Consider the following 144,179-nt stretch of genomic DNA (forward strand, 5'->3'; position numbering starts at 1 on the left):
AAGCAACACATTACTAGGTCAATCAAGATGTTAAGCATTACTGAGTAGAAGATAAAGGAACTAAAGTATTAGCCAAGTAATCATAATGACAAAGAAAGATGAAGGAAACCTAAGTAATGATTGAGCACAATTATGGCCAAGCAATCCAGTGTAAGTTGAGTGAGATAGATCAATAGTGACCGAGCTACCCAGTGACAACCTAGGCCAGCTTAATAGTTTGAGAAAGAATCAAGATTTGAGGCTGATAAAATTGAATTTACAGGATAGCCAAAATGTGTTAAAGATAGGGATTGATGATCTAGCATATTTAATGCATGAATTCAGTTTGTTAGAAAATCTAAGGCCAAAATTTAATAAGAAGTTTCCATAAGTTTCAAGGAAGAAGAAGAAAGACAAAATGATGAAAAGATTCGATGAATCTAATCAAACCCTAAGATCCATGGTTATGTTCAAGAAAAAAATATTATACCTATATATTTAAAGAGGCATAGGAGATCTTTTACAAGTTAGCTGGATGGAAAATTTGTGAAGGATAAGTGGAAGAGCATAGATGCAAAGGAAAAGTGAGAAGTTGGTGAAAGAGAGATTGCCTGAGGTGTTGACAAGAAGACCAGAGATAGAGAATGTGATAAAGACTAGTCAATGAACCAAGAATGAGCTGAATAGAGATCTGAACATGAAAAGTGAGTTGTTTTTTATCATATCAACCTAGCTATTATTTTATAGCCATTATGGAAGTAAAATCCTTTAATCAAAGTTGACCTAACAGTCATGTTGTAAATCCTTTAATTAAGGTCAAATTCTGATGAGATGGCCTCTAACAAGGCCACTCCTAAAAGGGTGAATGTTATTTTCATGTGTTCTTTTATTGATTGTTATATATTTTTGCAATTCGACTAATACTAAAACAAAGAGCTAAGTGTTGATTTGAATAAGTTGAGTTACTAATGATTTACTAAATTAGCTGAGTGGATTTGTTAGTTTGATTAAGTTGTTTGAAGTTGCTAAAAGTTGAATTGATACATCTAGACTAGAGGATAACTTATTCACCCCCCCCCCCCCCCCCCCCCCACCCTTCTTAGTTATTCTAATCATTGTAATGATTGGTATCAAATATATGGTGCGTGCAAGGAAAGTTTGAAGGGGCTTAAGCTAAAGATCAAGATTTACAAGAGAGAGGTACCCAAGCTGAACAATGAGAACTTCTCAGTGTGGAAATGTCTAATAAAATTGCATCTATCTAGAGTTGGATATTTTGAACTATACTACTTGGACAATGAATACATAGAAGCACCTAGACCCATGACAATTGAGCGAATAAAATAAAAGCAAGAGCACAATCAAATGATGATAGATATGGCATATTCCCTAAGTTATGTTGAGATTGATGATGTGAAGTATTGCACTACTACAAAGGAAATGTAGGATAACTTAGCACAAATTCATGGAGGAGACAAAAATGGGTTAAGTGATAAAGTTGAAAGTTTGAGGGGCAAGTTTTATGACATGAGAATTAAAGAAGGAGAAATTGTTTGCCAGTATTATAGCTGAATCAATGAAGTGGTGAAAGCAATTAGAGGTGTCATAGTATGCATACTTGAAGAGACTATGATCAGCAAGGTATTAAGAAATTTACTTCATGTTTATGCCATTAGAGTATCTACAATACAAGAACTAAGATGTACACCTAGTAATTACATGACCCTAGATAGTCTAATTGGTAGACTCACTACATTTGAATTGTCAAATTTTGATAATTATACACCTTTCAACGTTGAATGTGCTTTGAAATCTTAACTAACCCTTGATGGATCTAAAAGAAGAAAAAGTTTGAAAAGAAAGCCTATAAATAGTGATAGTGAATCAAATGATGACCTTGATGATCTACAAGAATTATTAGCAAGAAGGCTACCAATCAAAAAAGCCAAATACAAAGGCAAGATTACCATAATCTATTTTACATGTAATAAAGTTGGTCATATTGTTGCAAGGTGTCTTGACATTGATGAAAATGAGGAAAGGAAAGAAAAAAGATATTGAGGAAGGAGAGACAATAGAGACAATCGAGGTAACAAAGACTACATATTTTGCTGAAGAAGTTGGTTCTGAAAGTGATTTTGATGAGCATGATAAGAATTTGTTTATGTTGCAATGAAAGATGAAAATGATGAAGAAGAAAAGTTTGAGAAAACTACTCTTATTTCACACGTTAGTAAGAATGATAAATGGATGTTTGATAGTGGTTGCTCATATCATAGGACAAGTGATAGAAGTAATTTTGAAAAGCTAGAACACTATAATGGAAGTTGTGTCAAGATTGGAAACGATGCACCATATTATGTGAAAGGTAAAAGATCTATTATATTGAATGGCAAGATCAATTGTGACAACGCATATAGGATTGATGGACTGAAATATAATTTATTGAGTGGGGCACAATTGAATAGTTCAGCCTACCGAGTTGAATTTCAAACAATAAGTTAAAAAGATATGATGCTACTAGTGAAGTCATTGGAAGTGGAGAGAAAACAAAAGGTGACGTGTTCTATCTCAACCTATTTGAAAATACATGTTTATTTTCACAATTTGAAGATGTTTGGTTATGGCATAAGAGGTTGTGTCATGTGTACTTTGATAATTTGGTAAGCATTAGTAATATTGAAAGAGTAAGAAGTTTGTCAAGATTGAGAAAACCTGATAAAGTGATGTGCAAACAATGTCAAATGGGAAAAATGATAAAGTTTAGTTTCAAGAGAAAGACCTGTCCTTTTGATGATATTTTGGAGTTGGTTCATACTTATTTATGTGGTCCTATTGGAGCCCAAAGTTATTATGGTGACAAGTAATTTATCCTATTCACTACAACATCTGGGGTTAGATTGTGACGGCAATTTGCGATGACAGTGTAATTTGTGGTGATTTTCTTTTTTTTTTTGCAACTGTCCCCAATGTCATCACAATACTGACATTGGCATCATAATTACTATGCCCACATGCATATAAACAAAAAAAGAAAAAAAAAATGAACATTTTTGTGCCCTTATGATCAGTGCATTTCATTATTGTGCCCTTGTGATCTCTGCATTTCGTTATCATGCCCTTGTGATCTCTACATTTTGTTATCATGCCCTTGCTCTACAATTTCATTGCCATGTCGTGCCCTTATGCGATTTTATTTGAGGGGAGAAAATATACCTATGTAAATGTTCATTTATTTTCCTTCTAAACATGTATCTCTTTATATAGAGAGAGAGATCTTTTTTAAGGTGCTTATTACATATTAGCTCACAATAGAAAAATTGATCTAGCTGGATACATATTCCAAAATCCAAATAATAAAATAATAAAACTCACTCAACCCGTGCCAAGTGACTTACCTCAAGATCCTGCATAAAAATAATGTAAACCAGGAAAAATGGGCAGGGTTCACAAGAAATTTTACAAAAACATATCATAGAAGATATTTTTAGAAAGAAACAAGCCATAACCCAATAATTGGTCTAGTTGTTGATTAGCTGGGTTGATTACAAATTCCTATAGAACTGTCATCAGATTACATACAATAAAATGAATAATCAATTGTTCCAAGCTAGCAGGATCAAATACAATTTTTCAAGGTGATAAAATTGCATATGTAGATGCATCACTTGCATGCCAAGCATGAAGGGCATTCCCCAACTTATAAAAAATGGTTGGATATAAAGGCTCCATATGCTGGCCCAAAAATGGAAGCCAAGGATGTAACCATGTATGTATTGGCATAGTCTCCCTGTGAGGATCCCAAGTATCTATTGTTGTTTTTAATTTGGGCATTGCTATATGATCCAAAATGTTATGAAGTACTAATGATTGTAATAACTTCTTTTATGTCTCTAGAAAATGTAGCAAAGGTTCAGTGTCCATTGGCTCCCAGGAATTTGTAGTATCTATTCTCACCGCTAGAAGAATAACTTTAGGAAAGAGTTGAGTGTAAGAAGTTGAAGAAGCAAGTTTCACTTTTGTGTAAATTCCATAAGCATGAGGCTCATTCCCTTGCAGAAGCCTCTTCCACAATGATATTACCTCTAAACCATGCAAAGGATGTTGAAGTGGTTCCCAACCTTGAAACACTCTTATAAGCAATGGTAAAACAAATGCAAATGTAATACATGACAAATTGCACAACTTGTAGCCTTTATATATACATAGAGATCTTTTTTAAGGTACTTATTACATATTAGCTCAATAGAAAAATTGATCCAGTTTCATACATATTCCAAAATCCAAATTAAAAAACAATAAAAATCACTCAACCCATACTAAGTGACTTAGCTCAAGATCCTGCACAAAAATAATGCAGACCGAGAAAAATGGGCAAAGTTCACAAGAAATTTTGCAAAAACGTATCATAAAAGAAAATTTTAGAAAGAAACAAGCCATAACCTAGTTAAATTGGTCTATTTTCTGATTAGCTAGGTTGATTAAAAATTTATGTAGAACTGTCATCAGATTAGATACAATAAAATGAACAATCAGTTATTCCCAGCTAGCAGGATCAAATACAGTTTTCCAACGTGATAAAATTGCATATGAAAATGCATCACTCGCATGTCAAGCATGAACCACATTCCCCAACTTATTATGAATGGTTGGATATAAAGGCTTCGTTCGTTGGCCCAACAATGGAAGCCAAGGATGTAACCATGCATGTATTGGCACAGTCTCCCTATAAGGATCCCAAGTATCTATTGTTGTTAATTTGGGCATCACTATATGATCTAGAATGTTATAAAGTACTAAATGTAGTAGTAACTTTTCCCATGTCTCCAAAAAATGTATCATAGGTTCAGGGTCCCTTGGATTTCATGAATTTGTATCATTTATTCTCATTACTAGAAGAATAACTTCAGTGAAGAGTTGAGTGTAAGTAGTTGAAGAAGCAAGTTCTTCTTTTGTGTAAATGTCATAATAATGAGCCTCATTCCCTTGTAGAAGCCTCTGCCATAATGACATTACCTCTAAACCATGAAAAGGATGTTGAAGTGGTTCCCAACCTTGAAACACATCTATAAGAAATGGAAAAGAAAATGTAGATACAATACATGACAAATTGCACAACTTGACAGGCCAGACATAATGGAAGTAGCAAGACAATTACTAGCATATAAAAAGATTCAATAAAGAACAAGCACACATTTGGGTGTCTTTCCCTTCTCATATTGTAAATTCAAGCGAGACCTACCCATTAGTCCTAGCGTAGGGGCAAAAGAGAAATGATTTTACACTAGGCCTATATAACACTCGCCCCAACTTCAATCCACATCATAAAAAATTAGAGGGCATATGAAGTAAAGAACAACATATTGAGAGACATTTTTTGGTCGACATTGAGTCCCTTTCAAATGATGATCAAATAGGACCCTAAGGCATAAATGTCTTGGACATTAATTTGAGCACCCAAGATCATGATTAAGGAATTCAAAGTCATGAGGATGAACTAGGTGAGATCACCTCCCTAACATGGCTATCAAAGTGAATGTGATATGGACAAATAATAATAGCCCAACCCATTAGGAGTTAGCAAGGTAGATCTAATATTTACCTTTGGATTTGGTGTTCTTCATGCAATCTCATTTCATTTTTGAGGTTGATTCCTAGATAGGGGTTCCATTACCCCATATTTTCCATATTTTTATATGTTGGTACAGATGTCGTAATAGATTCATAAAGGTTAGACTTGTGGGATTGTAATTAGTCAATTTTTTTGGGCAAATTCCCTAGGGAACAAAATGCCTAGCCCAATTTCTTACCTATAATAGAATGTGTAAGGCATTTTTCTACACTTAGAAAAACTTCAAATTTAGTATAAAGGTTAATATTTTCAGCTTTCCATTTATTTTTCAAAACTACTTAATTAAGTTTATTTGAATCATTTATCTTGCATTATTATTTTAAATTCCCCATTCCATTTCATCCCTAATCATAAAATTGTCACATTTAGTGCTTGAATTTAACTTGATCCTTCTAAGGCATCTTTCTTTCAATTGTAAAAAAGAGTGGAAACATCTCTTTCATACCAAATAGACATCCCCACCTATCTTTCTTTAATGTACATTTGCATTCTTGCTAGAAGAATAAATTCAATGAAGAGTTGAGTGTAAGGAGTTGAAGAAGAAAGTTCTTCTATGTAAATTCCATAATCACGAGACTCATTCGAATTCCCTTACAGAAGCCTCTGCCACAATGACATTACCTCTAAACCATAGAAAGGATGCAAATGCAATACATGAAAAATTTCACAACTTGTAGTCCTCCAGATATTTGGATTGTAAATTATCAAAGACACTTACAAGTGATTCCAATGTCATAGTACCTACCACAACACTTTCTTGGATTCTATCTAATGCTCCCATAATATCATCTATGTTGTGTAGTTGTTGTTTTTGTCATGTAGTTTCTTTTTAAAGTCACTTCTCCTTCTGGTATATTGCCATAGACTCTCTCTCGTACCTTAAATTTTGATCTAACTTCTGAATATATGCCTCTACCATATCTAAAATCAACTTCACATTGTGTTGTAACTTTGGCATAGGTGTTTGATCCTCAGTAGCTTTCATTTCAGCATTCAAGTTTTCAAGATTGGTCAACACCCTTACTTGCAGACTTCTCATGTCAAGCACTTTTTGTACTATTTCAACACCATGTTCTTGCTGAGTTAAAAGTTCTTCAGGTGCATTTTCTTGTAAAACATTAATTTTGTTGAAAGTTTGTAAACTCTTAGAAAATACATTCTTGTTTTCTATTACTATTGACTGGCTTCCCTTGAACAAAATCAAAATGAAGAGGCGTAAATACACCAATTTTTTCTTTCAAAATCATATGTGCAGATTTAAACATTAAGTACAATGTGTCCAATATTTTTGCAGATATACACATTAATTACACCAAATTTTTCTTTCAAAACCATATGTGCAGATATAAACATTAAGTACAACATGTCTAATATTTTTGTAGATATACACATTAATTACACCAAATTTTTCTTTCCAAACCATATGTGCAAATATAAACATTAAGTACAACCAACTCGATAAGGGTACAAGAATAAGTTATTCCTATGAAGAAGGATCATGTCAAATAAGACAAGGGAAGTTGATCAAAATAGGGAGACAATCGCTAGATTGTTGTCTAACTTTCAAAGAGAAGGTGACAACAAATGTTATTGTCCTTGCAAGAGTTGTAACAGCTTAAACACAAGAAGAATCAAAATCAAAAAAACTAAAAGACATTGTAGGGAGAATGGTCACATTGAAGGGGGGTTTGATTATCATCTATTAGTAAGTTGTTTGTTATATATTTTTCGCAATTAATATACATATGAACCATAGAATGGGGGTTTGATTATCATCATTTTTATATAGGTTGATCTCCCTAGGGTAGTATGTGATATGGACCAGCACATCTCGGAGGAACATGGAGGTGCGAATATGGAGGAACATGGAGGTGTGAGTATTGAAGGAGAAGATCATGATCCCATGGAAGATGACGGTCATGCACTAGAAAACATATTTTAAAATTATGGTACAAATGCATTGATTTATGACACATTTGGTAGTGGTGGTGCTGATGATGGCGATGATTATAATGGGGATGACATTGAGGTCATCCATGATATACATGTACTTGAGAAAGAAAACATGACCCTTTACAAAGGATCCCAATCAACTCTTCTCTTTTTTGTATTGATGTTGGTGAATTTGAAGGTTATGAATGGTTTATCCAACATAAAAATGTCACGTATGCTAAGGTTTTTCATTATGTCATTATAATCTATAAAAGGTGAAATATGTACCATTAAGATTGTTTATAGTAACAAATTATATTTTTTGTTGTAGATTGATAGGTGACTATTTGTTACCACCATCAATTGTTCTCCCTCACTCATACTGAGAATCATGTACCACTATGAAACATATTGGAATGGAGTATCAAGCAATAGATGCTTGTCCTAAAGATCATGTTATTTATCATAAAAAACATAAAAATATAATAAAATTCCTTGAATGGCATACGAGTAGATATCAAGATGATCAAGTGACAAAAAAAAAGTTCCTCACAAGTTTCTTCATTACATCTATTCCACATCTTAAATGATTATTCAGGGGCAGTAGCTTGATACAATTTATGGATTACCATGTACACAATAAAAGTTGAGATGACATTATTTGAATACCTGTGGATGGTTTAGAATTTATGAACATAGAGGAAAAGTGGTCACACTTTAGTGAAGAACCTCAAAATATGAGGCTTTCTCTGGCAACTAATGGTGTCAATCCATTTGGAGAGATGAGATCTGTTTACTTGGTGTGGCCTATTTTTGTTATCAACAATAACCTTCCTCCATAGATGTCAATAAAGAGGGAGCACATTATGTTGGCAATGATTATTCTAGGTATTTTATTATTTTATTGTTATATACATGTAGTTATATGTCTTCGAGTGAAATGACCACAATAATTATCTGATGTTGTTCATTCAACTAGGTAAGTACCAAGTGAAAGACATGAATGTATATATTATGCCTCTTATCAATGAGTTGTTGGTGTTATGGAATGGTTTCACTATGTATGATATCTCTAGACTAATTGGACCAAAAAATATCAATTCTATGCAATGCTTTTGTGGACAATTCATGATGCTCCAGGGTTGACACATTTATGTGGTATGTTATGTTGAAATCTAGTTGTACACAATAATACTAATTCCAAAAATAAACATATTTAATCCAATTGTATCATTATCCTATAGGTCTTCAAATAAAGGGAAATTTTCATGCCTAATGTGTGGTCCAAAGATGAAATATTGTCATTCCAAAAGTTTGAGAAAGAAGGTGTTTGATGAGAATAGGCACTTTCTCAACATAAGTCATAAGTTTCGAAGTGCCAAAAAAAAATATTTTCAATGGGAAAGAAGAGATTACATCAAAGCCATGAAGAATGACACCTCACCTATGGCAATTGGAATGTAATAAAATTTGAGGTAGTATCACTCGACCTAATGGTTTATGTTTAGAATATATATATTTTGATTGTATTTTGTGGGCTAGTTATGTAATTGATGATCATGAAGGTCATTAAGACATCACTAACCACCTTCCAAAGGGACAAAAATGTTTATGTATAGAGTACAGAAACAAGGCACAGCTAAAGAGTATCAAATATATCAAAATTTTGGTTACAGGAATGGATAGCACAATCAACTCAGGGGGAGTTATAAGAATTTTAAGGTATAATGCTCCTTGCAAAAATTTTGAACAAGTTTTGAGATTTTGTGCATACGCTGAAGAGAATGAATGATGTACTCATAAGGTCAGATAAATAATGCTTAGTTAAGTGTTTTTGACACTCATGTCAAAGGGGGAGATTGTTAGTCTCAGAATGGTTTTTGACATTTGAGTGCTAACACATTTAACCACTGTCTACATTGAAGTCGAGTACACTATGTATGTCGAGCCACAACATGTGTTGAGTCAGAATTCCAACAGGTGTCGAGTGATCTTTAGGTGCCGAGTGATCTTTAGGTGCCAAGTGTTGAGTGACTTCAGGTGTCGAGCATGATACAAGTGCTGAGTAATATATAGGTGATGAGTCACAGATGATGCCGAGCAGGATAGAATCACTACAAGAGCCGAGTGAGCTAGTTTCCTTATATGTGTTGAGCATCAGGAATTAGAAAGTGCCGAGAAACATAGAATGCACATATGAGTTTAAGAAGGCACAAACTCATATGTAAACCATTTTTATGGCCGACATATGATGAATCTCGAAGGATCTAAGTGATAAGATCGAATCTTTTGTACTTCCTATGCAATCTGCATGCAACCAATAATAAAAGTGCAAGAAATGAGCGAGAAATAAAGATTCAATATGGATCATAGATCCATACCTAACCTTAAGTCTTCAAAAGTCTTTATAAGGAAGACGAAATCTCATTGTGCATATGAGAAAAGAAGTGTATGAGGAAAATATAGTAAAATTCAGAGTGAACAATGAAAAGACTGAGGAAGAGAGCAGCAATTAGATATTTAGTTGATCAGAACAAAGCAAGGGATATGAACAGATATCAGATTTTAGAAAATCAAGATCAGAGAGAGCAGATCAAGTGCCTGAATTCAACAATCAAGGATTGTAAGCTATCAAGTTTATTATACCTAATACTCTCTAGTAATTGTATTAGAAAAGAAATCCTATGTTGATAGGTTAGCTTAACAGCTAGGTTGTTGATCCTTTGAAGAGGTCATTAAATCCTTTAATAGGGTGACACTTAATGAAAAGTGTTTGTAAATCCTTTAACCAGGTGACTATTGATACAGTGTAAAGCCTTTAATAGGGCAAGCCTTTCATAGGGCAGACCATCAGAAGTGGTCAAAACAATTATTACTACAGTGATTTTGTGGGTATCATCCCCACCCCAATTTTACCTTCTTATTTTTGGAGGGTTTCTGGGTTACCAAAATCTAGTGTTATGTGTTTTTGATGCATGTGTTTACTTCATGTTTATTTCATATGTTTACTTGTATGCAATTTACTTCCAGTTAAAAGTTTTAATGGATAAAGTGTAATACTTTTGATTCACCCCCCCCCCCCCCCCCTCGCTCTCAGAAGCATTCTTCCCATTTGAATATTCCAACAAATAATCACATAAAAAAAATTCCTTGCTCAAGGGGGGTCATGTTCTTATGATTGTGAGACTGAAGGTGACTCCAATATTCCCTTTAGGTACATAAATCTATAGAAACAAAGGGTCCCCAATGAACTTCCTCGAATAAAGACTAATTTTTGTGTTGGAGATAGGATATATCACATAGTACCTGTTGGAATACTTTAGAATAACTGGGGGAGTGAATTAGTTATCCAAGGTCCATATGTATAAATAAAACTTTTCACAGCTTAGTGAACCCATAAAACATTTATCTTCATCATGCATGCATCCATAAGATTATGTAATCACTTAAAACTTGGAGGTTACTGTCAAATCAACTTGCAAAAATGTAAACATGAAACATAATAGATTCATCAACACACTTGACACAATGATTTACTTAGAAACTCAATTTGGAAAAAACCACCAGTAACATGCTACTCTTTTTAACTCTTCTGAAGTGATGCCCTATGAAAGGCCAACATTGTTAAAGGTTACAACACACACTGTTAAATGTGACCCTATTAAAGGATTTCAATCACCTTGTTAGTAGTGAGCCTTGTTAGAGGACTTTAGACCACTCACTTGGAATATCACTCGGTTAAAGGATTTACAAATGACTGTTAGGTCAACCTTAATCCAAAGGATTTTACCCTAGACTGATACAATTATTAGAGAGTTAGAGTAAGGCTTGATCTGATAACAAATTACAACTTCATTTGTAGATTATAGATCACTGATTTAGTCCTCCATTCTACTTGGCCTTTTTACTTTTCAACTATGAAAACTTGTTCACCCTTCAAACATACATATCCTTAAGCCTTCATGCTTAACATGCCAATGTAGTCTCTCCTCTTAAGTCACTTGATGAAGAAAAACCCTTTCTCGCACTTAACCGCTTTTGCTTTTGACTAGCCATTCTGATGAATAGGAAATTACAATCTTTTTTTGCTTATTTTTCATCATCCAAATTAGGGTTTAGGATGGATTAGGTAGGATACAATGAATCTATCCCATATTTCATATCTCTTCTAGAAACTTTTTCTTGAATCCTCTTTGAATTTGCCTAAAAATAGTTTACCTTGAATTCTGTGCTACCAGCTCATCGATCTTATCTTCCACTTGGTTCACAAATTCCAAGAAAATAAACTTGTCAGCTTAGATCCATCAAATTCATGATCTTTTAAATAATGTAGCTACTCAACAGTATCTGGCTTCTGATACTCAGTACATACTACATTGTTGGGCATCCTCTTTGAAATCACTCTGCACAAACTAAAGTTTACTAGTGCTTGGCATCAACTAAAATTCACTCAACATCCACTATTCTACTCATTATAGACTAGAATGAACTTTTACTTGGCTCCAACTCAATCTACTAAGCTTGTATTGACTTTACTCAGCACCTACTCTCCACTCGATCAAGCTTGGTAGACAACCTTTTTGTAACTTGTTCTTCTAAACTTTCTTAGTGTAACCAACCTTTGGTAACCTTAAGTAGATTATCAATACATCATATTATCACCATCTTAATTGATTCTTGTACTTCATTACATCATCATAACTCGACCATTTCTCTAAGTGCTATTGATCAAATCCTTTTCATCAATCAACTAAGTGATAGTACTTAAATCATATAAGAAGTTGTCTTATCAGAAAATAGTAGGTTTGACATCAATGACAAAATAATGATTGAAACATATTGATCATACTTGTATGTTCTCAACAATCTCCTTCTTCGATAGTCTTCTTCAATCTAATATCAACAATCTCCCTCTTTTATTGTTTTCAATCTATTCTCAACAATCTCCCTCTTTGGCATTGATGGAAAACCAAACTGATCAACCAAATGGAAAACACTTTGTTCAATCAAACTGAGGTTAAAACAATAGGGCATTACCAAAAAGAAAAAAATTCCTTGTATTTGAGATCTCTCCCTCTATCAGCAACTTCCATCTTCTAAATAGGTTACAAAACTCTTTCTTATAACTCCCTCTGAATATTTCTTCTTATATCTCCCTCTTACTGGGTAGATTAGGATTTCTCCCTCTTTGATAACTCTTCTCCCTTTTATATAGCTCCTAATCAACAATTTTCTTTCTTGATTAGTAATCTCTCCCTTACTCTGATCAATAAATCTCTCCATCTTTCTTCGCAGTTATCTCTTGATATCCTCTTCTTGATCAGAAATCTCTCAGCTCCCTTAGCAATTATTTCCCTTGATCATTCTCTTTGATTAGCAATCTCTCCCTCTTTGACAACAATGCCAAAGACTTGTCATCTCAACATGCAGATATAAGCTTTTCAATCTCTTCAGTTTCTCCCTCTATCACCTTGCTTGTGATTGATTTGAAGTTTCAGTCTTTGATTACTTTAGGCAACTCCTAAAGTAAGATCCTCTACATCAATTTGTGTACTGAAAAGCAGTTTTGTTTGATGTAGGGCACTTGTTTTGTTACTTAGATAGCTTTTGATAGGGGTATCACCCCTATTTTACCTCTTAGATACTCATGAGCATCCTTAGGTGCTTTTGTGAAGATATTAGCGATTTGTTCATTTGTGTTGACATATTCCATCTTCAATTCTTTGTCCTGAACTAATTCTCTCAAGTAATGATACTTGATTGCAATGTGCTTGGTTTTTGTGTGTATTAAAGGATTCTTTGATATATTGATAACACTTGTATTATTACATTAAAGTATCACTGGTTCTGTGATTTCTTCCTTCATACCTTTTAGTAGTTGTTTGATCCATACAATTTTTGTACAATTTACAGTAGCAACAACATATTCAACTTCAGCAGTAGATTGTGAGGTGCAATTTTGTTTCTTGCTAGTCCATGTAACTTGTCTCTTGCCTAAGAAAAATACTTCTCCACTGCAACTTTTTCTGTCATCAATGTTTCCAACCCAATTAGCGTCAATGTAGGCTTTTAATTCAAATTTCTCATTTTTCTTATAGTATATACCATACTCCTTTGTTCCTTCCAGATATCTCATTATTCTCTTCACAAACATCAAATGATATTCCTTGGGGTTAGCAGAGAATATTGCAACTATCCCTATAGATAATGCAATGCCAGGTCTGCTATGTAACACATATTGTAATTTTCCAATCATAGACCTGTACAATGTTTGATTTACTTCAACTAAATCATCATTCTTTGACAACTTGAGTCCTATCACCATAGGTGAAATAACTGGTTTTGAGTCCTCCAATCCAAAAAAAATTAGTATTTCTTTGACATATTTTGATTAAGTGATCTATATACCATATTTCATCTGATATACTTGCAAACCCACAAAGAATTTGATCTCTCCAAACATAGACATTTCAAATTCTTCTTTCATTTCATTTGCAAAAGCTTTACATAAGGCATCTTGACCTTCAAATATGATATCATCAACAAAAATTTCAAATAACAAAATACCTTTTCCTTTCTCTGTCTTTATGTACAAATTGTTGTTATCATCAGTCCTTTCAAATCCAATCTTCACAAGATACTTATGAAGTCTGTCATACCATGCTCTCGGTGCTTGTTTTAAACCATATAGAGCTTTTTGTAATTTGCATACCATGTTCTTATTGTCAATATCAACAAAACCTTCTAGTTGTTCTATGTAAACTTCCTCTTCTAATATGTCATTCAGAAATACAGGTTTAACATCCATTTGAAAAACTTTGAAACCTTTGTATGATCAATATGTTTCAATCATTACACTATAGAAACACCAGGATACACTATAGAACATGTCCTCAATTCTGCTTGACCTCATCATCAGTACATAGTCCGTACGACCTTGTTCTCTATATGCTACTCTGCTACTCTTTAGAAAAATAATACTATGTTGACATCAATGGAAAACATAGTCATGAATGCAACATGTTGTTGCAATACTTTAGAATAACTAAGAGGGGAGTGGGGGTTGAATCAGTTATCCAAGGTCTAGATGTATAAATAAAACTTCTCACACCTTAGTGAACCCATAAAACATTCATATTCATGCATGCATCCATAAGATTATGCAATCACCAAAAACTTGTAGGTTACTATCAAATCAACTTTCAGAAATGTAAACATGAAACATAATAGATTTATCAACACACTTAATACAATGATTTACGTGGAAACCCAATTTGGAAAAAACCACCAGTAACATGCTACTCTTTTTAACTCTTCTGAAGTGATGCCCTGTGAAAGGCCAACCCTGTCAAAGGTTACAACACACACTGTTAAATGTGACCTTGTTAAAGGATTCCAGTCACCCTGTTAGGAGTGAGCCTTGTTAGAGGACTTTAGACCATTCACATGAAATGTGATCCGGTTAAAGGATTTACAAATGACTATTAGGTCAACCTTAATCCAAAAGATTTTACCCTAAACCGATACAATTGTTAGAGAGTAATAGTAAGGCTTGATCTGATAACAACTTACAACTTCATTTACAAATTACAAATCACTGATTCAGTCCTCCATTCTACTTAGCCTTCTTACTTTTCAGCTCTGACAACTTGTTCACCCTTCAAGCATACATATCCTTAAGCCTTCATTCTTAACATGCCAATGTAGTCTCTCCTCTTAGGTCACTTGATGAAGTAAAACCATTTCTCGCACTTAACCTCTTTTACTTCTGACTAGTCATTCCTATAAATAGGAAATTAAGATCTTTTCCCACTCATTTTCCATCATCCAAACTAGGGTTTAGGATGGACTAGGTAGGATACAATGAATCTATCCCACATTTTATATCTCTTCTAGAAACTTCTTGAATCCTCTTTGAATTTTCTTTAAAATGGTTTACCTTGAATTATGTGCCACTAGCTCATCAATCTTATATTCCACCTAGTTCACAAATTTCAAAAAAATAAACTTGTCAGCTTAGATCCATCGAATTCACAATGGTTTATATAATGCAGCCACTTGGCATTATCTGGCATCTGATACTCGGCACATACTGCATTGTTCGACATCCTCTTTGAAATCACTCTACACAAAATAAAGTTTACTGGTGCTTGGCATCAACTAAACTTTACTCAACATTCATTATTCTACTCAGCATACACTAAAATGAACTTTTACTCAACTCCAACTAATTTTCTGCTTAGCTTGTACTAACTTTGCTTAGCACCTACTCTCCACTTGGTCAAGCTTGGCAGACAACCTTTGTGTAACTTGTTCTTCTAAACTTTCTTAGTGTAAGTAGCCTTTTGTAACCTTAAGTAGATTATCAATTATTCATGTTATCACTATCTTAACTAATTCTTGTACTTTATTACATCATCATAACTCAACCTTTTCTCTAGGTGCTATTGTTACATCTTTTGATAAAATCCTCTTCATCAATCAATGAAGTGATAGTACTTAAATCATATAAGCAGTTGTCTTATTAGCAAATAGTAAGTTTGACATCAGTGACAAAACAATGATTGAAACATATTGATCATACTTGTATGTTCTCAACAATCTCCCTCTTTGATAGTTTCCTTCAATCTGTTCTCAATTATCTCCCTCTTTTATTGTTTTCAATCTATTCTCAACAGCACCATCCTCATTACATGGTTTGGGCCTATTTTCTATGGATGGCATAAAGGTCTCTTACAATAAGGTCATTGAATTGATAAAGTATGTTAGACCTTGCTATGATTATAGTAGTTGGATGCAGATTGTTAGATAATAAAAAAGTATGTGTAGGTATGCACTCGCGACAAATTATATACAAAAAAAGTTAGTGAACAAAGTAAAACAATAGCTATATACATTAACAAAAGGCCAAAAGCATCAAGGAATATTGCAAGTTTTATAAATATTACATGACTTATGTCAACTAAGAAGTGACTCAATTGCATATTTGAGGTGTGCGAGGGAAATTGTGTATTTGTATGTGTGATAAAATAAATATGTGAAGGCAAAGAGCTTCTTATTGATTACAATTTGAATCACATAGATACAAACAAAGACACTATCATGGGCGAGGTGGTCATACTATGCACATTTAAAATCAACTCCAATCAATGAATCCAACATACCATTAAATTTTGTATATTTTTTTTTTTGCTAACTTAGAATAATAACATGTGTTTTAACATGTCTCAATAATTTTGTTTTTGAAATACAAGGTTACAATATGGATCAATAGCCACAGGATACGCAGGGCGGAGATGGTTCTCACGGTTCTTCTTCCCAATAGGCAAAACTCATAGTTGTTGTACAAATTAGATACAAGAAATATGTTTATGCATATTTTTTATTATGTTTTATTCTTCACTACTGTTTTGGATTGATTTTAAATATAGCACTAATAATATTGCTCTCGCAAATGAGGGTTGATCAAGAAAAGGGAAACAAAACAGTAGTCCACAAGAAGTCACACGATGAGCATGATAAGTTCATTATTGATTTTATGTCAGTCATTGATCATGTGGTTGTAGTGCAAAAGGTGCTTCATGCTTTAGCAATAAGGTTAAAGAAATTGGCATCAACTCGACCTCAAACTCCTTAAATACAATAGATGGAGGATGAGTTTATGCACCTAGTTTGTACATATACAATAAGTATTGATGAAGTTTTTAATTATAACAAAAGTTCAACAATAGTTTTTATAGTAAAATCTTTTATTTATGTCATCAAATAAAATGCATGTGTTATTTTTACAGAGGATGTTGAGGACGTACAAGGGTGATGACCTAGAGGATGATACTTCGGGTGGTTCAAGTACATCGCATGTTCTATCCTACACTTGTGTTTTTCTTGAACAATATTTTTTTAAATATCTCTAACAATCTTGTTTTATTGTGTTCTAACAATCTCATTTCTCATCTCCTACCATTGATCCTATGTTCACTACATCACCTTCTACAAGGAACAAAACTGAAGAGGAATTGCCAACTACAAATTTGGCAACAGATAGCACGACGATAGATGCGGTGGCAAGGCCTATTGGTAAGTAGCTTCCTCTTTTTCTCTCTCATTTTTCATGAGTTTATTTCACTTGAGCTTTTATTTCTTTGGGGGTATTTTTTAATATTGGATTCATTTTATGCAGGAGGCGATGAGGACATTCTTGGGTGTACCCGTGTTAAATGCATGGGAACAATAAAGAATTGTGATCAATCGTTCATTAGCAATGAAGATGGCCTTCCCCTAAGAGTAGCCTAACTTCCAGGTACTTTAAAGATTGATCCTTTCTTTTACTATACAATTGTATACTCATAATCAAATGCACTAACCTCTTGTGTAGCCCCTTGCAATGACTACTAATCACATTATTATTTTCCATGGAATAATATTTTTTATGAAAAACTTAATGATGAATGTTTGTGTATATTTGGACTAACCATACACATAGGGTACCATATTTTGATTTCATTGCTTGTTCATGTTTGCTTTGATCAATTTCTTCAAGTAAATTAAAAGGTAGCTTCAGATCATTTATGAATCTAACAGTTTTTTTTTTTCTTAAAAGGTGGAATTTGCAAACAAAGAGTTCAAGGATAAACTTATTAATGTCATGACAACACTGTTGATTAGTTTGAAGAGAGGAATCTATAATGGAACAATAATTATTTTTTCAATGATATCAAACCTACTACCTGTTGGTGAGACAATTTCTTTTTGGTCTGAAAGCTATCATTTAGTTGATTGATGAAGAGGATTTGAAAAGGGGAGATAACAATAGCACCTAGAGAAAGGTTGATGTATTTGGTATGTAAAAGAAGCACTAAGACCAAGTAAGACATTGATACCATAGTGTATTGTTTATCTACTTAAAATCTAAAATGAAAGATTACTCAAGACTAGAAGAAGATCAAGTTAGAAAAGTGTCTGCCAAGCCTTGTCGCACAATCAATGCAAGCTGAGTAGAAATCAATGGAAGCTGAGTGAAAAACCAAGAGGTGTTGAGCAAAGTTGAAGAACAGTGCAAGCCGAGTGATTGTTAGCATATGCTAAGTAAAGTTTGGTTGATATTGAGCATCAGTAAACTTGAGTGTTTTCCGAGTGAACTAGTGTTGGCTGAGTGACAGAACAATAAAGATGTCAAGTGATAACATGTTGATGTTGAGTGCCAGTAAATATGTTAAATCTAGGATTTGACGAATCTGAGCCGACTATTTTGTTTTCTTGAATTGTGTGAAGCGTGTGGAAGATAACTATGATGAGTTGGTGCGACAAAATTCAAGGTAAACCATTTTGAGGTGAATTCAAGGAAGATTGTAGAAGAAGCTTCTAGAAGAACCAAATGGAAAAGAGGGTAGATTCATTGTATCCTACCTAATCCTACCTAACCCTAAAATGGACGATTATGGTTAAGTGGAAAAAGATCTTAATTCTCAATTTATAGAGATAGCTAATTAGAAGCAAAGGTTGTCATATGCAAGAACCTAAGGAAGACAAGCAGTCTAGGGTATTGCTTCATTCAATGACCAAACAAAAGTGACTACAGTTGGCATGCAAAGCAAGAAGGCTTAAGAGTATGAATGTTTGAAGGGTGAAAAAGCTATCAGAACTGAAGTGTGTGAATGCCAAGAAGAATGGAGGTATGGCGTAGAGATCTATAACCTGCAAGTGAGTTGTAATTTGTTATCAGATCAAGCCTTACTGTTACTTTCTAATCATTGTATCAGTCTAGGTTAAATCCTTTGGATTACGGTTGACCTAATAGTCATTTGTAAATCCTTTAACCAGGTGACATTCTAATGGAATGGTTTAAAGTCCTCTAACAAGGCTCACTCCTAACAGGGTGATTGAAATCCTTTAACTGGGTCACATTTAACAGTGTGTATTGTAACCTTTAACAAGGTTGGCCATTTATAGGTCATCGTTTTAAAAGAGTGAGAATTAGGAGCATGTTACTAGTGGTTTTTCCTAAATTGGATTTCCATGTAAAATCTGTTAGAAATATTCAAGACTATGCTAGGTTACTGAGAGGGGAGGGGTGAATCAGTAACCTCTAAAACTTTATCAAATTCAGCACTTTATAGCAATATACCAATTATCATTTATTGATCTAATTGCATGCATGAGAAACTGAAAACATAAAAACATCCACAACAATTGAACTCAATAATTTGGTGACCCAGAAACCTTCCAAATAGAAAGTAAAATTGAGATGGGGATGATACCCACAAAACTTCAATACTGCAACATAAAGTTGGCTTGTTAAGGCTTACATTGATCACTTCAGATGATCTGCCCTATTAGGAGCAATTAGGACTACTAGGTCGACCTTGTTAGAAGTTTTTACAAACACACAATAAAGTATGCACTTTGTTAAGAGATTTAAGAAAGATTGTTAAGTCTACCTTGTTAAAGGATTTAGTAGGATTCACCTGTTAGAATGAAATAGTAGATCTCTGACTTACAACTAAATTGTTGATAGAGATTCCTTGATTGTACTGATCACCTTTTGTAATGCATGTCTTTGTTGCTCCTTTTCTGATATAGCTTTCAATGTATACTTTATCTGCTGCTTGATTACATTCGCATTCTTACATACTTATATTCATGAATTACATATTCACACACATTGGATATGATACAATACATTACATATATGCCAATCCAATTATAATAACAAAGTCGATCATTATATAAGTTAACACCAATATTACAAAGTCGGGCCATATGAAGACACTCTGGTTCTGAAGACTGAGTTGGTGAAGTTTTGATACTTGGCATCCACTGTCATTACTCAGCATCATCATGCACTTGGTAGAAGTAAAAGCTTGGTCCATACTAATCACCTCAAAGTAGTCTCGAACTTGGTCTGCACTGGTGACTCGGTAGATACTGTGTCACTTGTCATAACCTGAATTACTAGGTAAACACTAATCATCATACAGCTCAGTTAATACTAGCTTCGTATCACATGAACTGCTAGCTCAGTAGAAACTACAAAGCTCAACACATTACCTGATTCTGCTTGGTTTGAACTACTGCTCTTCACACTAACTGAATTCCCTTGGTAACCATTGAAATGCTCAGTAGCCACTAGATTACATGGCAAACATTGTAGACTGATCAATGAGCTCGGTAGCCATACAAAATCTGAATAAGTGTGTGTCACTAATAACAAACTTGACTGATAATAACAATATTTTTTGCTATTTCAAAATTTTGAAATGAAGCAACCTATGTTACCCGCTTTCTCACTTGCAAAACCAATGAATGGACCTCCCGTTGGGCCTGCAAATGTTTCGGGTCTGCGATCGCCTGCTCCCAACCTTTCATCCGCCTCTACCCTGGTTTCGTCCAAGGTTGTTGTGCCTACGGATGGATTGTTGTTTGCCCCAGTTTTTGGGTTGTGCGGCAGTGCCCTAGCTTAGAATCTACCCTCTTCTTCGGTGGCTTCTGCTAGGTCGACTATTCTTGGTGATGTTGGAAGATCTACCTTATCTTATGTGGATGTTGCCACATACGAGGCCAACATTGGTGGTCAGAATGCAAGGTCGGGGTCCCTAGTCGGCATGGGTGGTCAGAATGTGAGGTCGGGGTTCCTTGATGCAGTACCAATTTTTGTTAGCAACCTGTTAATTATGGATTTAGGGCCAACCATTGTTGAGGATATATCTGATTATTTGGATGATTTCTCCTCTAATACTGCCATCTTCCATTTTAAGGGTTTTTGGCCCTCCCTATTGGACCTGAATGCCTAGATTGGCCATGTTTGGGAGCCCCTCATTTCTGCTATAGCTCAAATATACCCTATTGCAAAGGGTTTTTTTATTGTGAAGTTTGAAACAACAAAAGATAGAAATGCCATTCTTCATCATGGTTTCTCTTGGGAGGAGAAGTTTCCCTTGATGGTTAAACCCTGGTATAAGGATTTTGACCCATCAATGGAATCCTTTAATAAGATCCCTCTATGGGTAAAGTTGCCAAATCTTCCCCTTTACCTTTGGGTGGATTTTGTCCTGGAGGCAGTGGGGGAGGCCCTTGGGGATTTTTTGCTAGTTGACACTACTTCTTCCAATGTGTATCGCACGACATATGCTCAAATCCTGGTTGAGGTTGACATCTCCAAGGGACTCCCTACAAAGATTAGGTTGGACTCACCGCTTGGATCTTGGACCCAACCTCTTGATTATGAGGCCATCCTCTTCCGATGTTGGACATGCCACAAGACTGGACACCCTGCTGCTCGTTGCTCATCTGAAAAACCTAGACTGAAGAAGTCTCCTTCTTAGTGGAAGGATGTTTCGGATAATCATTACATAGTTCATAAAGCCCCCTCTATTGGGGATGGTGACTCTTCTCATGACAATTTGGTGGCGGGCACTACTACTATCCTGGATGGCTCTCCTGCGGCCTCTCTGTTGGTGGCCTCCTCTGTTCCACCCCTATCTGCCTCTGGCTCTGGTGTTGTTTCCCATCCTGTTGCTCTGTCTCCAGATGGTGATGCCCAGTCTATTGATGTTGTTGTCCCTGCTTCTACTATGATTATTGTTGACCATGGTGATGTTGATTGCGGTGATGATGGTTGCAGTGATGTTGGTTGCGGTGATGATGTCTCTGTGGCTACTAGTCTGGTGGAGGATGGATGGACCACAGTAAAGGGAAACAAGATCAAGCCATCCACTCCTTTTGATACAGCATTATGTTCTCAGAAAATGGAATTGAAAGGGAAAGGTTGATTCCCTTTCGGCGTTGTCCCGTTTTTGTTTCTCCTAGCTCCTTTGGCCTATTGTTTGTTGTATTCAGTCATGGTTTTTTTTACCATGGGGTTTCAGGTGCCTGTTAAAAACCTATTTTAGTGGCTGGAGAATATTGTTTATCTGTGATGCCACCCTGGTCGCTTGTTCTAGGTTGTTGACCTATTTCCCCTTGGGCCTGTTGTATTGTTGGTTTGGGCTTCATTGAAAATTTTATGTTATGTACAGGGTTTCAGGGCCCTTCAAAATCTGTTTTCCTTAATCAAAAGCAATCTCCCACTTTGGCATTAGTGACAAAAACACTTATCAGCCAAAACTTATATACATCACCATGTGATACTGGCTCGGTAGGGTATATTGTTTTGAGATTTTTCAAAATTTGTCTTTGTAACTATATATAGTATACTATACATCATATCTACAAAATTCTCCTTTGCTATATAAATTTTCTCCCTTTGCAGGATTCTCCCCCATACAATATACATAATGTCTCACTATACAATCTCTCCCCCTTTTTGACAATAATGCCAAAGATTTATTCAAAACTTATTTACATGGAGACACCAAAATGAGATAGAAACTCATAATGTACCTTGAGAATAAGTGCTAGAGTTTTATCCCAATTCTCTTGCAAAATCTTGCATGTATGTAGAGCAATTTGCACTTCTGTAGAGAGTTCTATCATGTGATTTGCAATAGAGAAGTTACTGTCATGGATCAAGGTTTTTGAATAAACAATATGTTTCTACATTGTATCCATGATAGGAAGGATCATATTCTGAATATCTATCAATGTAGACCGGATCCTTGCTTCTTCTCTCAACAATTTTGCCTGCATGTCTAACAAAAATCTGATCTTCATATGATGTGCAGAGCTTGAACTAGAGTCAAGTTGCAATTGTTGTGCATTGGCTTTCAGATCCTCATCAATCTTTGTCGGTTTGCTCTTTATCTCCTTTCTGAACTCAGTAACATCATATAACTTCACAAAAAATTGATGTCACATTAGTGCAAGAGGTTTCAAGATTGGCTAAAATTGAGGAAAGCTCAACTTGATGGACAGCAATTTGCTGAGCAATGTGCTTAAGCACTTTGTTGTCAAATTTATTTTCTTCTTTCTCAATTATCTTGACCACTAGTGTCCTCATTAAACATTTGGACTACCTTAGCTAATTGCAATAAAATAGGTTGAGAAGAATCTACCTCAATACCTATTGCCTTAGACAAAATATTCTTGGCATCATCTATAATCTTATATTCTCTATCTCTTTCTTCTCTCAGTTTCTTCTGCTTTGCCTTCTTTTGGAGGAATTCACTAGCTATATGCATTTGATCCGTAGTAAGATTATAAAAGTCCCATTTAGGAATTTCTATTTCCTCATCTAGGTCTATATCCTCTTCTATCTCCTTGCCTCTACTCAAAAATCTTGTACTCAGTTGAGCCTTAGGTTCAACTATTCTTGTACTTAATGCCTTTGTATCTGGGATGGAAACAATTGCAGATATACTAGGACTTGATGTGAAAATTGATATAGTACTAACTGATGGAATACTAACAGGAATGCTTGCTAAATCCAAAACTAAAGAAGTCATAGCTGAAGTATCCATTACTAAAGTAGACAAAACTGTAGAATCCAAAATTGAAGTGCTTACTGCTAAAGAGCTCAAAATTGTAAAAGCCACTATATTCATTGTTGATGACTGCAACTCAGGAGCTGAAAAAGAGGGAGGTTGCAACTCGGTAGATGAAGTGGTAGTCACTTCTATCAATGATGTGCTGAGTTGTGTGGGGGCGAAGAGTGATTGGGCGTTTGAAGTGCCTATAGTTGTCACAATCAAACTTGCTAAAGTTGTCTCCGAGCTTAACATGGTTGTTGGTTTGCTTGGAGAGTGAGGAAGTGAGGCAATTATTGTAGCTATTATCTTCATAGGATCAGTCTTATCATCTTCTTTGTCTTCCTCGGTAGCTTCCTCCTCTTTATCTTCTTCAACTTCCTCATTGTCAAAATGTGTGGGCTCAGTGTAAGTTTCTTCTTCATCATCATCACTGTCATCATCATTATCCTTAACATCTATTGGGAAGTCACTTTGTTTATGCAGATGATAAACATTCTTCCACATGCTTGTGGCATTCTTAACCACATGCTTTATATCCTTGATCAAAATTAAACAAGTATTAAATCTAAGAGTCATCTTATCTTCATTTTTCTTCAAGGACTCTTTTACCTCAGCATCTGTCATGCTAGGTAGCAATTGCCTCAGGGTTTGTCTATAATATCTTTTGTTGTTTGCATTTTAAAGTCCCATCTTGGCTTAATTTTCCCTAATAATTCATTAGAGATTTGGGAGGCTATTTGATCTAGCGAATACTTCCATTTTTCCATTTTGGTTAACACCAATTCTTCCACCTGTTTATTTTTTGCCTCTAATCTTGTTTCATACTTCAAGGATTTGAAGTTTGTTATGCTTGCACCTTCTTCCATTTGTTTCAATTTTTCTTGGAAGGTGGGAGGAGGTTTGCTAAGGACAATTTCATTGCCTTTCTTCCTAGACCTCCTTGTGAAGACTACAGTGGATGGCTTAGGTGGCTTGGTGATGATCACCTTGCCTTTCTTCTTAAAGGGTTCTTCTTCCTTTTCAGACTCATCCTCTGTCTCTTCATCTATGTCTTCTCCTTTGCCCTCAGTTAACATTAGAGGTGTGCCTGATTTTAGTTTTTCTATCCTCCTCTTACCTTTGTTAACCGCTTGTGGGAGCTTTATCTCCGGCTCTATCCTTGCCTTTGCCTCATCATATGTTCCAAAGTGTGGTGCCTTTGGATCAATAGGTTCATTAATCAAAGCTTCAATAATGTCCTTTGTTTCATCAATGTTTACCTCATAGAGAAGAGGTTTTACCCATACAATTTTGGGCTTTACTGCCTAAATGTAGACTATCATTGTCTACCATGAAACAAACATCATCTTTGTAATCTTCTACCAGCTTCTTAGGTATTCTAAATCTATTATTCATTTTCTCTTTGAATACTTCAAAGTAGTTGTCCATAATGCTAACAAAGTTTTCTCCCATTTCTGCAATGTATTCATTAATCTGGTACAATATAGGCACATCTTTTATCCATACTACCGTGCCTTTGGAAGGGAAGAGCTTCTGAACATAGAAGAACAAACAAGTCAACAAAGAGCCAAATTTGTAGAGGTTGTTCTTGGAAGTCTAAATACTTTCCATGTTTTTGTTGAATTCTTTCAACAATAGATCTGCCAAGTCATAAGACAAATCGTTCTTCACAACTTTGTAAGCTAAGTCCACAGCTTCACATGATACACTATTGAGGCAGCTCGAACTATATATCTTGCGAGCTATCACATGTATCCCGAATTTCAATTCTACATCAGCTACATTGCTGATTTTCATCCTTCTGCCATCCCACTCGACTAGGGTTTTCTTTTCCAGGTCGGCCCGACCTAGGGTTTTGGTGGTTTTGGCTTTAGTGAGGATGGGAAGGCCAGTGATGCGATGAATCATTTTCTTGGTGATTACAATTAGTTGCTCAAGCCATATCTAACCATTATGCACTTGTGACATTATATCATGGGTCGTCCCTTTGCATCATATTGTATTGGACACTTGGGGTGGTGTTGATATTATTGTTGTTGCATCTATGGTTGTTGCAAAAACCACTTGACGTGGCATTAAAGTTTATGGGTCATGGTAGTGTGGTCAACCGGGTTGTTTATTACCCATATGTAAAGAGCACTTGAGTGCTCTTTGCCTTTAGATTGTATAGGCACTGCCCAACAAAGTGGCTAAGCACCTGGAATCATCATTTTCATGTCCTTATGAGGGGCGTGTATTATCTTGGACTCTCCCTCGTCATCATCATCTATAATGTTATCATCACTCATATTCTTTCCTCCAGATGTCTTATTCTCACTTTCAATGTCCATGGCTTTATTGCACGCCTCCTTGTAGGATGATGGAGGTACTACCTTCATTTTTTTTTCAAGTTCAAGGAATTAATCCTTCTATAGGCCATCTCTTTTTCAACTCATTTGTTGATTGGTTTTTTGGTTTACCAATCAGTTTCTTTAACCTACGATGGTAGGCTTGAACTGTCTCACTCTTTCCTTGGCGAGCATTATATATTTCAACTATCACCTCATCATCGTTGCAAAATAACCTGAATTCTACTTGCTTCCAAGTTGTCATGTATAACTCCAAGAGTTTTGTATAGCAATCATTTGTTATACCTCTTAAGTTGGCAAGAAATGCTCCAATATCCATTGTCATCTTGACCCTCACCTCAGAGATGGTGACACATGTCTTGCAATGATGGGTCAAGTCCTTTAATCCATCCGCACTAAATTTGGGAAGCTTTTGTTTGACGGGGTTGTTCATTATTTTTCTCCCACAATTGGTACCTTGTGTATTATCATACTTTGGTTGGTTGGTCACTCCATCACATCCTTGCGTGTCTCTTGTACCGTGAGGCATGAACAAGTCCTCTTCCCTTCCACCACCTTCATCCTTCCAACCTTGATGGGACCAATACTCCCTCCTTCTGGGAGTTCCAAGTTGTGTTCTCCCTATCCTTGGCTCTTCCGAAATGGAAAGGTTTCCAATGCCTCTCAGGGTACTTTCGAATAGGTATGTTACCTGTACTTCCAATTCCTTTTCTTCAACTAACTGCTACAGAGTGCTCTAATAGCTCTATCTGCACATAGTCACTCCTGCAATTGTCTTTGCCGCACCCTTGTGGTGTGTAGCAAATGTATGATAGGAGTAACTCTCTTGTAAAGACTTCCCACTCTTATGTGGGTGGCAATTCCCCATCAAGATTATTCTAGTGATGTTTACTTTACTTTTTTTTGTTTATATGGGCTTTTATACAAATAAAGTTATAGAGGTTGTGGCCATTTTGTATGTTGTTGAGCATGCTTGACTAACACAATATTAATTGTGAGTTTTGCCTCCCAAGTGGTAGTGACTTTGTTAACCAAGCAAGAGCTTGGGGAGGTTAGTTAGCACTTAGCTTTGATTATCAAAGACAATTCTCCAGTCATGTAGCTCTTTGGAATCTATTACTTTTACACACATTCCTAGAGAGTAGAATGGTGTTGTTGATTATTTGGCCAAATGGGCTTGATCACAAGCAAGATTAACATATAGTGGATAAGGGGCAGTTGCCTCCTCATATGTCTCATATGTGAGACTAAGAAGTTGATACTAATAGGATTCTATAGTGCTCTCTTTGTTGGGCACTCTACTTGTTTTGTATTTATTTTTTGTTTAATAAACTTTTACCCCTCTTTTAATAAGGAGTTGTTGCTCCTAAATAAGAAATGCTTGTTAAATATTTTTATTTTAAAAGATAGTTCCATTGCTACTAAGCTTTGATTTTCAGTTGGCCCTTACACAACCACAACTTGAAGGCGTTGAATAGAACAACATATAAATAGGGGTATTAGCTTTTACAAGTGAAGGCCATCAACGTCTTCTTAACAATACACGAACAATACATGTGTTGCCAAAAAAGAAAAAAGAAAAAATAAACAATAGACTAGCATGAAGTCTATTAGCCCTGCTCACGCACTACATGAAGTCTAGCAGCCCTCCTCAAGAGTGAGAGGGTAGCTTGCTCACCACATGTGGAGAAGAATGTGAGTTTGAAGCACTATTTCTCTTGCATAATCAAATAAACATCTAGGCAATGTCTTTAGGATCCTCACAAGGGGGAGCACCTAATGAAACTCCATTTGGGAAATGTCAGCACAATGGCCGAAGTGTTGAGAAAGTTGTATATTGTCAGCCAAAGCTTGAAACAGAAGAAGAATACAAGGCATATTAAGTTGCACTATGTGCATCTTAATAAATTATACATATGTTATTGGACACAAAAATCTTATACCACAATTAATGCATTCATAGATGGGAAGTAATAAGCTCGTGTTGATGTATTTAAAATCCTCATCTTCAACAATTAATCATCGTAAAAGCCCAAAATGATTAAATTTATGCAATCAATCTTATTTGACACAACAGGAGTGGGATTTATGAGACTTCTATGGTTATCTTCTTTACCTTGCAAGTTGATATTATTGGAGATCACAATTGGAACAATTGTTAGTTGTCATTGATGTCAAACCTACTAGAGAGACATTTACTAACATTGTAGAGTGTCATCCCATTCGATAATGAAGAGGATGTGAAAAGAGGAGATAGCAAGGAGCACTAGTCAAGTTGTTCAGAAAAGAAGGTAAGCATCATGGAATTACAATGGGCACTTGATAAGTTAGTCATTGACAAGATACTGTGTGTTTTAACCGTCTTATGAAGTACAAAAGTGTGGAGTGTTCACAAGCAAAGCCTAGCAAAATGCGGTTGATCAATGGAGTTGATACAGAAGATTAATGAACTTAAGAAGAATTCAAACAAATAGTATAAGTCGACTAATAGTTATGGCCGAGAAAGTTAATGAAGATAAGGTAAGATGAGATAAATCTATTGATGTCCAACAAAAGACCACCAAGGGTCTAAGGGACTGAAAGCATACAAGCAAGGGAGCAATTGACAACAAGACACCAAACGATGTCTGGGAAAGAGCAAGTGAGATCAAAATAAATAAAACACCAAAGGGGCCAACAAGGAGGCAAGAACTAGGGACCCTTCTTCCACTGAAAGAACTCCAACACTAAACGAAATGAATTTGGAAATGGACCTCTGGTCTGTCGTTGTCACTTGCCGAAGTGGTGTCGCTGAGAAGTGAGAGTAGCAAACTTGGTTCGGGGTCTCACAAATCGAGAGTGGCTAGCCACGGGGGTACTGTTGGTGTTGGAGGTTCACTTCACCCCCCTCATCGAGGATAATGGGGAGACAAAGAAGGTGGTGATGAGAGGCTGATCAGTGACCTTCTAGGGGGTCAAGCACTACAAAGTGAAGTCCCAGAGCTACATCACCTCCCTAAGATAAGAGCGCCAAGCATCTTTGATCTGTATACATGAAGAAAGCTGTGAGGGAACTACACTCTCTGAATAGGCAGTAGACCTTCCTCTGATCTCATAGTATGATAGCCAACAGAAGATGAAATGTGTCTTTGTCTCGGCCTCAGTCAAGGAGCATAAACGACAGATCCAGTCCTCTCTGATCATATGATGATCAATTTGTATCTATAACCAGTGGCAGTCAACTCTGAAACAAGATAGTATTGACCAAGCATATAATGATGATGAGATAGTATTGAACAAGCATATAATGATGAAGAAGGAAATGTTAGTATTGACCGAGCATCAATAATGATCGAGCAAGATAGTGAATGTCAAACAAGATAGAATAGTGTATGTCAAGCTATACAGTAATGACCGAGCAAAAGAACTTAGTGACTGTCGAGTGTCAGCAAAAGTTAAAATTTGCGAAAGAATCAAGTTTGAGGTTGACAGTTGAATTTTTAGATTAGTCAAAATGCGTGGATGATAAGGATTAATTGAGCTGGTGTATTTAATGCATGATGAGAGTTTGTTAACTGATCTATGGCAAGGATTTTATGAGAAGTTTCCAAGAATATCAATAAAGGAGGAGGAGAACAAAATGATGGAAGGATTCGATGAACCTGAGCTAACCCTAAGATCTACGAGTGATGTTTTAGTGGCAAACTATCATACCTATTTAAGGAGGCATAAGAGATGTTTTCTAAGGTTGGTTCGTTGTTGATTGGTGATCTTAAGAAGAACTTGTGAAGAACGAAGTAGCAGAATAAAAGTGAAGAGATTGGTGAAGTGTGACTGCTTGAAGAGTTGTCAAGCAGATCAGTAATGGAGATGTTAATGAAATCTAGTCAATGAACCAACAAATGAGCCAAATGGAGATTTGATTTTACAAAGTGGGTTGTGCTTACAGATCAAACCTATTGTTACTTTCTAACCATTGTGGTAGTCAAAATCTTTTAATCAAGGTTGACCTAATAGTCATTTTGTAAATCCTTTAATCAATGTGACATTCTAATGGAATGATCTAAAGTTGTCTAACCAAGTCACTCCTAACAAGGTGATTAAATCTCTTAACAAGGTCTTTTTGTAACATTTAACAAGGTTGGCTCTTAATTGAGCTCACTTCAATAGAGTGAAAAAGTGGTAGCATGTTACTTGGTGGTTTTTCTCAAATTGGGTTTTCACGTTAGATCCTGATGTCATTTACTTGTGTGAATGTTATGTTATGCATGTTATTTTTACAGTTGTTTATTTTTTACTGTTAGTCGGCACATGTATTGAATAGAATATTAAGTTGTTGATAAGTTGCTATATGGTCCAAGTTGTTTACTGAGATTGTTTGAAGTTGTTAAAAGTTGAAATTGGTACATCTAGACCTGATGATAACTGATTCCTTAATCATTCTAACATATCTCTACGTGATTATAATGCATGATCATTATTTTTACTTTTCTAAAAGGGGGAGAAGTATATGAGGTGTTCTTCTAAAAGGGGGAGAAGTATATGAAGTGTGCTTAGCTTATGTTTTGATTTTTTAAATACCTTGTGACAATAATTTCAGATAATATTTCATTAACAATCGAGCAAAAGACATACTTCCAAGGAACCATCTACAACCTCACTTTTTTTTATATAGCCTGCTAGGTCCACAAGATACAAATTCCAATACAACAGTGTCTCACACTGATACAAAGTATCCTGTATCAACAGAAATTTGCGAAAAACACATCAAGTCACTACAATACAGTCCCCATATAATACACAAACACTGGGGACTTGTATCTGTAGTTACCTAACAAGCAGTCATAATAAGAGTTTTTTAAAAAATCTCTTTTAGCAGAAGCAATTGTTTTAGATTCAAAATCCATAAAAAGAAAGTACTTTTCCTGCATATGAAGAGCCAAGTGCTCCGCCAGTGATAGTCTAGCATTATGATCAAAACGTTTTTCTCATACTCCTCTTCAACTTGTTCAGCAACTTGATCTTTAAAAATTCATTCATTGAGGACAGCTTTATCCACATTAATTTTCAAGCAGCTAAGCAAAGCCAGATCACCCTCAGTCATCTGCTTTTCTTCATCTATAAGTCAATTTGTAGCGACCATTCTACCTGCAATACATTATTTTTCTGTTTAATTGAGCTTTTGTCCGTTACCTTGATCTCGAAGAACTCATTTTCTAAAATGTCCAAATCATAGAAACCTAAGGAACAATCAAAGAAAAGTTGATTTTCATAAATTATGTCAGCATGCAACCATTATTGCTAGCACTCCTGATGAACCAAATTGTTTCGGTGAATAACACAAGCTAAAATTTACAAATATTTTTATTCATATCTTTAATATATCCAAAAACATCCGCCCAAGAAACAAACACTACCTTAGCACACGATATACAATTACTTGTCAAAAAGCTCCAAAACTTCTTTGGATGAGCATTCAAACAAAAGATGTTTATGTGACGTGTTAACATTACACAGACTACAAGAGACAGAAACGTAACCATATATTTCTACCACTCTAATATTCAAAATCGTCTATCTCCTAAGGTTAAAATAACTCTTGAAAACCAATAAACTGTCATATATTATTCTACTAGTGACTTTAGTTAAAGGCTGAGCTATTAATCCAATTATTTAAGGTTTTTGTGTTAGATCTCATTTGAGGCTTCATAACAAGATCTCTGTGGCCTTTTTATAGAAATTATTTTTCCCACGAATCATAAATTTTTACTTTAACTATGTCTATGGCTAGCATCTGGTGGTTCTTAAAAAATCATAAATTTTATCTTTTAACTCTGTGTATGACTAACATCTGGTTGTTCTTAAAAATATCCCCAGCCTAATTTCTGAATCCCTTTAGAAAAGAGACCTCTTTGAAAGACCACCCTTGGACTAAGGTTGAGTACCTATTTTTATAATGCAAGCAGCAACAAATAGATTTAAAAACACAGATATGCACTTTCTTGAGTATGGCTCCTGATTAAGCCCCCTGATAGCCTATCAGGCCTTCCAAACCACAAAAAACACTAGTGCCAGCAGGTTCGAACATAAAATGTTCTAACAAGCTCTAGCTCAATGATACTAATTTCTAAGCACTTAAAGAAGAATTTACTGTCCTTGTCCCCACTTTCAGTCCAATTAGCTCTGGCTGTTATTCTTAATCCTTGGTAATATTATTTTGTTGGCATTTCCATTGATGTCTTCTATTGTCTACAGATTAAACTTAGTTCCAAGCAAACCAAATAAGTATTTGGCATCCTTGTCCCCATTTTGCATTCAATTAGCTCTTGCCCTCATTCTTTTTATTTGATTCGTAGCTGTAGCCCTCATTATTAAACCCTATAATTTCATTGGCATCCATTGGTGTGTTCTATTTTTTACAAGCATTTGAATAGTCCCATCGCTGGAATTCTCTTGCAGCTTTTCTCAGATGAGCATTTCCTCTTCCAAGACCCTGGTCCAGTTCCTACTAATAATTGTTTTAGATTCCCCACAGGCCTGAAGCATTTTTACCAGGCTATAGCATGCATAATCCATTTGAAAGTGACACACTTCTTTCTTGGGACTGATGAAAATCCCTCGTTATTTTAACGACATAGATGCAATTGTCATCTTCCAGCCGGGAAATTTTGACTTAGAGGACTCGTCTATTTTAAGAATGATTCCTTTTTCCTATCTTAAAACAACAGCTTCAATAGGGTCATGACCAAAAAGAGTGTACGGTATGACTAACAGCATTATTGTTTTCAGTGATTTTAAAACTAAGTTAACTTTGATTTGCCTAGAATCTAATCTAATCTAGCAAGAACCATTTTTTTCCCACACTGCTGATGACACCAAAATGTACCATATCCCCTTACCATCACCCTTCTTGTCTTCCACTGGCTCTTTTATGGCTAAGAAGTATCTTCATTTTTGCCAAAATTAACATCTCTTTGCCCTTTCAACCAACCTCAGTGCCACCCCACTTATCATATTCATTTTCAACCATATTAAAATCACCATCCACAATGAGTGAAATATCAAACAAATCAAAAGCCATCTGACCACATAATTCAGACCTCTCTCTATAATCATTAGAACCATATATACAGCAGATACAAAATTAAAGTTTTTATTATCAATTAGGATCCAGCATATTCTAATGGGGGGGAGCAATCAGAACCAATAACAGTTGGTCCAAATCTTGCACTCAAGATCACTGAAACCCCCTTACACGTTTCATGAATAACGAACTTAATATAGTTCCTACAAATGAAATTTAGAGCAGTGTTACACTTGACTTCCTAGAGTAGCATACAGTCAATGCTACCAATACAATTAGAAAACATCCTAACTATTGTTTTCCAATCATAATCTTTGAGGCCTCTCACATTTTAGCTAACACATTAGATGCTTATTTAGACTTAAGGGAGACTTGCTGACTTTAATAGTCTTTCAAAACAGGGGCGTTTTTCCACCTACACACCCCAATTCGATGCTCAATAGATTTCCTATTCTTGAATATGTACACAGCTAAGCTCTTGTAAAAGGAGCTCTTTTTACCCAGTTGCTCTATCTTTTAGCTTCACCCTCTAAAAGTTCTTTTGTACTCAATCCTTCGGTGGGCTTAGTGTTTTCCAACTTTCAGAGTTTTTGACCCATACACATACCAAGTTTGGAAACAAGGTGGATGAACCTCTAGATCTATTGTCTTCTGAAGCATTTAAATTTTGTGGTGGAGCACCAGGGAAGTCTCAAGGCAATCAAAAGCTACAATCAAGATCGTAGTGTCTATACCTATGGCACCACTGAGTTTTTCAATTTCCCCATCCTTCTGGTCAGCTCAGGCATAAATGTCTTCATATTTGTGGATGACTCAAGCTCATTTCCCTTAGGTATAGCCAACTACATATCAATATTATCTACTGTACTATCCATATTGCATTCAACAAAAATATTTAAATTTGGACTGTGCTTCAAATTTACTTCTAATTTCAGAGGAGCCAAAAGGGGGAAGTCCTTCACATGCCCGTCAACTTTGCACAGCAGCAAAATGATAATGTCCCCAATTTTTTGATATAGAACTAGAACATTTTTCTTATCCATTTAATAGTTGAGTACATGAGGAATTTAAAATCTGGATTTGATGATATTAGAACCCAGGTATTCATATGGGCCAGACTGAATTCAATTTCTTCAACTTGAAAGACCTCCCCCTAGGTTTTAGGGAAAATATAAGTAGACACCACAACTGAGAAGGTACACTGGATGTTTCAACCATTTACATTCAAACTATATAGCTATTTCTTTCAATTAAATGTCCAGGGTTCCAGATAGTGACTTAAAAACCGACCTTCCCAAATACCTAGATTATCTTTTTTGTTCTCTATAATGCAGATAAGAAATTTTGAGCACGGTAGGTGAACCAGTGGGAATCATTCTGCAGCAGAAACATAAATGCCTAATTCTTTTTCCTGTATAGAAGCAACTCATTCTTAGATGGAAGAGTTTCTTCATTCAAACAAACAAAGAAAATAGCAATGCTTCTTAATATTTCCTATCCCATTATTACCCTATCCCTTTCATTCTTTGATGAATGTGAAGTAGCTTACATCTTTTTTAGGCAAAAACCCATGAGCTTATTGGGAAAGTGAGGTAGCTTACCCTATTCCTTTCCTTCTTTGTTGGATGTGATTTCAGAGAAGTGGTTGTTTTTTCATCTATTGTAACTCCTCGCAGAGAAAAATGCACTCTGGATTTGCATTCAGCTCCTCCACTCATTAAACCTAAATAAAAGACTTCTTAAACACCTTGTTGATAAGAGAAACAGTTTCCTATTCTACAAATTCATCATTGTTGTTTCCTTCCCCTTATCCATTTTGGTTATCTTAAAAGTTTTCCACATTATCAAGTTCAGGTGCCACTTAATAACTAGCCAAATCCACTTCTCCATACCCAAGAGAAAACCCTCATTCAATTGCATTAACATTCAAGAATAAACAATTTCCCAGACACTTTATACAAGACTAATCTCCCTACACATGCAAAATAAGCAAGGTAATCTATCTAGCTAATGGCACAAACAATAAATTCAAGAAGTATCATTCTACAAGGAAATAAAGTTTAATAATGTCTAAATAACAGAAAAATTTCAAATGCATAATATTTATCCGCAAATGCAATCGCCTAGTTTAGAAGGAGAGACTAACGAAACAACATTGATCTTGGAAACAAAGTCTACCAATTTGGTTCAAATCCGATGAAAAAGAGTAGGTTTGGAAGAAGCAATGGTGTATGGCTATTTATCTTCGTCAACCACTGCCAAAGTTCTCAATTTCCATCTACAGCCTCTTCAAAAATGATATTGAACTATTTTTTTAAAAAACAAGTTTGTAGACAATTCCATTGATCAAACTTCTTACCTTAAAAAAAGAAACAAAAAATAGTGGATGCAAAGTTGCAGTTGTTCATGTTGACTTTATGGTAGTGCTAATTAACCCCAGGCAAAACATCAGATCTGTTACCTTCCTAACAAAAGATGGTAAGCTCTTGTCATCACCCCCAAGCACACTACATATTCTGTACATCACAGAGTTCATTACTATTAATGCAAGAATGGCCTTGCATTTATATGAATCAACACCTCATAACAGACCTCTAGTCGGCCTTGTAGATTTGGCGCCAATAATAGGATCAGACCTATTAATTGCAAGTTACATTCATAAAGATCTTACCCAATTACATAATTTCAAGTTACAAGAATCACCCAAATAGGGCCAGACTCAAATAAGGATTGATATGACAAAGCTCATTAGCAACATGGCTAAGGCCGATAGGCCAATTAGCCATTAGTACTAGGTCGGCCCTCTAAGGGATCCGACCTAGCTACACATCAACAGTTCAAAACCTACAATTCCATTTCTTTTCTAAAACTTATTTAAGAACCCCTAAAACATTTTTGTTCACCAACCACCATCTAACAATGATTGTCAAGGAAAAAACTCAAGAAAACTGAGGACTGACAATAAACATCTTATCATGACCCTAGTAAACCATAACAACATATTGATGAAAAGACAATATTGCAAGGTAAAAAATGAGTTTGGAGATAATAATGATTTATGCTGAAACATTTATTAAGTATATGCATGTAAATATTAAAATATTTATAATGGAATGCTTATTTGAATGTGCATATGCAGGTCATTCGATTTCTGATAGGAACTTTTATATATGCTGTCTTAACTAGTGAGCATTATGATGGCAGGATATGCCCAAGACCCCAAGGCCATGAGAGAGACCAAACAATCACCAAATAGGATAACTTCATCTATGTTTGTTATTCTCTTTAGAAATGTTCTATTCTGTGCTTCGTAAAGGACATTAACAGTCTATTTGAAAAGATAAAAGTTTAAATAAAAATGTGCTTGAGCTTGATTTAACTATGCAGAGAAAGAATTTAGTGCAAATTTGTAGATATGCCTGCAAGCCACAATGAACTTGTTGGTATGTGGAAGGAATTGCAGTATGAATACATTACCACGTGGAAGGACTTGAGTATCTTAACATTACAACAGCAGCTGAGAGATGCATTAATGATTGAAGGCATCTGTAAAGCATAATAAAGTTTAAACAGACTTGAGAACAGTTGATCCTAGGCAAACCTTACCTGTACAAAAAGAGATAGTCCTATGCAAGAACATTGTTACATACCTAATGCTAATATTACACATAAATCATGCTTGTTAGCTTTAGAATATTAAATCTACCAGTTTCTCTTATTTTCTCCTCAAATATAAGTATTATGACAAAACAAATTGAGAAATAGTCCAACATCTGAATAATTAAAAGGCATTAATATAAACAGGAAAACAGTTGATGTAACATAAAAGCTCTATTTGATATTGATTTCTATTTGTCTCTTATCCTAAGTTTAGTACCAGCTCAATGACATACCACAGATCATCTAAGTGCGTCAAAAGATCAAAGCATTGCAGTTCAATTATATTCCAGTTCAGACGCATGCTACAATTTAACATGCTAGAGTCCAATCATATTCAATAAATAAACTGCAAGAAGACGAGGAAGCCTAATCTAACATGCAAATTAGCATTTTATTGGGACAGTCATCACTCTCAAATCTTTGTAGTTTTAACTGAAATCATTTATTTTTGGATCAGTGGTAATATATTTTATTATTATATATTTTAAGAGTCCTTACATTTAAATTCTAGATCCTGTCCTGTCCCTTACTAGTCACTCAAAAGACTAAAACCAAGTTTCTAAACCAGCTTATGTGATTCAAATGCTAACTGCTAAAATCTATCGTGAGAACTATACTACAGGTGCCCTTTCATTAACAAAATTGGGCATTAAACAAATACAGCCACTATGCTTAATTCATATTAAGAAAAACCATGTCCACACGACAGCCCAGAATCACATTTTCTTAACCTTGCCCTTGAAGCTAATAGCCTTGGACTCTTGGGATATGAAAATCCCACCTCTGGTATCCAGCTTTGCCTCATCTCGGATCTCATGTTCCTTCTATTTCTTCAGCATTCCCAACTTGTAGCAGATGTTCTTTCAAAAGCTCCCATCCATCCTTTGCCTGGTCCTTCCTCTTTTCTTTGTTGGACATCGCACTCCAAACAAGGAACCATTTGATGCTCTTCAAAGTGCCTTCAACATCCCTCCAATTCCCGTTCTCTTCTCTGAAACCCACCCCAAGTTCTGTCATTGCAAGTTTAGGGATCAATGCCTCCTGTTCACTCTGACTTCAAACACGAGGGCATCACCCAGAGTGCCTCCTCTTTGGTGTCCCATTCCAGTGCCCTTGCAAACACAGTCAACACAACATCAATGTTTGACCGATAATGATGGTCTATCAGCATAAACTCCTCCACAAGGAGCAAGTCCATTATTTGCTTAAACTGGGGGTTATCAATTTGAAAAAATGCCCTTCATCCTTTTCTTGATAACCTCACCCAAGAAAGTTTGTTGTTGTCTGGTTGCTTGAAAAGAAAAATTGGCCTCCATCTCTATCCTAAGTTGCTCTCCAAGTCCAAGCTATGTAAAACACTTGGAAAAAGTTCAATGCCACTAAATGCCTTTTGGTTTACATTTGTTTAACCTAGAGTCTTCTTTTTGTTTAGTACAAGGTACTTAAAGCCTTCACCATGCAGCTTTGCAGTCTGATATTAATTACAATTAATTACAAACCACTCCATGTAATGATAGTGCTACTTATACATTCCCATCTCTATTAATCATTAACTCAACGTACAAATAAACTTGTCATTTTTATTATCCCACCACAAACGGCTAGTAGGAAAGAGGGAAAACTAAAAATGACTATTTTAAAATTTGAACTTCTCCAAATTTGACAACAGAGATATAGAGGTGTCTCCAAACTTTAGCTAATGCTTTGTCTCCATGAAACTGTCAACTTTCAGCATCTGATATTGCTCTACAACTACTGGAGAAGGTCCATATCCTTCCTGACTTTGTTCCAAAAGTTCTCTATCATTTCCTCCCTTCCTTGATCCTTCAATGTTACTCTAACTTAACATATAACATCTCCTATTTCATTCCCTTCTCTCTTGACATGGGTTATTTTAAAGTCTTCAAATTTCCTCACAAAGAATTTATCCTTCTGATATGCTTGTTCAGATACCACAATCTTGACTCCCCTTAGACAATGGCGTTGACAACAATCAGCAAATCCCCTTCCAAACATAGTTAATGAAAATTGAGGGATTTAGCAACCTTGATAGCTGTGAGCACCTCTGCCTCACTATAAGTCCCTTCCACCAAGCTCTTTGCCCCAATCAATCTCATGAGGGCCTTGGGTCGCCCTTTGAAGCACCATCAAATTTATTTTTTCCCACTCTTCATCTGAAGGTTCCCAGCACACCTTCATAGCCTCCCAAGTAATTGGATTAACCCAATTTTGCATGACTGAAGTATTGTTTCACAAGATAAAACATTATTTATATCATATGAAACAATTATTATAACTTCCAAGCAAAGTAACGAGAAACGGAATTGGATCAGAATTGGCAAGGGTGAATCGAATCGCAAATCGGCCATGAATTGGAATTGAATCAGCTATGAATCGACAAATTTAAAAAAACTTTGACATTTAGAGATTTTAACAATTTAAAACTTATTTCATGAACCCTTTAATGAATATAACTTAAACACACTATAACATCATCAATAGAATCTAACATACATAAACAAGGAACATAAATGATAAATCCATCACGTATGTATAATAGAAATTTTAGCTTAAGTAAATAAAAATCATAGGATCATAATGAGTCACGACATAGATATATAGAATTATAAATGTTGTCAAATCATAAATATATGTAAGATGAAGGTCCATAAAACCAATGACATCAAATCATAAATGTATGTAAGATGAAGAGTCATGAAACATATGTCTATCTGTAAACAACATGAAAAGACAAGTCTATCTGCTCTAGCTCTAGCTCGAGTCTATCTCACTTTTCCTCTCTTTTTGTCATACTCAACAAATAGAGAGCCTTTTAAAGTTATAAGAAAGAGAAATGTGAAAAAAAAATCATTAAAAAACTTATATTTTTTGATGTTTTTAAGTTGCCCAATTGGGCTGCCCGATTTTTCCAGCCGATTCATGGCGATTAATGGCGACTCTTGCCAAGAAATCATCGATTTGATTCACCAATTCACAAAAAATCGCCTAGCTTGAATCAAACCGACGAATCATGTTAATCACGTGAATCGTCATGATTCTTGTTACTATGCTTCCAAGTGACTTTAGTATGCTGACATATTGTTTTTAGGTTTATCTTGTAATCAAGTTAGAAAGTTTCAGGTCAACTGTATAGACTCCAAATCTATCAAATTGATACGCAAACCAAAATGACTTAATTGACATTTTTCCAATGAATAAGGGCTTCTCTATTGATTAATAATATAAAAGTAAGTACATACAAAAAAATAAAATAGGGGATACAGGATCACCCCACACAAGTCACACAGCTTGCAGCCGGAAGGCAATATCAACTATTTAAAAAAAAAACATATAACCACCTCAAGCAGCGAAAGCAGTACCAGCTGAGGGAGGTGGGTCATTGTGATCATCCTTTCCCCATCCAATATTAAGGTTTGCAAGTGGGTCAGGAATAGACAACTTATCATCATCTTTATCTTTCTCCTCCTCAATCCTAGGAGGTAAAATGGCCAAGGGCTAGGCGAGGAACCATTTGGAAGAGGTGGTAGCAAGCAAGATGAATCAGGAGCAGACCAAGGGGCAATAGAATCAGAAAGAACAACTGGAGCAGGCAGGGGCTAGCCAGAGCCATGACGCAACGGGGAAGTCGAGCAACGATGCCAATCACCATCACCACTACCAAAGGAGTGGCGGGATGCTTGTGACCTTGGGGTCTATGAGCACTGGGCAGAGATACTGCAGCCGCAGTGGCGTCCACAAGGCAAAGTGCGATAAAAAAAAGTGGAATTGGTGGCACTCTGGCAATTTTACGAGGGTGTTACCCCAATGTTGCAGCAGCTCCTATAAGTGGGCCACCTCAAGCGCTACCTTGTTTTCTTGGACTTGATTATGCATTATCACATTATTGCAAATGCAAGCTTTAGTATACATTGAAACATTTATATCCAGAAAGTTGTGAATGAAAAGAACACTATTTCTATCCTTTCGAAGAGTGAATAAAATCTCCATCTTGAAAGCATGCCATATCTAGTACTTAAAGGGGATTCTAGGCAAATCACCCAGCATAACCATATGCCAAGAAAATGGTTCAGGCCTAAAAAAGTCGTGAATCCAGCTCCAATATTGTTGAGCTCTCTGAAAAAACTAGAAAATATGGAGGAAGGTTTCTAGGTCTCCATAGAAAGGACATTTGGGATCACGAAGTCCCAAATGCTTGAGCCGAGAACCCTAAGGCAGACCCTGGAAGGGCACACACCAAGCAAAGTGTGCAATGTTTGGCTCGATAATGGCAAACCAAATAGTAAGAAAGCAAAGTCACCAAGATTTCTCAGAAGACTACAAGTGCCAACGTTGGTTGAGAATGGTGACAATGGGCAAATTTGGCACCAACCAAAGGTAACCCATTTTGGGCCCACAACTGGAAAGAGGACCACAAGGATACCATTTCCAATCATTCCACCAAGGCTTAACAAGCTGAACACCCAACTTGCTTAGCATGTGAGGAGACAGAGCAGAAAACAGTAAATCTACCAATTTGGGCAAGACAAAAGAAACTAAACCTACAAATCCTCCCAAGTCCTAAGACTCATAGTAGCTCTCGAAAATAAGTCTTTAGGCGTCCCGATGTTGCGTTTAGGAAAGCGCAAAGCACTAACTCCATGAGTTCTTGCACAAAAAAGAGGGTAGACCACCAAAGATTATGCTAATTCATAAAAAGCCTATCATGAAACCCATCTCCAATCTAGGGAAGCTAAGGCTTGATAGCGTCCCAAGCTTTCCAAATGCTCTAGACACAAACGTGCCTTGAATCTAAACAAGATCTTGCATAATGAAAAGGATTTGAAAGTCAACCCCTTTCCATGTTGATTTGTTGGCAAGAAAACTTGAAGAAATACAATCCTCAAGAAGAATTTTGCAGGCCTCATCTCCAATAGAGGCTTCAATCGCCCATTTGGCACACAAAGAAAGCTCATGCTTCTAGGTAAAAAGAAGACCAAGGCCTCCAGATTCCTTATGAAGACAGCAGAATTCCCACACAACTATGCGAAACCCATGATAGTCAACCCAAGAGGTCCAAAGAAAGTCGCTGAGGAGCTTTTCCAACTTCATGAAAGAGGCCTTGGAAGGAGCCCAATAGGAAGAAGAGCAGCCAACACCTTAGTACAGATTGGAATCTACCAGCAAGAGAAAGAGGCTTGGTAATGCAATATTATAATTTACTTTCAATTGTGGCTAAAACTGCATTCCAGAGATCCACAGGAAGTCAAAAGGAATGCCTAAAAAGTGGAACGTCTCTCCATGTTGAATAAATTTCTAGCAATACTACAGAAGCCATGGTGGTGCGGGAACAAATGATTATTTGTAATGAAGGATTTTGTGCCACTGAATGGTCGACCCAAAAACAACACAAAAAGTGTTAAGGCACTAAAGAGCATTGCTTATACTCTCCTCATCCTCAATGAGAATGAGAAAGGAATCGTCGGCAAAATGCCCATTGATAAGCTAAGAAGGTGACTCAAGCAAGGAAATTATGTTGGAAATTTGTTCGGCACTCCCCTCGAGATTCGTGACAAGGGCCTAATTGCCTCTTGTGTACTATAAGTTGAGTGGTTGTATCAGGCATTGAAAGATCGGTCTTTTGGTGCAATAGGAACCCCACCCTAACAAGTGGTATCAGAGCTTGGTCACAAGTTCGAATCCTCAAACCCTCGGGTAACACTAAGGGGGAGATTGTTGGAAATTTGTTCAGCGCTACCCTCGAGATTCATGACAAGGGCTTAATCGCCTCCTATGTACTATAAGTTGAGTGGTATCAAGCATTGATAGATCGATCTTCTGGTGCAACAGCAACCCCACTCTAACAAGGCCAGAAAAAATAGCATTAGCCAATAAGTAGCCAAATCCTTCAGCAGCAAGAACATAAAGAGCAGGGGCCAAGGGGCAACCCTAGTAGATGGACTTGAAGAGACCAAATGTAATATACTGATTTTCCTAAACAAGTTTTAATCTTGGATCAATTGATTTCCTAATTCATATCACATGACATTGATTTCCATTAACTATTTATAACTGAAATAAAACGCTAATCAATATATTCAGCTGAAAGTAAGTAACTGATATTCTTGAAATGAAATATCTAAAAATATAAAATGAGATAATTATGTACTACGATCATTTAACTACTTCTAAATATCCAGCTGGAATTAAATAACACATGTTCTTGAAATGAAATATCTATCTAATTACAAATTGAGATAATTGTGAATATTTAACTTCTTCTAATTAAGTAACAGCTATTTGTAAAGTAATTGATTTGCATCTTGAAATGAAACAATTAAACATTTGGAGGGTTAAAGAACATACAGAATAATTTGAGAAACTTCTTTCACTTGTTGTCCAAGCCCCAGCATTGGTGAGAGGAGAAGCATTGACATAGGCTTAACCTCCCAACTACGGACCATTAGTTATCCCCACTTATTCTAATTTAATAGAACGGCCCTCCCTACCTCGAGATCGGGCTTGGGATATTCATAAGTCCAACCATCAAAGTGTTCAGGTGGGTTGAAGTCCCAACAGTTATTCGACAAAATAACTGAAGCGTCTGGACAATCAACAAAGATCACTTGTTCGGCAAATCTACCTACTTCCACCCTGGCCAAGGATTTCAAAATGTGGGTCAAGAAACCTGATCTCCACCACTCGGCTTGGCAACTTTCTTCGTGAGTGGAACATGCATGAGCTAAAGTAATGTTTAATTTATTATTTTTATTATTATTGATTTCAACCTCTTTTGCAGATTCTCTACACCTCACCTTATTTAGGCCTCGAAGCCGATGATTCCCAGCCGGTGATTCCCAGGTGTTAAGATATTTTAATTGCAGCAGAACATATCACCTTCTTCACCATATTTTGGCATCATCGTCTGGTGAATTCATTGGTGTTCTAATTGAGATAATCTATTCACCATTATGAGACACAATTGGAAGTAAATGGTTTTATACATACTTGACAGACTGCAAGGTTTTCATTATGTGAGCAAATTACAAATGTATATATATTTATTTCTACCTATCACCCTTTTTGCATTCGAATGAAATTATCAGGAATCATAACATGGAATTAGTATCGCAATCCTTACTACAGTAGTTACAATATGGAATGAAAGACTGAGAACCGGCGGAAACTTAGAATATAAGAATTAACTCAGTTTGTTGTGCATCAAACTTGGCAATAAAAGAAATAAAATAAGAATGCAACAAGGCCTTATGTGACTCCTCTAAACTAATTCGGAAAGACTTGAGCTTGACTCATTCTTTGGCTTCTGGACTGTGATCTGTGGCAGATAAATTAAGGAAGTTCGGCAAATATGATTTCGATTTACTGAGCTCTATTTTTTTGGTTACCGGCAGCAATGGTTTGAAAAGCTGATGGAAATAAAAACTCCTACGTGATATGACTATGGGAGTCTATTAAATAATAAAGAGCCCGACTCTATGGCTTCCATCCGTTACAAGAACCCATTCGAAACCATTCCAAATCAATTTAAAAGAAAAAGAAAGTAGGGAAAGAAAGAAAGAAAGAAAATGAGGAGTTTTAAAAGCTATTATTATTATATTTTCTCATCTATGCTTATGTGTACATAATGATAGGGTGGTGTCATTGGATTATTATTTATAATGTAATGGTGTCATCTTATTATTATTTATATATGATCATATTTGAGAATGTAAAATAATAATTAAATAATATTAATATTTGATAATTCTTTAAAGGTAATAATTTATGTTTATTTTACATTATTTATTATAATGTTCTACTTTATATCTCATGCAATTCCACCACAAAATATGTTGCCAAGTCCTACTAACCTTGCCAAGATAGTTTTAGGTCAAACCTGTCGATTCTGATGAATGAACTACTCGACCATCCCCTTCTGATGACCCCATTTAGCAATGCTTCCCCTCTCTCTTCAATCTTCTTCCTATAATCACTCAAAACAACATTCTCGCCAAGACATCAATTCAAGATTTATAAATTGCTAATTCAAAATCATCAAGTGCCCATTAGAGATTTCATCCATATCAGAATAACTAACTCTACATGTTCATTGTATATACAACAGCTATAATTAACTTACTTTCACATGATCATGAATAAATTGATACAACGGCTATAATTAACTAACTTACTTTCATATGATAAATAAATCGATACGACGGCTATAATTAACTCAATTTCACATGATCATGAAGAAATAAACGACTATGATTAACTAACTCAATTTCACATGATATTGTTTTGTTAAATCAACGGCTATGTTCAACTTAAAATTTAGGGCAAAATTTGTGATGTAACACCAAAGACCTCAAGTTGTCAACCGTTGATGGTAATGCAAGCAGAGGCATCTCTAAAAAGCATTCGCACAAACTAGAAAAATATGAAGAAATACACAACGGCTATAATTAACTAACTCAATTTCACATGATATTGTTTTGTTAAATCAACGGCTATGTTCAACTTAAAATTTAGGGCAAAATTTGTGATGTAACACCAAAGACCTCAAGTTGTCAACCGTTGATGGTAATGCAAGCAGAGGCATCTCTAAAAAGCATTTGCACAAACTAGAAAAATCTGGGACCAAATCCTAAAGCTTCAAGCATAACAAGAATAAAGGGCCATTCAATACAATCGTAGACTTTGGCAAAATTAATCTTGAGAAAGATTGTTGGCTGCTTGGATTTTTTGGCCCACTCCATCCCTTCCCAGACAGCGATGATGTTGTCTAGGATGTATCTAGACTTAATAAAACCAATCTGTTTAAAATGCACCACCAGAGGCAGGAGTGTCATGCCCACAAAATTAAAAAAAAAATTGCTAAGCAAAATTACAACAAATCTTATTTTTGTTTATTTATTTAGCAATTTTTTTATTTTTTTTGTGGGCATGACATTTGGTATCAGAGCATTTGGTTCAACACTAGGAGCCTAACCCATTACGTCTAACCCGTGAACTGCAACTTAATGTAGGATGCCTCCAGTTACCGACAAAGATCGTCGGAGAAATGCACAAGAGGTCCCTGGAGGGGCCGGGCGGGGAATTGTCGAGCCACCACCTGAGCAACCCCAAAATATCAACCAACTTTTTACAGCCATTCAGAACCTTATCGGGGTGGTGCAAGAGAGGTTGCCACCTATTGTTCCTCGGCCCGAACAGCAAGGAATAGGGGAACAGAGAAGTGATAATAGAGAAAGAAGCAGGAGTCCCCCACCTAGAGGTGTAGAAGGACAAGGTGACCAGGAAGAAGCCTCTGTTCATCAGATTAATCCACTGCCAGTAGAGAGAGCACCTCGGGATATAGGAAATGAGATTATGGACTTGATTCGACTTAAACCACCCCTCTTCATCGGAGCCACAGAAGGTACACAGGCCGAGGCTTGGCTGCAGAGTTTAGAAAGGTGCTTCGGGTTGCGACCGTATGGAAGCAATCTAAAGGCCCGACTTGCCATCCACTTACTTCGAGATGGTGCTTCCAACTGGTGGAAGCAAGAGGAGACCCTAGGCGGAGTCAGAATAGACACACTTACTTGGGAAACATTTGAGGCCAGATTTCGACACAGGTATCTCTCAGAACATTTCAAACAGAAACAGATTGAGGAATTCCATGATCTCCAGCAGAGGGGCCTTACTGTAGCACAATATGAGAGCAAGTTCTTAGAGTTACTTCCATACGTGGAATATATGAGAGATGAAAAATTGCGCATCCATCGGTTCATTAAAGGTCTTAACCCATCTCTACAAGGGTCAGTGCGGTTGGCATTCCCTACCACCTTTAGAGAGGCAGTAGAGACAGCATTGGTTGCTGAAGACATTCGAGCCAGGCAGGACTCACGAGATAGGTCCCATAACCAAAACCTCGCTTATCAGCAAGCACAGCAGAAACCCTCTTGGAAGGGTAATCAGGGACATTCCGCGGGGTCATCAAAAGGCCCACAGATTCAGCAGAGGGGTCAACAAGACCCTAGACAGAGGTCATCTCAGGGCTACCAGGGCTCTAAACCCAAACAGTGGCAGACACAGGGCCCCAAACGTGAGCAGAGACCACAGAACCAGTACTCACAACCCGCCAGAACTCAGCAGTCCTCCAGGGGAGGCTTTAGTGGGCCTAGTAGGACTGGGGACCAGCAGCAGTCCAGGCCACAGGGAGTACAGATTCAGACCCGTGGGCCATGTTATGCCTGTGGTGGTATGGGTCATATTGCGAGGGAGTGTCCATAGGGCTCCACAGCAGGTAGTCAGCGAGGGGCCACCTCTGAGCCTACAGTTGACGATATGGGCAGGTCTCATAGAGTATTTGCAGCGGTTGACAACCGCCAGGCCGAGCATCAGGCCACAGTGATAGAGGCTGCAAGTATGATTAGAGGTAGTAAGGTTACTATACTTCTTGATTCTGGAGCTACAGATTCTTTCATATTTCCATTTGTAGTGGAGCGTTGCAGGCTAGTGGCAGCTAAACAAGATGTTGACTGGGAGGTTGAGTTAGCTTCAGGGACTACAGTGTCAGTTGACTCCTTGATACATGAGTGTCCAATCCAAATTGCAGACATGAACACCACAGTAGATTTGCGTATTACTCCTTTGGGATCCTATGATGTGGTCCTCAGCATGGATTGGCTTAGCGCCCACAGCGCCAGGATGGATTGCAGACAAAAGAGCATTGAGTGTATAGATGATCATGGTGCACCTAGGATGATTTCGGGGGTCCAAAGGCCAGTATCCCTTCGTATGATTTCCGCCATGCAGCTTAAGCGGTGCATGGAAAAGGGATGTCAGTTATTTGCTATCACCATTAGTGATAGAGAGGAGGATGAAAAGGAGGAACCTTCTCTTATGATTTCCCAATTTTACAGGAATTTGCAGATGTGTTTCCATCTGAGCTACCCAGTATGCCTCCACGGAGGGAAGTAGACTTCCATATTGATCTTGTACCAGGAGCCGCACCCATATCTAGAGCACCTTACAGGATGACCACCCATGAGCTCAATGAACTTAAGATATAGCTAGAGGAACTTTTGGAGAAGGGACATGTCCGACCTAGTGTGTCACCTTGGGGGGCACCGGTGATCTTTGTCAAAAAGAAGGATGGGTCACTCAGATTGTGTATAGACTGACAGCTGAATAAAGTGACTATCAAGAACCGATACCCGCTACCTAGGATTGATGACTTATTTGATCAATTACAGGGGGCCCAAGTTTTCTCCAAAATAGATTTGAAATCTGGGTACCATCAGTTGCGCATTGTGGAAAGTGATATCCATAAAACTGCATTTCGCACAAGATATGGTCACTATGAGTTCACAGTGGTACCTTTTGGTCTCACGAATGCCCCAGCAATATTTATGAGTCTCATGAATGGGGTATTTCGTACTTTCCTAGACAAGTTTGTAGTCGTGTTCCTAGACGATATTTTAATCTATTCTCGTGATGAGAAGGAACATGAAGAACATCTAGGGCAGGTATTACATCGATTAAGGAAAAATCAACTTTATGGTAGCTTGTCAAAGTGTGCTTTTTTCAAGAGGGAAGTACATTATTTGGGTCATGTGATATCAGGAGAGGGGGTCTCTGTGGATCCATCCAAGATTCGAGCCATCATGGACTGGCCAGTACCTACCAATGTCACAGAGGTCAGAAGTTTCATGGGTTTAGCAGGATATTATAGGCGATTTGTGCCAGGTTTCTCTAGAGTAGCGCACCCTATTACCTCCCTTCAACGAAAAGAGAAGAGGTTTGAGTGGACAGAAAAGTGTGAGGAGGCCTTTCAGAAACTCAAAAGAGCTCTCACCAGTGCACCCATTCTAGCAGTACCCGATCCCTCAAAGGATTTTGTAGTATGCAAGATGCTTCCTTGGATGGAATAGGAGTTGTCCTGATGCAAGAAGGACGAGCCATAGCTTATGAGTCAAGGAAACTAAAAGGGCATGAACTCAATTACCCCACTCATGACCTCGAACTTGCAGCTATAGTCCATGCATTGGCACGATGGCGTCATTTTCTTCTGGGGCGACGGTTTGAACTTCATTCAGATCATCAAAGCCTACAGTATATTTTCACACAACCAAATCTTAATGCTAGGCAGAGGAGATGGATGGAGTTCCTATGTGAGTATGATTTTCATGTACAATACATTAAGGGTAAGGAGAACGTAGTAGTAGATGCCTTGAGTAGACGACGTCATGAGCTCGCTTCCATGGTTGCATGTACTGATTTGAGGGAGCGTGTTATGCATCACCTACTAGAGGATGGATTTTATGCAGAGTTTTGCCAGCTAGTACACTCTCAGGAACCCCTTGAGGGTAGATTTGCGGATTATGCATTGGATTCTGAGGGATTACTACGACATAAGGGACGCCTCTATGTGCCCTCCACTGGGAACTTACGTGAGTTCATTATTCTGGAAGCACATCGAGCACCCTATGCAGCACATCCTGGAGTCAAGAAACTTCATGCAGATTTGCGTCAACTATATCATTGGCCGGGAATGAGGACACAGATTGCTTATATCATAGCCAGATGTCTTGAGCGTCAAAGGGTTAAGGCAGAGCATGGACATCCAGGTGGCCTTTTGCAGCCACATGAGATACCTAAGTGGAAGTGGGACACTATCTCCATGGATTTCATTATTGGTCTTCCAATGTCATCTCGCCGCCATGATGCCATCATGGTGACAGTTGACACTTTGACCAAAGTTGCTCATTTTTCACCCGTTCGCACCACCTTCACAGCACCTGCAGTGGCACAGGTATTTTTGCGAGATATTGTTCGACTCCATGGCATACCTCGCAAGATTATATCAGATAGAGACTCCTTATTTACATCATCATTTTGGAGGGAGTTGCAGACATCACTTGGTACCAAGCTCAATTTTAGTACAGCCTATCACCCTCAAACTGACAGGCAAACTGAGAGAGTTAATCAGATCCTAGAGGATATGTTGCGGATGTATGTGATGGACCATCAAACCAAGTGGGAAGAGTACCTCCATCTTGCAGAATTTGCTTATAATAATGGGTATCATACTTCCATAGGCATGCCGCCCTATCAAGCCTTGTATGGTAGGCCTTGCAGGACACCTTTGAGTTGGGATAGAATTGAGGACAGGATATCTATAGGGCCACAGTTAGTCAGGGACATGGAGCAGCAGGTAGTATTGATCAGGCAACGTCTTAGAGAAGCCCAAGATAGACAAAAGAAATATGCAAATGCGAAGAGGGTGGATAGAGAGTACATGGTTGGTGAGAAAGTGTTTCTGAGAGTGCGACCATATAAGAGCCCAATCCGTTTTGGAAAAGGCTCTAAGCTAGCACCTCGGTTTGTGGGTCCCTTTGAGATTTTGGAGCGGATAGGACCAGTTGCTTATCGTTTAGCCTTGCCACCTAGCCTGTTACGCATCCACGATGTATTTCATGTATCTGTATTAAGAAGGTATGTTTATGACGAGTCTCACATTATAGATTGGGGTGCCTTGCAGGTGGAGTCAGACAGACAGATATCACTGGAGCCCATACGCATATTGGGTCGACGGACCCTCAGACTTCGAGGCAGAGAGCTGGACCAAGTTAAGGTCCAATGGGATTGTTATGACGAGGTCACAGCCTCGTGGGAGGATACAACACAGATAAAGGCACAGTACCCATACCTTTTTGATGAACTCCAGGAGGAAGTTCATAACTAGGGGGGGAGGATGTGAGGCCTCACCCCGACCCGTCATAACATGGATATTTTATTTACATTTTGGATATTCAGGGTCTAGATATTTTAACAGTTATCTGAGACTTGATGGATTATGGATTATTTATTTACGCACCTTGATACTTAGTAGTAGTGGTTTACATTATCGTATGCACTTAGAACCTACTATTGTGTAGGAAATGGTTGAAATATGTGGATGCAATTTCATGAATTCATATTATTAGAACTTTGATGTGATGTTAAATGATAAGATAATTATGGATAGATGTTAATTTGGTTATGATGCTTTATGAGATGGATGATGATGATAGTCAGAGAAGCAGTTATGATGATTTATAATACACTAGTAAATGATAAATTGATTTTAATATGCACATAGATGTTTAACTGATGACTTATGTTATGTAGATTTGTTATTCTAACATCTTGGATGATTTAAATAGAAAAAATTTCCCGAATTATGACTATCACTATACACTTATATGTTATATATGTTATATGACTCCTTGGACTATTGATGCTCGAGTTTATTGTGCAGGAAGAGGAACCATGGAAATTCTTGGGGGAAACAAGTTCCAAACCCTGTGACATAGTTTAACCAAGGCGAATCTTTGGAAGATTCAAAAGCCTCATTGTGAAAGTAATTTTCTTCGTAATTGCATGATTGCTTGCTTGCTTGTGAACATGTTTAATCATAACCTAGGTGCATTAAGGGCATGTCAAGGAAAATGTAATGTATTTTTTTTATGTGTGTCACTTGACACTTGTATAGTCTATGTGTTGATGATATGTCACCTATAGTGTTGGTCTCAAGGTTACTCAATCTTGGTCCTCTTCCTTCTTTTCAAATTAATGCTTAAGTACTCCCATGTGGGAGAGAGTGCTTGGATGGGTCACATCATGTTAGAATTCGAATTCAAACTTGACAAGGAGTTTAGGGGGTCTAAATGGGATCCTAAGGTGTTATTTTATTGTTAAAAAGCCACCCTAATGGTAGTATAGTAGGTTAGGGGCCTAAATTTAATTATCTTAATGTTTTCCTAGTGTTAGGAACCCCTTAAACAAAGCTAACTTAGACCAATTCGAAATTGGGAGTTTTTCCATGATAGAACTCTCTCAATCCCACTTGGTAAACCTTCTTATTTTGGAGGAGCAACAATGTAAGAAAGGGAGGCTTGATGTTCTTACTAAAAATGGTTAGTGGAGAGCCTTTTAGGGGGGAAGTGACAAGTTAGTGGGTTGTTCACCCACTCTCTAATTTTAGAGACAGCTAAGTTTTGGAGGGAGATTAAGGGAGCTCTTCTACAACTATCCTTACCCTAGCTTGGACCAAGGTTGGTGACTTGAACATGTTCTTTTATCCTCCTTTTCTTTAGTATGAATAAGAGAGTCTGCAAGTGTGGAAAGTTATCAATGGGGGATGCATTGCATTGTCAATCTTATGATATGAGCTTGTCATTGTGTTGGGAAGAAATGAATGTGTCTTATGCTGATGGAGATTCTTTCTTAGTTTTATTTTGTTGTTCTTCCTTTGCTTGTTGTTGTTTCTTGTTGAATGTGAATGTTGAATTGTGAATATGGGTGTGAAGGCTTCACTCACCCTTGGGAGGGCAGAGAAGCCTTGGGTGAAGGGCACAAGTTGGGCTTGACATTGCAAGTGAGAAAAGAAATCTTGTTCTTATACCTCATGATGAGGTTTGTTATCATCATGGAGCTTGGGCTCCATCATGGCCATGAATCTTGTTGTTTGGGAGGTACAAGGAGGTTTGGTGGATGAGGAGAATATGGTTACTTCGAAGGCCTTGAGAGGCAAAGTGCATTGGTAACATGATATGTATATTGTTAGAATTTCTCCTCCTTGAAGAGCCCACCTTCACCCACACCCAACGTTTTATGATTCCAATGGTGAATCATTGTGCAAGCCATGGAAGGGTGTTGTCTGTGTTTGTGTTGTATATTCATGCAAAATCTTGTGATGAATGTGTGTAACCTGTTTGGACCCTGTTTCCCCTGCTCAGTGGGTGGTTTCAAAGAAGCCTAGGTTGGGAGGTGAGCCTCCATGGTTCCTATTTGTGTGTGTTATGTGCAGGTTTCGTGAAGATGTATGTTATGAAGTGATGGGGTTTCACCCTTGTCAAAAAGGAGAAGACCCACAGAAGTGAAATAGGCTGATTGTTCATGTTCTCAATGCTTATGATTTTGAAGGACTTTTGTGTTGTCTCATTATGATGTAGAGTGAATGTACCATTGCTACCATGGAAACTATGTAAGGGAGAAAGATTTGGGAGTGTTGTACATGTATGTATGTATCCTTGTTAAGAAGTGATCATTTGAAGTTTTATGAGTTATGGAAGAGTCAGTTCATGATGTACAAGATATTTGTATCAGAGTTTATCATTGTAAGTTGTAGAAGGAAGGATGAAAGAAAATAAAATTGTATGCTCATACCTTTATTGTAATGAAGTTCTCTATGTTAAATTTCATATGTTATGAAGAAAGATTGCAGTTAATTCTTCTCTTTGATGTATTATAGATGTGTATTTTTTTTAAGTGACATGTAGATTTATGATTAGGAATATAGTTGTTAAGTATAAAAAAAAAAATGTATAGAAACATGAAAAAAGTTGTAGGTTTTGCACACTATAACTTAGGAATCATTTTGCTTGATAGTTCATTATATATGTTTAATCTTCATTCATGTTGAATTTTCTTCTTGAAGATCAAATAAATCTGCTAGTAGACAATACTATTCTACTATACATATATCCACTTAGAACTTTATATAATACAACATTCATACTCAAAATAAGGAAGTTGGTTGAAAGAAGTAGCATTTAATCAATTCAAATTAGACTTGCTGTAGACCCACATTTTCCTCTCTGGAAAATGTATGGAGGAAGGAAAAATAATGCCCCTAGAATACAGACTAATATAATAATATGGACATGTACTTAAACTCCTAGCTAAACTTACAAATTGTTAAAAAGTGACTTAAGCCTAGTATTGCTAATACTAGTTGAACACTCAAATTCTTGACAAGTTCCTCTCATTGACAGTGACCAATATCCAAGACAGTCTAGGAAACATGATAATAAAATTGATGGAAAATCAAATAAATAAACTAAATAAACTATCCTATTGTTTCCACCTATTGTTATACTCCTATGTTAACCCAATTTAAAATTTGAGCCCCATGTATTGGGCGCTCAAACTCACCAAAGCCTAGGAAAGCTTTCTGGGGGGGTGGGCCTACTTTATGGAGGTGACATGAGGGCCCACTAAAACTGCCGCCCATGTCTACTTCCCATCAAAAAAGCGCTTGGGAGGCATGTTGCTAGGCAGCCCATGTAAAAAAATATTGTTATAAAAAGAGCAACCTGCACCTAGCGCTAAGATAAGACACATCGATGTCTTTGGATGTGATGGGGGGTACCTCTGACTTCATGTCAGATTTCCCATTTCTTGAGCGCCTCACCACAGTAGGTTGGAAGGGAACGCATAGAGTTTTGGGGACATGTTTCCAAGAGCCTAGGTTGGTAGTATTAACCTTTTTGTTATTAATTTCATGTTAGTACTTAACATCATTATTATAAATTATCTTGTAACAAACTTAGTGTTATTATACTTGCAAATAGATCTTTTGGGTTTTCAAGAAAATAATAACTTAGTAGTGTTTAAATTATTGATTATTAAGTCATGTTGTTAGGGAATATAAGTGTTAGATTTTATGTGGAAATAATATTGTTCTTATGGAGATAATATAAGATTTGAAATTTACATTATCATTAAAGAAAAGAAATTAAAATATATAATAAATGTAAGCTGTTGTTATTATTTTTAATAACAATATTCTAATAAATCAAAACACTAAACCAATTGTCAATAATGAAGCTTTAGCAAACCCGATTAAAAGAATACCTTGTCAAGTAAGTTGAACACTAGCTTCCGATGATGTTAAGATGTATTTAAATTATCATTGGTAAGTTCTACATCACAAGGACACATGTATAAAACAATGGCAATAAAGTAACAAGTAAATAATAGCGAATTTAATAACTATATATATATATATATATATATATATATATATATATATATAACTAAATCGTGAGATAACCTAGTCTTGCATTATAGAGATAAAATTGAATGCAGTAGATGTAACACTAATAGAAGAAGCCAACTCAATAGAGATAATATAATAATAATAATATTTACAATAAATAGAAAATAAATAAATAAATAAACAAAAATAAGATTTGTTGTAATTTTGCTTAGCAATTTTATTTTTATTTTGTGGGCATAACAAGGAGATGACGAATTTTGAGAGCCAATGTTTTAAAAATGATCTTGCAGGAAACATTGAGCAAGGTAAAAGGCCTCTAATTGCAAATGTCTTTAGGATCTCCTACTTTAGGGATGAACTTGATGTTGCCTTAGTTGATAATATCTCCCAGAGACTGGGAATGAAAGGCTTCCAAGTAGACCATATGAAGATCAAGGCCAACACAATCCCAAAAGGCTTTGTAAAATTCACAAGGAAAGCCACCAAACCCAAGGGCCTTGTCATCCGTCATGAAAAAGGCAGTTTCCTTGAGGTCAGCAACGATAAGCCTTTGATCATAGAAAGTTTTTTGCTCCACAAAAAGCCTATCAAGAACAACAGTAATGCAATCCTTTAAAGCTTGGTCCCTGGAAGAACTTTCATGCACTATGAACATTTTCTCATTATGTCGGACAAAAGCTTAAAGAATGTCAGGAAGCTTAGAAAGAACACTTTGTGCTTCCTTAGTTCTTTTATTCCCAAGTGAGGTATGACGAGCTTTAAGGGCATGAAAAATTCTTTTAAGGCTTGATCTCCCTCTTGAAACCAATGAAGGTGATCCTTAATTTGAGCTCTCGGACAATATAATTGTTTGTCACTCGCTTTTGGTGGCAAAGGTGAGCAAGCCAAAGTTGTAGCTATGTGTCAAACGAATTCACAACCAAGGCTTCGGCGGTTGCACAAAGGTTCTTGGTAGTTGCATCATAGGAGAGCTAGGGGCACATAGCAAGTTGTATTTCGTAAATGCGAAGAAACCTTGTCTTTTGGGTAATGGCATCATTCTACCATTGAAACCAGCCTATATGAGAGTGGGGTCTAGGCTCCACATTCTAAACCCGAAAAATATGAGCCATAGTGGGTTTGACTCAAAAGTGACGTTTTGAAAAAAAATTGTCTTAGAGGGGCGCATCTTAGTTGTTTCCCATTCAATATAAAAGTGAGTACGAAAGTGGTCTAACAATGTCACATCAATCAAAGTAATGACAGGTAGTTCCCAATGTTCAGAAAATGAAAGAAAGGCTGTAATCATGGCACAATCAAGCCTTTTAAAAATCGCTAGCTCTAAAATTGGACCAAGTATGCCAAACCCCACCAAGACAACGACGATTAGTATTGGGATCCAAAAGGTCCAATTTATTATGCATGTAGTACCAAGCTTCTCTCTCACCACTTGTCCACCTAAAAGGTAAAATCCCATCTTTATCTTAAGTCAACTTCACCATATTAAAGTCCCCACATATAACCAAAGTGGTAGAGAATTCGTCGTCCAACGCCACAAATGTGATCTCTCAATAGCATCATTAGGGGCGCAAAGATTAACTATCCCAAAAGAATGATAATTGGAGGACAACAAAATCCACACTATTCTCTACATGGGGTCAGAACCATGATCAATAACCAAAGCATGCAAACCAGGAGAAATAAGAGTAGAAACTCCATCTCGACTAGCTTCGTGCTAAGAAGGAAAAACAATGCCATTTGGCCAAATGACACAGCATGCAACATTAAGCAATAAACTAGAGATTTTAACTTCTTGGAGACAAAAAACATGCAGGATACCACTCCTGTGTCTAGCATCACAAACAAAACATGTCGAGGTCAGTTAAACCTCAAACATTATAGAACAAAAAATTCATGATGAAAAGTCTTGCATGTCATCCTCGTCCCCGAGAGAGGAGAAACTATTATGCAAGAAATGTGAACTAGTTCTGAAGCTAGGAAGAGAATCTCCTCCAGAGATAACTCTTTGCATCTCCATGCTATCATTCGTCTTCTTAGCACGCCCAGAGGGATTGCAGAACCTACAAAGAGACTAAGAAACAACAATAGATGCAACCTATGGACTATGAAGCCAAGGGGGTTGAGAGACACTCGCAAAAGCATCTGCCCCTACTAGTCAAACTTTGAATAGGATCGAATAATATGGAAGCCATCTGGGTAGTAGTAGCCTGGGTGGAAACATCCATCTTCGATGAGAGGCAGAAGCAATTGGTTGCTTTGGAGTTGAAGCATTCTTGCCTTTCCGAACTGTCATGGTCCATTCATCCTTCTTCGCAACATTTGTTGGTCAAGAGGAAGCCTCCTTTGGAGAAGACTATATTTGAGGCATAGCTAATGGACAGTCCTTGATTTTGTGTTCCGCCAATTGACACCTATAGCAGGCGTTAGGTAGGTTCACATATAACAACTTCTGAGTGAAGGTGTGGCCACCCACCTAAATCTCAATAGTTTTTTTGAGATTGCGTGAAAGATCAACCTCAGCACAAACCCTTTTTTGGGGACGAGCACTAAAAAAATAGTCAGTTCCTTGCAAAACCACCTTGTCAAGGGTCTGCACAATGGTTTGAATGAAAGGCCAACATGGCAAGGGAAGATCAAGGAACTTAACCCACACAAGATCCCTTAGCTTTTTGTTGTCTAAGACAGTAAAGTTTCAAGACCAACAATGAAAAAACAACAAGGACGACCAAACAAACCAAGGCCCATAATTGAGGATAGCTTCGACATGAGAAGTGTTTCAAAAACAAAACAAAAAAGCCCTTGGTAAGGTTTTGAACGCCATCAAGCTGAACTCCATGAGGAGTCCAAGCCTTGGCCACCTGTTGGCTTACCTTTGGCACCCAAAGTTTTAAAAATTTAAAAATTGAGCTCTATGAAGGAAATCCCTCAATTAATTTCAACATATTACATTGGTTTTGGTCTAATAATACTTTTGTGAAGCTTTGTGAAAAAAGCAACATTGGAGAGGGGAATTGAACTTGAACTTCGAACCTCAAAGGTTCAAAGTTCATAGTTCAAGGTTCGAGTTTCATATTTACCGATTCAGTAATGAAGGTTTGCCAATCCAAATTCAAAGTTCAGATTTAGGAGTACAGATTGAAGGTAGCAAGTGAGTGATGCAAGTTCACTAGTTCAACAATGTAGAAGCGCGAGTTCAAGATCCACATTTTGAATGCTTCAAAGCTCAGTTCCATGTTTCACATTTGCAAATTTGAAGGTATAGGTTCAAGTTCAAGGTTCAAATTTAACGGTTCAGAAATGGACACTCAAAGCCCAAAGTTGCAATGAATTTGACGAATCAAAGGGACAAAAGTCTACAAACCAAGGCTTGGAATTCAAATGGAGATGGCTCAGATTGCCTAAATTTAAAGGTTTGAATCCACGTGATCAAAGACATGACTTGCTCTATTCCATATTTGATGTGTTTGATACCATAGATGTACTATTGGCAGCGTAGTGGTCGAGTTGCAAAAATTGGTCGAGTTTTCTGGCCTGACAAGTTTTTAAGACTTTTACTAGTACAAAAAACTCTCTGGTTGGTTGAAGCTCTAAGGAATTACTTCACTTTCATTAGCTTTCAGCACATACCTAAAGTAAAAATTATTGTAGCTGATGCTATGAAAACCTTGGCTTCTATCTTTTAGTTAATACAACATGAACCAAGATTTGAATTTCTGGTGGAAGTGCTACATTACCCTGCTTATGAATCCCCTAAAACTATGCTCATCTTGGTATGCCAAGATCTATTCCTATCTTCATGACCAAATCATCATTGATAGCTTAACTCGTAACAAAAAACGTCAATTCAATCATAATGCTTCATTTTATACCCTCATCTTCGGTGACTTGTTTAGGAGGGGTCTAGACACAACACTTCTTAGGTGTCTAAAGAAAGATGAACCTGAACATGCACTAGTTGGAGTCCATTAGGGCTTTTGTGGGTCTCACTCCAATGGTCTTGCATTAGCTCGGAAGCTACTAAGGGCTGGTTACTATTGGCCTACTATGCAAACACATGTTGTTAGGTGCCTGTTTTTAAAAAAATAAAATAACCTTTTTTTAATAATATGCATTTTTAAACACTAAATGTTTTTTAAAATGGCCAGCTATATTTTTTTTAAATAAGCAACTGTTTTTTGAGAAATAGATGTCTGTTCTTGGAATAATAGGTGCCCACATAGATTAAAATCTCTCCGAGAAGAGGCAGATATCTCGACTTCTCGCGAGAAATTTTGCAAAGCGAGAAAATTTAAGGTTTTCTAGCGAGAAACCCAAGTTGAGAAGGCCTTAAAATTCTCACCAATAAGTTAGGCACTTTTCTAACGAAAAACTCATGTTGAGAAGGCCTTAAAATTCTCACCGATAAGTTAGGCATTTTTCTACGATAAATCGCAAACTACTCTCAGGCAGCATCACTAAAACTGGGATGTCCAGCAACTTGCCCATTCAATGTTTATTTTGTATTTTGGGTGTTTGGAGGAGAGAAGAAGGGTTTTGGTGAAGATAAATAATCTTTGGCAGCCTTGTAGATTGATTACAAGTGAAGTTTAAGTGGATTTGAAGAGAATTTTCAAGCAAATCTGGATTCACAAGTAAGTTTTCTAAATTATTTTTCTTTGTAGTGGGAAGGGGAGAGGAAGAAGTAGATTAGTTTCATATCGTACTTGACATTTGTATTTTCTTATCTTTTTACAATGACAATTTTCTATTTCTAGGTTTCTTTAGAATTCAGAGTCTCTAAATATGGCTGCCAGCCATTGACACCACACGAGGATGCAATTTTGTTACATATTGTATTTATATATATCTAGATCAGCTTGTTTGGTTTGTTTACTCATTTACTAATTCATTAGATATATATCCTTCTCAAATTTTGCAAATAAATGCATTTCTAGTTAAACTTAAGTCATTTTTTAAAATCCCAATATTTTCCCGAGAAGTTGCTGATTTATCTCTAATATTTGCGGAGAACCTTTTTTCTGCCTTATTGAAAGTGGCAGAGAACAAGATTTTGAACTATGGGTGCCCATTTTTAAAAATATATATATATTTTTTATATTTTAAAATGTATTTTTTAACAGTGAATTTTGTTTAAGAAATGGTTGCCTATTTTTTAATTTTTAAATAACAGGCTTCCATTTCTTATAAATCTTATGTTTCTTAATATGTTATGATTTTTGTTGCTAGTTTTGCATTATTTATTAATCAAAAGTGGTACCTAAACTTAAAATAGTGATGTTCACTTAAACTTTAATAACTTTTTTAAGAAACCATAACATATTAAGAAATATTAGATTTATAAAACTTTAATAGTGTTAAGATTTTTGTTGCTATGTTTGCATTATTTATTAATCAAAAGTGGTATCTAAACATAAAATAGTGAGGTTCACTAAGATTTTAATAAATTTTTTAATAACAAATCTGAGATGTCGCAAATGTGTTTAAGTGTTCTATCTAGACCCCTCCTAAATACATTTTTTTTAAATTTTTTTTTTTTTTTTTAAATAGGCATCTAGTTTTCAAAAAATAGGCACTTAACAGCATATGCTTGCATTGTAGGCCAATAGTAACCAGCCCTTAGTAGTTTCCGAGCTAATGCAAGACCATTGGAGTGAGACCCACAGAAGCCCTCATGGACTTCAGCTAGCGCACGTTCAGATTCATCTTTCTCTAGACACCTAAGAAATGTTCTGTCTAGACCCCTCCTAAATCTAGACTAACAATATATTTTGTTTAACTCTGATAAGGCTCACATTGAAAGATTAACAATTATAGCATTGCTTGATGATAAACATGTTAGGGAATATGTGTGTTTTTTGGGGAAATTGTATCTAAATCAAACCATTGTTTTAAAGTAGCTACCTAATAAATGAATCAATTAAAGATGTTCTCTCTCTTCCCTCTTAAACCCTAGAAAAAGAGAGAGAGAAAGTCTAAACTATATTTAAGTATTATTGAATTGAGTAAGCCCCAAAGGTGGTTAGTATTCTTCTAAAAAAGCTCTCTTCTTATGTTTTGTCAAAGAGGAGAAAAGTTTTATACATAAAGAAAAATTGAATTTGTATAACCCAAAAGGAAGCATGTTTTGATATAACTAGGCTATAGACGATTGCTAAAACATGTCCATTATTGGAAAGAAACCAAATAGGCTAATGAAGAAAGGAGATGTTGCTTAATAACCATCACTTGAGTTGTAGGAGGAGCTAGCTATGTCTTGCATATAGGTAACTGCAATAGGGTGTAAGACACTGACTTTCTCATACAAAATTTCATTAGGAACATATGTTTAAAGATAAGTTTTATTTCTATAGTGTTACAAAAGATTGTTAAAATCATTTCAAGAGGATTTACTTGCAACGGCTAAGGAAAATAAGCATAATCAAAGGATTGGGCAGAATAAGCAAGATATTATTTCACCTAATAAATGTATGCTTATAACAAGTTTTGAGTGGACTCCTCCTTTGCTAGTCTGAAACCTTGAAGTGAAATAGAAGGGTGTGCGGGAAAAACCTTGAGTTTAAACATCTTGAAGTAACAATTGTGATTGTTTGGGTAGAGAATAATCATAACAATTTGGATGGTGTTCTCTAAAAGATTTCTTTCCAAAATATGTATCTATTATTTTTTCCTAGAGAAAAAGATTTACTAATGTTTACAAGACTGTCCATTTTGCCTTTAAGAACTAAGGAGCCAAAAATGATACTGGCTTTTACCTTGGTTAATAAAAGTTAGAAGTTAATTAGTGGTTAATAATGGTTACATAAATATTATTTTATCTTGCGGATCATTTAGGGATATAAACTTAAATTAATAATAGGTATTGCGTTAGCTAGAAGTACTTGCCAAGTTTTTGCCAAAAACTCTACAAACTCGTGTTAATGTTTTTGCCCAGTTATTAGACAAACAACAACAAAGAAGAGGAAAAATGATATAGAAAAGACTCAATACATTTATCCTAGGAAAACCCTTCCACTTGAAGGGAAAAACACAGTCACACCATCAAAATATCATTTTTATTGATAATCAAAATGTCATATTACAAGACTTTCACTTGATTGAATTGTAATATACCAAGCAATCACATGAATAGATTGCATAAGACTCTTCATCTTCCACACGAAGGTCTCTTTGAGTCCTAAAAATAAGACCCTTCAAATTTCCACGTATTCAACACTTCACATTTCCAAACGCATGCCTCTTTGCATGACAAATGACATGTCTTTTTACATAAAATTAACAATATATATAATCACAAATATCTCTCTCAGCTAAAGATGACAATAATGGTCATAACAAACATATTTCCATCTCATAAAATCAAAGATAAAGATCCCTATCGCAGTTACAAACTTCAACACTTCGTCTTAACAAGAGAGATCTTTAGTCAAGCATGCACACATAGCTGCAACCAAAGATGATAAATTCACATAACATATGTTAGCATAACATAATCAACCATAGTTACTTCATAAGCACATAGAATGGAGTCACTCACATGACTTTGACCATGCCTACTCGCAAAGCGTGGTCCATCGTACCTACTCACAAAGGGTGGAACGAGGGCTTTTACCTCAAAATTCTCCCAAAGAAGAATGCATTTCAACCATGCTACTCGCAAAGGGTGGTCCATCGTACCTACTCACAGAAGGTGGAATGAGGGCCTTCACCTCAAACTTCTTGCAGAGAAGAATGCATTAACAACTGAGATTATCTCCCAACATAGGCTCCCTCTCAGCAGGGACAGCTTTGATCACCACAATAAGATAGCTGATTTTAATCGTTTTACTATTGCATAAGCTTACAAAGCGTTGGACATCTCCCTCTATCACATAACCTCCCTTTGAAGATCAATAGTCTCCCTCTGAATATGTATCATCAAAGTAACATTCATCTCACTGCATCTTTGTTGCTCCCTATAACCATACAAGATATTAATAACTCACAGCTGTTCAATGCTAAAAGCAATCACTATCAATATTCAAGAGATATAATCATATAGACTTATCTCTTTGTAATCAAATCTCAACATGCACACAAATATACACATAGAAGAGATTTTGTCTTGTGCCACTACAACCAATGCAATGGTCATGGCATCACTATAAATTCTACTATCAAAAATCTAATACTAAAATCATAAAATTAGAACAAATATCCTTGTCATTTAGTCTCCCTCACAATCCACCTATTGGCTTATTCATGGCGCCTTTGTATAGTTTCTGAAGGAACACTACTGACCTCCAATGTTGTAGTTAATCTCTCCAACCATTTCTATCACTCGCATAAATCCCGACCAAGGTTACTTCTCTTTCTGAAGACCTCGATATTATCAAAGCAACATCCTTATGTTCATTTCTATAGTTAGCATATAATCTCTCATCATCCTATTACGTCCTGCAACCAAGAGAGATTAATAATAATAAATTATAAGGTCAACCTATTATAGAAAGCAATGCAAAGGTATACACTATTTCCAATTATATAACAAAAATTCATAATCTTAGAATACTTATCTTTTTGTAGTGAGAAGAATCCTTAGGTATGAGCAACAAAGACAAGACCAAATTGGTTGAATACAACGAGTGCCTTTTCGTGGAGCACAACGCCAAATAAGGAATGGATGCCCAAAATTCACCTCACAAAATTACTTGCTAAGTCAAAAATAGAATGTAAGAAACCTGATACTCTACCTAAACATCACAAAGGAGCACCATGCAAATTATAGTGGTGAAAACCTCGCTACATACAATAGCATCAAATAATAATAACTGCACTCTCTTACAACAGAACCTGACAATCTACAACTCACAACAATTATGATTAACAATATAACTGCAATGGGATACATGCATACAATCTTGTAACCTTCCGCATGCTTACTCCGTATTACTGATTTGTCCAAAATAACAATAAGAAAATGATACTGGTATATGACAAATATCACAAGTAAACATTGTCGCCAAAAGAGGACAAAAAAATGAATGAATCAAAGCTAGTTGCCAAGAGAAAGAAGAAGAAAAGAGCTCAATTGAGAGAAAACAAGAACCATTACCAAAAAAAAAAGTGGAGTGAACGCAAACAGTATGATAACGACTTCATTTCTCCTCAACGTAGAAAGCGTCTGACATTCCATGGCAAATTTGCATTTTGATATCAGATTTGAGATTGTCGTCCCACTTAACTTTGTCGTATACTCCAAACATCCCACCAATGATTATGTCGTTGCTGCTACAATTTATATCTTTCCAATCACGATGATGCTCTTATAGTGACCCGTTATAAATTCTCTGCATTGTCATTAGATACTTCTCCTTGAATAAAAGATCAAGTGACACATATAATTAGTGACGAGAATAAGCAAGGAAGATTAAAAACATGGTAATATCCACCACTACAATGTATGAACTGAGAGAGCTTGAATGAAATGAAAGAGACAAATGAGATGAGCAATTTCAATTAAAAGGAGTTCCTTGGGAGTTTTCGCATTTTCATTAAACTCCCACAAATGTCTACCTAACGCGGTTATCCGGAGTAAGATGTCAAGGGTTTCTCCCTTCTGCAATTTTCACCTTCTCTTATGGATCGAACTTCACTTTAAACTTGAAACATAAGAAAAATGATAAACTCTACCAGAAAAAAATAGCAGAGATCTTTACTTAAAGTTTGATTTTTGAACAAAACAAAATGTACAAAGGACAAAACTTTATAGCGTTAACATAGTGCCATATATAAAAAAAACAATAGGAACATGAAGTTATGAACCATACAAAGCTAGAAATGATACACGCAATCAAAAATAATAATAGTAAGAGAACACTAAGAGTCCAACGATATGTGATACTTGTGCTTAATAAAACAACTCAACCAAGGAAAGAGACATCATTGAGCAGCAGCAGCATCATAATGAAAAGAAGAGGAACAAAGAAAACAATAATATGGATGGAAAGAGAGCTAACACATCATCATCGCATCATTTGAAGAAAAGAATCACCCTCAGAAATAGAACAACAGAAGTTTTGAGACAACTACAAAATTTAATACCAAAACTTCCTTAATTGTTGTTAACGAACCCAGCTCTGTACCAAGTTAATGTTTTTGCCCAAATATTAGACAAACAACAACAAAGAAGAGGAAAAATGATACACAATAAACTCAATACATTTATCTTGGGAAAACCCTTGCGCTTGAAGGGAAAAACCCAGCCACACCAACAAAATCTCACTTTTATTGATAATCAAGATTTCATATTGCAAGGCTTTCACTTTATTGAATTATAATATTGCAAACAATCACATAAATAGATTGCATAAGACTCTTCATCTTTCACACAAAGGTCTCTTTGAATCCAAAAAATAAGCGACAAAGATCTCTATCACAGCTACAAACTTCAACAACTCAATCGTTGTTTTATAACAGTAATTAAAGGCATAAACGACCAAAATTAATTTCATTTCTCATTTTCTTCACTTGTATTTTGTTGAGAGGAGCAAAATAGTCTTCCAAACCCTTGTACTCCAAACACTTGCAAACTTATTTATATAAATTTGAGGCAAATTTGAGGTGGATTTGTGGTGGTTTTTGAAGAAGATGATAACAATGATTTGGAGAGGCATGCTATGGAGGAGAGTGGTGGATTTAGTTTCACATTGGATAACATTGAGTTGAATTGATAGTCATTACTAGTACTAGGAGAAGCTAGAAGCACGGCTACATCCAAGATGGGAGACAAGCCATTGAGTTAGACATACTAAGCGAGGAAACACAGCCATGTCCATTACAGACTTCTAGGGCTAGATCCTTAACTTCTACCTCTCCCTTAATTTTTACTAGAGTTGGGAAGAGGATTTATACAAATATAACATTTAAGTATAAGTTATACTTTAATTTACATTTGTATAAATATTGTCAAGATGTTTGAGATAGGTTTCAGCTCCATAAGAGTTAAAATATAGATTCTAGATTTTGGGGTTTCAAAAAATTCTAGGCTTAGCCAAATTTCAAGATTCAACATGCCTCCAACTGTGTTATCTTCCACATGTCCTAGCGTCAAATTTGGGAAGGCTAGAATCTTCTTGTTTTCTATAGTTTATGAGGAAAATTATCATCCATTGTGACTTGTTTCTTGTGTGTCCTCATAAATTAACTCATTGGATGCATCTTCTCATTGAGTTTTATTTAAAAAATTAATTTAAATTAAATTTAAGTTGTTTTTTAGGTTCTCGAGTTTTTCCTAGAGCTTTTTTAAAATCTAGCCAAATTTTTCTTGGGTCCTTTTTTTGGGGGCTTCGCGAGTTTTTGCCAAGTGAGAGTTTTCCAACTATGGTTATTACCAAACTCACCTCCAAAGACTAAAGGAGATATTTGCAAGGAAAATTGCGTAAGTAAAAGAAGAGCTTCATCAATCTTAATGATGGATGTGATGATATCTAGATAAGATAAGATAAAGATATTAATGTCCAACAAAAAACCAACAGAGGGTTTATGGGACTGAATAATTACAACAATGAGGCTGACAGCTGTATGCACCCTAAAATGGTCGCCTAGACTATGAGCCCCCATTATTCAATTTATCAAATTTCCTAAATCAATGGTGTGTAATATTTTATTAAATCAATTCTAATCAATTTCCTTGATCAAATTCAATTTGTTTTATTTCTAAGGTTGATCATTTTATCCTAAGTCTTATTTAATTATAAGAACTTGCTCTCTTTTAATTAAATAAAATAAATCCCCGTTTAATTAAAAGAAAACCTCTCTTTTAATTAAATAGTTCATTCACATTTAATTAATTAAGAAAAAAACCTCTCTTTTAATTTAATTAAATATTTCCTATTTAATTAAAAGAACTTGCTCTCTTTTAATTAAATAAAATAAGTCCCCATTTAATTAAAAGAAAACCTCTCTTTTAATTAAATAGTTCATCCACATTTAATTAATTAAGAGAAAAACCTCTCTTTTAATTAAATTAAATAAGTCTCCATTTAATTAAAAGAAAACCTCTCTTTTAATTAAATAATTCATCTACATTTAATTAATTAAGAGGAAAAAACCCCTCTTTTAATTTGATTAAATATTCCCTATTTAATTAAAAGAACTTGCTCCCTTTTAATTAAATAAAATATCCCACTTAAATCTCTTTTTGATGAAAAAGGAGTTAAAACAAATAAAAAATTAAATAAATCTTTTATCTACACTTAATATGGGACTTATCTTCATCCTTTCTCCACTTTCTTCTCAACCACTCCACTTTTCTCATTGGTAGATCTTTAGTTCACATGTATCATTATTTCTCCACCCTTGATTAAATCTTTTTCCTCTCAATCTAGATCGTCCAATCTTCTTTATAAGGGAGAGCCCTCTTCTCATTTTAGAGACACCCATTATTATGCTATTGTTATGTTGCAGGTTTGGAGAATGATTTTTGAAGGAGTTTTGAATATTAAAGCTTTTGTGGAGAACTTCTATCTTCTTGTCTCATTCTCTCTTGCATGCATGGCTTCCATCATCATGATCCATACTTTGATTTTCATGTTAGCTTAGATCTTGCATTGATAGATTAGATCTTGCTTTCATAGATTAGATCTGCATTATTATTTCTTTTCATAGATTAGATTTCATTTCTTGCATTGTTTTGCATTGTTATCATTTAGATTAGTTTTTCATTTCCATTTGCATGCATATTAGATCATTGAACTTCTTGTTTCGTGATGTACTTGCATGGGCACAAACTAGGTCAGAGTGAGGGCCTCCATTACAAACCCCTGCACCCCATGAATAGGGAGCTATGAGTCGCCATTCGAGACCTCATTTTTGAGAAATCTTAAATATAATGACTCATAGAAGTGTGCCCACATTTTAGGCATACAACAGCAATGGGAGCACACAAAGGTGTCCGATAAAAAATACAACAAGATAAAGCAAACAAAGAACTAGAGAGGAGGCCAAGAACACTTCTCTCAATTGGGTTGCTTCAAAAGTGAATGGAGTAATTCATAAAGTTCCCCGATTCCCTAACCGTCTAATATTGTTTAGAAATAATTGAGATTTCAATATACGAACACTTTGAAACAGTGGTCAAATATTAATTCTGTAACAAAGAGCATCATTCTTTGTTGATAGTGGTGAAGCCGTGGGGCTTATTAGCTTGAAATTGGTGTCATTACCAATTAAAACTGATCTATGAAGCACCGACAATGTGTGTTATTCATTTGACAAAATGCCTAAAAAAATGGGAAAGTAATTAATTTGTTTCTAAAGGCTCAAGAGTTCAATTCAGAAGCGGAATGGCTTTTTCAATGGCCTACTAAAATAGGCCAAGCTCATCAACTCAACAATCAACTCGAGCTCAATAATTGTCAACAAAGTTCATCTAAACGCGTGGCTAATCCGCCGACCCCTCATTTCCGCCCCGTGGTTGCAAGATCAGCACCACATTAAGGGGGAGGGGTCTACAGGAAAGAAGCGTTAATTGCTCCACTAGGCAACCCTTTTGTGCTTTTTGGAACTCACTTGTTTTCTAAGGTGTGGACTCACTTTGAGTTGGTGTGAAGAGTTAAATGTTCCACTTTTGGACTCACTTTGAGTTGGTGTGAAGAGTTAAATGTTCCACTTTTGGACTCACTTTGAGTATGTGTGAAAGGTTAAATGTTCCACTTTTGGACTCGCTTCACATTCTCTTGAAGGGTTAAATGTTCCACTTTTGGACTCGCTTTACATTATCTTAAAGGGTTAAATGTTCCACTTTTGGACTCACTTTACATTTAATTGAAGAGTTAAGTGTTCCACCTTTAGTGCTCTGAATACTTTTGATAGTGAATTACTTAGTTTTTATTTCTAGGAGGCTTGCTTGGGGATTTCATCACCCCTTGGGACGACCTCAACTCCTATGTTCCGGTGGAGTATAAATATCGAGAGGTGAATCCAAAGACACCTCTCTTGGGAATTGAGTTTGATATCACTCTTGGCTAAGCCTCAAAGAACTTTATACCTTTGAGAAGTGAAGGAGGAGATTTGGGTTACCGTCTCCCCCCGGTTGTGTGATTTTGGATTCTTCTCATCTACGGATTTGGGCCTCGCGTACTTTGCGTATATCGAGGACTCCTTTTAGAAAGCCACGTATATCCTTGTAGACAACTTGATAAGGTGTTATTGTGTTCTAAGTGCCTGCTAAAACATTGTCAAGAACATACACAAGTAGAACCTTTAAGGAGTAGAAATACTAAGTCACTATACTTGTTCATGAGCAAGGTTGCCTTGCCCCTTGCTCATTGTTTGAAGACTATTTGCTTGAAATCCCCGATTGCTATCTTGTGTGCTTGGTTCATGATAGAGAATCTATTGATACATCTAGTTGGATATTTAAAATGAACAAAATCTGAGTTCTTGAGCTAAGACTTTATGATCGAATAACTTTGTTATCCCATTATTTCTAGTCTCCCTAGGTTGATCCTATTTGGATTAGGCTACTTACCCCATTGTTAGAAGCCTTTTTTGCACCTTAGGTTATTGTGCTTTGACCTCTTGAATTAGTAGTCATTGATTTCACAAGAGACCTTGTTTGGAGTTGGTGAGTTAGAAACCGTCCTTGTTGAGAAAGATATACACTTGGATCCTTTGATATTACACTTGGAGAGTCTTAGTAATCTCTTGTCCATTCACTTTCATATAAAAAAAATCAATTTTAATTATTTATAATTTGGGTAAATCATCCTCCCGGTCCATATGTGCTAGGGTATTCACCCAAAGTTGTGAGCACCTCTGTGGCAGTGTTGGTTTATGCCTACTGCAAAATTCTATCTTATCACATCTCTTTTGGACAAGTTAGTGCTTTTACTATCCTAGTTTGGTACCAACGTTTCTTAGGGTTATCCTATCAATTAGTACATTTTCTTTCATGCTAGTTACAACAAGATATCAAGCAGATCAAGGAAAGCAACCTCAAGTTGTCTTTAAACAATTACCCTTAGTTCAAACTCGTAAAAGACGTAAGGGAAAGGAACCTGTGTCTATTCAATCACCAGAGAGTATTCTAGAAGTTTTGTGTGACCCTAGTGGTGATCTTATTGAGTTGAGTACACCCTTAGCATCACCTCATTCAACTATGGATATGAGTTTTACAAGATCGCCATACAAGAAGAATCATAGTGAGTATAATGTTGACCTTTTGAGTGGTGATCCCACTCGTGGAAGTAGACCAACTTCACCTCTTATTGAGGATAGGTATTTGGATGCACATCAAAGGGATGAGAAAGGAAGACATTATGCCTATCAAGAAGAGGAAGCCCAACATGATGATCAAATTGGTGAGCCTTCTAGTGCTCACGTGAATGCAACATTTACTGGTAATCGGTTTAGACAATCAAGACCATGTACACCACTCATGACACCTCTAGGTTATGCAAGTGGAAGGCTCAAAGCAATTGATCGTGAAAGAAAAGCCCTTCTAGAAGAAAAAGCTAAGAAAGAAGAACAATTTCAACACCTAGAGGAAGAAAGGCAAGTCATTATTGAGATGGAAAGAAAATCCCGTCAAGAAGAAGAAGACTTTTTCAAGACTTCACAACTTGACAATCAATTCAACAATGTGTACATTGGTGGTGGAAACAACTCTCCCCCATCGACCCCTCCCAAGACTCCACAAAGTGGGAGATATTCAAGGACATCTTCAAAATCTCCTGCTCCTAAAGGAAGGCAAGCTTCAAGAAATGATTATTATAGGAGACCAACATCTCCTAGAGTTCAAGAAAACCTTCAGAACAAGCTCATCATGGTTCACAATATGGAGGTGGTAGCTCCAAATTTGAATATAATTCTTATGATTTCATGGCTATACCACAAGATCCACATTTTCAGCAACGTATGGAAGCATATATGGACCAAAATAGAGATGCATGCTTTCAACGTTTGATCAACAAGGGTGCTAAGGTCCCTTACAACTTTGATGTGGATAAAAAGATTCAAAAGCATGATCATTCCATGAAAGAAGAAATTTATGAATTGAAGAAACAAATGAAGCAAATATCGGCACCCAAGAGTTCTTTTTCATTTGATTCAGTTTGTCCAAATCCTTTTGATAAGAGTGTTGACATGAAAGATTTTCCTAGAAAAGTTGAGATCCCCCAATATGATAAATATGATGGAAATGGGGATCCAAATGATCATGTGCGTCAGTTCTATACTATGAGTTTTGAGTTTCATCATGAGGACTCATATCTTATGAGATTATTTCCAAGGAGTCTTAAGGCTCAAGCCATGGAATGGTTTACCAATATAACTCCTCCTGTTAAGACATTCCCTGAGTTAATTCAAAGATTTGTTCAACACTTTTCATACAATCTTTCACGATCTGTCTCACTATTGGACTTATGTCACACAAAGCAAAATCAAGGAGAAACCTTTGTTACTTTCTTGCAAAGATGGAGATGACAATGCTCTCGTTATTCTAGGACTATTCCTGAGAAAGAAAAGATTGAAATCCTCATTAGTAATATGGTTCCTGAGATGAAGTATGAAGTTAACAAGATGGTTTTTGAATCCTTTGATACCATGATTGAAGCTGCATTTAGAATTGAGGATGTTTTGAGAGAGCAAGGTATTTTGACAAAAAATGGGAACAATAGCAATAATGGTCATAATAATAACAACAACAAGGATAAAGGAAAGAACATAAATTGGAATAAGAATAAACAAGTGGTCAATGATGGAGTTGTGGATTCCTCAAACCCTAAAGACCAAGCTGTTCTCCATTTGGCTAGTGCTAATCAACAGAGTAACAAACCAAGCTATCAAGAAAGGTCTAAAGGAGAGAAACGTAACTTTACACAATTAGGTGAGACATATGAAGAGATATTCACAAAGGCACGTGATCTTGTGCACCCTTATGATGCTGCAAAGTTCTACATACCTGAAGTTAAGCCATGGTGATGGGATGAGAAGGCTTATTGCAAGCTTCACAATGGCATTGGACACAATATTGAAAAATATTGTTCAAGATCTAATTGAGAATGGAAAACTTAAAATAGATGGACTAAATACCAAAGCTGATCACACAGCATTCAAAGAGCCTTTGCCCAAGTATGAGAAAGGGGAAGCTTCCCAACCTAGGAATGGTAGGGCTGCAATCAATTATACTTATACAAATGCAGAAAATGTTGTCAATATGCTTGAGGTTGTAGAAGAAAGTGTCAACATGATGGAAGATAAAGATCCCAATGGTTATAATTTAAATTTGAACTCTCCTACCTTTGGCGAAAAACCTATTTTGGTGCTAAGGGGTGCTCACTCTAGAGAGTCATCTCAAGGTCCCCTTGTCATTAGAAGACCCAATTCAAACCAATCAAGTAAACCTAAGAAAGTGTCTTCCCAAAGTCTCAATGTTGTTATGCGAAGTCAAGGTCCCCTTGTTATCAAAGGACCTAGTTCAAACCAACCAAGTAAGCCAAAACAAGTACAATACAAGAATGTTCCTTCAAAACCAGTGGTTAATCCCAAGTCAAATTATAATTTTGTTGATCAATTGCAAAGAACTCCTGCTCAGATTTCAATCTTTGAGCTTTTAGAGTTGTCTCGGAGACACAAGCAGGTCCTTGAGGATGCTTTGCGCATGGCGAACGTCCCCAATAATTTAGACGTTGATCAATTCCAGAACATGGTTAATCATATTGCAAGCCCTCATTATCTTTCCTTTTTGGAGGAAGATGATAAATCTTTGAGCCATCCACACAATCTTGCCCTTCATATTGAGGTTATGATACATAGGACCCGTGTTAGGCGTGTGTTGATAGATGGGGGTGCTGGGCTTAATATTTGTTCTTTGAGTCTTTTAAAGACACTGGGTTATTCTGAACATGTTATTGACAGCAAAAGAAAGATTACTATCAAAGCTTATGATGAGGCAGAGATAAGTTCAAAGGGGTTGGCTGTCCTTCCTGTTAGGATTGGCCCTGTGGAAAAAGATGTTTTATTCCAAATAGTTGATGCTGGACCCCTTGCATACAACATTATGCTTGGTAGACCATGGATTCATGATATGCAAGCAGTACCATCTACTTATCATCAATGTGTTAAGTTTCCTTACAATGGAACAGAGATATGTATTCCTGGGGATAACACTTTGTCTATCAACTCAATTTCAGCAAGTGCTCATGTTCCCCTTAATAGACAAGCAGATGATTTTAATGCAGTTTTAGCTCATTGCAAGAACAAGTTTAAGTCCATAGACCTTGGCATGGGGGGTTATTAACTTAACTCCCTCGCTGCATTACCAGTTTCACCTAGGTCTTATGGTAAACCTTCGCAAGAGATGAAACCTTCCTCTTTAGCTATGACATTATTTGACACATTTGTACAATCGTCAGTGCCTATTCAAGATGAGAAAGAAGATGTGGTTGTTAAAGATTGGATTTATAGAGAAGAGAAGTATATGCACAATGAAGATTTCACTCCTTCACCTAATGCTTATGGAAGAGGGTATTCTTTTGTTAAGAAAATGGGTTATCCTGGACATGGTCCTCTTAGTAATAGATTGGATGCTAGAACTGAACCCCTTGATCATCAACTTTTTGGATGCAAGTCTAAGAAGTCAGTCGGCCTAGGGTGTGTGGATCACAGTAAGAATGTTGCTTCTATCCTTGATAAGTCAGATAGTGAAGAAGAACAAGAATACATACCTAATTCAGAAAACCAACAAGATATGTGTGAAGATTGGGTCCCTTCTACTAATCTCCTTTGGGGAGATCTAGATAATCTAGTATCTCATGAGACAGTTGCCAATTTAGAACAAGAAAGTGTGACTCTTGATAGTATTGAAGCTTCCACATCCAAACATCCCAAGCATTCATGGTGTAAGCATCCTAGTCGAGATTTTGAAACAAATTCCAACGAGTATGAATGGGATTCTTTCTCAGAATCTTCCACAATTGATATGGATGTTGATGTTGTTCATACATATAGTTCTCAACCTGAGTTATTTAACGAGTCACGTGTAGGACTAGAGGATTTGAACTCACATGTTGCCTTAGTGGACGATTCTTCACTTTTGAGGATGAATCTTGATTTGGGTAATTTAGGAAGTTACTTGACAGACCTTGAATCTTCAATCACTAGAGATATCATCCATATTCACAATCTTGAACCTGTCATTGATTTATCCCTTGTTCATCCTGACCTAATTGATTGGTCCCAACACAACCAAGAACCTGGAATCTTAACATTTCAAAATGACTATGAAATAGCCTGTTATTTGAATGCCATTGAACCTATAGTCTCTTCCACCAGTGAACCAGCTGCTAGTATGATAGAGCCAGATATCAAGTACCTTAGTCACAAAATAAAGAGAAAAGAAAAGAAAAAGAAAAGGAGTTCTAATGGCGAAAACCACTATGTGGCGGTGTCAGAACCAAAAAAAGTAAAAAGAAAGGACGTATCCAAGGGTGAAAACCTCTCTGAGGCACCTAAGGATGAGGTACTTGATTCTCTTTCTAGTTATTTTCAAGATAGATCTTCAGTACTTATTGAACCAACACAAGCAATCAATTTGGGTACGGATGAAGCTCCGCAAATGGTACGTTTGGCTCAGTCTTTGTCATCACAAGAAAAAGAAGCCTATACTAAATTCTTACAACAAAAGAAGATTAATTTTGCATGGACTTATTCAGATATGCCAAGGTTGGACACTAATCTTATTATGCATCACTTATCCATAGCTCCAAGTGTTAAACCAGTTAAGCAAAAATTGAGAAAAATGCATCCTCATATAGCTCTCTTAGTCAAGGCAGAATTAGAGAAACTCCTTGGTGCAAAATTCATAAGCGCTATTGACTATGCCGAATGGATATCAAACATTGTACCAGTTTCAAAACATGACAAAACCATTCAAGTTTGCACAGATTTTAGAGACGTTAATAAAGCATGCCCAAAGGATGATTTTCCACTTCCTAATATAGACATGATAGTGGATATGACTGCAGGTTATGAGATTTATTCCTTAATGGATGGTTTTTCTGGATATAATCAGATTAAGATAGCTCCTGAAGACCAAGAAAAGACTGCATTTACTTGTGCATGGGGTACCTATTGTTGGAACGTTATGCCTTTTGGATTAAAAAATGCAGGAGCTACCTATCAACGAGCTATGACAACTATTTTTCATGATATGATGCATAAAAACATGGAAGATTATGTGGATGACACCTTGGCCAAGTCTAAGAAAAGAGATACACACTTAGATGATTTAGAAGTCATTCTAGATCGGATGGAACAATTTCAACTAAGGTTAAATCCTAAAAAGTGTGCATTTGGAGTCACCTCTGGCAAATTACTAGGATTCATTATTTCAGCAAAAGGGATAGAGGTGGACCCTGAAAAAGTTCAGGAAATTGTGGATATGCCACCTCCTAAAAACATTAGTCAAATGAGAAGTCTTCAAGGACGTCTTCAATCTATAAGGAGGTTTATTTCACAATTAGCAGATAGAGCTCAACATTTCAACAAGAACTTACATAAAGGAGTCAAATGTGTATGGAATGATGAGTGTCAACAAAGCATGGACCAGATCAAGAAATACTTGGCAAATCCTCCTATTTTAATGCCTCCTATCCCAGGAAAACCACTTATCCTATATGTTTCAGCAACAGAATCTGCCTTGGGGGCATTATTAGCTCAACTTGATGAACATGGGAAAGAAAGAGCAATATACTACATTAGCCGTTCTCTTGTTTCATATGAGGTTAATTACACCAGTATTGAGAAAGCTTGCCTCGCAGTTGTGTTTGCTTCCCAAAAGTTGTGACATTATATGCTTGCGCACACTATACACCTCATAGCAAAAATAGATCCACTCAAGTACTTACTATGTAAGGCTGCCCTCACAGGTAGACTTGCTAAATGGATGATGATTCTTTCGGAGTTTGACATAGAGTACATTGAGCGTAAAGCAATCAAAGGACAAGTTATAGTAGATCAATTGGCTGATTTCCCACTACAAGATGATGCACCTATTCAAGTTGATTTCCCAGATGAGCACCTCATGTATATGATTGAAAGAACATGGAAGATGTTCTTTCATGGGTCCTTTATGCAAAATGGTTCAGGAGCTGGTGTGTTGTTTGTTTCTCCTCATGGGTACACAATTCCTAAATCTTACAAGTTATTATTTCCATGTACAAACAATATTGCTGAATATGAAGCTTTAACAAATGGACTTAAGATGGCCATAGAATGGAGAATTACAGAGTTACACATCTATGGAGATTCACAGCTGATAATCAACCAAGTCAATGATGATTGTCTAAGAAAAAATGATAAATTGGTACCTTACAAGAAAATGGTGGATTCCTTGAGACTCTACTTCACATTTGTCTCATTTCAACAAATTCCTCGAATAGAAAATAAGGCAGCTGATGCTATGGCTACACTTGCTTCACTTCTTCAATTAGAGCAACATGAATCAAGATTTGAATTCCTGGTGGAAGAGCTACATCACCCTATCTATGATTCCCAAGAAAGTCATGTTATATGTACCCTTGTTGGTCATGAGTCATCTCATTATGGTGCCATTTACTCATACATTCGTGATGGAATTATACCTGAAACGTTTAACCGATCTGAACGCAAAAACCTTATTCGAAATGCCTCTCACCATTCCCTTATCTCTGGTGATTTGTATAGGAAGGGTCTAGATGGAACACTTCTTAGATGCTTAGAAAAGAATGAATCTAATCAAGCGTTAGTTGACATCCATGAGGGTATCTGTGGGGGACATTCTAATGGTCTTGCCATGGCTCGAAGATTGCTTAGGGCAGCATATTATTGGCCTACAATGCAAATTGATGCAGTAGCTTTTGCAAAGTCATGTGAAAAATGTCAAAAACATGGTAACCTGATACATACTCCAAGTAGGGAGCTCATTCCTTCTATTTTTCATTGGCCGTTTCAGCGTTGGGCCTTTGATCTTGTTGGGCAAATTCATCCCAACTCATCATCTGGACACAAGTTTATTATCACTGCCACTAATTATTTCACTAAATGGGTAGAAGCTGTCCCACTTTCTGTTGCCTCGGGTAAGACAGTTTCTCTATTTATTTTGAATCATATTATCTATAGATATGGAGTGCCTTCTGAGATTATCACTGACAATGGAGGTCAGTTTAAAAATAAGGACCTTAAGCAACTTTGTAAGAAGTTCAAGATAAAACAACAATGGTCCTCTATTTATTTCCCACAAGGGAATGGTCAAGCAGAAGCATCAAACAAAACCATTCTTAAAATCTTGCACAAAACAGTTCATAAGAATGGTAGAGATTGGCATTTACAAATAAATCCAGCTTTGCGGGCCTCTAGAACGAGTATTCGCACTCCTACTAGGGCTACTCCTTTTGCTCTTACATATGGTGCTGAAGCAGTGTTACCTTTAGAGGTTGAGATTCCTTCACTTAGAGTTTCTCTCAAAGGTCTAGTTACAGATGAAGACTACTGTGCCATGAGACTTCAAGAGTTAGAACTTCTAGATGAGAAACGACAAGCATCATTTGACCATATGAGGGTCTATCAAAAGCGTATGTCAAAAGCATTTAACAAAAAGGTTCACCCTAGAGAGTTGCAAGTGGGAGATCTTGTCCTATGTGTGAATTATAAGAATCAACAGAATAGAGATCAAAAGGGTAAGTTTGAACCTAATTGGCTTGGACCTTACATTATCACAGCAGCTTTTGGTTCTGGTGCTTATTTATTATCTACAGCAGAGGGAGAGCAGCTCCTTGATCCTATAAATGTCTTGCACTTGAAGAAGTTCTATCCATAATGCCCATTCTGTCTAGGGGCATCTTTGTATATATTTATTGATCCTGAAAAAATCAAAAAAAAAAATTGATATATTTCAAAAATCCAAAAAATTGATATATTGTAAAAAAGTCTAAAAATTGAAAAATGTCTTGAAAAAAAAATGATCTTCTTAGTGACAACTTAGCAATAGGCACTTTGATGTATCTCCAAAAAAGTTATATATTCCAAAAATTCCAAAAAAAAAAAAAAATTCAAAAACAAAACAAAAAAAAAATAGAAAAAGTGCCTTGGTGAAAACCTGGAAACAGGCGCCTTGGTAGCAAAAATACAAAAAAATTATTAAAAATCCTGAAAAAAAAAAAAAAAAAAAAAAAAAGAACCCAAGTGGTGAAAACCTGGAAACGGGCGCTACTTGAGGCCTTTGCACCCCTATTTCTTAGCGCATATCCTCGACACTTAGCCTTTCTTCATCACGCCTTGTCCTTGTTGCCTCGGTTTGGAATTGATCTTTGTCTAGGGGGCATAACTATGTTAGCTTTGGTCTCTTGGATGTGTTAGTCTTTAGGACACCTCACAAACGGTGTTTTTCAACACCACCCCAATTGTATTTTTCAATACAACCTTTGACATCGAGTGTTTTTCAACACTTATTGGTTTGGTCTTACCCAGTATCATCATGTGATCTTCCCTTCCTGCAAGCATTTGATCCTTATCCTCAGAACTCAGTATCAGTTAACACACTTAAATTTTTAAACGCAAAACTCAATGCTTGACTTATGTCATGATATTTTCTTTGTGTGCTGACTATTATTGATTTTTGTTGAGTGTCCTTGTCTGATAAGTCTCTCCATGATGCATCCTTAGAGGACTTGGGGCATGGGACATGTTTTTATTTGTTTTTTGCTTGCGGGTGTGGTCTTGAAACTCTAGAGTGTCTCTTGTTGTCCCCTTGAAACGCTTAGGAGATTTGAGGCACCATCCTTGATTGTTTTTGCACAACCATTCTTATGGTCATCTTGGCATCTATGCCTTGATGCGAGCATAGTTTTGCTACATTAAATTGGGTAAGCTAACATCGAAGTCATCTTGACCTTTATGTCTTTGATGCTTATGTTAGAATCTTTCCACATTTCCAATCCGATATAAATTACATTCATATCTTCATAGTTGCACTTGTGACTAGTGATGATTGTGTAATTTTCAATGTTCGTTAATAATGGCCCAATGATGAAAATAAGTTCTTTTACATTCTTTAATGAATGATGAACAAAAAAATCCTATGTTACAGTTGCTCTTTTGCAAGTACACCTTTGCATTTTTATGTAGCTTGCATTATTAGACTTCATGTTAGTTTGCATTTTTAGGCTGCATTATGAGTTTGAGAGGGTTCTCCCTTCATCTTTATTGTGGACTTTTAATCAACTATGGTCACGTTTTGATCTTCATTTCCTTATCTTCTTTCGTGATCTCAATCGAAATTTCTATCTTAAATAGTTGATTGATTTTGGGGCATTTTATTTTCTTCTTTCTGTTTCTTTCCATATCTTCCAAACTTCTATCTTCCATTTTCTTTTTCCCCACTTCTTTTCTTCTAAATCACCTTTGGGGCATAATATTTCATGCTTGATGATCTACCTTGGTTCTATGATTCTTATATCTTTCATCTTACATCAAGAACCTTATTTTTTGTTTGATTTGATCAAATTTAGCAATTTGTTGTTTCTCCTCTATCTCATTTCAATTTCGATCATGAGGGGGCAGTAATTATCAAATTCAATCTTTGATTCAGTGTTATCAATTTTATCCTTGACTTTTTCAAGTCAAAATTTATTTGTATTCTTTGTCCTGTTGTGTACCAGATTCGACCACACATCTGGGTTGTTTTGTGATCCCAAATTGACCTCACGCTTCAATTTCTTTCTTTGACTACATGTGTTCCCAAATCGATCATACATTAATGTATGCACCCTAAAATGGTCGCCTAGACTATGGGCCCCCATTATTCAATTTATCAATTTATCAAATTTCCTAAATCAATGGTGTGTAATATTTTATTAAATCAATTCTAATCAATTTCCTTGATCAAATTCAATTTGTTTTATTTCTAAGGTTGATCATTTTATCCTAAGTCTTATTTAATTAAAAGAACTTGCTCTCTTTTAATTAAATTAAATAAGTCCCCGTTTAATTAAAAGAAAACCTCTCTTTTAATTAAATAGTTCATTCACATTTAATTAATTAAGAAAAAAACTTCTCTTTTAATTTAATTAAATATTTCCTATTTAATTAAAAGAACTTGCTCTCTTTTAATTAAATAAAATAAGTCCCCATTTAATTAAAAGAAAACCTCTCTTTTAATTAAATAGTTCATCCACATTTAATTAATTAAGAGAAAAACCTCTCTTTTAATTTAATTAAATAAGTCTCCATTTAATTAAAAGAAAACCTCTCTTTTAATTAAATAATTCATCTACATTTAATTAATTAAGAGGAAAAAACCCCTCTTTTAATTTAATTAAATATTCCCTATTTAATTAAAAGAACTTGCTCCCTTTTAATTAAATAAAATATCCCACTTAAATCTCTTTTTGATGAAAAAGGAGTTAAAACAAATAAAAAATTAAATAAATCTTTTATCTACACTTAATATGGGACTTATCTTCATCCTTTCTCCACTTTTTTCTCAACCACTCCACTTTTCTCATTGGTGGATCTTTAGTTCACATGGATCATTATTTCTCCACCCTTGATTAAATCTTTTCTCTCTCAATCTAGATAGTCCAATCTTCTTTATAAGGGAGAGCCCTCTTCTCATTTTAGAGACACCCATTATTATGCTATTGTTATGTTGCAGGTTTGGAGAATGATTTTTGAAGGAGTTTTGAATATTAAAGCTTTTGTGGAGAACTTCTATCTTCTTGTCTCATTCTCTCTTGCATGATGGCTTCCATCATCATGATCCATACTTTGATTCTCATGTTAGCTTAGATCTTGCATTGATAGATTAGATCTTGCTTTCATAGATTAGATCTGCATTGTTATTTCTTTTCATAGATTAGATTTCATTTCTTGCATTGTTTTGCATTGTTATCATTTAGATTAGTTTTTCATTTCCATTTGCATGCATATTAGATCATTGAATCTCTTGTTTCGTGGTGTACTTACATGGGCACAAACAAGGTCAGACTGAGGGCCTCCATTACAAACCCCTGCACCCCATGAATAGGGAGCTATGAGTCGCCATTTGAGACCTCATTTTTGAGAAATCTTGAATATAATAACTCATAGAAGTGTGCCCAAATTTTAGGCATACAACAGCAACGGGAGCACACAAAGGTGTCCAATAAAAAATACAACAACAAGATAAAGCAAACAAAGAACTAGAGAGGAGGCCAAGAACACTTCTCTCAATTGGGTTGCTTCAAAAGTGAATGGAGTAATTCATAAAGTTCCTAGATTCCCTAACCGTCTAATATTGTTCTAGAAATAATTGAGATTTCAATATACAAACACTTTGAAACAGTGGTCAAATATTAATTTTAAAAACAGAAAGAGCTTTCACTGTGAAGGTAACAAAGATCATCATTCTTTGTTGATAGTGGTGAAGCCATGGGGCTTATTAGCTTGAAATCGGTGTCATTACCAATTAAAACTGATCTATGAAGCACCGACAATGTGTGTTATTCATTTGACAAAATGCCTAAAAAAATGGGAAAGTAATTAATTTGTTTCTAAAGGCTCAAGAGTTCAATTTGGAAGCGGAATGGCTTTTTCAATGGCCTACTAAAATAGGCCAAGCTCATCAAATCAACAATCAACTCGAGCTCAATAATGTCAACAAAGTTCATCTAAACACGTGGCTAATTGAATCTAACAAGTCTTTCTATTTATTGATGAGATTTGTACAACTATTGACACCCACACTACATGAGGAACCCGAATAATAAAGAGAAGGGGTCAACATGTTTTGTAGTGCCCGGATTGGACACCCTCATGAACTAGGGATATAAGCTATGTAACATGAGGAATTTCATATACTCTTGGTGCTGGCGCCAAGATGTTTGCGGACATGACCAAAACCCACCCTATTCATGCTCACTTACAGCAGCGATGGGAAATAGAAGCGAAGTGCCTCATTAGTCACCGAATCATATAAGTTACTATTAAGGCACGAGCTCGAAATATTCGAAGTGGTTGCTCAAATGATGATAACATGGAAGCACAGGCAATACACGTTTGACGAAATGTCATTAAGGGCATATCAAAATAATTAGAGGCAGGTTCAATGATATGGAACTTTGGTACATATTGTTCAAAGATATGAAATGAAAAAAGGTATTCATGATTTAGTTCATGAGAGTGATTATTGAATTAAAAACCCGCGAACATGGAATGGTTGGTTCGACAACGAGAGCTTCACCTCCTGCATTCTTCATTAACTCATGCCTAAGCCTGTGTGGAGAATGTGTGAAAATCATTTGACAAAATAACAGCGACAGTTGATATCCAAATTCACTATAACCCACGGTTAAAAGGTCCGTGATGATATAATGTCAAAGATCCACGTTTGGATCAAGGACTCCGACGAAGTTTTGAAATCATGATCACATCTAGCTGTTCGAACTAATAAAACAAATCAGGCTATCACGGCATAACCGAATGTCAAAACTCATTCTTTATATTGTGGAAGCCATTGAATGCTTGAGGGGTGATTCTCATCTAATTATATTCAAATAGAAAACCATACACTTGATTGTGGATATGTGGAAGGCAGAGGCCCTATGGTTGTTATCGGAAAACATGGGCTCCCGTATTTCAATAGTGTAGGAACCAATCATATATCAAGATGTTGAAATCATGTGAAACTCATGGGATAAAGAAAAATATAAAGGAAATTGATCCACCAAGTAAGCTCATCCCATTCATATACAAATACCTCATGGATATTTCTTCAATTCCATGTGGTGATCTAAACCAAAGCCGCATTTGATATCAAATCCACATAGTGAATATGCCTACATGTGAGGGTCGATCATTCCCAAACATTCAAAAAGTCTCATGACATGTGGCTTTCTCAACAGGCAGAGCATTATTAGTATTAGCTTTCAATTTTAATGTTTGAAAAGTGGTAAATTCCCAAGAAAAAAAACCATATGGAAGGAAAACATTAAGGGAAGCAAATAAGCATCTTCGCAAGAATTGGTTATGCTAGTAATCGGAATGTTACCAGAACGGTCAAGTTTTAAACAAACAAAAAACAACAAATAAGGGGTTCTTCTTTGTCAGCAGTCCTGAGGCTATAGGAGGGGGAGAATACATTTTTTGAGTTCTGATTGTAATAGAGACGAGGCATAACTTGTTTTGAGGGCGGGGATAACATGATCTTATGGTTATTCTTATTAGGTATTTGGAATAAAGATGAATATATCTTTTGATCGTATGGTGTGAGTTTTATTTTTGTGATTGAAAATGATCTTGTGGTCATTCCAATCACATCTCGTTTGTTGTCCTGCTTTTGCTTATCAAGTATATGAAATATTGCAAAATCTTATGGTTTTGTATGTATTCATATATATGCAAGTAAATTGTTAAAGTTTCTCCTTTGTTTCTATATAATGGAATAAGATAATAAGTAGTATGTAGGTGGTCGAATTATTCTTTTCTCAGTTATTTAAATCTGTAATCACATTCATTCCATGTTGATGGGTAAATGTTAGTGCCTTCATGTCTTCTGGTTAAAGACATAATCAATGTTTAATTCATTGTAAATCTTAAGAGGGAGTTGTATCTCTCAATATAGAGGAGGGTTATCAATCTAATGGTACCTTGTCCAACTATTAGTGGCATTTGTTCTTCTATTCAGGCATTTTGAATCATTCATTATATCTCTTTTCGAAGGACAAATCTGTTTATTAACACCATCCATTCTTTCAGCATGATTTCTGGAGGAGTCATGCCCACAAAATATCCTATCAAAGTACTTTTTTCAAGCCAATCACAAGCGTTATCAAAATCTTGGAAATTAAGCACAACATCAAGGTAAGGCATACCCCGTGAAACACTTTCAACACAAACTTGCAAGGGCATTTGTTCAAGGAGGCGCCATGAGCATTTGTCGCAACAACTTCAACACCAACAACAACTATTAGGCCAAAATTGGCCGAAGCCATAATAAAAAACCCTTTGATTCCCGTAGTAAATGTGGTATGACACAGATACACAAAGATTACTTCAGAAAAGCAGTACACAACCCAAAACCCTAGGAAGGCGCATTTTCCATCTCTAACCACCTTATCACTAACTGACATTTCACTTAGTTATTTGGAATGAATGGCTTATATTTAGGTTGTGTGGTCAAATTACAAGATCATTTGAAATACATGTGCAAATCAATAGTGTTGAATTAATACATTTGTTGTCTCCAGATGCAAACCATTCAAAAATGACACCAATATTTAAAAAAATGGCGAATGTCGATATAAATGTATAAATTGACATAGTTTTTGACTAATTTCCTTCTCAGCTTTAGGCTCCAATGTCAACAATCCTAACTCTTTTTGAACTTCAGCACATGTTTCCTGGCAGTTTTGAGTTGTATCCTCCCAAGTTATGGTAACAATAAATCAGCATGTCAACAACCCTCACTTGCACTAGTAATTTCTTTCAAAGCCAAATGTCAGGTAAAGCGGTTTGCAAGGAACAAGGGTGCATAGGGATCTAGGGCATGCAAGCATGCGACGGTCAACAATATGCACAAATACACAAATCTCAATCTAGATAGCACTGGCATCTTTCATTGTGCAAGAACCAATCCTGAAAGATTTAGAAGAAGTTTAAATAGAAATTCTACAATCTAACAAACACAAAATATTGCAAAGCTTTCAAAAGAGCAGAGCAACAAACAAGAATAACAAGAGATTCAAGCATCCTCTTGAGGCTTCAAATGTTCAAAAAATAAAAACAAAACCAAGAGAGATAATTATGGTCCTTCAAATCAAGGAGAAATGGGTCAGCTTCCAAAATGAATTAACTGAGCGGTGTGCTTACAAAAGAAAATAGAAAAAGAGGGTATGGCCGATTCCAAAACAAAGCAGCAACACATGTCAAGCTCAATTATATGTATACATCAGTTGCAAACTCTTAAGCATAAATCAAAAGGCACGACACATGCCAACGACCATAAGATGTGATCCAATTCCTAGATGGATGAGAGTGTAAAACAGAAAATTAGTGGGTAATTCAGAAGTACACAAAATAAGAAAATGAAACACTAAACAAAAATCCAAATGCACAATCAAAGGTGGTATGAAGACTTAGGAAGGTATGATAACAGATTACAGAAAATATAAACAATTACACGTATTGGGATAAGGTGTTGTATACCTTGCAAATGTTTATGATGTTTATTTTATTATTATGTATGTGGTGCACCTGGGGGTACCTGGATGGACAAGCACCACTAGTAGTTAACATTCTTGGGGCCACATTATGTGTTGTACATAACATTGGGAAAGGAAATACATTTAATGTGGGTGTCACATTGGGAAGTTGTAATTCAATATTGGAAAAATATTAATAAAGTGAAAACTTGGTACCCAATATTAAATGTGGGGTCAATGGTTTTGTGAGCTTGTGGTTTTGGATCACATGGTTTTACTTTACCACTAGTTGCATATGAGTGGGCTTGATTCTATAAAAGCAAGCATATGTTTAGTGGTTAATGTTGGCCAATTGAGTGGGTTGTCATTATTGAATCTTCCTAAGGAGTGCATATGTGAAGCATGGCATGGGATGTGCGGGTTCATGCTTGGGCACATGAAGGATGCATTGGAAGTTGATGTTTCAAGAGTATTCATTGCAACTTTGTCAGTGTTTTTTATTGCTTTATTGCTGAATAATATGATGGATTATATATGCTTTTGAAGGCTGGGTTTTTCCCTCGTGAAGGTTTACCCAAGGTATATCTTATGTTCTCTTGTGGCTTGTCTATTTAATATGTGAATAATTGTTCTTTTGGAAGATCCTATCCATGTTTCTCCCATTGGTTATGTAGGAAATGGATTAAGTGAAACTGGGTTTAAAGCATTTTTTCCTAACTAGCATATAGGAAAGAGTTTTAGTTGTTCTTCTCTACCTATGCTTTGTGTATAGTGTAGGTATTTATACAAATAGGCTATTATCTCGGGCACAAAAATGTCACATGCATATAGTGTATTGATCATGTAAAAAAGTGATAACAAATGTGAAACCTGTATGGTGCCAACATATTTAAGGGATATCTTGCATAAATGCTGGTGTGTTAGATGTGCATGGTGCTAGTTTGGTAACCATAATTTGTGGTAGGAGCCATCAAATGGCATGTGCACAAGGAAACATAAAATGTGGATGTAGATGCCCCATAAGTTGCACATATACAATCTAGCCATATATGTGAATGTATAGACATTTAGGATTGCAAGTGCACAAGTAATATTGTGTAGGGGCACACCAGAACTATACATTGTTGCAGCACAAGGACAGTGTTGCATGCAAATGCGCAAATGTTGTGTTCACACATTAAGTGAAGTTAAGAATGTAAATGATGTCTGTATAAAGGATGCACAAGGCTACACTTGAAACATTCAACCCCCTTTAAGAAGCAATGGTCCCCAATGCATCCATAATGAGTTGAGGGAATCAAGCATCAACCATTGAAGATTGTACCACTTCACCTAAGCTACAAACTACCCTCTCTTGAATCTGCAAAACAGTTGTGCCTACCAACACGAGTACAAGTTGTTCTTGTGTTAGTTATCTCTTCTATTATACTAGATGAACGTAAGCAAAACCCAAGTCTGCAAGATGTTAGGAGTTAGCAAGAGTGGAGAAAAGTATGATATGAGTAATTCCTTGTTGAATATCAGGTTATGGAAGTTCATGAATGAAAGTGTTTTCTCCAAATCCATGCCAAATGGTGTTACAGCCATAGCAAAGTGCCTTAACCTTGCAATGCTAACCCTTGAAAGAATCTTTTTAAAGATATAACCAAATTGTGTCACCTACCTAAAGGGATATACGATGTGATCTGTGTTGTGGCAGTCTTTGTTTTTTTCTTGCTGACATGGAAGAATCTTTTTCATTTGCTAGTGGGTGTCCTAAATGTGTCGCAGAACGCATCACTAAGTTTGATGGTGCACAATAAGATATGTCAAGGGGTGTTACTAGTTCAAACCCAAGACCTGTATAGAATGTACTATGCCCTACAAAACCATGGTAAGATCTAATGCAGGTATGTTGGATGTATGGTGACTGCTAGTGAACAGATTTGTCTTTCAACAAAATCCTTTAAAATGACTCTTGATTAACCAAACACAAAGACACAATCTGCAACTACCAGCAGGGTTGCTTGCAATTAAAATATGCAAGCGCCCTTTGAATTTTGGGAAGGTACAGCTCCCTTCTTTGGATATTCAATGAATAGAATAATGATTATACCTTTAACAAAGAAGGTAAAGAAGGCATACACACATTCATCCACAAACATAGAATGAATGCAATTTTGGATTTAAATAACTAATAAATGGCACAAAGACCACTTATTTATTTTTCACATTACAGAGGAATCAAGAGGAAGACGTGCCATTCATTCCAGATATATAAGTGATCAAGACTCAAAGATTAAGTAACAAACATGTATGGGATAAAATGAGATAGAATGACATTCTAAGAGAAACTGAAATAATTCAAAGATTATTCTCAAGCAGAGGTAAAACAGCCAAACTCAGAAATTTGCTATACATATATCTCCTTTCTCCGAACAGACAAAAAGACACTACAAATCTTATTGCTTCTGCCCCTAAGTTACATTTGAGAATAAAATACTCATCTGCCTCACTTTGGTTACAATCAGAAACAAAAGATTTCCCCCCTTTCCTGTAGCTCACAAGCCCTTGAAAAAGAAGCAGAACTCTTGAAATGACTTTGTGTTGCATATTTATCCTTTTTTGCTTTCCCGTGACATTTTTCAGTTTTATAACTGATTCCTTATTATCCTTTGAAGATCATCCCTATTTTTAATTTATACAACTTTGATATTTCACACATTTTTAAGTAACAAAGATGATAACAAAGATGTCTACCAAATTAAAATGAAGCCCATATGTATTATTGGACAGGTGGCACTTGCTATTAAAGAAGTGTTGTCATCATTTCATGACTGTCATTGACAGGTTCAACAGTTCTTCACTCAGCCATCCATATCTTTCAATCCGTAACGAATTTTGCAGAATGCTTTGGAGTGAATTTAGAGAACTAGGTTTGCACAAACATATCCTAAATTTAGCCCAATCCAACGGTGGAATTGCAAATTAATTCCCCTGCACCGAGATTGATTTTTCTGTGTTCTGAAAAAATCATAGTTACAGACCCTTCCAAATATAATCTCCTGCACAATCATCTCATGATTTTCTTGATATGCTTCAGCACTCCAATCTATTCACCAGCTAAATCAAGTGAATTACCAATATATATTTTTGTTATATCTTAATTTTCAAGATTGTGAATGACCATGTTGTTCTACAGCTGTATCCTACCAGCAATAGCATTGTGGGGCTAAATGATCAAACTCATCACGCTTCTGCCCATCCTTTCATGGGCTCTGCAATTCCTACCAGCAGCTTTGGCTTGTGTAACAAATTGTTACCACATTTGACTTCATTTCACATCAATGTGCATGTTTATTTATTGGCATCACTGCTATCTCCAGTTTCACCACAAGCAGACAAGCATTTGACCATTTGAGACTCATCGAGCTCGGACATTTCTCATTACTAGTCATGGGGTATTTGTAACATTGTAAGATTCCTGACTTGTAGGATCTATTTCTCAATATAATTCTCAGTTTACACAAGCAAGGATCCTAAATCACTTTGAAAGTTTTGAATTAAAGCCCTTTAATTTCAGTTGTATTCCTTACTGTTTATTACAGAAAGTAATTTTCTATATATCAAACTTTCAATGTTATTGAATATAATTACTTACTGATCTTCCAAGATTCTGAAATTAAACATTACAGGTTTAGAACAACACCTGATATTGATATTAGGATCTGGTAGTCACGATTCCGTTAAGACCTTGCTTGCTTTACATTCTCATGTTCTTTGCCTTCATCCACTGGAAATTGCTGAGATTGGAATAACAGCAACAGTATTCCTGTTCGACTCAGGGAACATATTCTGACTGATATCTACACTGGATCCATACTTCTTTACACATGAAAGTTTTCACTGTACAACTCAACACCTTCTTTCAACCTTCCACTAACCCGTCAGAAGTCTCGGTTCCGTCCAGTAGGAAGATATTTGTCTGGCTTCAGTAATGATACATAGGCATTGGAAATCTGAACTGCTGCAGTCTATACAGCACATCTGGTCAGCGCATAATTTAATACTTCCGTCTGAAGTTAATGCCCTTGCTATGTGATTACTGCCTCAATCTGTGAATCACTCTGCCAAACCTTTTGTCCTCTTCGACACTGCCAAGATTTCTCCACGTGACTGGGTTTGCAATCAAACAATTACTAAATCTTACTCCCTGCAGAAAATATGAACAATTACACACGTTCACAAATTCCACTAGGCCAGACAGATTCTGACGAAAGAAATTCATCCTCTTTCTAGAAATGCAAATTATCTTTCCTTGCAAGCCTGCCTGATTCCAGTGCCCAGGGCGAATATTTACGATGGAAATATCAGGTAGAATTCCCGTGAATTCCAAAACTGCCAAACTAACTTCGTAATTAAGTGTTTATTAATTAAATCAGCTCCAAAACGTTGATATGTTTATTTCCTTATATTATTAATTAATTTATATTAGTTCAAAAAATATTTGAAATTGAAGCTAATATCAAATAATTATAAATGTCTTGTTTATCTTCATAAAGATAGACCTGGATGGACATTACAAACATTCCCATGACAGTAACTTTATTGTATTGATTCATCAACTTTAAATTCACCCATTTTGTAGAGTGCCTGTTGCCACTCGATATGCACTTTGATACAATGATCCTCTACTACATACCGAACACTGGTCATAATCTGGAATATCAGTATTCAATCTCACTGTGTATCAGGTTTTAGTGACTACTCAAGCATCGAATTATACAAAGGACCTATAACCACCAACAGAAGCACCTCTGCCAATTAGGCTCAGAAAGGACCTCCAATATAATCACTAGAACTTTCAGAATGTAACCATTGGGTTGCTTACAACTTGGAAATCAAACTTTTACTTTGAATTACTGAACCTGTGCTTCGAACTTGAACCTGTATGAACCTTGTTGGACCACATTGAATCTGAATGTACCTATATGTAACTATTTGAATCAATTTAAACTGATCTAAACTGTGTTGTACCATAATGAATCACCTTGAATCTGTTTGAACCAACCTGAATCTCTTTGAACCCAATTGAACCAGTTTGAACCAGATTAAAGGAATTTGAACCAATCTAAACCGGTCTGAACTAGTTTGAAGGGATTCAAGGATCTCTTCCTCCTCTTTATCATAATTTGGCATGACTCTTAGAAATAAAATGATCAATGATTCACAAAATGAATGTAGCCATTGGGTTGCTTACAACTTGGAAATCAAACCTTTAATTTGAATTACTGAACCTGTGCTTCGAACTTGAACCAGTCATAACCTCATGAACCTGTATGAACCTTGTTGGACCACATTGAATCCAAATGTACCTATATGTAACTATTTGAATCAAGGTAAACTGATTTGAACTGTGTTGTACCATAATGAACCACCTTGAATCTGTTTGAACCAATCTGAACCTCTTTGAACCCGACTGAACCAGTTTGAACCAGATTAAAGGAATTTGAACCAATCTAAACCGGTCTGAACTAGTTTTAAGGGGTTCAAGGATATCTTCCTCCTCTTTATCATAATTTGGCATGACTCTTAGAAATAAAATGATCAATGATTCACAAAATGTAAGTGAAAACAATCTGACTTTTTAAATTTTTAAATGGGGTCCATATGTGGGCTGACAGTGAGTTGTCTTCCTAAGCACACAAATGCAAATTATTGTGAATGCACAAGAGGTGTACTAATGTTCAACTAAACACCAACGTTAAAATGTCTAAGGATGGAAAGCAATAGATCAATCCAATTGTGTATCCAATATGACCCAAAGAGTTCGCTAAAGGTTTTGCCAAATATTAGGTTGCAATCGGAAACAATGCATGTTGAAAGCCCAAAATGAATCCAAACGTGACTAAAGAAGATGCACCCAATATTAGGCACAAATGTGGTCTTCTTGTAGGCAACCATGATGACCATTTTCAAGAACCAATCAACCACAACAAACACATTCATTTTGACACCAAATCAGAAAGATACTGAGGAAGTCTATGATAGCGGACCCCCCAAGGACATTGCGAAACTACCAAGTGTAAAGTCGTAGTCTTCTTAGCAGCATTGGTAGTGCAACAAGGTATACCAATCAATTAATCATAGTGTCCCTCGGGCTTGTAGGAACATGCTCTGATACCACTTGTAATGTCCACTTTTAGGGATTGCCCTAATTTTTTCCCTAAAATCACAAATTCCATTAATATCAGTATTATAAGATGGTTAGACATATAACTTTACCAATTAAAATGCCTTTCTACAAGATAATCCCTGATTTAGGCCCTGTAACACCAAAAAGGAAAGAAGAGCACAAATATGCATCCATAGACTAAATATATTGTTAACATAAGATAACCTATCTTATGCACTTATAACTTGATAGAGAGAGTTCTGATCCATAATAACATATAGGGTGTACTACTCCACTTTCCTAAAGGTGGATGGAAAAAGTTACAAAAGGATGTCCTAGCCCAACTCTAGGCCCAAGGGCAAATCCCTATCCCCCTTGGACCAAAGTTTTGTAGGGTTGGTGTACCTAGTGGATCTCACCATTCCCCTCATTGTAACTCCTACCCAATGTGAATTATCCCTTGCAAGATACTGCCTTAGTATGATGTAACTTGTGCCCATTCCACCGCAAGCTTTATCTAGTGCGTCAATATGATGTACCTCACGCCCATCTCACCACTAGCCTTATTTAGTGCTTTTGTATTGTGTAGCTCATGCCCATTCAATTGTAGGCCTTGTCTAGTGCCTTCATATGATGTAGCTCATGCCCATTCCACTGTAGGCCTTGAATAGTGCCTTCATATGATGTAGCTCATGCCCATTCCATGCAAGCCTTACCTAGTGCCTTTATTTGATGTAGCAAAGTCCATTCCACTGTAGGAATTACCTACTTGTGGGGCTAATCCAATAAATGCTCTTCATTTCACACGTTTAATTATTACAAACTGATATATATATATATATATATATATATATATATATATATATATATAGAATGAGGAAGACCCTCGTATGATATATATTTACATTATGATTAAATATGCAAATCTTAGAACGTGATTCTGTTAAGATTGTAGCATCAATCGGATTGATTCGATCTAAGGTACATTATTGTTATTGGTACCAGAGAGACATGTCTCTTCATGAGACATGTCTCCTCCTCTCAAATTTATATGAGATTCAAATCTGCATTTGGAATACACCTATAACAATGGCAATGTTAGTACATTTGCAGTCATCCTGATAATTCAACATGGTAACAGAGAACTTGTTGAATTAATGTTAGTACATTTGTTGTATATATCATTGAGTCTTACCTCTATAAACATGTACATATGTATCATCTACTTATATTATAATGTAGGAGAATGATATAGGTCACACGATAATAATACTTCAGAAGATACTGTATTGGACGTAATGCCTGCACCTGTTTTCAATACTGGGAAACAGAGGCCGGAATCATGTGTGTTTTGGACCACCTTGTTTGATTCTTATAAAGCCTTTATTTTATCCTTGCATTCTTAGCTATTCGCTTTCAGATGTGTTTCATCGTGCTATGCGCTTTGCTTTTGAGGCTCACTCCACTGACTTGGCCAGTATTCACTCATCTTATCTCTGCTTGCTTCGGAGTAAGAAGCGTAACTTCACTGCCTCAAAGTGTAAGTCACTTTGCTCCACACTGGTTAGCAATCCCCAGCTCTTTTGGCGTACTCTTTTCCTCCATCATCCCCCTCCGCCTTCCACCCTTGACTTTCACTCCCTTACGTCGCATACCATGGCTCTTTATGATATTCCTGGGCAGCCTTCCATTCACCCCCCCCCCGCCTCCTTTCGTCCGCCTTTTCACCCCTTCCCACATTTATGAGGCTATCAGATCCATGAAATGTAGTAGAGCTGCTGATGAGGAAGGTTTTCAGGCTGAGCTTTTCAAGTTCGGTGCCTCAATTTTGGGTCCCTATCTCTCTATTCTTTTTAATAGAGTGATTCACACTGGGTTTCTGGTTTCCTGGTCTAGGCACTTGATTCATCCCATTCACAAGACTGGGCCTGTCTCTGATCCGGGGAACTACAGAACCATCATGATTGGGCACACTTTTGTCAAATTGTATGCTACTGCTCTTAATACTATGCTATCTGCGGAGCTCGTCAAGATTGGTTGTAGGGCTAGAGGACACGTAGGCTTTCGGATGGATTATCAAACTATGGACCACATCTTCACACTACGGGCTATTATTGAGGAGGCCAGACACAGGTCGGAAAAGGTATATTGTTGCTTTGTTGATTTTCGCAAAGCTTTTGATTATGTTCCTAGGTTGGCTCTGTTTGAGAGACTTAGGGAGATCGGTATTTTCGAGATGCTACGTATTGTTATTATGAGATTATATGATACTGTGGTCGGTAGATTCCGAACTCCTGTTGGCTTCTCAAATCCGATCCATTGTACTATTGGGGTTAAACAGGGTTGTCCTCTCTCTCCTACTTTATTTGGGTTATATATTGATGAGCTAGAGGATTTCCTCTTGAAGTCTTCGCTTCAGGGTGATGGTGGTTATCTTTATCAAGTTCTGATCTCGATCCTTCTCTTTGCAGATGATATTGTTCTCCTTCCTTCCTCTCCTGACAGGTTACAGAGACTTCTTGATAGATTGGCTTTACTTTGTGATCAGAGACAACTGGTGGTTAACTTGGGTAAGACTCGGATCATGGTCTTTAATTGTTTAAAAAACTCTCATCTTCACTTCATATTTCAGGGCCAGGAGATTGAGATTACTTCATCCTATTTGTACTTGGGTGTTATGTTTTCCAGACTGTGATTTAGCATGAGACCTGCTATTCAGCCCAAAGTTAATAAGGGCATGGGTTCTCTTGCTTTGCTTGAGAAACAGTGCTTCAAACATCAATTTCAGGATACCTCGTCTAAGCTATCTCTCCTAGATGCTCTTGTTCAACCGACTGTTCTTTATGGTTCTGTGGTTTGGAGTCCTTCTCTCCTTAGCTCTAATTGGGCCTCGATTAAGCAGGTCTAGAGTTTGCTCTTGCGGCGCATTATCAAATATCATAGATCTACTCCTCATGGTATCATTCTTGCTGAGTTCGAGGCTCATCCTTTCAAACTCGCGGCCATTTTTGACTTAGTTTGGTTTCTTCATCGCCTTCGTGGGTTTGCTGATATGGTTGGAGACCATGATCGTTACTCCTATTTAGCTTACTGCTCTTCAGTTTCCATGGCGGCTGCTGAGTCTAGTGCTCATGCGCGATGTTGGTATGCACAGGTCTCTTCTTTGTTGAGTTCAATTGGGATTGATATTGATCGTCTCCCCCCTTTTCAGTTTTCTTTGGATGCCCCTGCTCGTCTTCTCCCTTCTCGGCAGGAGTTGAATGAGCATGTTCGTCTTGATATTTATAGACGTTACATTACTGCTACCTAAGTTAACCCTCCTGGGGGGTTACGCCCATGGATGTCATTTTATGCGACACTTTTTGGAGATCTCAGATGGGATTATTGCCCGGCCTAGCTATCTCTCACGGTGTTGGTCTCATGCCCTATGGATCTCTTTAGGTTCTTTCAGAGTTGGTTCCCACTGTCTTCGAGCTTAGTTGGATCATCATATTGACAGGGAGGAGCGGACCTATTTGTTCTGTTCTTTAGGGGAGGTGGAGGATGAGGCTCACTTTCTTTTTTGATGCCCTATTTATTATGAGATCAAAGGGAGGTTCTTTTGTTTGTTCAGAGAGTGCTTCTCTCTCTATGATTTCTTCAACTATTATGATCAGAGATGCCTTGCACTGTATCTACGTGAGGCCACTATGCTCCGGGATAGCATGATTCAGACTCTACTTCCACACCGACACTCATCTACTCAACTCATTACTGCCTTTTTAACACCTTTATCCCCCTTGCGTGGTGTGAAAAGGTCCTCTAGCTCTATTCGACCTAGTGAGCTTTCTAGATGCGTCAAATCCCGTTCTGCTTATAGGCACCAGCAACACTCTTCTAGGACAGGTCGAAGACAATGCAGTACCTCTACGCATCGACACGTGTATCATTCTGTGACTGATTTCTTTTCGCCCAAGAAAGCCTCCTAGTGTTTTCTGTTGCTTGTATTTGTTTGTGGTTGTTGCTTTTCTTCGGACACCTTTGTGTGCTCCTGTTGGCTTCAGCCCTGCTTTGTTGTAATCTTTCAGTCCCACAGACCTCTTTTTGGTCTTTTGTTGGACATTAATATCATTATCTTATCTTATCTTATCTTAAATCTTATGTGAATAATTACAAGTCTCTTGGTAAAGGCACATTCCATATCTCTTCAAACCTTAACTGCACCGTTTCAGCAAAAATATTATATCCTTATGTTAACTGCTCCTTATCCATATGTAATCCCTTGTAATTTCTGACAAATATTAGTTTAGTGACAACGCCTATTATATCATTACGCTACAAGGAGTTGCTCCTTAACCAAATCAACCATCATTTTAACTCTGCATTTTCCTTGACAGATTGGCAAACAAATTACTCATCTCATTGCATTCTTTGCAAACTATAATAAATTAACACTTCAATTTATGTCCTATTCAAGTCGCTGTCATGCTCAGAATTACTCATTATGGGTCACTGCATACATATCATTCATAATCATTAATCGCTTCTTCTCTATATGTTATTTGTTGTTTTTGTCAATTAATTTGTGAGCTTTTGTATAATGATTTGTCATTATTATTTATTTGTTTTCATATTCTTAATTTGTTATTATTTATTATGAAATCTATTTCAATTTGTTTATTGTTTTGTATATTATTTTATTTATATTTATATTATTATTTTAATAACAAATTATTATATTAAGAATAGATTATTTTATATTATTTTATTTATTAATGTTTGTCTTAATTGTTATTCTTTATTATCTATTAGTAAATCCTATTTCCAAAAGGAGATGATGTATTTAGGATTTCAAATGTGGGGATATAACAGATTTCCTTCCTTTATCATCCTTGTGTTCTTGGATGGTATTCCTCTTTTCTCCTAACTTGACGCTGTCCTCGTTTGACATGGCCATTCTTACAATGAAGATGTGAATGAAGTTTCCAACACTTATTATCCTAATGTCCACTGAATTTGTATGGCAGTAATGGCTAACAACCTGCTCAAATTAAGTGGTTTCTCACCTTTTTGAAGTGTGTTTAGTAGACCTTTATGTTCTTGCTTGCTAAAAGAATAATTCCTTCTTTATCCATATTTCATAAAGATCTTGGAGCCTGTGGATAGTAGAAATGATAAGAAGACTTGTGTTGCATATCTCTTTCCTTCGTACCTTGATAATTGTGTGCAACTTTCTTGGACTACCAATTGTGAAGTTGGAATGTTATCTTCCACTCCTCTTTGCTAATGACCATATGATGTAGTCTGACCTTTTTTTACAAGTGATTTTTCGCCTTCTTCAAGTAAAGCCATATCCTCCTGCTCTTCTTGAGCTTGTTGTCCACTCTTTGTTAAAATAATGCAATGAACTTAGGGCTTTATAATTATTGAGTGAACAGTGCTATTACCTCCTTTGGCCTGGATTTAATTTGAAAGTGGTTTGGAGTCTCCTTGTGAGCATTCTCCACTTTCATTCTTGCTATTGTCAAAACCTAGGCTAGTAAATAATGATATTTTCACAATTTGCAGGGTGTGAGAGTTTTGTGGACATCCTTGCCAAGTCCTTTGTTCTCGTATCCTATTTCATCACACGTTTCGAGTGAACTGCTTTAGCATGTTTATCAAATTCTCATAGGGACTCATTACACTTTAAAATGGAGGGACTCATTACACTTTAAAATGGAGAATTTGTATTATGGTGAGATGCTTAACTTGATTTCCTCACTCTTTCATGGAACTTGTGACGTAGAAATGTTCCTTCAAGTGGAGTTATTCTCCCTCTTCTTCATCTCTTAACACTTACTGCACAGACTTACCAAGGCTGCCTCTTTGATATCCACCTTTTTATGACACTTTTGCATGAACTCCGAATTTCTTACCCCTATTCCACCTATCTTACTAAGGTACACTTCCAACGTGTCAAATCATCTTAAACAGATAGAGTTCTGTTCATTTTTGCAAACTAACAAAAGTGTACTCAAGAGAAAATGTTTTACCTTCTTCATTCTCAATTTCTGGGTGTTCAGCCAGCTTCCTTAGTTCATTGTTCTCCTCGTGAACTTGTAAATGACAGTCTTGGAGCTCTTCAAACTACCTCATCAAGGGTTTGGTCATGGCTGCACTCTTCAAACCACAAATTCTCCTAAATTTGCCATACAATCTTGCCATACACAAAAAATCCCCATGTATAAGCATATGCACCTTACAATCTAGAAGAACCTGTTGCTGCCCCCATTAATTCAATGTATAAAACATTATTGCAACGGATATAAGATAAAGCTAGCAGTTACTGCATATATTCTTCTAGCTGAATTAAATGTGTACCTGTATCACATATCTTCGGCACTCGTTAAATTCAATTTACAGCTTGACCTCAATTGTCATGCTCAAAGTGCAACTCAGACCCCAGTTATAAATGCATCCAATGCAATTAACCGTGGCAGCATAATGAAATAAAGGTATAAAAACATAACAACAAAAAAAAATGTTTACCTTGGAAATCCCCATCTGGCGAAAATCAACATGGAATGTGATCTGAGGAAGCTTGATTATTTAACTCTCTAAGTAGAAAGATAGAGGAGAAATGGAAGTGAACCTCAGTGTGGTTGTAAATTTGTAATCCTTATCTCTTCCTACAACGTTGTAAAGCTTTTCCAAGACTAGGTCCCCAATATACATTTTTGTATAATGACTCCTTAGATACTTTCACCATGAAATATCTCTCCAGTGTCCTTCCTCCAGATATATGTGTAATGAATTTGAGGATTTAATACCAAAGGTTGCAATGCCCATTACTCTTCCCATTCAATATGTTTTTCAATGGAAACTTTCATTTCTTAAGCCTATTACATTAAAATACAATGGTTAACATTGTTTTCATAAGGAATGCCTTGACACTGAGCTCCAAATATTCTCATATAGGAAACAAACAAAATTTTCACTAACATTACTGATCAGATTCTAACTTAACTGGATTATAAAACCACATAAAAGAAGTAATTCAATGGTCAAAGTCTCTACAAGTAGCAGTTAACAGTAAAACAAACAATAAGTATCACTTGAAATTCTTAAACCTAAGAAGTGGGATTACAACTTTGCCCAAAAAAGAGAGTTATTCAACAAAGAAAGTCTTCACAGCTACAGTTTAAGGTCCGGCCCTCAACAATAAAAAAGGACAAAAATTGCTGATTCTAAGACCTTCAAATAAGGCATAACCAAAGCTTTTGGGAGATAACAAGTTTGCCCTAAAGAGAGTTCATTCCACAAACAAAGTCTCTACAAGTTAAAGGACACCAAAACCTTGGGAAGTAACAGCTAATTATATGTTTCGAGATAGATGTATAGCGAAGAAGAGAGTTCTAACAATATACTCGGAGTTCTTCACGCTGTGACCATGAATTGCAGAAACAGTGTCTCAAGAAACATGAATACTATTCAACCAAATCAAAACATTTCTTTAAATGTTTGTACTTTCAGATTGAGGTTTGGCTTAATGGTATATTGTCTCATATTTTGTCAACGAATAGTGTAGTGTGGACATGTGATAAAAAATACATAACAAACTCTAAAATTTTGAAAAACAGCAATGTGCAGCATCGTGAAATTTTTAAAAGATTGGATGCATAAAAAATTTCATGATGCACAGATTTGAGCCTCAATTTTGTTAAATGGAGGTGAAGTCTCCTGATTTCATAGTCGGTCATGCCAGCATCCTTGAATCGGTTGAAAAGTTTTTCAAGTACTTATTAGTCCCTGCATTTGAAAAACAGGTTTTGACAAAAATATCTTATGTAAAAAATAAATTGAAGCAAAATTAAAATGTAAAAATAATTTATCAATGCTCCAAATCCTGTAGGGCAAACATTAACGTAAATGATTTTATTTTCTCTATATCACAGGTCCTCCTGTTAGCTTTTTAAAAAGCTTATAGATTATGGACGTCTAAAACAATAATAACATTTCAACGAATTTAGACACATACCTCTATTGTCCGTCAACTAAAGGCAGTGTTGGGGTTTTTCCCAATTTGGTAGTAGGATGGCCAAGCAGAATAACGTAACCTCGTTTCTTGAACTCCTGCATAGCAGCAGCCACATCTGTTTTCGTAGAGCATAAAAGAATCTTGGAGGGAGGAGGATTGTGAAGGGCAAACCCAAATATATCAGTGACAATGGCTTTACCAATCCAAGGGGGTTTCGCTACTGACACCTCAACTGAATTATCTCCATCAACGACACTAAATCTATTCCATTCCTCCTGAAGATTGAGAATAACAGTAGAGGCTGCATCTTCATAGGCTCTGAAAGTGGTGATGGGTTCATTATGTCCACCTTTACGCAGAAATTTTGTGATGTTGAGCGCAACGTCTCGAACAGAAAGTCCATCGGGAACGCCACAACTCTGTACGTCCCAGAAAACACCCAACCTGGCTTCGCTTGTATTAACCAAGGGAATATTACTATATCTCCTCTTCAATACTGCCAGTGATGTACCTTGCACAATGCAGGACATTCTGCACAACAGCTTAGCCCCGCGATCGACACAGTGACCTACAGCCATTCAATCGCTGGTCCACTTAACCCAATTGTGCTCCACCTGCAAATATTAAGATGAATCCCAATGAGTCGAGTCTGAAAGCCTCCTCCTAAGTATTTGAAATCCTCCTTGATTTGTTTCGAAGGTTGTAAATTGTGTCCTCTTTTTCAAATGACTGAAGGATGTTAATTCCACCAGACCAACGACCTACGGACAAGGACTGGGGGTTCTATGGAAGGGCTTTCTTGATTGAGGGGCATCTCGGGTTTCCTCCCTCATTACTTTGGAGTTCATGGGACGAGGTTGTGCAGTTGCTTTGGAGGTTGCTTGGACGGGTACTTGATTGAAGGAGTTGTGCCCAGTCACTTTTGGGTTTAGTGTTGGCCGAGTAGCTCGGTCTTGAAGAGAGCTCGGCATGATCTAAGAGCTCGGCATTGCTTGTGGTTTTGCTGATGCTCGGCTTGGTTTCTCTGGCACTCAACTTTGTTTTGGTTCCTTGTTAGTGCCGAGTTATCTATGAGCTAACCTTGGCATTTAATTTGTGTTGCAACCAACTTGTGGTTTAACATATATTTAATGTAAGGAATTTATTTTTGTTTGTAATTGCTAGGCCAACTTGTGGCTTAGTTGGTTATAAGGGGTCTTCTAGATTCTTTAGTCATTCATTCAATTCGGAGGAGTGAGTTTGGAGAGTAGTGAGAAGAACCTCCTTATAGCAATACCGTGAGAATGCTCGAAATAACAGAATACAAAGTGATAGCAGAACTCAGAATAAATCTACTGATCGCAGGCCACTTCGAGGGGGTAACCTCCTTTGAGCAAGCTCAATACAATAAATTCGTCCGTGCCCATCAAGGGCCTCAACCTATTCTTATATACTGGGTACGATCTAGAAAAGTAATACTACCTATGCATGTGGGATAATAAAATAAACTCACGGGACGACTTACAAAGCATATGCGTCCAACAACTCTATTGTAACAAAATAAACAGAAGGAACACACAGGTTCCTAACATCCCCTCTCCCTTAGAAAAAAGCTTTGTCCTCAAAGCTTAAGGTGTGGAAATTGTTGTTGAATCTGAAGAAGGGGTTCCCAGGTAGCATCCTCTGGTTGCATGCCATGCCACTGAATCAAGACCTCAGAGATGGAGCGAGAGCGAAGCTGGCGAGTGCGCTGGTCAATGATTGCCACCGGCTCCAGGATAATGGATCCTTCCGTATCCATTTCAGGGAGAGTAGTTTGTGCTCTGACAGTGGTACCCAGAACTTTCTTTAGACAAGAAACATGAAAGACTGGATGAATGCGGGAAGAAGGAGGAAGTTCCAGTTTATAAGCAACTGAACCAATCTTCTGCAGAACCTGATAAGGCCCATAAAATTTTGGGGCCAGCTTATGACGCCCTTTCAGCTTTAGGGAGGATTGTTTGTATGGTTGTAGACGAAGAAAAACCATATCCCCAACTTGAAATGAGCGCTCAGAACGGTGTTGATCTGCTTGCTGTTTCATCCGATTACGGGCCATGTGAAGATTATCCTGTAAGGTACGAAGAATCTGATCCCTGCTGCGGAGAACTATGTCAACTGCCTGGACTGGTGAGCTATTGGGAGTGTAGGGAAGGAGCACTGGAGGTGCCTGACCATAGACTGCTTCATATGGAGTCATTTTAGAGGCAGTGTGGTAAGAGGTATTGTACCACCATTCAGCTAAAGGGAGCCACTTGGCCCACTGATGTTGCTGTTCGGAAGTGAAGCAACGAAGATAAGTTTCCAAGCATTTATTGACAATTTCCGTTTGACCATCAGTTTGTGGGTGATAGCCCGAACTCATCTTCAGTTTGGTGCCAGTTTTCTGAAACAGTTCAGTCCAAAAATGACTGGTAAAAGTTGCATCACGATCAGAGACAATGGAAGAAGGGAGTCCATGAAGACGAAATATCTGGTCCATGAAGATTTGTGCAACAGAGGAGGCAGTATAGGGGTGGCTGAGGGCACAAAAATGACTATATTTCGAGAGGCGATCAACCACAACCAAGATCACTGTCTTGCCACCGGATTTAGGAAGCCCTTCAATGAAATCCATAGAAATATCAGTCCAAAGCCGTGTAGGGATGGGCAATGGTTCGAGCAAGCCAGGAAGGAGGGTCGTTTCACCCTTGTGGCGTTGGCAAGTATCACATTCAGCCACCATCTGTTGAATCGTCTGTTTCATCCCTTTCCAAAAGAAGTTTCTCCTTGCTCGCTCATAAGTTTTGAGGAAGCCTGAGTGCCCTGCTGAAGGAGAAGCATGGAGTTCATAAAAAATAGCCTGATGTAGAGCTGGGTTCTGAGGAAGCACTAGCCGACCCTTGTATCGAAGAGAAGCACCATCCCAAGAGTAATGTGGTATAGCAGAAGGATTATTGGCTAGCTGGTGAATGATTTGAGATAAAGAAGAGTCACTGTCATAGCCCTGCTGAACAGACGCTAACCAATTGGGAATGGGCTTAGAAATAGCGGAAAGGGAAGCTTGATTATCAAATGTGCGAGAAAGAGCATCTGCCACAATATTCTCCTTACCCTTCTTGTAGGTGATCTCATAATCATACCCCATGAGTTTGCTGACCCATTTCTGTTGTGTAGGAGAGGATACCCGTTGTTCCAGGAAGTATTTCAGACTTTGGTGATCGGTTCTGATGCAAAAATGACTCCCTAAGAGGTATGGCCGCCACTTCTGTACAGCATGCAAAATAGCCATCATTTCTTTTTCATAAGTAGAGAGGGCTAGATTCTTACCAGAGAGGGCTTTGCTAGTGAACGCAATAGGATGGTCATCTTGCAGGAGAACAGCACCCAATCCATTGCCGCAAGCATCACTCTCAATAGTGAAGGGTTTGGAAAAATCTGGCATCGCGAGAACAGGTGTACTGCACATAGCCTGTTTCAGTTGTTCAAATGCAGTCTCAGCAACAGGGGTCCAGGAGAAGGCATCCTTTTTTAACAGAGCTGTCAATGGTGCTGCAATTTTCCCGTAATCTTTGACAAACTTGCGGTAGTAGCCAGTCAACCCCAAAAAACCCCGAAGGCTCTTGAGAGTTTTAGGATGCGGCCAAGTTTTCATGGCATCTATTTTTGTAGGATCCACCCGCACTCCATGGTGGGCAACAATATGCCCGAGATACTCCACTTCCTCCTGGCCAAACACACATTTAGATAGTTTTGCACAGAGTTGATGATCAGAGAGAAGTTGCAAGACAAGCTCCAGATGATGGAGATGCTCAGCCCAAGTTTTGCTATATATGAGGATATCATCAAAGAAGACCAGAATGAATTTTCGGAGGTATGGTCGAATTATGTTATTCATCACTGCCTGAAATGTTGAAGGAGCATTCGTGAGGCCAAAGGGCATGACTAAAAATTCATAGTGACCATCATGTGTGCGGAAGGCAGTTTTAGGTATATCCTCCTCATTAGCCCGAATTTGATGATACTCAGAACGAAGATCTAACTTGGAGAAAAAATGAGCCCCATGAAGTTCATCAAGAAGTTCATCAACAACTGGAATGGGAAACTTGTCCTTTATAGTGAGATGATTAAGTGCTCGGAAATCAATGCAGAGTCGCCATGACCCATCTTTTTTGCGAACAAGCAGAACTGGAGAAGAAAAGGAACTGGTACTAGGGCGAATAATACCTTGCTTCAGTAAGTCACGGACAAGTATCTCGATTTCGGTCTTCTGATGAAATGGGTAGCGGTAGGGCCTGATGTTGGGCGGAACACTGCCAGGAAGGAGCTGAATACGGTGGTCCTCTGGACGAGAAGGAGGTAATCCCACAAGTTCAGCAAATATACCAGAATACTTGTCCAAAATGTGTTGGAGATCGGCAGGAGTGCTAGAGACTGCTGATGGCTGCATCTGAATGGAATGGAGCTGAGCGATGACACCATGTGAATTCTTCTTAAGAAGTTTTTCCATACGGTGTGAACTGATGATGCTGAGAGACCCTGGTTGTAAGCCTTTCAAAGTGTGTTGGTGCCCCTCGGCTGAAAACTGCATCCAAAGTTCAGCAAAATCCCAGAGAATGGGGCCAAGAGTGCGTAACCATTGGGCACCCAAAACCACATCACAACCACCTAAGGGTAAGGCAAACATGTCAGAGCGCATGTTATAAGCTCCAATAGAGAGACGCACATTGCGACATTTCCCTTTACAAGGTAAAGTGCCCCCATTGGCAATCATGACTTCAAAGCTAGAGCAGGGATGGATAAAGCAATCAGCCTGTTTGGCTATTCGTGGATCAATGAAGTTATGAGTGCTACCAGAATCAATGAGTATAGTAAGAGGGATCTTCTTGAAGAAACCCTGGACCCGCATGGTTTGTGGAGTAGTGACTCCTGCCAAAGCATGGACAGATATCTCTGGTGGAGCTTCTGGGGAAGGAGGTTCAGGCTGGTGAGGCTCAACCTCAGCATCCACTGTTTCCTGAGCATCTACATATTCTTCCAGTTCCGGTGGAGAATCCACATCCAAGAGATAGAGCTTTTGCTGAACACATCTATGGCCCCGAGACCATTTCTCATCACAATTATAACAAAGCCCTTTGTCTCGCCTAACCCGCATCTCTGTTTCAGACAAGTGCTTAATCGGAGTAGTTCTGGGAGCTGGTATGGCTGGAGGGTTGGGAGAACCTGTATTTCTGAAGGGAACAAAATTAGATCTGGAGCGTTGTAGAGCACTAATCTTGTCTTCCGCTAACTTAGCCAACCCAAGGGCTTCCATCATTGTAGTAGGTCGAAACATTTTGACTTCTGAGCGAAGTGCATCCTTCAGACCACTGACAAAACAACTACGGAAGAATTCATCAGACAAGCCCTCTGTGTGATTAGCTAATTTTTCAAACTCTGTCTGGTATTCTCTTACAGTGCCTGTTTGACGCAGTTTAGTGAGTGCTCCTGTGAAATCATCAAAGGAACTAGGGCCAAAGCGCTCCAAAATGAGGGTGCACAATTCGCTCCACGTTGGGCCTACATTAGCCTTGATGTACCAACGGAACCATTGAAGAGCTTCATGTTCCAAATGAAAAGATGCAAGGGAGACTTTGTGGTTATCCAAAGTATTATGCAAGCTGAAATACTGCTCTGCCCTATAGATCCATCCAGTCGGATCAGAACCATCGAAGCGTGGAAAATCAAGCTTTGGTCCACGGAAATTGCCAGAAGAGGACCCAGTATCTCCTGAATGGTTTCGGCTCATGGCTGACTGCTGAAAGTTAAGACCCAGAATTTTGTCATCCAGATCTTGAAGTCTGGTTTTGAGGGATGCAATTTCCTCTTCCATGATTTTTGCTCCTGAAGGCCACGACAGAAAAAAAAATTTGATGTAATTTCCACCCAGCGAGCCCAAGAGAGTGCTCTGATACCAGATGAGAAGAACCTCCTTATAGCAATACCGTGAGAATGCTCGAAATAACAGAATACAAAGTGATAGCAGAACTCAGAATAAATCTACTGATCGCAGGCCACTTCGAGGGGGTAACCTCCTTTGAGCAAGCTCAATACAATAAATTCGTCCGTGCCCATCAAGGGCCTCAACCTATTCTTATATACTGGGTACGATCTAGAAAAGTAATACTACCTATGCATGTGGGATAATAAAATAAACTCACGGGACGACTTACAAAGCATATGCGTCCAACAACTCTATTGTAACAAAATAAACAGAAGGAACACACAGGTTCCTAACAAGTAGGTGAAGAGTGAGTTTTCCTGAGTTTGTGGACAAAGCACCAAATGTGAGGCAGTTTATAGCAAGATTGTGGTGGAGTTGCGAGTTTGTGAGCAGAGCTAATAGCTGAAGCTTAGGAAACTAGGAGATTGCTCGGTGGGCTTGCAAGCACAAGTTTAGATCTTCCTTGGAGGTTTCTACAAAAGTGTGGATTTGGACTAGCTAGGATTTGAATTGGATCTTGAGGGATCTTGCAGAATTATTTTTGTAGTTGTTGTTGTATTTGGCCCTAACCCGGAAGGCCTTATAGTCGAGCATATTGCATGTAAAATAGTTATTTTATGAGTAAAGAAGTTGTTGTTTGGTATCAGATCTTGCAATATTGTTGCTTTATTGTTTTGTTTCCATTGTGTGGTTATTTGCTGGAGGCTGGGACATCTCCTTTGGGGATTCTCTCGCCTTGTACTACATCAAGTGGTATCAGAGCAAAGGTTAGATCTGATTGGTTGGTTGATCTTATCAGAGTGAAGGTTGTTCCTGAGTATATAGATAGATCGCTAGAGTTGTAGCAGTTTACACCACAATTTAAGTTGAGTGAAGTTGATCTTAATTTGGTGGTGGATTGTTCTTTCTCGAGTTCTAGATCTCTTGGTTGTGAGGTGAAAGATCGTGGTTCTTACTTGTAATTACAGAGAACTTGCAAATGGATCGATGGATGCAAAGATGAAAGATTGATCTTGTTGAGACATGATCACAAAGAGTTTGTGTATTGCATATTTGTGTTCCTAGACTTGTGATTTAGTTCCTAATTGTTCGTGCGAGGTGGCAAGTTGTGATCTAACTTGCAAACAATTTGGATTGTCACAAGGAGGGTGGGAAAGATTTGTTTTAGAGGGTTTGTGAAAATCTTGGGAGATGGCTCCAAAAGGATTGGACCCTGAGATGATTGTGAAGCTTCGTGATGTGGTGGAGAGGAGGTTTTCTGAAATGTCTGCTCGGTTTGAAGCTAGCTTGGCTAATTGAGTTAAGGAAAGGGTGAGGAAGGCATTCCGTAGATGTTTGTGGAGTTGGAGTCTATCAATCCAGAAGAGAGTTGTCTTGTCTGTTAGAAGACTTGTTCGAGAGAGACAAGGGCATGGCATGGTCGATGTGGGGATTGGTTTTGTTGATTAGTTTGTAGAGTTTGATATAGAACTTGCAAAGCAACTCGAGGTTGTTGCAGAGGATATTCCTAACCTTGTTGATGTTGGGATGGAGATTGGTTTTCGTGATTAGTCAGTTGGGTCTAACATGGAGATTGCAAAGCACTTGGTTGTGGATGATCTAGTTGTTGTTGGTGGTGAGTTGTGTGTTGCAGAGCAGATTGTTGTGAGCAACGAGGTTGCTAGTGTTGAGAGTTTGGCATGTATTGATAGAGATCTGCATATTGTTGCTGATATGGAGCTTGTTGTTGCTGGTGTGGATTCACTAGTTGTTGTTATGGATGAGGATTTGTTAATGAAACATTATGGTTAGTTTGTTTCTGGAAGTGAGCATGCTAATTGGATGGTTGAGATTATGGTGTTTGACAGAATGATGTAGATGTGGACAATGTGCAAATTGGTTTTCATGTCCCTGTTGGAGTGGAAGCCTTTGGTGAAGATGAAGATGGTTGTTGATCTTTCTTGGGCATCAAAGTGTGGGACACACTTTTTTATTTACCTAGGGAGTCTGATGCGAGAGCAACTTGCATTTGCTCGGTGACTACTTTGGATTTCATGGGAGGAGGCTCGGTAGTTGCTTTGGAGGGTGCTTGGACTGGTACTAGGTCGAAAAAAGAGTGGTGCTTGATTGCTTTTGGGTTTAGTGTTGGTCGAGTAGCTCAGTCTTTGAAGGGAGCTCGACATGGTCTTGGAGCTCGACATGGTCTTAGAGCTTGACATGGTCTGGGAGCTTGACATACTTTGGGAGCTCGGCATTACTTTTGGTTTTGTTGATGCTTGGCTTGGTTTCTCTGGCACTCGGCTTGGTCTTGGTTCATGTTGGTGCCGAGTTGTCTATTAGCTGACATTGGCATTTAATTTATGTAGGAGTAATTAATTTGTGTTGTAGCCGACTTGTGGCTTAACATATATTTAATGTAAGGGATCTATTTTAGTTTGTAATTGTTAGGTCGACTTGTGGCTTAGTTAGGTACAAGGAAGGGGTCTTGTGGAGTCTTTAGGCATTCATTCCTTTTGGAGGAATGAGTCTGGAGAGTAGCTGAAGAGTGAGTTTTCTTGAGTCTATGGATAGAAAGTCAAATGTGAGGCAGTTTATAGCAGGATTGTAGTGGAGTTGCGAGTTTGTGAACACAGCTAGTAGTTGAGTCTTGGGAAACTAGGAGATTACTTGGTGGGCTTGCAAGCACAAGTTTAGATCTTCCTTGGAGTTTTCTACCAGAGTGTGGATCTAGAATAGCTAGGATTTAGTTGGATCTTGCATAACTATTTTTGTAATTGTTGTTGTCTTTGGCCCTAACTCGAAAGGCCTTATAGTTGGGCATATTGCATGTAAACAATTATTTTACTAGTAGTCGCATGCTTTTATGCATGCAACGAGGAGCCAATAGGAATTTTTTGAAAAGAAACTAAATAAATTTATAATGAAAATGTTACCTAACATATTGAAAAAACTGAAATAAAAACATAACAATTATTTAAAATTTGTCAAATTTTCCTTTGTTTGCTCATTCTTTAAACATAAACTATCTTAAACATTTTACATTTTGTAGAAATAGAGGGAAAATTAGAAACTTACGAAGAAGAACAAAAATCTAGAATAAGATTGATAATGTAATAGGATACTTAATTTTCTAAAAATAAATTTTTTATCATAAGAAAATCCTAAATAACCTTATTAAAAAAAAAGAGTAATTTAGACTAAAAATTAAAAAAAACTAGAAACTTTCCTCAACATTGATAATGCAAGAAAACTTAAATTTTAAAAAATGATTTTTTCACATCATCAAAAATCACAAATAATCTTATTAAGATAAATTTAAACTACAAAATAAATTTATAGAATATCAAACAAAATTACATCAAGACATTTTTACTCAAAATTTTCCACATAAGTTTATTATCTTTACACTTTCCTATTTTCAATATTTTATTATCTTAAAAATAGAAATTTATGTAATAGTTAGCTTAGTTTGTTTCATTTTTATCTAAGTTTTAAGAAATATGCTACTAATGGTAATCTAATTTTTATTGTTAAAATATATTAAATGTAATAAAATGGTATTACAACTATGTGGTAATTTTTATTTAAGATAAATATTTCATTATATATTCTTTTCTTCTCAAATTGTAGAGTGATACAAATTTTTTGGTAATAAATGTTCAATATATAAAATTAACTAACTAAACAATTTATTTATTTTTCAAACATAATATTTGATAATTTATGAAAAATCAAAAGAAAACTATCCAAATTAAACACTTTAGGTAAGATTCTATTAATATCCTTTGCCAAAGGCACTCAAAGATTTAGTAGATCAATCAAAAAATTCACCTATTGATCCATTTTTTAAAAACTCTATACCCTATAAGTTAGCACCATTTAATCTGAATGAACATATGCATAAAGGACATAATACTTAGAGTTCACAAGATCAAACAAAAGACCAAATTAATTCATAGAACAAAGTTGTATATAGCATTTGAAAGATACAATGATTAAAAGATTAAGTCGTTGAATAGAAACCCACAAATGAATTATAGTTGGAAGATTCAAGACCATTTTTTTCGTGGGAAATTGATCATAACAATCGAGATAAACATAATTCCATAAAGAAGCAAAGCACAGTGGTTAAATTTAATAAAAATCATGTTTCCTTCACAAAAAATATGCTTTTGCCCACTTTACATCCATAGACTTTTCATGTTTTGCAAGTTTTTTCTATCTGATCTCTCACTGATTATCTAATAATTTTCAATTTGGTTTTTGTTTATTCCAGTCAATACTAAAGAAGTGATATACATTTCCCACAGAAAATAAGAAACACATCAGAAAGAATTCAATAGTATGCATTTTACATTTTTTCTAAACATATTATAGAAATAGAGAAAATTAGAAATTTGTAAAGAAAAATAAAAAATTAGAAATATTTTCTAGGATTGATAATACTTAAAGAAAAGTTAAATTTCTAAAAATGAATTTTATCATCTTTAAAACAAATAAAGTCTTACAATCTTAATAAAAAAATTCAACATATAATATAACTTAAATAATGATTTCAGCATCTATATCAAGTTCAATGAATAAATGTTTAAATATTTGAAGATATGAAATACAATAGTAACATAAGTGTACAATATTTTTATCAATGTTATAAATGAACATATGAACATCTAAATATAAGGACATTAAAATCAATAAGTAGATAATTATGTATACCAAATGTAATTAGATAATAAAATTTACTTGTTTAAAAAAAAAAAAAACAAACAAAATAATATAATAGTCCTAAAGGCTCAATTTAATTGGGACCCTTATAAAATTAGATCCAAAACAACTATAACAAACTCAAAACTATCATTAAAATATGTTATACAACTTCAAATTTTCTTGGTCCTCTTCAAGAATATAGTCATTTTGTATACTACATTTCGAACAAATACGAATCATTTCTTGGTCTTTACATGCAGTAATGTCCTCCCTTAGAAATTGGTATCATACATTAAGAAGACTCAAAATGTGAAGGTAATTGGATGCATAAACAAAACAATTATTCCATAAATAATTTAAAGGAAAAACAAGAATGAAAAATCTATCAAAAAGTTTTAAAACTGGTGAGTCTTACAACATTTTCGTCAGAAATAATTTTTTTGGGTAAGCCTATTGGCTTAATGAGTAAAGAAGTTGTTGTTTGGTATCAAATCTTGCAATATTGTTGTTTTGTTGTTTTGTTTCTGTTGTATAGTTATTTTTTGGGGGCTAAGACATCTCCTTCGGGGATTCTACTGCCTTGCACTACATCATTTCTATAATATAGAGGTGAAGTCCCTCTAGTAGCTTTATGAATTATGTAGACTAAAAATTTTAGCTTGAAATTTTATGCACTCATGAAAATAATAATTTTTCCTTCTAAATTTAGTGCAAAAAAGGAATTTCCTTCTTAAATTATTTTCTAACGGAAAAATGTGAAATTAAAATGTTTCCCAAGTGGTAAAATTAGGAACTCTTAGTTTTAAGGAAAAAATTCCAAATAATCTTATAGCAAAATAAAATTTTGTTCGACAAATAATAATTAGTATACCTCCCAAAGGTATGTTGATAGGTATTTGATTTCGAAGCATTATAAAATCTTACCATAACAAAAGGAACTGCATTCAACTGTTGTTTTATAAAAATATTTAATTGTAGGAGGAAGTCTAGTATATTATTGAATTCATTATGGATGATTTGAATGTAAAGTATTGTTGTGTTGTACTCTTTGTAGGACTTCCAAAAAAAATTGTACTCTTTAAATGAAGTGGAACAGATAAGGAAATAGTGTATTAGTATAGTGAACACAACGTTTGCTTTTTCTTTCTATAAGGTACTTTGAAATTATAGAAGAGAAAAACTTATAATTGTTAGGAAATAAAATGTTGTCAATAATGAGAAAATAAAAAATGTGAATTGAAGCATATAAAAAGAAGGCATGCAAGTAACATAACAAACCCAAACTTAACTCGAACTTAATTCGAGATCAGTAGAAGTTGAGTTTCTTCTTTCTTTTTGTTTCCTCTTTTTGGTCAAATATCATGAAATTATATAAGAGAAAAGGTTAAAATTGGTAGGAAAAAAGTTAGTAGCTTACATGAGCGAAGTTAAAAATGTAAATTGAAGAATTCAACAAGAGCGTGTGAAAACATAATTTGAGATTAATAAAATTCAAGCTTCTTTTTTTCTCATTATGTTAAATAAATTCTTTTTCATCTTGCAATACAACTCTAAAGAGAAAGTGGGCTCTATACGAAGGCCTTGCAAGAATTTGACTCTAGAGACGATTCTAAAGGTGAGGCCTTGTCTTTTAGTCTTACCTAAATCAATTGTAGCCCTATCTAGTGTTAGGCCTTGTGATTTGTGTATAGTTATAGCCCATGTTATGATTAGTGGTATTTTTATGCGTCTACCTTGGGTTATTGCTTGCATCAAAATAGTTTTTGAGTTTCAAGCATCCCAAGGTGGACTATTGTACTTCTCAATTTTGAAAATAACATATGTTGGCAACTTTGAGGACTTAGAACCACAAGGATATACAATATCTTCAAGATCTCCAAGAGATCCATTTACAAGACCAACTTCGATCCATAGATTTGTTGTAAGCCTGGCACATTGAAATTTGCATATTTCTTGGGAAAGTTGGTCATCCCTATCAACTTCCAAAAATTGGTGTAGTGCAACATAGAGTGCAATAGGAAAACTTAGTTGTTGTGGCATTTTTTGTTGTGGAATGCTACTAGTTCATTTGTAGAATATAAATGTATTTCTTAGTCAAACTCTGTTTGTTCAACTATTGTTAGTTTTTTTGGCATGAATCATTAGCAACTTTTGATCTGTTGTATTGGTTTAACATTCTACATATTTTGCAATGTCTGCCAAAATTGTATTTGAATTGGATCATCATCATCTTGTCTGAAAAAATTCTATAGTATTACAATTGTGTTAAACTTGTGCCACAAATTTCTTGTAACTAGGTGTGATGCATAGATATCTTTGTCCATTATAGGTGGAAATTGGGTGAGATTTCCAATTAGAATTATAGATACACCACCAAAGGGAATGTGTTGTTAATGGAGTATTTCTTCTCATAGCCTACTATCATTTTTCAATAGTAGTTTTGGGACTATAAAACCCATCTGATCGATGAGAAAGTATTGTATATTTTTCATGTTTTCTTAAAATATCCTTGTAGTGGTTTTATTTGTCTAATTGGAATATTGAGGGTTGTATGTATGGTTGGTGTACATATATTGAAGGTTGTGATTCATGTTGGTGCGAGAACAAGGAATAGATTAAGTCTTTATGAGATGTAGGTTTGAAGTGAATTTCTTATGGAACTAATTAGATATGGTTTTCCAGTTCCTATTGGTTCTTGTATGACTATGTACAAAGGTTGTGCTAAGCAATTATCCATGGTGTGGTATCTAATGAGAGAAAGTGGTAGTTATTATTGACACAATAATATATAGATTTGGTTGTATATATCTGTGAGGTGGTGAGGATCTTGTTGAGACATCTTGTTTCTATGAACAAATCCAATTGTAGTTTTATGCAATTGTAATGAAACAATGTGTTCCTCTCATATGTTATCAGTGTCAAAATCATGTTTTCTCAACATATCAAGTTCATTCAAGGCAATATTATTACCAAGCCCTATTTAAGACAATACTTCCCACTCATTTGTTTGTATGATGTCTTGTTTGTCCATCTCAGTATCACTTGCATCTTCCTCTTCCAAGATATCTTCAATTTGATCTATGTGATCAATATGCCACACATTATTTTTTTGCATATTCATGTGCTTCTTATACAAATTATCTCTTATTTGATTAGGCCTATATCTCTATCTATTTCTCAAAAATGTTTGTATAAAAGTAGCTCACTCCAATATAATGACTCAAAATTGTTAGTCTTCTTTTAAAATGGTATAAAACATTGGAAAGACTTGGATTGTTTCTTGTTATTTTCTATAGCAACATTTGCATCCTTTGAGAACTTTTTTATTCAATTAACCTAAGTAGTTCTAAGTGAGCTAGATGATGCAAGTAGGATTGTATGTACATAAATTGCATCTCACTTCCATTGACTATTTGTTTGAGGTGGTGGAATACTTTTTAAACCACATTTAATGATGTAAATTAGTAATTGTTATTTACGAGAGGTAGAATTTGTAACATATGACATGTATAATGTGTTCTTATATTATTCTTTATAACAATCCCATCCAAAATCTTTTGTTATGCTTGCATGGCGTGATCTTGTAGGTTTGTATTAGGATAAATTATTGCCAACATATTAATACAACTCTCTATTTTTTTCAGCTTTAGATGCACACTTGTAAATTTATCTAAGAACAAGAAGTCACGAGGTGATATGTTGATAATCTATATTATCTATCCATATAGAGAGAATATGTGGGGTGTTCAACCTATTGTCATTTCTTAATGGTTCGTATGATTTATGTCCTAATTCATTGCATAGCAACTTTTCTTTGTATTATTTCCAAGGGGCTTTATATTTACTTTCTACATGTTTGCCTTTCTTAGGTAAACAAGCCACTTGGAATATTTGGTGTGTCTTTGTGCATGATTAATTTGCTCTTCATAATCAATGTAAGCATTGGTAGCAAAAACTCTAGTTGTGTTTAGTAATCATGAATCATTTGTTGGAGTTATGTATAACATGTTTTGAATCTCAGATATATAATGAGAGTTCCAAGTAGTAATGTATTTATCAAGGAATAATTTTGCTATACTTTACTTCAGTAGGGTTCCCTAGTCTAGTGTATCCATGTTTAGTGCATTTGTTATCCAAATAAATCTATGGATATATATAGAACCTCAAATTTTCCATTCAAAGTGGTACTACTAATTAATTATTTCAATGAGCTTCTTAATGACCTCTTCTTGAAAGATCGTGATCATTGGTTTTGGTATAATGATGTCATATGTTGTTTCTAATGATGTTAAATGTGTTTTTTTTGTTGGAGAGCAATAATGATATATCATCTGGGGAAAGGATGGCATGGAGATTTGTTGGTATCTCTAACTATTGTTGTCTATTAGTGTCAAACACTTAGACATTTACAAGGCAGAGTTAGATAGTCATCATTATGACCAAGCTACTCTAAATAGGCTAAGACATGTACATAAGTATGTACTAAGCTCTATAAGAGTCGAGTAAATTGTATGGTCACTGAGTATTTCCTATACAAGCCAAGCTCATCATCGACCAAGCAGTTTCAAGCATACAAGTGTCGAGCTACATAGTATGTGTCGAGAACAATATAGACCAAGAAACAACAATGTTGAGTATTAGAAAATAGTAAAGGTCGAGCAATGAAGAGTTTATATAAAAGTCCTGAATGGAACATATTTTGAGGTAAATTATTTTCAAGCTGACATGGAAGGAACATTTAATATATGTAGAGGTTATTACAGGGAGTTTTACGCGTTAATGACATTGATCACAGATCCTTGTGTGATCAATGATTTAGATGGAGAAGTTAATTATGGAAGCATCTAGAAAACTCTTTACAAAACTCTTTAAATAGAGAAGATCTTAACCTAGACCGAAGAGTAGTATGGACATGAAAGAAGATTGTACATGCAAACAAGGAGTAATATGTGAATAGTGAAGTGAAAGATTGAGATCAAATCAGAAGTCAGTGAAATTGTTTTGTTATCTCTTAACAGAACAAGTGACCTAATCAGAGAAGTGAAGGGCAAGAAAACTATTATCATATTAGAGGAGAGGATCAATTAGCAAGGAGAAGACTCAAAATCAACTTATAGAGCATAATGAGAGTCGGGTACTAAATTAGTTCTAACCAACATGAATAAGGGTAAATCTCTTAACAGAGTGATCTTAACATATCTTTGCAAATCTCCTAACAAATTCCTTGCTTCATTGTAAGTGTTGAATCCTCTAACAAGGTGAGACCTAGCAGTCTCTTAAGATATTAATAGGGTAGACCCCTTACAGGGTAGATCATATATTATGATCAAACATTGTAACCATAATAGGTTAACTTTATTACTGTAGTAATGAAGATTTGTGGGTGTCATCCCCACCCCAATTTTACCTTCACCTTGGAGGATTTCTGGTTAACAAATGTTGTGTTATGTGTTCATTTTCATGCATATGATAGATTAGATTTACATGTTACAACAAGTTTATCATTACAAGTTTTACATGAACAAGTTAACTAGTGGATGTGTGAATTAATTGTTGAAAAGAAAAAGTGCTTAAGATTCTAATTCACACCAACACCCCTTGCCCCCTCCCCCCACACACCCCTCCCAACCTCAATATCTTGTTATCTTGTTTATACCTCTATCAATCAACAATTGGTATCAGAGCACTGCTTCTCTAAAAGAAGCTTAAATCTCTTGGAGATTAGATATTGGAGATGGAGGGTTTTAAACTGGACAAGGTTATTGACAATCAAGTGATTGACATCCAACTCATATTGCACAAACTTGAGAAAGCAAGACAAGTTTTGAAGGATTCCCTAAAGAGGAGAAAGGAATTGGCTATCTAGATAAAACAATTTTCCTATGAAGAAGTTGAAATTGAAGGAATCTTGAAGGATGAATTCAAATTTTTTGAGAGGAAAGGGTTAACTCATGCCCTAGAATTCCAAAGCATTTCAAGATTAAATGGATTAAAATTGTTTTAAGCAGAAATCATGATATGAAGTATTGACTATAGAATGGACCTGTGGAGATCACAAAGTAAACAATTCATAGAGTGACAAGATATCCAACCCTAGAATAGAAGAAAACCATGCGATGCCTAAGTTGAGAGGAAGTTGAGGCAAAGGTGCCAAGTGGAATGGACGAGGTTTGTCCATTGCAAACATTTTTGATCCACTACTTGATTTTTTTGTGAGGGTTAGAGGTCACAAAATTTATCAATCAAGAAGATTGAACAGTGTGTCATGTATGGAAATGGATCAGTCATGGAAGATAGTGATGAAAGATCATGAATATGATCTTGCCAAGCTGTAAAGACTACATCTAGCAAAGAATCTATCATCCATAAGAAAAGCAAAGAATTCAATTTGTAAGTTTGGATTCCTTGTTGAATGTATTTTATATTATATCCAGAAGTATTTTCCTAGTGTTGGTGATGTTCTTTGGGAACATAATAAGCCAATGACAAGATAGATAAACAAATACATTACTCAATTAGGAACAAATTTTGAGAATGTCATGGATGCTTACTCTAAGAAATTTAAGCAAAGAATGAAGTTGGGGATGAGTATACCAAAAGAATTGGTTATAAGGTATTATAATAACATATGTTTTCTTGTAGATACAGATAACACATTTGTGCAGGTAGTAAGGCTGACGAAGGACTGGTTACAAAGTTCTTATTATGAAATTGATAGTGATTTAGTGAGTCCAAACATTGTTGCACTATTGAAAGAAGAAATAGATACTAAGGCTAAACCTCTTGGAAAATGTGAGGAAATTAAGGCTAGAATAACTATAAATATCAAGATAGATTCAAAAGAGAAGGAAAAGAAAAGAATGATTGAAGACCTAGAAGCTAACTGAACATCCTTGGAAAGGAAAATGGATCATCAAAAATTACAAAAGTTCTTGGAGAAGATGAATAAAAAGACGGTGGTGATGAGGAAGAGGAAGAAGAAGAAGATGACAAGGGTAAAGCCCTAGTTGTTTTCACTCCATCAAGTAAGAAGGCTAAAGGAATTAAGAAGCCAGTAGTGACGCCCCTCTCTCCTCCACCACCAAATAAGCCAAGAACCAGGGCAACTGGTAATGCCAAGCAGTTTGCAAAGCAGAGAGTAGTAAAAACTATAGAGCCGAGTGCCCCTAAACCAAAGAGAAGGAGATTGGTTAGAGGACCACCCAAAGCATACACAAAGTTTGTTGAAGAGGTATGTGAAAATCTCAAAAGATCTTTAGGACTATCTAGCTTTAGATTTGTAAAGTATGATACATTGGATAATACTGATAGAACAAAAATTGAGGAAGCTATGGTAGATATGATTGCTAATCATAAGCTAGCTCCTAGTGAAATTGATACCCAAAGATTTATATGAAAGATTAGAAAGAAGATGGTAGTAGGAAAAAGTAGAAGAGAAAAGGATAAGGACTAACACTTTAGTCAAAGTTATGCCTGTTCTATTCTAGTATCGATAGGAAACATTTTTCGTAAAGGATAGCTGCAGATTTGTTCCTGAGTATAGAATGTTTTTTTTATTTTATAGAATAAAATGGAAGTTGTAGCACAACAAGATGAATTTCTTTGGAAAACATTTTTGGGTTATCAACCGAGAGAGAATAGAAAGAAACTAAAACTGTAAACATCAAAGATAATTACAATAGTAAAGGAAGTTTAGGTGTGTCGCATGTCTCTAGTATATGCCGACACCCCTGACACTCTAAAAGCCAAGCAATCAAGGCTCATAGATACTAAGGTAGGAACCAAGGCAAAAGACACAAGTATAGATAGTAAGACTATTTCAGCACCTCATATTGAGAAAAATAAAGAAATAAGTAGAGTTGAACCGAGTGCAACCATTGTTGTCTTGAGCATTGATGCATAAGCACAACTGAGTAGTGAAACTTCTTCACCAACTCCCAAAGTAGTGCTGAGCAACAACACTCCTCCATCAAGCAAAAGAAGGGCAATAAAAGATACTTCACCATATATTGAAGTTAGTTTGGATGAAATAATTGAGATGCCACAATTGAACTTGGCAGATCTCACCTTGGAAAAAAACAATTTTGTTATAAGAGATTTTGGCAAAGAAGAAATTGCAATAAGAGTAAAAGAGAGAGCATAAGCAAAAGCAAGTACTTTATGATGTGAAAAAACATTCTGTTGATGCTTTTGATATTCAAAATTTTGATTAAGAAGCACCAATCATTACCCAACTTGTAAATATTGTTGAACAAGTGAATGTTGGTAATATGGAATTAAATGGAAAATTAATGGATTGGTCAGCTAGAAGATTCAAGAATAAGGTTTTGGATAAAGTTTCCATAACCATTGTTGAGCAGAAAGTGAAATTGCAAGAGTGGATATAGGTTATGACAGAACTTATACAGAAAGTTCAACATTTGTACAATATATTTTCTCACATGCCAAGATTCACAAAAGATATTTAGGCACAAATACAACAGATTCAAGATGAGATGAAGAGATCTAGCAACATTGTTTCACAGTGAGCTGGATCTAGTATTGATCATTACAGTAACTTACTGAATGCTCAAGGCATGTTGGCCAAGCTTCAAACAACTGAAATCAACATGAGATCTAAGTTGATATCTATTCAAGCAACGAAGATACCTCATTTGGAGGTCAGTCAAAGGGAGATGCAATCAGCCTAGGATCTTATCAAAGAATATCACAATCTTTTAGTGGCTAAAAACTTAATTGACTTAGCTGCAAGATTATGATTGTAGAATCATATTTTGGAGGCAAAAAGAACCACATGGGATCATGTACTGGCCATGATCACTAAAGTTCATAAGGCATTTATTGATAAATATGGTTTGCTTCCACCCCAAAAACTGTGACAAAGTGATAAAAAACAAGGGGAAAATATATTTGTTAAAGGGGGAACAAGGGGAAATAATTTTGTTATCATATTCATTTTACATTGTTTATTCAATAATATTATAGTTGTAATGATGTAAATATGACAAAATGTTTTTTCCATTAATGTCAAAGGGGGAGATTATTGGTATCTCTAACTATTGTTGTCTATTAGTGTCAAACACTTAGTCATTTACAAGGCAGAGTCAGATGGTTATCACTGCAACTGAGCTACTCAATATAGGTCAATACATGTACATAAGTAAGTATGTACCGAGCTCTATAGGAGCCGAGTAAAGTGTATGGTCACCAAGTATTTTCTATACAAGCCAAGTTCATCATCGGTGGAGTAGTTTCAAGCATACATGTGTCAAGCTACATAGTATGTGCCAAGCACAATATAGACCAAGAAATACTGAGTTTACATAAAAGTCAGGAATGGAATAGATTTTGAGGTAAATCATTTTCAAGTTGACATGAAAGGAACATTTAATATATGTAGAGGTTGTTCTAGAAATTTTTACGCGTTAATGACATGAATCACAAATCCCCATGTTGTGTGATCGACGATTCAGATGGAGAGAAAAATTATGGAAAGAAAACTCTTTACAAGACTCTTTAAATAGAGAAGATTTAAACCTAGATCGAAGAGTAGCATGGACATGAAAGAAGAGTGTGCATGTGAGCAAGGAGTAATATGTGAATAGTGAAATGAAAGATCGAGATCAAATTAGTAGTCAGTGAAAGTGTTTTGTTATCTCTTAACATAATAAGCAACCTAATCAAAGTAGTGAAGAGGAAGAAAAGTATTATTAGATTATAGGAGAGGATTAGTTAGCAAGGAGAAGACTCAAAATATGCTTACAGAGCATATTGAGAGTCAGGTACTAAATCAGTTCTAACCAACTTGAATCAGGGTAAATATCTTAACAAAGTGGTCTTAATAGATCTTTGTAAATCTCCTAATAGAGTCATTTCTTCATTGTAAGTGTTAAATCCTCTAACAAGGTGAGACCTAGTAGTATCTTAAGCTTTTAACATGGCAAACCCCTTACAAGGTAGATCATATATTATGATCAAACATTGTAACCATAACAGGTTAACTTTATTATTGCAGTAATGAAGATTTGTGGGTATCATCCCCACCCTAGTTTTACCTTCACCTTGGAGCATTTTTGGGTAACAAATATTGTGTTATGCGTTTATTTTCATGCATGTGATAGATCAGATTTACATGTTATAACAAGTTTTACATGAACAAGTTAACTAGTGGATGTGTGAATGAATTATTGAAAAGAAAAAGTGCTTAAGATTTTGATTCATCCCTCCCCCCCTCTAAGTATCTTGTCATCATGTTTATACCTCCATCAATCAACAAGATCATGCCACTTTGTGTCAATTGTACTCAATGCGAGGGAAAAAAATAGAGGAACTACTTGGGTGATCATATTTGTTAGAATAGTATGACACTTATTCCAATATGGGCTATCCCTCACAAGGTGTAGCCAAAATGCATTAGTTATTTACCCAAGTGGTTGTCTAGGAGGTTAGTAAAGTGGGATCAAATATCTTCAATATGGATTGGTATATTTTCTTCAACTTTGCATTTAATAAATACGACCACTAGATCTTGGCTACGATGTTGCATCATAAAGTTTAAGAGGAAGTATCTAAAGTGTAGGTGCATGGGCATGCATTACATTTTGTAAAAAGACTAGGAAATACCATGTAAAATAAGCCCTCAATAGTGTAAGCATTAATGAGTGTTGAACTAATATTTGGTCAATTGATAATGGTATCAGTTTCAATTTCCATGTGCAAATATTATTTAATGATATGCAACTCATCTTGTTTATTTGGTAGTCTTACCACGAATGTTGTAGAATTTTGAGTCACTCTCAAGCTCGCTTTGTATGCTTTCAAACTAAATGTCTATTGACCTATTGGGTTATCATTGTCACTTTGAAGTGTACAAAGCATTGGTGAGATGTTGGTAGTAGAATCAAGTCGTAGTAATAATGTTAAAGCATTGATTTCAACATCCTTGTAGTAATGATCATATTTGATCTTGTGTGCTAACACATTTTTAATATAACTTCTAATAACATAGAAATTATAAGCCTTCCCATGTGTATTAAGTATGTAGATAATTAATACATCCAACTCTTGAATTGTATGTGTTAAAGATCTTGCAGTTATTTTTATACGTTGGGGGAAGTTGATTTTGTGACTACTATATTTGTATTATCCACCATGGGCATCAATGAATTTCAATAATGGATTGATGCGTGCAAAGAGAATATCTTCTACTTGTGTAAGAACCTCAAAAATATTTGGAATTTCAAGTGAACCCATATTGTTGGCTACAGAGAATTGATACACTCCTTTCATAGCAATGCACCACTTATGAGTGATATCATTGTATATAGAACAAATATGCATCCTTAGGTAATGTTCCTTCCATATATTACAAGTGCATAATTTTGAGAATGGATCTAATATAGTTCTAAATTTCATTTCCATCTCATAAAACTCAAAATACATATTCATATCCATGTCGAGAAGTGGGAATGGATGTTTAGGCATTTGTTCACTAAGATTTGTGTCAATGGGTTTAAAGGTTTTTCTCATCCTAGAAACTTGTAGAAACTTGCAAGTGGGAATGGAATGGTTGTCCTAGTGTTTGGTGGAATTTTTTCATGCATTTGATGGTACAAAGAGCACTTATTAATTCTATATAGCAAGCATAATACACAAGACTTGGGATTATAATTCAATGTGACTACTTTGGCTTAGTAGTGTTCCAAAATCTTCTATGTTTGAAAGTGGATTATGAGGTAATCATTCAAGGAGATGTGTTTCAATAGTTGTATAGGTATTTTCATTTAGGAAACTTGTATAAGCTTGGAGGTGGGTATAGAGTGGGTAACCTAATGTTTAGTGGAATTGATTTGTGTATTGGATAACAAAACACATATTTATTTCTTCTTTATGGCAAGCATAATATAGACAACATATTTCATGAGATTTCATATGAATCAGGGCTAATTTGGTTTAGTTGTTCTTTAAAATCTTGTGTATTTGAGTTCATTTTATGGATTTCAGTAAAAGAAGTAAAATGTGTGATCATTCTCTTTCCTCATAGAAACATCATACAAGTCTAAGAATACCTACATTACACTCAAAATTACATGAAAATATATAGAATTTGTCAACTATAAAGAGTAAATTGTGCTCTACAAATATTTTGACAATAGAGCTCTCCTTTTGAGCTCTTTAGTTGGTAGTTTGTAGTAGAAATGTAGGTTGTTGACAATGAAATTAAGTGTGAATGATAATATAGATGTAAAAATCCTCAAGAATGCATTGTCATTCAATTATCCTTCAAGTGATTGCATAAGGAGAAACATGTATGTAGCCATACACTTTGGAAAATTCCATTTTCCTTCATTTTTCTATTCAACTCTTTTTTTTTACCTTGTTTCCCTCCAATCTTAATGGGGAAAGTTGGATAACAAATTTTGTTTGTATTGATGAAAACTAGGGTTTCTTCATACAAGCATTATGGGGGTTTTGTTGCATTTGAAGGCTCCTCTATGACATTAGAGATATTCTTTTCTATTAAAATTAGAATTGTGTCTAGAAGGTTTATTGAACGCATGAGATGATCAATTTCCATTTTGCAAAAAATAATATTGTACATGTTTTGTTTCTTCAATATTAGGGTTAATAAACAATCAGAAAGTGGCTAGAGTTCTTACCACCTTGCCATTATATTCAAACACGTGACTATTACTAATTGTTCAAGGGGGGAATGACATCAATGAATTTGTTAATATAACTAGATGAGATGAATGCATTCATTAAACATCTTCATCCTAAGCCATTAAATAAATACAAAAGAGGGATTCAAAAAACAACTCTTTATACAACTCAAGTTAAATTAGCAAAGCCCAAATAGGATAAAGGGATTCCAATACTAAACCCAACTTATACCAAGGAAGTATGCAATAATGCCCTCTTTATGCAATATTCATTAACTTTAAGATTTGTAAATGTGATTAAGTTGACTTGATTAACTCATTTACCTAGGATTAATAGATTCAAACACATGTAAATTCCTAATGAAATAAGAACCAAATCTAGTGTAGAAGAGGAAAATAGAGAATTTGGCTCACCTAGAAAAGAGATAGCATAAACACCTTTCTGCCTAAAAACCTGAAGATAAAAAACTATCACAAAAATTCTAAGAGTAGATCTTGAATAGGAAGAGAAAACCTTGGAAAACATAAATCTCCAAGTATAGGTCAATTTGATTGATCTATATAAGTATATGATTAGGATGATGATCGTGTTCTTGAAGGAAAAAAAGTCCATATGACCATGTTCCTGCAGATAGATCTGAATAGTAGGTTCCCATATCCAAATGCATAATTTTGATAACTTATTCCTACACACAAGAAAAAATAATTTTGTTTGTCAAGGGAGGGCTTACCTTTGTCAAGCCCAAGACTGAGGAAAACAAATATTAGCAAGTAGTAGAGTTGAATCTGACAATGAGAAATATAATTAACCTTGTACATGCTATTGAATTTAGTGTGTAATTAAATATGTTAATGTAATAGCCTTGACTCGACATCAAGAAACCAAGAGGAAACCAAGTAAGAAAAAATGTAATGCCCTACCTGGAGATCCTTGGAACAAGGATAAATATAAACCAAGACTTTTTTACAAGTATGAATGCACATGACAACGTCATATAGGGATCACAATGATCACAACGGAAGACTTCACCAACAATCCCAGCAACCAACGAATCTCCAAACGTAACTGCCTAATTGACACGAGCAAACTAAAGAATGAAAACCAAAAGCGACATTCAAACACAAAATATTTGATCTATCAAAACATGGAAAATCAAGTAAACCAAAAGGGTACTCAAAACACCAAATTACGTTCCCCGAAAACTACTAGAGATGCCCCCAATTTTTTGCGTAAGGAAATAGAATTGACAAATTTTTGCGCAAGGATGTACTCCTCCGCATGAGGATGTACAACAAGCCACGCACGGATCTGCTCAATTGTGTGAGGACTTTCTTGGCCCAGCAGCCAAAACACTCGAGATTGGTGTTGGGTTTTGTGTGAGGATGCATTATAAGCAACATGAGGAAACCCAAAACATCATGCGAGCTTTTGCATTCTCACACAAGAAAGTGCAATTTCGTGCGAGGATTCAAAACAACAAGCCATAAAACATAAAGATAAAAAGCTAGGAAATAAATTTCCTCCACACTAGGGAGTACTGGATCCACAAATCAAGGCATAGACACTCGAGCACAAGAAAAACACAACACCATGCAACAGGGTGTAGAATAAAACTATCCATCTAATCCATAATAGCATATGAAGAAACATGCAGAAAGCAACATCACAATGTACAAACATGGTTCATAAACCAACATCATAAGAAGGAAAAACATAAACAATAAAGCACCAACACAACCAAAACTCATGTGCGGTTCCTCCCAACCATAATAGCATCATGAGACCTCAAAGGTCCTAGCCATCCCTTGTGCATAACATCTCAAACTACCAACTATATAGTCGGAGTTGTCTTATGAGGATGTCACTACTAAAGCATAATAATATCATAAGAATAGGAAATCTAACATGATAATCCAATAAGAAATAGATAATCCAACTAAGTAAATCACATCATCTAATCATATGCTAAACATCATAATAAGGGAATGAGTCAAATAAACTAACATCATCTAAACATGATATCCAAGCATTCCAATGAAAGCATAAATCACATGAAAATGTACTTCGAAACCTAAAGTACCAAGTGAAAACATCCAGCAATGGTTGCACTAGGACAAGAGACCATCTTTGTACACCGGTCCCTAGTAGTGGTGAAGGTAGCTATGCCTCCCAACCACATGGAACCCAGAGGTCCACTCCTTCTATGTTGATGGAGATAATGATCCAACCACAAACACACATACAATAACATCCACGACTATCACTCATGCCAGACACTAAAGATGACTACAACCAAGATCATGAGCTAGTGCAAGTACAATAGGTCTTGGTCGGATACTCAAGGGTTACTAGATAGGGTCTGACATCATGGAGAGTCGCTTGGCATTAGAAAGCCCAAGCTAGTATTGGTAGTATCAACTTCCCAATGGAAGGCACACAATCCTGTGTCCCCAAACTTAATTGGATGCTCATAAACAAGTGTCCTCATCGGGTGCTCACTTACATTTTATTATATTAAGTTTTATTATCACACATATATTTTATTTAGTTATCACTTGATTAAAACTTCTGCATGCTAACCCTCGAGAAATAGTCAATGGGTTGTAGAAATAGAAGCCCCCTCCATGGTGCTACCCTACCCTACCCATGCTCATCCAACGATGAGTGCTTATAGGCATGCACATTCCCAACCCAACCCCAAATGATCATAACTCAACTACATTACCATCAGGAGATCGGGCCTCGCAAGTCACTTGACAAATGCACACACACATGCTTGTGTGTGGTGCACCACCATCATGAAGATCATAACACAAGGATTGGATGAGAACACAAGAAAAATATCACTCAACCAAATACAAGCTCGAGAGGGTAGATTCTACACGAATCAAAATGAACAATAAAACCCCACATCATTAACTCACTCAGCTGGCCTCAATCCAAGAGTATGGATTCTACATGATTCCCAATGATGCAACAAGACTAAACATCATGAACTCACTCAACCGGCCTCAATCTAGGAGTATGGATTCTACATGAATCCTAGTGTCCACAAAATAACAAGGGTCCAAAAGAAATAATAACACTAGGTATAAAATCACTCAACTAAACACAAAGTCGGGAGTATGGATATGACACACATCCCAATGCAACATAAAAGTGCAGCAATGATCTAACTGGCATCCCAATGGATGATCCAAGTCCATGACCAACATCATACCAAGAAAATTTGAGAAAACAGGGTGGCACACAAAATAAAGTAAAAACACCAAAACTCAAAAACTTCAAAAATAAAACCCATTTGGTCTTAGGGCACAAAAGCCACAAATATCAAATAAAATTTGAGTTTGGAGCCTGTATGCAAAAATTATCAGCATAACAATGCAAAACCCCAACCCTCATCCCAGAAAATAGGGAAATGCTCATACCCACCCAACTAGGTAGAGCTAACATACAAAAATAGAGGGGAACACTAGTTCTCAGCCTCCTAATAAATAGCTACCAAAAATAGAAGTAGAAACAGAGCTGAAAAAAAAAGGGAGAGCCTTACTTTGTAGCTAAAAGAGCAAAACAAGAATCTAAACCATAAAATAAAAATCTTGCAAAAGTAGTAAAAAATCGTACAATCCAAGGTCTCCCTAAGCTGGATCCAACAAGACCGATCTCACGACAATCTCATGCCTGTAACTCCCACAACGAACAAAATAACAATTCCTCATGAAGACAATTTTGGGTTTTACTTTCAAACTTTTTAATTCCAAAGTGAGAAGTGAGGAATTAAATTCCTTTTTGAATACTTATTCACTTTTTGAGTGAATAACCGATTAGGGCAAATAATTAGGAACCCTAATTAAATCCCAAATCAACCCAAATGAAAATAGGCTATTCCAAGCAATTGGAATTCATCTATGGAAAAGTTGCCAAAAATTAAAAATAATTAAAATAAAGCCTGAAAACCCAAAATCATAGAAATTTCCTTAACAACTTTTGCGACAATGTGAACCTCTAAATTCATAGACATGTTCACATGTCTAATCACATAATGCAAATGAGTCCAGATTTATCAAATTACTAGAAGGTTTAATTTAAATATTTAAATAAGATATGTCAACCATACAGGGACAACATTGGTAAATATGAATGATTGAATCACTAACTCCATGTGCCACTACCAGGGACATAAATCCTGCACACAAACAACACGATCAAGTGCAATTGCATATAATAACATAGCCAAAGTAATAATTGCATTAAATAACCTAATTTAACCATTTATTTAATTATACTAAAATAATCTATTTACATCACTCACTTTCACATAAAGCATCACAAAGCAAGAATGAAGTAAATAACCATAGCATTAAATCCACATCTAACATAATAAGAGATATGTCCAAATACTGGATAACTAGATATCCTCATAAAACATACTGTCATCTCAAAAGAAAGCATCATCATACAGATATTATCAACTAAATAACATAGTCCTATAACATATATGATACTAAAATCAAAGTATAACATCTGATCCTTAGGTCATCTCAAGTGTAAAACATAACATAAGTAACAAGTATCTCTCGAATCAAAATATAACAAGGTAAATATCCACAACACATAACCAATGAATCCAACATGGACAATCCATTTCTGATTATTTAAGCATTTAATAATGGTTGTTTAAACACCATGAAAAGGCCCTTAAAACACATAAGCAAACACAATCATAAACATGACTAACCACTACTACAGGAACCTAGTCCAGTGTAGCAGAGTAATAGTACACAGTGCAATCCTTGCACCCATCTCAAGGTAATCACGAAACAATGTCATGATACCACATCAATCCTAGTAACCATTGGCACAAACCTCAGTGAAAATTCTAACACATCATAATCTCATAATCAACTATAAGTAAAATCAAAGCAACTGATACAGTAACATAAATCCAATCACCTCAAGGGTGTAGACCACTCAGGGTCCCAATCACGATCCCTTCTCAAGGAGAGATAAACAAGGTTGCATCCATTAGGATGACTTAAAATAACCAAATGGGAGAGGCAATACACAAAACCTCATGAATGGGAATGCTTATGATACGCCTCGATGAAGATTTCAAGAACTTGAATGATTGAATGGAGGATCTCCTCCTTCGAAGCCAAACTCTCCTACCATCTTGAGGGAAGAATCTTGATGCAAGAAGGAAATGTTACATCTTGATGAATACTTGAAGATTGCTTGATGTATGCATTGAAAATATTTTATTGATATCTCATGCACAAGTGCAAGCTTGGTCTTGGTTTCTTTATTCGTTATGATTTATGAAAATGAAATGCTCAAGTCCCTTATATGCTAGTTCTCAGGTTGGAAAAGAAAACAAGTTGACTGGCGCATCAAATAAAATAAATTAAAGGTTGAAGAAAACATAAGCCCCATGACCAAAGTTCCTTGTGGTATAGATCAACCTATGCTAGTATAGGTTGACCAGTTGACCTATACCTAAGGATATCCCGAGGAAAGTGATCCAAAGGTCTTAGAGAAAGTGTAGAAATAAATGGGAAATAATAAAAGTGCCAAAAGATATGGCAAAAAAAGTGATAAAATGGTACCTTTAAAGACCATGCATAAAAATGAGAGATGATCTAGAGGTTTGGGAAAGACTGGAAGAAGAGAAATGCACTAAAACCACAATAAGGAGGGCTAAAAAGTCTTATAATTAAGTGGTTCCATTTTAAAATGGTACATTTAGCCCCCAGTTTAGCGAGAGTACAAGGCAAGTTATATTATCAATAAAGGAAGAAAAATAGATATGAAGAGACAAGTCACAATGAGATAGAGTATCAAAAAGCTCAAGGACATAAGCCCCAAAACCTAGGATCTTAACTCCATTCCCATGCATAAGGGTGCAAAAGAAAAAAGAAACAAAGGAAAAAGAAAAGAAAAACAACAAAATCAGAAGATGTTATTAGCATAACTAATTAATATTGTTGATTAGAAAACTTTCTTGATGATGAATTTATTGTTAGCTAATGTTGATGATGATTTGATAAAGACTATAATATGATTTGATGATAGGCTAATTAGTTATATTGTTATCATTGATGTTAAACTATTTGACTAGGTGTTTTATCATGTTACCACATATCTATTAGAGAAAAGAGTGAGTTGTAGAATGATTTAAGTGTTTCTATCATACAAGGATGTTAATTTATTGTTTAGATGCTAAGTTTATGATAACACCCATTTATGTGAATATTGGAGAAAGATATAAAGATATGAATGAAACTGGGTAATTTTTGACACACTCAATGATGAATAGTTGAATAATTTGAATGTTTCTTCAAATGTGTGTGAAATTGGTTGAATCTATTATTGGATATGATTATTAAGATAACACCATATAAGGTTTATAGGTAAAGGTGATTTAATTAGTTAGATGTGATGCAAATAGGAAAAGATAAATAGGTAAAAAAAGGTTTTATCAATAAACTAAGTCTTATTGGTGAGTAGGGGAACTGGATGAACAAGTACAGGGGAAAATAGGTAAATAGGTAAACAAATAAGGATTCTTGGTGAATGAAGAACAATTAGTAGAGATTTAAAGCACAATCATAAGATTCAAATTGACATTGGGATTAATGATTTTGATTGGACAATTGGAAGTCTAATATATGATTCAAGGAAGGAATTGATGACACAAAGACTAAGGTAATACAATTGAGGAAGATTATTCAAGAAGTTTCTACAAGGTCAAAATGGCTTCTAGAGTTGGAATAATTATCAAGGCAAAGCTTGAATGCAAGCTAATGTTGTTAGAGAAAAATAAAGGAAGAATGTTTAGATTCATCATGCTAAATATGGATCATTGGATTTAGGTTTAGGGTTTTTGATTGGAGAAAAATCTAATGAAGGTTAAAGAAAGGAAGATTTTTGAAATTGTTGCATGTGGAAGAGGAGAAATGAAGGTATGGTCACAGAGGAAGACATAATGTTGAGTGCAATCGATATAGAGGTTCAAGTATGGTATGATGATGTGTTATAGAGCTTCATTGCATCTAATCAAGTAGAGGTAGTGTACATTATAGATAATTTATTATTTTTTACATTCTAATAATTGTAGTAAAAAAGTTCCCTAATTAGGTGATCTTAACAAATCCTCTAACTAGGTGACATTCTCAAAAGTGATGAAGGGTGCTCCCCTTAATACTACAACCACATAACAAAAATATAGAAACAACAATAATTTGCAAGAAAAAAAATGGGCTTTTTATTATCTCCAAAAATGAAGAATTGCAAAATTTTGAAATACAATATGCAAAACCACATGGGTGCCTTCCTTACAATAATTTGCAAGATAGAGTTGCAAACTATCACCCATAACTGTGCTAGAAAACCTATGGTTCTTCCTTATATAGTCAATTTTCCACTACCTAAGAAGGTTCTAGACACTTCACCCTAACCCTTGAGGCTGACCAACCCTATAATTACATATAGAGTGAGCTCAAATAATTAAAATTTTGTTTTGGTATTTTTGCATAGCCCAACTTATTAATATCATAACTTCAAAACCATTGAGTTGATTAGCTATTATGACCCCATTATGGTTGAGATCCTATTCTATAGTGTCTAATTCACACAAACTCTAGTTGGTCAAGTTTCAGGCCACCCTTAAACATCACAAACTAAGAAGAAAATTAAGCTTGGAAAAAATAAGTCAACTTTGACTGTTTAACACTTTTAGCATTGGAATGAAGCTTAGTGTGTCATGTTTAAGCCATCCGCAAGTTTCAAAGCCCATCCAGAGTCTCTAAGGCCTTCAAAATAGAGTCTAAAGTTTTTGTACCAAAATTTCACACCAAAAATCTGCAATAACTTAATGAGTATTCATGAAATGGTATTGAACCTCAACTAATATGCTGCTATATCCAAGATGAACCTCTGCCTCTAAAATTGGAACATTATGAGCTTGTATGACCAACGTACTAAGAAGAAAGATTCCACAAACAACAAATCTACACTAAGATATCTCTTATTCAAGGGATAGAAAATAAATATTTTTGGGTGATGCAAGATTTCTCCTACACCCAGGATGCTCCTGCATCAGACACCTGGGGTAATTCAAGAAGTGACCCTATCACATCTCAAGTGTTTAGAGGAAACCTAAGGTGATCAACCTCCTTTCTTGACATCCATGATGAATCTTCTACTGCTCTCCCTTTATATCTGACTATATATTATTTATAGGTTATGTTCCTTTTACTTCTACTAACACAACTATCCAACATCTCCTCAATCTCCTTTGTAACTTAAGTAATTACTAGAATAATCCACTGTGCTTCTGTGACGTCATCTCAATCACCTTCTTCATGATACTCTCTCAGATCTGAAATGTTAAATATTGGTGAATATTCAGTTCAATAGGTAGCTCTATTTCATAGGCATTTTCAAAATCATGTCTTTTTAGTATCTTGCATGGTCCAAACTTCTTCATTTTTAGCTTGTTATATGTACCTACTAGAAATGTATCCTTCCTCAAATGAACCATAACTTCATCCAGGAACCTAAAATTCCTTATACCTCATTTTCTCATCTACCTTAACCTTTAGTTTTTATCTATCGATGTAATATGCTCACTCACCTCCTCATGGATGTTCTTCAAATGTTCTAAAAAATCCTCAACTTCAACACTACTAATCTCTCCTTTATCCAACTTCCTTAATTCAAAAGCATTTCTAGGACTGCTCCCACATACAATATGGAATAATAATTTAAAAGTACTCCTATTGATATAATTATTATATGCAAATTATGCCTTTGGTAAAACTAGATCCCATCCTTTTAGCTTATCTCTACCCAAGCATCTCATAAAATTCTCCAAACTTTGATTCACAACCTCTGTTTGTCCATCAGTCTATGGATGATGGGATGAGATGAACTTCAGATATGTCTTCAACTTCTTCCATAATGTATTCTTGTAATACCCAACAAACTAGGATCTTAATCTAAAACTATGCTCTCTGGCAGACCATGTAGTCTCACCACTTCTCCAAAAAATAACTCTGCCACATGAACCACATCACTAGTCTTCTTGCATGGAATGAAATATGTCATCTTTGAAAATTTGTCAACTACTACAAAAATTGAATCATGCCCTCATAGAGTCCTTGTTAAACCAAGAATGAAACCAATGCTGACATCCTTCCACAAATTCTTTGGTACAAGTAATAGTTGATACAACCCTGTATTTTGCTTCACTCCTTTTTCCATTTGACATACTCTACAACTTTGTATAAAATTCTTGACATCTTGTTGTAACTATGGCTAGTAATAATTCTCATTAACCAAAGCAATGTTTTTATCTCTACCAAAATGTCCAGCCAATTCTCCACTATGCTTCTCCTTGGTGAGATTGTCCCTCATAGAAATATTTGGAATGCACAATTTACTTCCTTTAAACAACATACCATCATGGGTTATCAAATCCAACCACTTTGTCCTATCACGTGTAACATGTTTTGTACAAACTTTCCAAGCTTCACCAAAATTAGCATCCTCTAGATACAAAATCATGAGTTCCTTGAACCCAACCACGTCAATATGCATGTCTATCAACAATAGTTGTCTCCTACTAAGACCATCTACAACTATGTTAAACTTCTCACTACTGTATTTCAAAACAAATGTGTAACTTTGCTAAAATTCAACCCATTTCAAATGCCTCTGATTCAATTATCCTTGACTATTCAAATCAGTATACAAAATAAACTCCTTAGGAAGAAGATAATGTATTCACTTCTTTAATGCCTAAACTATAGCATAATGTTCTTGATCAAAAACATAATACTTTCTTTTGACATCATTCAACTTCTCAGTGAAATAAGCAACATGTCTTCCTTTTTGGTTGAAAAACATCTCCTATTGTAGTACCACTAACATCACACTCTACTTGAAACACCTTGTTAAAATCTAGAAGTGCTAATTTAGGTTGTTCCATAACTTTTTGTTTTAACAATTTGAAACCCTTATATGCTCCTACAAGCCATGTAAACTATTTTCTATCCCTTCTCATTATTTTAGTCAAGGATCCACAAATACTATTAAAAATTCTGATAAATCCACTTGTAAATACTATTAAAAATTCTGATAAAATTTCTATACAATCTAGCCAATACATGAAAAGATCTTACCTCCATAGCACTCCTTAGAGTAGGTCATTCAAGGATAGCCTTCACTTTCTCAAGGTCCATTTTTAGACATTTGAGTGAAACTACAAATCCCAAGCACACCAACTCCCTCACAAAACTACACTTCTTCAAATTAATCAAAAAATTTTCTTCCCTCAACTTCTCAAACACCCTATGAATATGTATGATATGCTTTTCCAATGTCTTACTAAATATAAAAAATTCACCTAGGTAAACAATGACAAACATACCAATAAATTCCTCGAGTATGTCATTCATGAGCCGCATGACAATGCTATGTACATTGGTTAGCCCAAAAGGCATGACTAACCACTCATACAATCCTTCCCTTGTCTTAAAGGTAGTCTTCTATTCATCTCCTTCTCTGATCTAGATTTGATGGTACCCATTCTTCATATCTATCTTTGTGACATACATAGCTCCACTCAAGCAATCCATAATATCATCCATCCACGACAATGGAAATTTGTGCTTGATGGTGTTCTTATTGAAAACCCAAGAACCTGTACACATCCTCCATTTTACATTCTTCTTTGGTGCTAATATTGGTAGTATAACATATGGACTCATACTCTCATAAATCAACCCCTTCTGTAATAACCCGTGTACTTGTTTGTTCAACTATTCACTTTTTGCCAGTATAATTCTATGTACTGTCTTATTTGGAAAATTGGATCCTAGAATGAAGTCCATTTGGTGACTAATATTACTTACTAGTGTTGATTCATCAAACACATTATTAGATATTATTTGGAAGCTCCAATAAATTTCCCACTTTGCTAGGTACCTCTACCAATTCTTCTTTATCATCTTTTGGAGTTATAGAAAAATACATATGCTCATGCCTCATGCCCTCTAGGAAATTCTTTCTATTAACAAAACATGTTATGGTAGTACCACATAATTTTTCTTCTTTATCCTTCAATGGCTTCAGTAGATGTTTCACTCCATCCTTTGTCAGAGTGTAGTTATTTGCACGACATCATGTATAGCATGCCTATCAAATTTCCATGGACTACCCAACAACACATGACATATGTCCATATGTATGATATCACAAAGTTTCTTGTCTTGGTAGCTTCCAATCTTGAAGTTTTCTAGGCATTACTCATTGACCATGGCCTTGTGCTCATCTTGCACCCGGACAAAATGGTATGAAAGTGGGTATCTCTATCTCTTGAGATTCAGCTTAGTGACTATCTTTTTTGACACCAAATTGTCAACGATTCCACCATCATTAATCACATTAAAATACTTATATTCACACTTGAATTTGGTGTGAAATAAACTCCTCTTTTGATCTAGTTCATTCTCACCACTCAATAAGACTCTTATATTAACTAGGACTGTAAGAATTTGTCTTAGGGCAAAATTCACCTGAGACCAAGGAACTCAAACACAAGCATAACAGTAGACCAAAAAGAGTATGATCAGAATGATGATATATTCATTCAATATTCAATATGAAATTACACTAGGAGTGCCTATATATAAAGGCCTCTAGAGAGCTTCTAGAATGCATAGAAGTTAGCATCATGATAAGTCATACAACCAGGTACATGTCCACCAGATATGGGTTATCCTCCATTAAGCATGGGAGTAAGTGCAATGATGAGAGGATAAGCCTACAATGGTGTAGCACACAAATTAATGTTGTAGACAACATGTGCTAAAATGGGAGTGCGAATAACTGTGATGTCTACATGACAACTTAGTGAATGATGTAAACTCTAGTGTTGTAGACACCATGTGTTGAATTAGAGTTGCTTACTTTGGTGTTGTTAACATGACAACTCATGAGAGTACACAAACTCCTAAGTGTCTCACCTAAATAAATAATAAAATAATGCAAAAACCTAAGTAAACTTAAGTAAAGTGTAAATAGTAAATACTTATTTACACCAATAGCCCCCCTTAAGTGCAACTTAGGGGAATGTGCTTAAGTTCACAAAATCTATGATGAAATGCATGATGGGTCTTGGCTACTAGGCCATGTTAGGTACCCATGCACATAATGAAATGAAATCTCTCATAAAGTGGAGAAAGAGGGAAAACCTCATGGGAAAAACCCTCCCTCAAAAAAGAGAGATGAAAAGACTAGATGCATGGATGGATGGAGTAATCAAGACCCCCCATTACGACATACATCAAGTATATACAATAGAGAAATGTGAGAAGAACACTATCCCAAAAGAGGAAAAGGTCCCCCCCACAAGAAGAGTACCTGTCAGTGATAGTTGCTCTGATGTAGAAGTTGATCCAAGAATGCTGAATAGTGTTCCTCCCGTTTGGAAGAAACAATACCATAGGTACAAATGAGATGCTTCCACTGCGTGTGGAAAGAATCTCGATGATCACTGATGCCTCTGAAACTTGTTCGACTACCCTTGTTAAAGATGAATGTAGAACCTATCCCAAAGAATGTACTGTCTCCTCAACTAATAAAGAGACCTCTTGCAACTGATGTACATAAGAATCCATAATCACATCAACCTATAAAGATCGATCATGTAGAGAATGTACATGAGTGTTAGAGTGAGCCCTCACAACAATTAAATAAGGATCTTCTCCATCAAAGAGAAGATGTATATCATCAATGATGTCCCCCAAATTTGTTATGTATGACTCCACAAAAAAACTTGAAATATCTTCTATGCAGTCATCTTCTGGTGCTGGAGCTAGAAGATTGGGTGTACCCTACTTTGTTGGACCTATCACTATGGCAATATATGCATGTGGAATATGCTAATGCCATGACCTCTTGCTGCAATTGTAGATAGAACCCCACGTGTATGAATCTGTTGAAGCACTATCACTGGTTTCACTATTAGTTTCCACAATGTATTATGTGCAGAGAGGATTAGAGGATAGGCTTGGTAAAATTTCTTCAAAGTGTACATCCTTCTCCACAAAGATCTCATGTGTCTTAGAATTTTTTTCCCAAAATACCCACAAAAATAGCAAAGAATAAAATAAATTTAGATCTAAAAATAAATGCACAGATCAATTAAAATGACCATACCCAAATTGTAAATCCATGCCTTCGGTGCTAGTTTGCAATTTTTTTTTGCCTCATGATCAACTTTAGCCCAACATAGGCAAATTTATAGTTGATCTTTACCAAATCAACATTTCAGACGTAATGGTGAGGCCCAATTTGGCTCTAGACACTTCCAATTTCTACAGATTCTCTGGATTCGGGTCAAGGTGCTAAAGCATAAATGGTCTTGAATGGCTATGTAAAGAGAATCTCCCCAAGCTCTGATACCGTGTAAGAATTTACCTTAGGGAAGAATTCACCCAAGACCAAGAAACTCAAACACAAGCACAATAGTAGACCAAAGAGAGTATGATTAGAATGATGATATATTCATTCAATATTCAATATGAAAGTACACTAGGAGTGCCTATATATAAAGGCCTTTGGAGAGCTTCTATAATGCATAGAATTCATAATCATGATAAGTCATACAACTAGGCACATGTCCACTAGATATGGGTTATCCTCCATTAAGCACGAGAGTAAGTGTGATGATGAGAGGATAAGCCTACAATGGTACAACATGCAAATTAATGTTGTAGACAACATGTGCTAAAATGGGAGTGCGAGTGACTATGTTGTCTATATGACAACTCAATGAATGATGCAGACTCCAATGTTGTAGACATCATGTGCTGAATTAGAGTTGCTTACTTCTGTGTTGTCAACATGACAACTCATGAGAGTACACAAACTCCTAAATGTCTCACCTAAATAAATAATAAAATAATGCATTAACCTAAGTAAACTTAAGTAAAGTGTAAATAGTAAATACTTATTTACACTAACAAGGACTTCACCTCTTTCAACATCTTTAGAATGTAATGATTTGGCATCATAATTGACATGGAAACTCTAACTTGGCCTTCAGTTCTCCTATATGTCATTCCTTGGCATTGGGGAAATTCAAATACCCTATTCCCTTCTTCTCCACAGTGAAAACATGTTCCACAGAAACCTCCACTTCTAGATCCTTTCTATTTCCTCTTCCTCTCTAATATCTATTGTTCTAATGATGGGAGTGATTGAATTTGTTGCCCCTCTTGGTATTGACAACTTGTGGTAGTGTCATCCTTGTTCTAATCTTCATTTTGACCTCCATAATAGTGTCCACTAGATCTTCCACCACAACCTCTTCCACTTTGCCAACTCTCAAACTTCTTGTTCAACTTCTCTTCTACTCTTAAGGCAAATTGGTTTGTTCATTCAAACTAGACTTAGCTCCTCCTAAATGGTTGGCCTCAACTCATTAAGGTAACAAGAAACTCTTTCCTTGTCATCTTCTGCATGACATATTTTAATGAGAACTTGATAGAATGCTTTTGCATACTCCTAAACAAATATTTCTGCTTGCTTCAACCCTTGCATTTTCTTTAGCAGATCAAGCTCATAATCAATGATAATTAATTGTCTCTTCAATTTAGCTATCATTTGATCCCATCTTGTAATTTTTTCCTTCTCTCTTCTATTTCACTCCAATTGAATCTCCTGCCACTAAATCTTCACACCCCTTCAACTTGGCCTTCACAAATTTGGCTCTATCAAGATCCTCAATATCTTCATACTCAAAATATTCTTCTAATTCATTGATCCAATCAATCAATTCCTCTAGGTTAAGATTTTTTGAGAATGTGGGAACCTAAAACTTAGGTATTTTTCCAATCTTGGAGATGGTGCTAAAAAGGCTTTCTTCTTTTGGGTTCAAAACTTCCTCCTCTTCAACATCTCCTTCTTCTTATCCTTCATCCTCACTTTCATCTCTTATGACAAGATTCATCCCTCTGGCCATTTGCTCATCCAATGCTTGCATTTGTCTTTATAGGGCTCTAAAGCCCTCAAGTGTAATACTTCCATCACTTCCACCATTTTATCTTTATGGAGGCCTTTTCTCTCTTTTACTAAAACCCTAGTGCAAACAACTTCACAATCAGTGATCTATCTAGATGCACTCATGCCAAACCATAGTCCTAGTGCAAACTTCTTCACAATCAATGATTTGTCTATACACTCATAAACTCTTGCTTTGATACCACTTGATGAAGGGTGGTCCCCTTAATACTACAAAAATATAAGAAAAATATAGAAACAATAATTTAGAAGAACAAAATATGGTCTTTTTTTTTATCTCCACAAATGCACAATTAGAAAAAAATTGAAATACAATATACAAACCCACATGGGCACCTTCTTTACACTAATTTTCAAGATAGAGTTGTGAACTATCACCCGAAATTGTCCTAGACAACCCATGGGTCTTCCTTCAATAGGCAATTTTCCACTACCAAGGAAGGTTCTAGACATTTCACCCTAACCCATGAGGTTGACGAACCCTAAAATTACATATAGGGTCATCTCTAAATAATTACAAATTTTATTTTGGGATTTTTGGGTAGCCCAACTTCAAAAGGCCATAACTTGCAAACCATTAGGTTGATTGGTTATTATTGATGAGAGTCATTTATGACTCATCTTTTCATCATTTTATATACCATTATATTCACTTCCATATCCCATTTCTATTCTATATTATACCATTTTTCTCTTTAATGTTACACGTGATTAAATATTAATAAGATATATTTAATATAGTTTTGAAGTAGAATATGAAAATAACTATTAATTATCTTTACTAATTTAAACATTGTTGGATTATGTCATTTGTCAACATGCTGGTTTATGGATACAAATCTTCCTATCGCCTATTTTATAGGAACCTCTTGGCGCATGTTTTATAGGTTTGTCACCTATTTTATAGGAATCTCTTGTTGCCTATTTTACAAGAACTTCGTGTAGCAACTTGGACATGAGTTAATTCATGTGAAAACACCTATTTATGAGGTTGCATGCCTCTTTCTTATATTTCTACCTTTGGATCTTACATTTCCAGTTACATGGAAGAAAATTCATGTCTCATTTGATTGTTATTTGAAATATTCCTATTTCATTTGCTATTATAATTGGTTGTTTCAAATTTTATGAACCACCACATAAGGAGGAGGATTAGTAGCTGGACATTACCTATTTTGGATGTTGTTATAACATACACATTTTTAATCTATAGTCAGCCGTATAAAACAAACAAAAATACTTTCTCATTGGAAGGTATAACAAAGTTTGTTTTTAATATGTGATTTCTGGCTGCATGTATTTGTTAGTTGTATATCTCAACAAATTGTCTATTATTGACAATATTTGTTATATATATAACACTTTTTATGTGAGGGGGGATATCAAATTAAAAATATAAGCTATTGTGTGTAGATTTTCCAGTAGCAGAATTCTTAGTAAACTCTATATTATTTATGCATGAATAAAACACCATTATTCTGATTACAACAAAGTAGAAAGTAATTTGTGCTCCATCACCAGGTGTACTAAGGAGGTAGGATCCACTTATCGGGATAGCTGGTGATTTGTTTTAGATTAGATGTGTGTTTTTATTTTTATTTTTATTTGATTTCATAAATAGAATTATTATATTAGTTTATATATTCTATTTTATGTAATTGTAAATAGTTATCATTGATTCATATTTTCTTTTGATTTAATGTGTGTTGTTATTTTAATTTCATACTTAGAATTATTATATTAGTTTATATATTTATGTTATTGTAAATAATTAACCATTGATTTATGTATTTGTTTCAGATTTAACTGTGAATTCATATTTGTGTGGTTTCTTATTTATTTCCTGCAATTTTAAATTCTAGAATAAATTTTCATGCTTTTTAGTTTTTATAATAGTTATTTTTAGAGGGTTGTGAGTTTAGCTCCTGTTGCTAGGAAGTGGCAGTTCTTGTAGCCAGTTTTGTTTTAGTTTGTTGTAGGTTTGCTTTTGCATTTTCTAGCTACATCCATCACCACTTGGCATGCTATCTTCATCCGTTGTGCAAATAGCCACTATACCTTTCATCAATTTATGACCCCAGATTGATATTTAAATGCGAGATGAACTAGTTCTTAATCTTATCAATTATCCTTAATATTTGAGCCATAGTTTATCCATACAATTATGAACCCATTCTAGAATCCTTAGCTCTTGTTCTACATTGCCTAACTCACACAAGCTCTAGTTGGCCGAGTTTCATAGTCCATCTGAAGCCTCTAAGGCCTTCAAAACTAAGCCTAAATTTTTTGTACACAAAATTTCACACCAAAGATCCGCAATTACCTTACAAATACTCATGATATGACATTGAACTTCAACTGGCAAGTTGATATATCCAAGATGAACCTCCATCTCTAAAATTAGAACATTTTGAGCTTGTATGACCAACTTCCTAAGTAGCAAGCTTCCACAAAAAATAACTTTGCACTGAGATAACCCTTATTCAAGAGACAAAATGGAAATAATTTTGGGTGATACAAGATTTCCCTTAGACCTAGGATGCTTCTGCATCAAAAAGAGTGTTCAAAATCCTCTAACATGGTTATAATTAATAGGGTATATGGCTTTAATAGGTCTTTAGGGAAATCCCTTAACTAGGTAGAAATTAACAATTTTGTCACAACCCTTAATTAGGTAGGCTCCTAACATAAAAAATTCTAGAAGAATACAAATATTTGTGAGCATCATTCTCATACCATGGTTTTCACCCTAATTGAGTTTCCACAAGATATATCTTCGCAATATGAAGGACACTTTGGCTATTTGTAAACAAATAATTATCCACCAATGGGTGTCCCAACTCTTCCATGAAGAACTGAATCCATATCATCTCCTTGGTTGCCTTTGTAGCAAGAACATACTTTGCATCTGTAGTAGATAATGCATTGACCTTTTGAAAACAAGAAATCCAACTCATTGTTGTCCTACCAATAATATATACATATCTTGTAGTACTCTACCTGACATCAATATCCCCTACCAAATATGAGTCAACATAGCCCTATAAATTAGTAGCAGAGCTCCCAAAATGTAAACACTTACTGGATGTTCCTCTCAAATATTTGAGAATCCATTTAACTGCATTCCAATTCTTGATCCCTGGATGAGTCATATACTGCTAACAACTCCCACTACATGTGTAATATATGGCCTAGTATATACCATAGCATGCATTAAACTTCCTATAGTTGAAGCATAATGTACCTTGGACATCGTAGCCTCCTCTTCTAGTGTCTTTGGACACATCTTCTTAGTCAATTTTAAATGACCAGGTAAAAGTGTGCTGACAACTTTAGCATTCTCCATAGAGAAATGTTGCAATACCTTCTCAATATAATCAGCGCAAGATAATGTCAATTTTATGTGCTTCCTATCTCTATAAGTTTTCATGCCAAGGATTTTTTTTGTTGCCTTCAAATCCTTCATAGAAAATGAATGTACTAACTGTTCTTTTAACCCCTTAATGTGATCCATGTTAGACCCAACTACAAGCATATCATCAACATATAAACATAAAATAATGTAGTCATCATCATCTAATCTCTTAAAATAAACACAATGGTCAGAATGACACCGAGTTTAACAATGATCATGCATAAAACTGTCAAATTTAAGATACCATTGTCAAGGTGCTTGCTTCAAGCCATATAAACTAATCTTCAATCTGCACACTAGATTCTCCTTTTCTTTGACCTAAAATTCATGTGACTATGCCATATACATTTCTTCATCCAAATTACCATGAATAAAATTTGTTTTAACATCAAGCTTCTCCAAATGCAAATATTTAGTAGCCACAATACTTAAAATAATATGAATAAAAGTCATTTTAACAAGATGAGAAAATATCTCATCAAAATCAATGCCCTTTTTCTGTACAAATCATTTTACCAAAAACTTGGCTTTAAATATTTTCAAACCTCCATCCTCTTCTTTCAACCTACAAGCCCTAGTATTTTGTAAAGTCATTTTACTTGTAGGCAACTTACATAAATCCCAAGTCTGATTTTTCAACAAGGAGTCCATTTTTTTTTGTCATTGTAGATTCCCACCAAATCTTTGTATCCACCTACATAGCTTCATAATAACATTCAGGTTCACCAACATTTGTTAATAAAATATAATACAAAGAGGGAAAAAATCTTTTTGGAGGTCTACTTAGTCTTATTAACCATCTAACATTCATTGGAGCATGTGTTATTATTTGTTGTGGTTGTTATGGGGCATGAGGGACTGCTAGAACAATATCCTTTTGAGTATCAGCTAACACTACATAATCATTTTATTTCTTCATATGTTGCTACAATAGATTTCTATACAACACTTTTTTGTTGAATATTCAATACTTGTTGTAGACACCCAAAAATTGGCAAAGACCTAAATCATGCAATTTCGATCAATTAGTGAAAATTAAAGAGAAAATCAAAAGAAACACAATAAACTTTCAAATTGAAAATCACATCAGGTCATTAATCATCTATCAAATCGACAAGACCAAAATCAACTTTAAAAGAGGAGAAAAACAATTTAAATTCATAAAATGAAATTCAAAAAGGGAGGAAGAAAAAGACAAAGTGTTGACAATAAATAAGAAATTTGTTAAATCAAAAAAATCATTTATCATTACAAAATTGAAAACTCCCTTTTTCATTTTAAAAGAATTAGAAATATCCTCAATTATCCTCAAAACCAAGTTTGTTGGACTCTTCTTCCTGGTCTCTTATGAGATATTTTCAATTTCACTTTCACCCATCAGTCAAAGGTGAAAATCCTAATTCTTTCCCCAACCCCTTTTAAAATCCTATATATAGGAGGGAAATCCAAGAGCCAAAGGACCCAAGTTTTAGGCATCTGCACTATAGGCACATTTTGATTCATCATTTTAGCAAGTTCATAGCATTTTAGTATTGCTTTTATGTTGTTTAACATCATTTATTGCATGTTAGCTTGTTTCATATCCATTTTAATAGCATATAATTTGCATTATTGTCATAGATCTTGCATGCATTCTTGTAGATTTGCATTTTTAGCATACTTCCATTCTAGAATTGTCACTAAGATGCTAGTCTGAGAGCTATTTTAGTAGTTGTAGTTAGGGAAACATGAGATGCTCATAGAGATTACATTCTGATGATGATATCTTGGGTTTAGTCTAGTTCATCGTCAGTCTATCTACATTCTACATTAAGGTTTCACCATGTACAAATTGGTGTCCACTGTGGGGCTTGAACTAAAAGCCTCTCTTTTGTCAAAATTTTTAGTCTAATCTTTCATTTCTAGTGTAGATCTATGTTTCTTGCTATTCTCTTGTGCATATCTGATTGAATATAGGTTTTGTAGTGTTTGGGAGGCCTCATATCAACGAGAAGAATATCTCAAAGTCTTCCCCAAACACACAAGGGTCAGATCAAAATCTTCTGACACTTTTGAGCTCTATTACAACGCTTCTAAGAGATATTTTGATGCTTCTGAAGTCTATTTTAATACATTTAATCTTTCTAAAGCACATTTAAATTGTTCTGTAACATATTTACATCTTTCTACAGTGCTTTTAGAGTTTTTTGTGATGCATTTACATTTTTCTATAACGCATCTGATGATTTCTGAAGCACATACAAATTTTCTTAGAATGCATTTGATTTTATTGTAGTGCATTTACCAGACTAAATAGTGCATATAAGGTTTTCTGTAATGCATATGAGTATTTTTGTTGTGCATCTGGTAAAATTTACAGTTTCTTGAATCTAACTTTTGGATTTGAATCTTGTTTTCTTACAGGTCCCTTCTAAGTTATCGAAAAGCTTTCAAATTTGGTAGCTCCTAATCAGGTAAGTGGACCTTGGCTCTTGTCAATACAAAGTGTGACATTTCAAAGTTCCAAATATAGCTTAATAGGAGCATTCAATCTCGCTGATCCAAAATAGAAGTAGGCCTATGCTCTCAACTCCTTCAAGTTGATCAGAATGCTTGACCTTTTGTAAATATGAGTTACAATTGAACAAGGAAAAAATCCACACATAGCATAACTAGGAGCCCCTCTATCTTCAGTAGTATAAGGGCTAGTGATTAAACCTTTATGTCTGTTGTGTTTAGGGAGGCAAAACAGTAGGGATATGCTCTCACTCTCCTCGAGTGATCAAATTTCCAAACCTATTTGTGACTTCCATTTCCCGCTTTTCACTAGGTAGGATTATCTAGCCATAGAAAGGCTACCTCCCAAGTTGTTGTAGTAGGGCCGATGAGAGGGATTGCCTCCCAATATTGTATTCCTAATTGAATGCAAATCACTTATGTTCAAAATATAGCCTTCCTTGAGTACTCCCACAAGAGATTGCACAAACCTCCTTAACATTGGTGGGAAGCTCTCTGTCACAAGAGAGGTAAATCTGAACATAGTTGGTTAAACACTAAGACCCACTAATCACCGGTTTTAGATAACCTTGTTGGAAATCCATTTTCTTCCATTTACTAGGTGTGTGTGGTTTTACATTTTATTTTGATCTTACCACTATCTTGCTTGGAAATGCTTTAAACTTAATAA

The 144,179-nt window shown here is 35.9% G+C and overlaps 1 protein-coding gene across 2 annotated transcripts; it reads right to left on the reverse strand.

The window, feature by feature from the left end:
• Nucleotides 1-30,908: 30,908 nt before the first annotated feature.
• On the reverse strand, nucleotides 30,909-100,041 carry LOC149532559 (uncharacterized). Of its 2 annotated transcripts, none has more exons than XM_089804985.1 (2): nucleotides 99,180-100,041; nucleotides 30,909-31,421 (listed from the first exon to the last, which is right to left on the reverse strand). In XM_089804985.1, exon 1 carries the CDS (start codon nucleotides 99,755-99,757, stop codon nucleotides 99,182-99,184), a length of 576 nt encoding a protein of 191 aa, XP_089661111.1. In that variant the 5' UTR covers nucleotides 99,758-100,041; the 3' UTR covers nucleotides 30,909-31,421; nucleotides 99,180-99,181. The 2 variants fall into 2 exon arrangements, with proteins under 2 accessions (XP_089661111.1, XP_089661112.1); XM_089804986.1 differs by lacking the exon at nucleotides 30,909-31,421 and adding an exon at nucleotides 98,613-98,950 and having other exon boundaries at nucleotides 99,180-99,948.
• Nucleotides 100,042-144,179: the final 44,138 nt, after the last annotated feature.

This window comes from Cupressus sempervirens, chromosome 10, assembly GCF_028749045.1.
Source record: "Cupressus sempervirens isolate cs-2001-9-10 chromosome 10, ASM2874904v1, whole genome shotgun sequence".
In the NCBI taxonomy this organism is placed as follows: Eukaryota; Viridiplantae; Streptophyta; class Pinopsida; order Cupressales; family Cupressaceae; genus Cupressus; species Cupressus sempervirens.

Bases quoted from the DNA above. Each gene is read 5' to 3' on its own strand.
- LOC149532559 (XM_089804985.1), bottom strand. From the start codon at position 99,757: ATGGCTGTAGGTCACTGTGTCGATCGCGGGGCTAAGCTGTTGTGCAGA.